The following is a 144179-nucleotide window of genomic DNA, read 5'->3' as shown; positions in this document are numbered from 1 at the left end:
TCCCTATGTCATTTTAGGAAATCTTACTCTTCTACTCTGATATAAGAAGTCCTTCTTTGTTCATTAAATTTAACTCTTTAAATTTAACTATCTCAATGGGAATTAGAAATCCATTACTTGTGTGACCATCAATGGTTCAGGGATACAGCTAGCCGTGGGCTCACAACTCCTTGTGACTCGGAACAACAATTTCCGACTTGCCCATCGAATCATGGTAAGAGCGCCTAGCAACATCGCCCCATGATTCCCTAGGTATCACTGTAGTGCCTGCAAGAACCAATAGATTTTGGTTAGCATACAGTACGGTCCCTTCATCCATATATCCCGATCGAATCAACAACCATTGGTAAATCGAGAGTCGTTCAATATTCGATAACTATGCAATGCATCTTGAAGATCAAATAGTGACATCGCATGTGCTACTAAGAAACCATTTCTTAAAACACATCATGTACTCTGGCCAGAGATTCGTCACAATAATATCTCCTCAGATTGCATAGGATATCCACACTAGCAAGTATGTGGTGAATCCTTGACAACAAAGCATCGACTCCTATATGTGTCGTAACTGTACCCAATCCCGACACCTGATAACCCCAATAGAGTCGGTAAACGAGTCAAAGTACAGTACTATCATATAGAGTCTCAATGATGTTTCAAGTAGTAAGGACTAATGGTGTACAACCAAAACCGCAGACTTTATCCACTCGATAAGTGATAACCACTTGGAAAGTTTGGATAGGGTAGTTCGATCATTCATCGTATGAATATCCATTTGCATGCTTTGAACATCTCTATGTTCCATACCAATGAAACGTGGTACTCGGTATCGCAAATGCTAGTCTCAATCTTGAGCGATCCTTATCCTTATTAACGGACGGCTCAATCGACTAGAAACTGTTTAGAATATACAGTGATTATAAGATGTGTTTCATGATAGCCATCCCCATGTGCCACCACATCTTACATACACTATAGTATATTCAAGGTCTTCATCTAAACATCTTATAGTATGTCACAACATAATAATATGATAAAAGATAAAGTAAATGCCATTATAAAAGTGTAAATTATATTAAACAAAAGATTGTTTATACATAGAGTCATAAAAGCCCTTAGCCACAAGTTGGCTCACCGGGCACCCACTCTTTCAATCTCCCACTTTCCCTAAAGCCAACTAGTCATACTACGTAGTCTCATTGCTTCGCGATGTTTGTCAAATAATGGTCCTGGCAAGGGCTTAGTAAGTGGATCAGCGATATTGTCTGCAGAGGCCACTCTCTCGACAGTGATGTCTCCTCTTTTCACGATCTCCCGGATGATGTGGTATTTCCTCAGTACGTGTTTGGATCTTTGATGAGACCTTGGTTCCTTTGCCTAAGCAACGGCACCCGTGTTGTCACAGTACACCGGGACTGGACCAACAGCTTCAGGAATAACGCCCAACTCTTGGACGAAATTCCTCATCCAAACGGCCTCTTTAGCAGCAGCTGATGCCGCAATGTATTCTGCCTCAGTGGTGGAATCCGCTGTAGTGTCCTGCTTGGAACTCTTCCAAGAGACAGCACCGCCATTGAGCATGAACACAAATCCAGAGGTTGACTTCGAGTCATCCACGTCACTTTGGAAGCTAGAGTCGGTATAGCCTTCCAATTTCAGTTCTCTTCTTCCATAAACCATGAATACATTCTTAGTTCTTCTCAAGTACTTAAGAATATCCTTCACGGCTTTCCAATGCATTTGACCGGGATTGGCTTGATATCTGCTCGTGACACTCAGAGCAAATGCCACATCCGGTCTGGTGGATATCATCCCATACATGATACTCCCTATGGCTGACGCATATGGTATGTGTGTCATTTTCTCTATCTCTTCGTCAGTCTTGGGACACATAGACTTGGATAGAGAGACTCCATGACACATAGGTAGATGTTCTCTCTTGGACTCATCCATTGAAAACCTTTTCAATATAGTGTCGATGTAGGTAGCTTGAGTAAGTCCTATCATTCTCTTAGATCTATCTCTATAGATCTGTATCCCTAGAATATAGGACGCCTCACCCAAATCCTTCATCGAGAATCTACCTGATAACCATATCTTTGTTGACTGCAACATTCCTACATCATTCCCAATGAGTAAGATGTCATCAACATAAAGTAATAAGAATGTCACAGCATCCTTAACTACTTTCTTGTACACGCACGGTTCCTCCGGGTTCTTGATGAAACCAAAATCCTTTATTGTTTCATCAAATTTCTGGTTCCAACTTCTTGATGCTTGTTTGAGACCATAGATCGATCTCTGAAGCTTGCATAACTTATGCTCGCTTCCCATGGATGTGAATCCCTCGGGCTGCATCATATAGATTTCTTCCTTAATGTTTCCATTAAGAAATGCAGTCTTCACATCCATTTGCCATATCTCATAGTCATACCATGCTGCTATAGCAATAAGAATTCTTATGGACTTGAACATTGCGACTGGTGAAAAAGTTTCATCATAGTCAACTCCTTGTCTTTGAGTATAACCTTTTGCCACCAATCATGCCTTGTAGGTCAGTACCTTTCCATCAGGCCCAAGTTTTCTCTTATAGATCCATTTACACCCTATTGGAACAATTCCATCGGGAGGATCTACTAAAGTCCAAACTTGGTTTGTATGCATCGAATCTATTTTCTACTGCATAGCTTCAAGCCATAAATTCGAATCTGCATCAGAAATTGCTTCCTTGAAGTTTCTTGGATCACATCCAATTTCGGGTTCACTTTGATCCCCTTCAAGAAGAAAACCATATCTAATAGGAGGCCTAGAAGTCCTCTCGGATCTTCTAGTAATAGGCGTGTCAATCAATGGTTCCTGAGGTGTAGGATCATTATTTTGTATCTTGGGTTCTTCTCGAATTTTTTGAGTTCCATCATCTTGACTTTCTTATCCAATAAGAACTCCTTCTCCAAGAAGGTGGCATTCCTTGAAACAAACACTTTTGTTTCAGTAGGATGATAGAAATAATATCCGATTGAATTCTTCGGATACCCTACAAAATAACATAATGTGGATCGACTATCCAACTTATCTCCCACTGTCTGCTTTACGTAAGCAGGACATCCTCAAATCCTCAAGTACGAATACTTAGGAGCTTTGCCATTCCATAACTCGTATGGTGTTTTGTTCACTACTTTAGTGTGAACGTTGTTCAACAACAATACCGCTGTTTCAAGAGCATAGCCCCAAAACGAAGGTGGGAGCTCAGTGAAGCTCATCATGGATCGAACCATGTCCAACAAAGTTCGATTGCGACGCTCCGAAACACCATTAAGCTGAGGTGTCATAGGAGGAGTCCACTGAGAGAGAATCCCATTCTCTTTTAGATAGCTCAAAAACTCGGTACTCAAGTATTCTCCACCTCGATCTGATCGAAGTGCTTTAATCCTTTTACCTAGTTTGTTTCCTACTTCAGCCTTGAATTCTTTGAACTTTTCAAATGATTCAGACTTATATTTCATCAAATATAAGTACCCATACCTAGAATAATCATCAGTAAAGGTAATGAAGTAGGTGTGACCAAATTTTGTACCAATACTAAATGGTCCGCAAACATCCGTATGGATCAAATCCAATAGATTTTGACTACGCTCAGGTTTTCCTTTGAAAGGAGATTTAGTCATTTTTTCTTTCAGGCAGGACTCACAAGTAGATAGAGAGTTAATATCAGACATATCAAACATGCCCTCTCCCACTAGCTTGTTCATCCTCCTTGATGAAATATGACCTAGCCTAGCATGCCAAAGGTTTGCCGGGTTTTGACTATCGATTTTCCTTTTGTTCGTTGTTACCGGTTTATCAACATAATTTATTGGAACGTCTTTTAATTTTAAGTTATATAGATCGTTTTCAAGTTGTCCATTTCCAATCAAACATTCATTCTTGTAAATATTGCAAATCTCATTCACAAAATTGCAAGAAAAACCATCTCTATCAAGCATAGAAACAGAAATAATGTTTTTAATCAAGTCTGGAACAAATAAAACATCTCTCAAAAGTAACTTAAAATCGTTCTGCAAAATTAAATAAACGTCTCCCACAGCTTTGACTTCAACTCTAGAACCATTTCCGAGCCTCAGCTGGGTCTCACCCATTCTAAGCTTGCGACTTCTTGTCATCACCTGCAAATCATTGCAAATGTGAGATCCACATCCGGTATCCAATACCCAAGAAGTAGTATTAAGTGAAACATTTATTTCAATATAAAACATACCCTTCGCAGTTCGCAACTGCTCTAGATATTCCTTGCAGTTACGTTTTCAATGACCGGGTTTCTTGCAGTGATGGCAAACATCCTTGGACTTTTCCATGTTTGAAGCCTTTGTCTTGTTCTTCTTCTCGGGTCCGGTTTTCTTGGATGGGGCAGAACGTTTCTTACCCTTTGTACTTGGTCCCTTCTTAGCAGAAGAAGAGGAGCCCACCAAGAGAACCGGTTTATCCTTCTTTAAAGTGGCTTCATAAGTTACAAGCATATTGACCATCTCTTCAAGGGAGGCCTCTATATTGTTTATATTGAAATTCACCACAAAACCGTCAAACGATGAAGGAAGAGAGAGAAGTAATAAGTCCACATTGAGTTCATGCTCCAATACCAAATCAAGCGTTACCAACTTCTGAATGAGCCAAATCACGCGTACCCCATGATCACGGACCGAAGTCCCTTCACGCATGCGACACATCATTAACTCTTTTACAGTAGCGAACCTTTCAGCTCTCGATTGAGCCCCAAAAAGTTCCTTGAGTTGTACGTGAATGTCAGCAGCATTCACGGTATCCTCAAATCGCCTCTGGAGTTCATCAGACATCGAAGCTTGCATATAGCATTTGGCCTTGATATCATGGTCCCACCATTTATCAAGTTTGGCCAACTCTTCCGGACTTATATCAGCTGGTGCTTCCTTCGGAGGAGATTTTTCTAACACGTAGAACATCTTCTCCGAGGTCAAGACAATCTTCAACTTACGGAACCATTCCGTATAGTTTGCGTCAGTCAGTTTATTTTGTTCGAGAATAAAGAATAGTGGATTGCGCGAATTCATCTTAATGAAATACTGAAAAGAAACAGACAATAATCAGTGATTGTTTAATTAATTTACTAAGACATAAAATAGGAAAAATTTATTTTATGAATCTCACTCCCACTATTTTAACGATTTCACTACCCTCTAGTGAAAACGAGAAACATTTTCTTTAGTGGGAACATGGAGTCCAATTGACAAACTATAGTCCCGAATAATATCAGCCAACCATAATTTTCAAAAGGTAGAGCCCAATTGCTTCCAAAGCAACCTCTACGTTTTTACCTCATGTCCAATAAGGGCCCAATAGTATGACGTCGTTTATTGTGACACGTCAAGATGACCCATCAATATTAAGTTATGATGGACGGTCGCCATGTGGATCCCCAATAATATGAGCAAATCCCATGGGAGTTCCACCCAACTTACAACATGTGTCGATCCAATGTACAGCTTTCCCCCCCCCCCCCCCCCCCCCCCCCCCCCCCCCCCAATAATATGAGCCGGACCGTATCCGCGGGTAGCATCTCATACATTGATCGTTGATGGAAGGTAGGAACATTTAAACAATATTTAAATTCCCTTTTAATCTTGATATCAATTTTAAATCATATTTAAAATGAGGGATTTTAATTTTGAAAATTTGTCTCATCTTTCATTTTATGTATGCTTGCGGGATTCATACAATTTAGTCTAAAACATGCATACATCAATAATATCATATATTATTTAGGATGATCGATTCCATTTCTAATCGACCCGTGGTTGCCAATCACGAGTCTAAGTCCAATCCTAGGTAATATGCAAGTATGCAACGCAATCCTATTACATTGAGCTTCCAATTTACATTTCTTCAGTCTTTATTGTCTGCTGGGCCCACCTTCGTCTTCAAATCTTCATCTCCCACTAAGTATAATGTATTTACAATAAATAACTATGACAAGTAGGGGATACATTTTAAGGGGTGGGAACGGGCCATAAACCAGGCCCACTTTTATTACATATGACAATTCATATTGGGCCATAAACCAGGCCCATTAATAAATCCAACAATAAAAACAAATGTAAATTCCCTAACATACACCTACAAAATTGGTCATGGTAATCGATCATCCTTATCCAATAATATTTAATTCAAAATTAATTTATTGGATAACATGCAATGGCAATTAAATTAAAAAGGATAAAATCATATTCCATATAAAATCTTATTTTACATACAAAATCATATTTTACCTTTTTATCAAATAAAATCATATTTTACATATAAAATCCAATTTTATACATAAAATCATATTTTACTCAATATTTCCATAAGATCATATCTTATCATCAATTGTACCAAAAATAATTAATTTCATAAAATCTGATTTAACGGATAAAATCTATAAATTTTCCAAAAATTCAAATTTATCCAAAAATCAATTTTAAAATTTTCGGACTCGAACAATTCGATCTGACGCCTCGTGGACCAATCAAAAACAATTTTCGATCGGACCAAAAATAAAATTTTAACATATTAAAATTTTAATTAAAAATAAAAATTAATTTTCCCGGGCAGCCCGCGCCCCAAAAGGGGCTCGGGCCGGGCAGCCCGTCGCTGCCCCTTGGGCAGCGACGATCGCTGCCCTGGGCAGCAATCCAATTGCTGCCCTTGGGCAGCGACGTTCGCTACCCCGGGTTTGCCCATTAATTTTAAAATTTTAAAATCCTTTTGTTTCAAAATAACCAAGGCTTAAAAATTTTGTACAATCGATTAATTTAATCACTTGATCTGAGCAACCTGGCTCTGATACCACTGTTGGAAAACGGTGTTCAGATCAATCAGAATTGATACCCGGTGCAGCGGAAGTTTTAAAATTTTATATGGAACGATTCCATATCATGGGTATCAAAACTTTACGATTAAATTGTGCGTGTAAAAATTAAATAACAATTAAATTTTTACCTTGAATCTCAAAACGAGATTATGGACACCAACAGATAACTCTGCTCTTGTTGTATATCCCAGGAACTGATGGACGAACAATTCTTCAATCAGGTCCACGAACAGAATTCGAATCCCTCTGATAGATTGCACTAGAAAATCTATCAGAAGTTTCTACGAAGAGAATTAACTAATTTGATCCGTTAAATGAGACTGCAAATTCGAAATTCACAGACTGGATTTCAGAGAGAAAAACACAGAGAGAGGGGCGGCCACTCTAGGTCTCAAAACCCTAGTGTTCGAAAATTATGAGACTTGTGTCTAATTTGTGCACTGCAATAACTTATTTATAATGTGGGCTGCTAACATCTTAGGGCCCATTAGTCATAAGTTAAAGCCTGACAAGCAAAGCCTGCATATTCAGAAATTAATATAAAATTCATCGTGACTCAGATTGATAAACCAATTTCACCAATGTGCACAGAAACCATTTCTGCATCTTTTAAAGTCAAGATAAATTTTCTGAATCCGAATTCAGTGATTTCCAAAAATGTCCATCCCTATGTCATTTAAGGAAATCTTACTCTTCTACTCTGATATAAGAAGTTTTACTTCTTTGTTCATTAAATTTAACTCTTTAAATTTAACTATCTCAACGAGAATTAGAAATCTATTACTTGTGTGACCCTCAATGGTTCAGGGATACAGCTAGCCGTGGGCTCACAACTCCTTGTGACTCGGAACAACAATTTCCGACTTGCCCATCGAATCATGGTAAGAGCGCCTAGCAACATCGCCCCATGATTCCCTAGATATCACTGTAGTGCCTGCAAGAACCAATAGATTTTGGTTAGCGTACAGTACGGTCCCTTCATCCATATATCCCGATCGAATCAACAACCATTGGTAAATCGAGAGTCGTTCAATATTCGATAACTATGCAATGCATCTTGAAGATCAAATAGTGACATCGCATGTGCTACTAAGAAACCATTTCTTAAAACACATCATGTTCTCTGGCCAGAGATTCGTCACAATAATATCTCCTCAGATTGCATAGGATATCCACACTAGCAAGTATGTGGTGAATCCTTGACAACAAAGCATCGACTCCTATATGTGTCGTAACTGTACCCAATCCCGACACCTGATAACCCCAATAGAGTCGGTAAACGAGTCAAAGTACAGTACTATCATATAGAGTCTCAATGATGTTTCAAGTAGTAAGGACTAATGGTGTACAACCAAAACCGCAGACTTTATCCACTCGATAAATGATAACCACTTGGAAAGTCCGGATAGGGTAGTTCGATCATTCATCGTATGAATATCCATTTGCATGCTTTGAACATCTCTATGTTCCATACCAATGAAACGTGGTACTCGGCATCGCAAATGCTAGTCTCAATCTCGAGCGATCCTTATCCTTATTAACGGACGGCTCAATCGACTAGGAACTGTTTAGAATATACAGTGATTATAAGATGTGTTTCATGATAGCCATCCCCATGTGCCACCACATCTTACATACACTATAGTATATTCAAGGTCTTCATCTAAACATCTTATAGTATGTCACAACATAATAATATGATAAAAGATAAAGTAAATGTCATTATAAAAGTGTAAATTATATTAAACAAAAGATTGTTTATACATAGAGTCATAAAAGCCCTTAGCCACAAGTTGGCTCACCGGGCACCCACTCTTTCAAAAATATCATATTTTGAATTATTGAATTAGTTTGAGTGAAAGTTTTGAAATGTTACTTATGTTGGATTGTTCTGGATTAGCGGCACTTGTTACTATTTTGAAGATAAAAATTAGTGTATTGATCCAAATGATATGAGGCCAACTGAATTTGAAAAACAACTTATTTATCTACAAATTTCATGTTTTGCGTTTTGTCAAAATCATTTTAGAAGACTGGTCAAAATCATCCCAAAGTGTGTCAAGTGTTTTGATTTCTCGGCAGTGACACATCTGGGGAGAATGAGCATAACGTTCTACTAAAAATTCCAATTAAGGTGCCGTTTTCGGCATTAGAAATCCAAGATCAAGGGCTAAAACTTTCATGTTTACCACTTTTCCGAATTCCGACTGCAAAATAGAGTTTAAGAATGAACAAGCAGACCCATCAGCAGGGTATGCGCGCCAGCGCCCGAAACGTAGCGCCCCCGCGCATGGCCTTCTGATTTGAAGCTTTATTTATGTTATTTTGGGGTTCTAAATTCATGGTTATGATCTTTAAAGGCTTATAAAGTATATTTAAGAATTCTTATGCAAAAAGTTTCAAGTTTTAAGTCAAGAACAACTTACGTGGATCGATTACGTTATGTGACGCATGTACATGTCTATGTTTCATTCATGAAACCTATGTTCAATATGAAAGTATGATTTTTATCACTTATGACGTGCATGAAGTTATCGAGTAAAGTTTAATGTTAATGAAATGAAAGTTATGACAGAAATTACGATGATATGATGATGCTTCATAAGAAAATGATATGTTATAATGATATGATGATGAAATGAAAGATGATGAAGCATGAATGAATAATTTTATGATGAAGCATGAAGATATGATATGTTGATGCATGAAAATATTTTGATGTTTTATGTGTCTTTGTGGTGGCAATACGGGACTGGTACTTCGGTTTGGGCTCCGGAGGGACCTTTCCAAATATGGCTCAATGTACGGGTTAGGTCCTCCGGGATGAGCTCCGGAGGGGCCTCCGAAAATGAAAGAATGTTACGAGGCGTAATGCCATATGATTGTTGATCAACAAGAAAAGATGAATGTGTCCATTATGACGGTTGCCACAATTTCGCATAATTAGTCACCAAATGATAAGTTTATATTATGTTATGTTATGTTATGTTATGTTACGTTTAATTGATAATTGAAATCTCATGATTTTTACTGCATACTCTTGCTGAGTCTTTAGACTCACTATACTTGAATGGTGCAGGTAATGAGGAAGACATTTATGCATATGTCGACGAGTTCAATGCCGGACATGAAAAAGAGCAAGGAGTCGGACCAGCGGGCGATGCATGAGTGTGTTATGTGATGAGTGTGTTACGTACTGAGTATGTTTGTGTCAAGTTAATGAACTAAATGTTGTTAGGTTGATTGAAGAAAATACGCTTTAATTGTTTCAAATTGTTATGATTTGGTTTGTAAACTATTTTGAAATGTTTTTAAGTAAGGTTTGATGTATGCATACATCTTTCAAAAATTTTCTTTTCCGCACAGTGTTTTATGGTCATGTTAGTTTGGTAACATCTTCATCGGTTGAGGGCGTTACAGTTTGGTATCAGAGCAGTTCGCTCTGGGTTTTCTTAAAACACTCATGCATACTCGCCACGACTCCAACGCTCCGTCTTCATGTCTGTAAGTTATGATTTTTATTCGATCATGTGTATGATAATGCGATGAGATAATGTATGCATGTTACATGTTAAAGTATATTTACGTATTGAATTGTGACTGAGCGGTGTGGATAATATTGGACTTTAGGACTATGGCATCACGTAGGGGAAATAACACCAACGGCAACGCCAATGCCGCTAACAACAACCATAATGATTGCGGGCCAGATAGTGAGAACAATCAAAACAACCAGTTTTTGACGGGATTAACTGCTCTGCTTCAAGAGCAAAGGCATGCTCAGGGAGCTCAAATCCAACAGTTGCTTCAAGCCCAGACAGCTAATGCCGGAAATAACCATCCTGCGGCTAATCAAAACCCTATCTACAAAAGGTTCTTAGAGTTGGGACCACCTGAGTTCAAAGGAGAGACTGATCCTTTGATTGCGGAACAATGGTTCCAAGCTATGGAGACTGCTTTTGAATTCATGCAGATCACGGATGCGGAGAGATTGAGATGTGCTACCTATATGTTCCGTGATGACGCTCGTGTTTGGTGGAATGGAGCCAAAGCAGCGTTGAACCTAACCACCCTTACTTGGAATGGATTCAAGGATGTGTTCTACGGCAAATATTTCACGGTGAGCACCCGAAACAGGTTGGCTAGAGAGTTTTTGGAGATCCGTCAAGGAAACATGTCAATTGCGGAGTATGTAAAGAAGTTTGAAAGGGGAAGATACTTTGTACCGATGATTTCTGGTGATCCTGCTGAAGAGTTGAAACATTTCACAGAAGGATTGAATGCCTTCATCAGAAAGGATGTTAGACTAAGTGGAACGAAAAATTACAAAGATACGGTGGATCAGGTCATGCTGTCCGAAAAGGACAGAAATGACATTATCAGAGAGTCACAAGCAAAAAGATCTAGTTATCAGAATCGAGACCAACAAGGAAATGCTAACAGAAAGAGACCGTACCAAGCCCCACCCCAACACCGACCATACCAACAGCAGCAGCATCGACCTCAGGGGCAGAAACAATTGGCTCTACCAGTACCAAAACCGGCGATTGCACCAACAGCTTGTCAAAAATGTGGAAAACTTCACTCAGGTCAATGCATGGCAGGGACTGGAGTATGTTTCCTTTGCAAAAAGCCAGGGCACTATCGAAAAGATTGCCCTCAATCCAAAGAACCAGTAAGAGGACGAGTTTTTGCAATGGCACATGATCAAGTGGATCCGAATACAGCTATAGTTACAGGTATGATTAATGTTTCCAGTAATCCCGCTCATGTCTTAATTGATACTGGAGCTACACATTCATTCATATCTGTTGAATTTGTTAATAAATCGGGTTTAGTACCGGATAAGTCAATATCGAGATTTAGTATATCCTTGCCTTCAGGGGAAGAATTGAGTAGTGATTTGATCATTAGAGGATGCAGTATACAGATGCAAGGTCATGAGTTGTATGCTAATCTTATTATCCTCAAAATGTCGGACTTTGACGTGATATTTGGTATGGATTGGTTGTCTTGTTACGAGGCTACCATAGACTGTAAACGGAGGACGGTTTCCTTGAAAACTAAGGATGGAGAAACGTTTCTATTCCATGCCACACCGAAAAATAATTCATCTCTTTTAATTTCAGTAGGTAAGGCATGGAAACTGTTGAATAAAGGATGTGCAGGTTTCCTCGCAAGTGTCACTTGCGACCAAGAATTACCTCGATCGAAACTTGAAGACGTCGAGGTAATGAGAGATTTCCCAGAAGTATTTCCTGATGATATTGCAGGATTACCTCCAGCTAGGGAGGTAGAATTTGGGATTGAATTAATGCCCGGAACCCAACCAGCTTCCAAAGCACCATACAGATTAGCACCGACTGAAATGAAAGAATTGAAGGAGCAACTACAAGAGCTACTCAATAAAGGCTTTATTAGACCGAGTATATCGCCTTGGGGTGCACCGGTATTGTTTGTCAAGAAGAAAGATGGGTCTATGAGACTGTGCATCGATTATAGAGAGCTGAATTGAGTAACAGTGAAGAACAAATATCCACTGCCAAGGATTGATGATTTGTTTGATCAGTTACAAGGGGCAGTATTATTCTCCAAGATCGATTTGAGATCAGGTTATCACCAATTGAAGGTGAAAGATGAAGATATTCATAAGACGGCTTTCAGGACTCGTTATGGCCACTACAAGTTTTTAGTCATGTCATTTGGAGTTACCAATGCACTGGCAGTATTCATGGATCTTATGAACAGAGTGTTTCAGCCTTTCTTAGATCAGTTTGTCATAGTATTCATAGATGATATACTGATTTACTCTCGTAGTTCAGATGAGCATCGTCAGCATATAACTACAGTCTTGCAGATTCTGAAAGAAAAACAATTGTTTGCTAAGTTCAGTAAGTGTGAATTTTGGCTGGAACAGATTGCATTTTTGGGTCACATAGTTTCGGCTAAGGGAATAGAGGTTGATCCAGCAAAGATAGAAGCAATTAAAAATTGGGTTACTCCAAAGACTGCTACAGAGATACGGAGTTTCTTGGGATTAGCGGGTTACTATAGGAGATTCATTCAGGATTTCTCCAAGATAGCGCTGCCACTAACGTCATTAAATCGCAAAAGTGTGAAGTTTGAATGGTCTAATCAGTGTGAGAAAAGCTTTTTAGTGTTAAAGAAAAAGTTGATGACAGCACCAGTACTAGCCATACCAGAAGGAACAGGTCGATTCGTAATTTATACAGATGCTTCCAAGAGTGGATTAGGGGCTGTCTTGATGCAAGATGGAAAGGTGATAGCATATGCTTCACGACAGTTGAAGATTCATGAAAAGAATTACCCTACCCATGACCTTGAATTGGCAGCAGTTGTCTTCGCACTCAAACTGTGGAGACATTACCTTTATGGTGAGAAGTGTCAGATTTTCACTGATCATAAGAGCTTGAAGTACTTCTTCACCCAGACGGAGTTGAACATGAGGCAGAGAAGATGGCTCGAATTGGTGAAAGATTATGACTGTGATATTAGCTACCATCCGGGTAAAGCTAATGTAGTAGCAGATGCTTTGAGTCGTAAATCTGCAACCTTGAACAGAATGACAACTCAACAAGAGTTGATTGCAGATTTTGAATGACTCAGATTGGAAGTAGTTGAGCCGATGGAAGTTTGTGCCCTATCAGCCTTAACAATGGTTCCAAGTTTGCTCGACAAGATTCGAACAGGTCAGGCTTCAGACCAGCAATTATTAACTTGGAAACTTAAAGATGAAGCTAAAGGGGGTGCATTGTATACAGTGAAGGATGGGATCGTGCATCACAAAGGGCGAAAGTGGGTACCAGCAGTAGATTCACTGAGGGAAGATGTGATGACTGAGGCTCATACTGTACCATATTCTATTCATCCAGGGAGTACAAAGATGTTCAAGGATTTACAGATGCTATACTGGTGGCCAGGTATGAAAAAAGACATCGTTAAGTTTCTTAGCGAATGTTTGACATGTCAACAGGTCAAAGTTGAACATCAAAGGCCAGCAGGACTTTTGAAACCATTACACATTCCCACTTGGAAATGGGAAGATGTCACCATGGACTTTGTGATTGGACTGCCAATTACACAACGAAGAATGAATTCAATATGGATAATAGTTGACAGGTTGACGAAGTCAGCTCACTTTTTACCAGTTAGAAACAACTTCTCGATGAATCAATATGCAGAGTTGTATATTCGAGAGGTGGTTAGATTGCATGGAGTTCCAGCAAGGATAGTCTCTGACAGGGATCCCAGGTTCACATCGAACTTTTGGAAGAGTCTACATCATGGATTGGGGACAAAGTTAGCCTTCAGTACAGCTTTTCATCCACAAACAGATGGACAATCTGAGCGAGTGATTCAGATACTGGAGGATTTACTTAGGGCTTGCATGATTGACTTCGGAGGAAATTGGGAATCGAAGTTGCCTTTAGTGGAGTTCACATATAACAATAGTTATCAAGCTACTATTGGAATGGCTTCTTATGAGGCTTTGTATGGGAGAAAGTGTAGGACTCCATTGTATTGGGATGAAGTTGGAGAAAGAGCTATATTGGGGCCAGAAATAGTGCAACAGACAATCAACTTGATAGCAAAAGTCAAGGACAGAATGTTGACAGCACAGAGTCGACAGAAAAGCTACGCCGATAAGAGGCGTAGAGACTTGGAGTTTCAGGTAGGTGATCATGTGTTCTTGAAAGTGTCACCTTGGAAAGGAGTTTTGAGATTTGGGAAGAAAGGAAAGCTGAGCCCGAGATATATAGGACCTTTCGAGATCCTAGACAAGGTTGGAGCAAGAGCTTATCGATTAGCATTGCCTCCAAATCTAGAAGGAGTACACGGCGTCTTCCATGTCTCGATGTTGAGGAAGTATATCTCAAATCCTTCCCATGTCATTCGTCATGAACCAGTTCAGTGGACGCCAGACTTGTCATATGAAGAGGTACCTATCCAAATTTTGGATACACAAGTCCGAAAGTTGAGAAACAAAGAGATCAAGATGGTAAAGGTCTTATGGCGCAATCAATTAGTGGAAGAGGCTACTTGGGAGACTGAACAAGATATGCGTAGCCGATACCCAAAATTATTTGGTGAGTCGAATTTCGAGGACAAAATTCTTTTAAGGAGGGTAGAGTTGTAAGGTCCAAATCCACTAAACTCACTTACAATGATTTTTAAATAATTTTTATGGTTTTATGCCATAAATTATTTAAGTTATGATTTAATGATTATGGTTTCATGATATAATTATTTTATGTTTAACGCTTTCAATTAAGTTTATGATTTCAGGGCGAGTTTGATTCTGGATTCATGGAACGAGACTAACCTATGCACGAGATCGTAAGAAATATTATTACGAGAATTTCAAGTATAATATTCATATGTTTATAATGTACGAACCAAGAAAGGAAATATTATCAGCCCGAGTCGAGACGTGTTGGGCTGACTACGTTTTAGTAGCCGACACACATTACGTATTGAATTTTGATTATTGCACTCAACCACCACTTACCCCATCATCAATTGCATGTCTCCTTGATTTATTCATTCCTTCACTTCACGTTTCCTTCATCACTTTCTGCTTCCTTCTTCTTCTTGGTTCATCAATCGATTTCTTCAAGATCTTCACCATCCAAGTTCCAAATCTCGTTCGTGCCGTGGTTAGCTTGTTGCCAAAAATCCGGATCAACTCCATCTTCATTTCAAGGCAAGTTTTTCAACTAGTATTTTAAGGTTTTGAAACCCATTCAAGATTATAATTATTTTTATATGAAAATATGTATGTTGAGATACGTATACATGATTTTCAAGAATTTCAAGAGCATGAAGTTTAGATTTTAAGGGTTTGAAGAGCATGTTATGTGATAGTATGAAATCGTGAAGTATACGTCGTTCTTGTCATGTTCTTGAATTTGATTCAAGAGCTACATGTTTCATCTAAGTTTTTATGTGTTCTTGAAGTTTCAAGGGATGTTTATTTAAAGTATATAGCTGGAGGAGTAGAAAATATCATATTTTGAATTATTGAATTAGTTTGAGTGAAAGTTTTGAAATGTTACTTATGTTGGATTGTTCCGGATTAGCGGCACTTGTTACTATTTTGAAGATCAAAATTAGTGTATTGATCCAAATGATATGAAGCCAATTGAATTTGAAAAACAACTTATTTATCTACAACTTTCATGTTTTGAGTTTTGTCAAAATCATTTTGAAAGATTGGTCAAAATCATCCCAAAGTGTGTCGAGTGTTTTGATTTCCCGGCAGTGACACATCTGGGGAGAATGAGCATAACTTTTTACTGAAAATTCCAATTAAGGTTCAGTTTTCGGCATTAGAAATCCAAGCTCAAGGGCTAAAACTTTCATGTTTACCACTTTTCCGAATTCCGACTTCAAAATAGAGTTTAAGAATGAACAAGCAGACCCATCAGCAGGGTATGCGCGCCCGCGCCCGAAAAGTAGTGCCCCCACGCATGGCCTTCTGATTTGAAGCTTTATTTATGTTATTTTGGGGTCCTAAATTCATGGTTATAATATTTAAAGGCTTATAAAGTATATTTAAGAATTTTTATGCAAAATTTTTCAAGTTTTAAGTCAAGAACAACTTACGTGGATCGATTACGTTATGTGACGCATGTACATGTCTATGTTTCATTCATGAAACCTATGTTCAATATGAAAGTATGATTTTTATCACTTATGACGTGCATGAAGTTATCGAGTAAAGTTTAATGTTAATGAAATGAAAGTTATGACAGAAATTACGATGATATGATGATGCTTCATAAGAAAATGATATGTTATAATGATATGATGATGAAATGAAAGATGATGAAGCATGAATGAATAATTTTATGATGAAGCATGAAGATATGATATGTTGATGCATGAAAATATTTTGATGTTTTATGTGTCTTTGTGGTGGCAATACGGGACTGGTACTTCGGTTTGGGCTCCGGAGGGACCTTTCCAAATATGGCTCAATGTACGGGTTAGGTCCTCCGAGATGAGCTCCGGAGGGGCCTCCGAAAATGAAAGAATGTTACGAGGCGTAATGCCATATGATTGTTGATCAACAAGAAAAGATGAATGTGCCCATTATGACGGTTGCCACAATTTCGCATAATTCGTCACCAAATGATAAGTTTATATTATGTTATGTTATGTTATGTTACGTTTAATTGATAATTGAAATCTCATGATTTTTACTGCATACTCTTGCTGAGTCTTTAGACTCACTATACTTGAATGGTGCAGGTAATGAGGAAGACATTTATGCATATGTTGACGAGTTCAATGCCGGACATGAAGAAGAGCAAGGATTCGGATCGGCGGGCGATGCATGAGTATGTTATGTGATGAGTGTGTTACGTACTGAGTATGTTTGTGTCAAGTTAATGAACTAAATGTTGTTAGGTTGATTGAAGAAAATACGCTTTAATTGTTTCAAATTGTTATGATTTGGTTTGTAAACTATTTTGAAATGTTTTTAAGTAAGGTTTGATGTATGCATACATCTTTCAAAAATTTTCTTTTCCGCACAGTGTTTTATGGTCATGTTAGTTTGGTAACATCTTCATCGGTTGAGGGCGTTACAACAAATACCTTCTAAAATACAACACATCAAAACCTACTACTAATATTTAAATGGGATAATGAAATGTGAGTTATTATAAAGTATAAACAAACTACTACATCAAATACATTTAAAATAATCGAGGAACTTCCATAACAAATATCAAACTAAAATGAACATTTAAAAGACAAAACACTTGAAATCCTCAAAACTCATCTTTAAAAGACTGACAATGAAGATAATAAAATCATTACTTTTAAATATCGTACATAAAATATTGTAACAACATAATCCTCTCAAAAAAAAAACAACATAACATAAATAAATATAGGTAAATATTTTCTTTTTAAATACATCAGAGCTTTTGAACTATTGTGTCATGCAATGTCTTCACCTCTTGGACTCTTCAGCCATGCTACCAAAGCTTATAATTCAAAACTGCTAACTCAACTGCACCATTCAAGTGTAGTGAGTCTAAAGACTCAACAAGATTAAAAACATGCATATCATTAACATAAAAGCTTCAAAATATTTTAAACTTAAAAGAAAATGCACATACATAACATGATACATTGAACTTGAGAATCTATAACATGATCTTCAGAACTCTTAAAAGATGCAAGGAACCTAAACATAGACATCTACATACATAACTTTAAAATTTTGGAATAACTTCATGCATGCCTTAAAAACATTACTCTTTAACATATACACTTGAAACCTCATGAACATCATGAACTTGACAATACCACATAACGTGAACATGATCATATTAACTTATCATTTTGGGTGATGAAATATGGGAAATTGTGGCAACCATCATAATGGACTCATTCGTAGTTCCTGTTGATCAACAAGCATTTTCTTTCTTTTCGAAGGCCTCTCCGGAGCTCATCCCGGAGTACCTAACCCGTACATTGAGTCATATGGAATTACGCCTCATAACATTCGTTCAATAATTTTTGGAGGCCCCTCCAGAGCTCATCCCGGAGTACCTAACCCGTACATTGAGCCATATTTGGAAAGGTCCCTCTAGAGCCCAAACCGGAGTACCAGTCCCGTATTGCCACCACTAAGACACATAAAACATCAAAATATTTTCATGCATCAACATATCATATCATGCTTCATCTTAACATCATTCATTCATGCCTCATCTGAAAGAGTGGGTGCCCGGTTAGCCAACTTGTGGCTAAGGGCTTTTATGACTCTATGTATAAACAATCTTTGTTTAATATAATTTACATTCATTAATGGCATTTTATTTATCTTTCTTCATATTGTTATATTGTGATATACTATTTTTGTTTTGATAAAGACCTTGAATACACTATAGTGTAAGTAAGATGAGATAGTGAATAAAGAGAGATCACTATTATGAAACACATCTTATAGTCACTGTATATTCTAAACAGTTCCTAGTCAATTGAGCCGTCCGCTAATAAGGATAAGGATCGCTCGAGATTGAGACTAGCATTTGCGATGCCAAGTACCACGTTTCATTGGTAATGAACATGGAGATGTTCAAAGCATACAAATGGATATTCATATGATGAATGATCGAACTACCCTATTCGGACTTTCCAAGTGGTTATTATTATTTGAGTGGATAAGTCCGCGGTTTTGGTTGTACACCATTAGTCCTTACTACTTGAAACATCATTGAGACTTTATATGCTAGTACTGTACTTTGACTCGTTTACCGACTCTAAGGGGTCATCAGGTGTCGGGATTGGGTACAGTTATGACACATATAGGAGTCGATGCTTTGTTGTCAAGGATTCACCACACGCTTGCGAGTGTGGATATCCTATGCGATCTGAGGAGATATTAGTGTGATAAATCTCTGGCCAGAGTACTCGATGTGATTTAGGTTACTTGGTTTCCTAGTAGCACATGCGATGTCACTATTTGATCTTCAAGATGCGTTGCATAGTTATCGAATCTCGAACGACTCTCGATGTACCAATGGTTGTTGATTCGATCGGGATATATGGATGAAGGGACTGTACTGTACGCTAACCAAAACTTACTGGTTCTTGCAGGCACTATCAGTAATACCTAGGGAATCATGGGACGATGTTGCTAGACGCTCTTACCATGATTCGTTGGGTAAGTCGAAAATCGTTGTTCCGAGTCACAAGGAGTTGTGAGCCCGCGGCTAGCTGTATCCCTGAACCATTGAGGGTCACACAAGTAATGGATTACTAAACCCCGTTGAGATAGTTAAATTTAAAGAGTTAAATTTAATGAAAGGGAAGTTGGACTTCTTAACTAAAGGGAGTGGAATTTCCTAAAATGAAATAGGGATGGACATTTTTTGAAATCGCTGAATTCGGATTCAGAAAAATTATCTTGACTTTAAAAGGTGCAGAAATGGTTTCTGTGCACATTGGTGAAATTGGTTTATCAATCGGAGTCATGATGAATTTTATATTAATTTCTATAATAACGGGCTTGGCTTGTTGGACTTAAGTTATGGATTATGGGCCCTAAAGAGTTAGAGTCCTAAATAGAGATATAACTTAATCCAGTCTAAAAATTATATATATATATATATATATATATATATATATGTGTGTGTGTGTGTGTATGTGTGTGTGTGTGTGTGTGTGTAAGTTTCGAAAATTACACAACAATTCTCTCTTGGAATTTTTTAAAATCACACTAAATATTCTAAGGGTATTTTCGAAATCCTCTCTTCCTTTTTGAGAGAATTCAGTCTGTGATTTTTTGGAAAAATTATATTCTGAATTGACAGATCAAATCTGTTTAATCTCTACGATAAACATCTGATTGATTTCTAGGGCAATCAATCAGAAGGTTTTAGTTTTCTGTTCGTGGACCTAATTCCGGAGATTGATCAAGCGAGTCATCGGTTCCCGGGATTTACAACAAGAGCAGATTAAATCTGTTGGAGTCCATAATCAAGCCTTAGCTTGAAGAGGTAAAATATTAATTATTATTATTATTATTTTACTTGCATAATTTAATCGTTAGGATTTGATATCCATGATATGGAATTGTTCCATATAAATTTTTTAAACTTCCGCTGCACCGGGTATCAGATCGATTTGATCGTGAGAGCGACACGTGTTCCAACAGTGGCGTCAGAGACAGGTTGCTCTCGGATCAAACAATTAAATTAATCGATTGTACAAAATTTTTAGCCTCGGATTTTGGAAACAAAACGAAATTTTTTAAATTAAAATTTTTAAAGGAAACAAGGGCATCACGGGCAGCGATCGGGGCAGCGATCGTCGCTGCCCGAGCTGCCCACCTCCACGTGGGCAGCCCTGTCCCACGCGGAGGCGGGGCTGCCCGGGAATGTCCCGGGCAGCCCGGAAAATAAAATTTTGATTTTTATTGGAATTTGAAATTTTTGAAATTTTAGTTTTTGGTCCGATCGAAAATTGTTTTTGATTGGTCCACGAGACATCGGATCAAATTATTTGAGTCTGAAATTTTTAAAATTGATTTTTGGATAAATTTGAATTTTTGGAAAATTTGTAAATTTTATCCGTTAAAATAGATTTTATAAAATTAATTATTTTGGTACAATTGATGATAAGATATGATCTTATGAGAATAATAGATAAAATTTGATTTTATCTTTTTTAATTATGATGTCATTGCATGTTATCCAATTATTTAATTATTGAATTAATTATTGGATAAGAGGATGATCGATTGCCATGACCAATATTGTAGGTGTATATTAGGTTGTTTACATTTGGTTTTATTGTTGTTGGGTTTTATTAATGGGCTTGGTTTATGGCCCAATTTGAATTGTCATTTGTAATAAAAAGTGGGTCTGGTTTATGGCTCGTTCCCACCCTTAAATATGTATCCCCTACTTGTCATAAAAATTTATTGTAAATTTATTAGACGTAGTGGGAGATAAAGATTTGAAGACAATGGTGGGCCCAGCAGACAATAAAGACCGAAGAAATGTAAATTGGAAGCTCAATGTAATAGGATTGCATTGCATACCTGCATATCACCTAGGATTGGACTTAGACTCATGATTGGCAACCACGGGTCGATTAGTTATTGGGGCCGATCATCCTTTAAATAATATATGATATTATTGTTGTATGCATGTTTAGACTAAATTGTATGAATCCCGCAAGCATACAAATACTAAATGATGAGACAGTTTTTAAAATTAAAAATCCCTCATTTTAAATATGATTTAAAATTGATATCAAGATAAATAAAGAGAATTTAAATATTGTTTAAATATTCCTACCTTCCATCAACGATCAATATATGAGATGCTACCCGCGGGCACGGTCCGGCTCATATTATTGGGGGGCCCGTTCGTCGAAAAGCTGTACATTGGATCGACACAAGTTGTAAGTTGGGTGGAACTCCCATGGGATTGGCTCATATTATTGGGGATCCACATGGCGACCGTCCATCACAACTTAATATTTATGGGTTATCTTGACATGTCACAATAAACAGCGTCATATTATTGGGCCCTTATTGGACATGAGGTAAAAACATGGGGATTGCTTTGGAAGCAATTGGGGTCTACCTTTTGAAAATTATGGTTGGCTGATATTATTCGGGACTATAGTTTGTCAATTGGACTCCATGTTCCCACTAAGGAAACAAGTTTCCCGTTTTCACTAGAGGGTAGTGAAATCGTTAAAATAGTGGGAGTAAAATTAAATCTCGTCATATTTTATGTCTTAGTAAATTAATTAAACAATCACTGATTATTGTCTGTTTCTTTTCAGTATTTCATTACAATGAATTCGCGCAATCCACTATACTCAATTCTCGAACAAAACAAATTGACTGACGCAAACTATACGGAATGGTTTCATAAATTAAAGATTGTTCTAAACTCGGAGAAAATTTTATACGTGTTAGAAAAGAATCCTCCAAAGGAAGCACCAGCTAATATAAGTCCGAAAGAATTGGCAAAACTTGATCAATGATGGGACCATGATATCAAGGCTAAATGATATATGCAAGCTTCAATGTCTGATGAACTCCAGAGGCGATTTGAGGATGCCATGAATGCTGTTGACATACACATGCACCTCAAGGAAATTTTTGGAGCTCAGTCAAGGTCGGAGAGGTATGCCACCGTCAAAGAGCTCATGACATGCCGCATGCGAGATGGGACTTCTGTCCGTGAGCATGGGGTTCACATGATTGGGCTAATTGAGAAGTTGGTAACACTCGATTTGACATTGGAGCATGAATTGAATACGGACTTATTGCTTCTTTCACTTCCTTCGTCGTTTGACGGATTTGTGGTGAACTTCAATATGAACAAGATAGAGGCCACCCTTGAAGAGATGGTCAATATGCTTGTGTCTTATGAGGCCACATTAAAGAAGGAAAAACCGGTACTCTTGGTTGGCTCCTCTTCTTACTCCAAGAAGGGGCCAAGTGGAAAGGGTAAGAAACGTTCTGCCCCACCCAAGAAAATTGTACCAAAGAAGAAGGGCAAGACAAAAGCTTCAAACGTGAACATATCTGGAGATGTTTTCCATCACTGCAAGAAACCCAGTCATTGGAAACGTAACTGCAAGGAATACCTCGAGCAGTTGCAAACTGCAAAGGGTATGTTTTACATTGAAATAAATGTTTCACTTAATACTACTTCTTGGGTATTGGATACCGGATGTGGATCTCACATTTGCAATGATTTGCAGGTGATGACAAGAAGTCATAAGCTTAGGATGGATGAGACCCAGCTGAGGCTCGGAAATGGTTCCAGAGTTGAAGCCAAAGCAGTGGGAGACGTTTATTTAGTTTTGCAGAACGATTTTAAGTTACTTTTAAGAGATGTTTTATTTGTGCCAGATTTGATTAAAAACATTATTTCTGTTTCTATGCATTATAGAGATGGTTTTTCTTGCAATTTTGTGAATGAGATTTGCAATATTTACAAGAATGAATGTTTAATTGGAAATGGACAACTTGAAAATGATCTATATAACTTAAAATTAAAAGAGGTTCCAATTAGTTATGTTGATAAATCGGTAACAACAAATAAAAGGAAAAACGATAGTCAAAACCCAGCAAACCTTTGGCATGCTAGGCTAGGTCACATTTCCTCAAGGAGGATGAACAAGCTAATGGGAGAGGGCATGTTTGATATGTCTGATATTAACTCTCTACCTACTTGTGAGTCCTGCCTAAAAGGAAAAATGACTAAATCTCCTTTTAAAGGAAAACCTGAGCGTAGTCAAAATCTATTGGATTTGATCCATACAGATGTTTGTGGTCCATTTAGTATTGGTACTAAATTTGGACACACCTACTTCATTACCTTTATTGATGATTTTTCTAGGTATGGGTATTTATATTTGATGAAATATAAGTCTGAATCATTTGAAAAGTTCAAAGAATTCAAGGCTTAAGTAGAGAACAAACTAGGAAAAAGTATTAAAGCACTTCGATCGGATCGAGGTGGAGAATAATTAAGTACCGAGTTTTTGGACTATCTAAAAAAGAATGGGATTCTCTCTCAGTGGACTCCTCCTATGACACCTCAGCTCAATGGTGTTTCGGAGCATCGAAATCGAACTTTGTTGGACATGGTTCGATCCATGATGAGCTTCACTGAGATCCCACCTTCGTTTTGGGGCTATGCGCTTGAAACAGCGGTATTGTTGTTGAACAATGTCCACACTAAAGCAGTGGATAAAACTTCATACGAGTTATGGAATGAAAAAGCTCCTAAGTATTCGTACTTAATGATTTGGATAGTCGTTCCACCTTATGTTATTTTGTAGGATATCCGAAGAATTCAATCGGATATTATTTCTATCATCCTAATGAAACAAAAGTGTTTGTTTCGAGGAATGCCACCTTCATTGAGAAGGAGTTCTTACTTGATAAGAAAGGCAAGATGATGGAACTCGAAGAAATTCGAGAAGAACCCGAGATACAAAATAACGATCCTACACCTCAGGAACCATTGATTGACACGCCTATTCTTAGAAGATCCGAGAGGACTTCTAGACCTCCTATACGATATGGTCTTCTTCTTGAAGAGGATCAAAGTGAACCCGACATTGGATGTGATCCAAAAAACTTCAAGGAAGCAATTTCTGATGCGGATTCAAATTTATGGCTTGATGCTATGCAGTCAGAAATAGACTCGATGCATACAAACCAAGTTTGATCTTTAGTAGATCCTCCCGATGGAATTGTTCCAATAGGGTGTAAATGGATCTACAAGAGAAAATTTGGGCCTGATGGTAAGGTATTGACCTACAAGGCACGATTGGTCGCAAAAGGTTATACTCAAAGACAAGGAGTTGACTATGATGAAACCTTTTCACCAGTTGCAATGTTCAAGTCCATAAGAATCCTTATTGCCATAGCAGCTTGGTATGACTATGAGATATGGCAAATGGATGTGAAGACTGCATTCCTTAATGGAAACATTAAGGAAGAGATCTATATGATGCAGCCCGAGGGATTCACATCTATGGGAAGCGAGCATAAGGTATGCAAGCTTCAGAGATCAATATATGGTCTCAAACAAGCATCAAGAAGTTGGAACCAGAAATTTGATGAAACAATAAAGGACTTTGGTTTCATCAAAAACCCAGAGGAACCGTGCGTGTACAAGAAAGTAGTTAAGGATGCGGTGACGTTCTTAGTGCTTTATGTTGATGACATCCTACTCATTGGGAATGACGTAGGGATGTTGCAGTCAACAAAGATATGGTTATCAGGTATATTCTCGATGAAGGATTTGGGTGAGGCCTCCTATATTCTAAGGATACAGATCTATAGAGATAGATCCAAGAGAATGATAGGACTCACTCAAGCAACCTACATCGACACTATATTGAAAAGATTTTCAATGGATGAGTCCAAGAGAGGACATCTACCTATGTGTCATGGAGTTTCTCTATCCAAGTCTATGTGTCCCAAGACTGACGAAGAGATAGAGAAAATGACACACATACCATATGCGTCAGCCATAGGTAGTATTATGTATGGGATGATATCTACCAGACCAGATGTAGCCTTTGCTCTGAGTGTCATGAGCAGATATCAGGCCAACCCCGGTCAAATGCATTGGAAAACCGTGAAGGATATTCTTAAGTACTTAAGAAGGACTAAGAATGTATTCATGGTTTATGGAGGAAGAGAATTGAAATTGGAAGGCTATACCGACTCTAGCTTCCAAAGCAACGTGGATGACTTGAAGTCAACCTCTGGATTTGTATTCGTGCTCAATGGCGGTGTTGTCTCTTGGAAAAGTTCCAAGCAAGACACCACAGCGGATTCCACCACTGAGGCAGAATATATTGCAGCATCAGCTACTGCTAAAGAGGCCGTTTGGATGAGGAATTTCATCCAAGAGTTGGGTGTCATTCCTGAAGCTGTTGGCCCATTTCCGGTATACTGCGACAACACTGGTGTCGTTGCTCAGACAAAGGAACCAAGGTCTCATCAAAGATCCAAACACATACTGAGGAAATACCACATCATCCGGGAGATTGTGGAAAGAGAAGACATCACCGTCGAGAGAGTAGCCTCTACAGACAATATCGTTGATCCACTTACAAAGCCATTGCCAGGACCATTGTTTGACAAACATCGCGAAGCAATGGGATTACGTAGTATGACTAGTTGGCTTTAGGGCAAGTGGGAGATTGAAAGAGTGGGTGCCCGGTTAGCCAACTTGTGGCTAAGGGCTTTTATGACTCTATGTATAAACAATCTTTGTTTAATATAATTTACATTCATTAATGGCATTTTCTTTATCTTTCTTCATATTGTTATATTGTGATATACCATTGTTGTTTTGATAAGACCTTGAATATACTATAGTGTAAGTAAGATGAGATAGTGAATAAAGAGAGATCACTATTATGAAACACATCTTATAGTCACTGTATATTCTAAACAGTTCCTAGTCAATTGAGTCGTCCGCTAATAAGGATAAGGATCGCTCGAGATTGAGACTAGCATTTGTGATGCCAAGTACCACGTTTCATTGGTAATGAACATGGAGATGTTCAAAGCATGCAAATGGATATTCATATGATGAATGATCGAACTACCCTATTCGGACTTTCCAAGTGGTTATTATTATTTGAGTGGATAAGTCCGCGGTTTTGGTTGTACACCATTAGTCCTTACTACTTGAAACATCATTGAGACTCTATATGCTAGTACTGTACTTTGACTCGTTTACCGACTCTAAGGGGTCATCAGGTGTCGGTATTGGGTACAGTTACGACACATATAGGAGTCGATGCTTTGTTGTCAAGGATTCACCACACGCTTGCGAGTGTGGATATCTTATGTGATCTGAGGAGATATTAGTGTGACAAATCTCTGGCCAGAGTACTCGATGTGATTTAGGTTACTTGGTTTCCTATTAGCACATGCGATGTAACTATTTGATCTTCAAGATGCGTTGCATAGTTATCGAATCTCGAACGACTCTCGATGTACCAATGGTTGTTGATTCGATCGGGATATATGGATGAAGGGACTATACTGTACACTAACAAAAACTTACTGGTTCTTGCAGGCACTATCAGTGATACCTAGTGAATCATGGGGCGATGTTGCTAGACGCTCTTACCATGATTCGTTGGATAAGTCGGAAATCGTTGTTCCGAGTCACAAGGAGTTGTGAGCCTGCGGCTAGCTGTATCCCCGAACCATTGAGGGTCACACAAGTAATGGATTACTAAACCCCGTTGAGATAGTTAAATTTAAAGAGTTAAATTTAATGAAAGAGAAGTTGGACTTCTTAACTAAAGGGAGTGAAATTTTCTAAAATGACATAGGGATGGGCATTTTTGGAAATCACTGAATTCGGATTCAGAAAAATTATCTTGACTTTAAAAGGTGCAGAAATGGTTTTTGTGCACATTGGTGAAATTAGTTTATCAATCGGAGTCATGATGAATTTTATATTAATTTATATAATAACGGGCTTGGCTTGTTGGACTTAAGTTATGGATTATGGGCCCTAAGGAGTTAGAGTCCTAATAGAGATATAACTTAATCCAGTCTAGAAATTATATATATATGTGTGTGTGTAGGTTTCGAAAATTACACAACAATTCTCTCTTGGAATTTTCGAAAATCACACTAAATATTCTAAGGGGATTTTCGAAATCCTCTCTCCCTTTTTTAGAGAATTCAGTCTGTGATTTTTCGAAAAAATTACATTCTGAATTGACATATCAAATCTTTTTAATCTCTACGATAAACATCTAATTGATTTCTAGTGCAATCAATCAGAAGGTTTTAGTTTTCTGTTCGTGGACCTAATTTCGGAGATTGATCAAGCGAGTCATTGGTTCCCGGGATTTACAACAAGAGCAGATTAAATTTGTTGGAGTCCATAATCAAGCCTTAGCTTGAAGAGGTAAAATATTAATTATTATTATTATTATTATTATTTTACTTGCATAATTTAATCGTTAGCATTTGATATCCATGATATGGAATTGTTCCATATAAAATTTTTAAACTTCCGCTGCACCGGGTATCAGATCGATTTGATCGTGAGAGCGACACATGTTCCAACATCATCATCTTATAATTTCATCATAACTTTCATCATTCATCATATCATTTCATTCATTATGAAGCATCATTGTTTCATCGTAACTTTCGTCATCACTTTCATTTCATGAGCATACAACTTTACTCAATAACTTCATGCATTTCATAGATGATAAAAATCATACTTTCATGTTGAACATAGGTTTCATGAATGAAACTTAGACATGTACATGCATCACATAACGTAATCGATCCACGTAAGTCGTTCTTTTCGTTCTTGACTTAAAACTTGAAATTTTTTGCATAAAAACTCTTTATTATATTTTAGAATCCTTAAAAGATCATAACCATTAATTTAGAACCCTAAAATCACATAAAAATAAAGAAATCCGAAGGCAAGGCGCGGCCGCTCCCCTTCTTCGGCGCGGGCGCGCATTCCCTGCGCAGATGGGTCTTCTTTCTCGCTCTCAACCTTAATTTTACAGTCGGAATTTGGAAATGTAGTAAACATAAAAGTTGTAGCCCTTGCTCTTGGATTTTCAATGCCGAAAACTGAAATTTAATTGGATATTCCATTAAAAAGTTATGCTCATTCTCCCGAGATGTGTTACTGCCGGAAAGTCAAATCACTCGACACACTTTGGGGAAATTTTGGCAAATCTTTCAAAATTATTTTGACAAAATTAAAAACATAAAAAGTTATAGATAAATAAGCTAGCTTTCAAATAAAATTGGCCTCATGTCATTTGGATTAGTACACTAATTTCTATACTCAAAAGAATAACAAGTATCGGTAATCCGGTGCCACCGAACACAACTTCAACACTTCAAACTTCAAACATAAACTACTTTTACCCAAAATACTAACTACATAAATCATAAAAACTCATTTTCTTGTAATTGAACATGGGTTAACTAAGTTCAAACACTAATATTTTAAATGATTTTGCTTCAAAACCTTTAAACCGTAACTACCATCAAAATTGCTCAACTTTTTCAAAATCTCAAAAATTCATTTTATTTCAATTAAACGTCAATTTCTCATCTTTAAAACTTTCAATAACATCATAATCTTCAAAAGATTCATTATTTTCTACACATCTATCAAAAACTTGTCAAGAACGACCACGCTTCACAATTTCAACAATTCATAACTTGATACTCGTAGTTTCATGCTTCTTCAAAATCATAAACCATTAAAACATGCACATCAACATGCACTTTCATATAAAATAATTATAATCTTGAATAGGTTTCAAAACCTTAAAATACTTGTTGAAAAACTTGCCTTGAATGAAGATTGATATGATTCGGGACCTCGGCAACGAGCAAAACCTTGAATGAATGAAAGATGTGGAAACTATGCAAGCTTGGATCTTGGAGAAAACATGGAGAAGAAAGGGAATAGGAATAAGGAAGGAACCATAGAGAAACTAAGGAAGAAGGTGGAGAAATGATAAGGTAGAGGGGGAAGAAACGTGTAAAAAAGGAGATGAGGAAGTCAAAAGGGGAGACAAACCATTTAAGAATGGGGTAGGGGTTTGTTAAGTATAGTAATCAAACTTTAATATGTAACGGGTGTTGACTACTTAAAACGCAGTCCAACCAACACGCCTTAAACCGAGTTATAAAATTTCTTTTCTCGACTTGCACGTTAAAAACATATCAATATCATACTTAAAATACTCGTAAAAATATACTCTATCACTTCGTTCGTAGGTTAGCCTCGTCCCACGAATCCAAAATCAAACTCGACCTGAAATCATTAACATAATGGAGAACGTTAAAATAAAATATGCGTAACCATGAAATCATATAGACTAACCATAATTTAAAATATTTAAATAATATAAACCATTAAATCGAGCATAATCAATTAAATCATGGATAATAAAATGAAATAACTTAAAAAAATCATTTAACACAGTAAAAATATTTAAATGACAAAAGCATTTAAATAATAATCAATCAAATGGAATAGATTAAAGCTCATTAAAAATTCCTTTGGAAATCATGAATAATACAATAAATAACTTAAATCTATTAAAATTCAACAAATAAATCGTGAATGGACTTATGAATTTTTTTGGATATTACAATCTACCCTCCTTAAAAGAATTTTGTCCTCGAAATTCGATTGATCAATCTCTATAATCATAAGTTTTCCTCAATTTAATCCATACAATCCTACACTTACATGTCTAATTCCAATATCAGTGCCTGATAAAGCAACAATCTTCTTGCGCACTCTGATAAACAAAATATTATATCATCCTTATTTGCAATTCTAATCTTATCAAATCAAGACATATCTGTTCGAATTGGCTACGAATCCGCTTGAAGATGTAATTTAGATCGAAACATATTTTTTCAAGTCGGCTGTTAATCTGCTTTAGGACTTAATTCAGATCACCAAAATCCACAATATCTTCAGACACGTGATTCCTACTCCAACAGTAGCTAAAGGTCAAATAAAACGGTAATAGAACGGCTTGTTTTATTCTTCCTTCACCTTATAAATACGATCGCTCAAACTTATTTTTAATCGCACTCAACTTATTCTTTCTCTCACAAGTTATTTCTCCAAGATCTTGAAGAAGAAGATGAGATTTGCAGTATTACTCTTTGAAACTATTATGATTTTCCTAATCACGAGCCTTATATTTATCGGTGAATATCCATCACACGTCTTTTATTTGTTTTTACATATGCTTGTACTCTTTGTTCTTCCCTTATATTGTATTGTCATAATAATAGAGCTTAGTTAAACCCAATCAAATTTTCAAATTCATCCATTAAAACTTAGCATTCAAAATATTAATTTTGAAAATAAGCTTGTTCCAACAAACTTAACCTTGCAAAATCCAAAAATAATTTCACATGTCAACAAATTTTCATGTCACAGCGTAATCCTAAATCATTCTTCTTATAGTCCAAAGAAACAATCACCAAGAATAATATTTGTCAACGAACCTATTCTATACAACAAGAGTATCCCAACAGAAAATCACTTATCAACTTACATTCCTCATGGTGCAAGTATAACATCCAACAAAAATAATCTTAACTTTAATGTCCAAAGAAGAAAATTTTCATAAAAAAAATCATGTGCCCTTACGAAATCTTTTAATCCAAACAACAGTATCCCAAATATACCGACTTAAATCTAAAAATGATTACTTAGTTTAGTAAAATAAAATCTTCCTATTAACCCAAGATAATCTTAATCAAGTCAGACTCATCACAATTTCAATCCAAAAATCCATCCAACATAGAAAAATTTTCTGTTGAAAATCACAGGTGATCATAACTGTAAGAGAAAACACAATTGAAAATTTCAAACATTGAACTTACAGTCATGGAGGCAGGAGCATTCGAGTCATTGGCGACATTGCATGCACGAACTATCACCCAGAGCCATCCGCTCTGATACCAACTGTGACGTCTCGTATTTTAAAATATTTAATAAAAGAGTTGTGGAAAAAGAGTGATAAAATTTTTCTTTAGTTCAAATAACATAGTGAGTGCATCACACTAACTCCAAAAGAGTTTAAAATATAAATTTATAACAATAAAACTCGTGACTGAACGTTCACGAAGTCAAAGAAATACCGATGCAACCCTACAACAAATACCTTCTAAAATACGACATGTCAAAACCTACTACTAATATTTAAATGAGATAATGGAATGTGAGTTACTATAAAGTATAAACAAAATACTGCATCAAATACATTTAAAATAATCGAGGAACGTCCATAACAAATATCAATCTAAAATGAACATTTAAAAGACAAAACACTTGAAATTCTCAAAACTCATCTTTAAAAGACTGACAATGAAAATAATAAAATCATTACTTTTAAACATCGTACATAAAATATTGTAACAACATAACATAAATAAACATAGGTAAATATTTTCTTTTTAAATACATCAGAGCTTTTGAACTATTGTGTCATTCAATGTCTCCGCCTCTTGGACTCTTCAGCCATGCTACCAAAGCTTTTAATTCAAAACTGCTAACTCAACTGCACCATTCAAGTATAGTGAGTCTAGGGACTCGGCAAGATTAAAAACATGCATATCATTAACATAAAAGCTTCAAAATATTTTAAACTTAAAATAACATGCGCATACATAACATGATACATTGAACTTGAGAATCTATAACATGATCTTCAAAACTCTTAAAAGATGCAAGGAACCTAAACATAGATATCTACATACATAACTTTAAAATTTTGGAATAACTTCATGCATGCCTTAAAAACATTACTCTTTAACATATACACTTGAAACCTCATGAACATCATGAACTTGACAATACCACATAACGTGAACATGATCATAAAAACTTATCATTTTGGGTGATGAAATATGTGAAATTGTGGCAACCATCATAATGGGCACATTCGTAGTTTCTGTTGATCAACAAGCATTTTCTTTCTTTTCGGAGGCCTCTCCGGAGCTCATCCCGGAGTACCTAACCCGTACATTGAGCCATATGGCATTACACCTCATAACATTCATTCAATCATTTTTGTAGGCCCCTTCGGAGCTCATCCCAGAGTACCTAACCCGTACATTGAGCCATATTTGGAAAGGTCCCTCCGGAGCCCAAACCGGAGTACCAGTCGCGTATTGCCACCACAAAGACACATAAAACATCAAAATATTTTCATGCATCAACATATCATATCATGATTCATCTTAACATCTTTCATTCATGCCTCCTCATCTTATAATTTCATCATAACTTTTATTATTCATCATATCATTTCATTCATTATGAAGCACCATTGTTTCATCGTAACTTCCGTCATCACTTTCATTTCATGAACATACAACTTTACTCAATAACTTCATGCATGTCATAGATGATAAAAATCATACTTTAATGTTGAACATATGTTTCATGAATGAAACTTAGACATGTACATGCATCACATAACGTAATCGATCCACGTAAGTCATTTTTTTCGTTCTTGACTTAAAACTTGAAACTTTTTGCATATAAACTCTTAAATATATTTTAGAAGCCTTAATAGATCATAACCATGAATTTAGGACCCTAAAATAACATTAAAAAAACAAAGAAATCCGAAGGCAAGGCGCGGCCGCTCCACTTCTTCAGCCCGGGCGCGCATTCCCTGCGCAGATGGGTCTTCTTTCTCACTCTCAACCTTAATTTTAAAGTCGGCATTCGGAAACGTGGTAAACATGAAAGTTGTAGCCCTTGCTCTTGTCTTTTCAATGCCGAAACCTCACCTTAATTGGATATTTCAGTAAAACGTTATGCTCATTCTCCGAAGATGTGTTACTGCCGGAAAGTCAAACCAAAAATTTTGGCAAATCTTTCAAAATTATTTTGAAAAAACTCAAAACATAAAAGTTATAGATAAATAAGCTAGCTTTCAAATAAAATTGATCTCATGTCATTTGGATTAGTACACTAATTTCTATACTCAAAAGAATAACAAGTATCGGTAATCTCGTGCCACCAAACATAACTTCAACACTTAAAACTTCAAACATAAACTACTTTTACCCAGAATCCTAACTACATAAATCATAAAAACTCATTTTCTTGTAATTGAACATGGGTTAACTAATTTCAAACACTAAGATTTTAAATGATTTTGCTTCAGAACCTTTAAACCATAACTACCATCAAAATTGCTCAACTTTTTCAAAATCATAAAAATTCATTTTCTTTCAATTAAACATCAATTTCTCATCTTTAAAACTTTCAATAACATCATAATCTTTAAAAGATTCATTATTTTCTACACATCTATCAAAAACTTGTCAAGAACGACCACGCTTCACAATTTCAACAATTCATAACTTGATACTCGTAGTTTCATGCTTCTTCAAAATCATAAACCATTAAAACATGCACATCAACATGCACTTTCATATTAAAATAATTATAATCTTGAATGGATTTCAAAACCTTAAAATATTTGTTGAAAAACTTGCCTTGAATGAAGGTTGAGATGATTCGGGACCTCGGCAACGAGCGAAACCTTGAACGAATGAAAGATGTGGAAACTATGCAAGCTTGGATCTTGGAGAAAACATGGAGAAGAAAGGGAATAAGAATAAGGAAGGAACCATAGAGAAACTAAGGAAGAAGGTGGAGAAATGATAAGGTAGAGGGGGAAGAAACGTGTAAAAAGGAGATGAGGAAGTCAAAAGGGAGACAAACCATTTAAGAATGGGGTAGGGGTTTGTTAAGTGTAATAATCAAACTTTAATATGTAACGGGTGTTGACTACTTAAACGCAGTCCAACCAACACGCCTTAAACCGAGTTATAAAATTTCTTTTCTCGACTTGCACGTTAAAAACATATCAATATCATACTTAAAATACTCGTAAAAATATACTATATCACTTCGTTCGTAGGTTAGCCTCGTCCCGCGAATCCAAAATCAAACTCGACCTGAAATCATTAACATAATGGAGAACGTTAAAATAAAATATGGGTAACCATGAAATCATATAGACTAACCATAATTTAAAATATTTAAAGAATATAAACCATTAAATCGAGCATAATCAATTAAATCATGAATAATAAAATGAAATAACTTAAAAAAATCATTTAACACAGTAAAAATATTTAAATGACAAAAGCATTTAAATCATAATCAATCAAATGGAATAGATTAAAGCTCATTAAAAATTCCTTTGGAAATCATGAATAATACAATAAATAACTTAAATCTATTAAAATTCATTAAATAAATCGTGAATGGACTTATGAATTTTTTTGGGTATTACACCCTTAGCCCATTATATATATGTGTATATATATATTTTTTGAAAATATGTGTATATTTTTAAGGTCCAATATAATGTTTTTTTTTTTGGGCTTCTTCAATTTTTATTTTTGTATTTTTTTTGGCTCTTTTAACGTTTGATTTGATGTGGACTAACAATTTTTTTTTCTTTTTGGGCTCTTATCAAACATATTTTCTGTTTTGGGCTATTTCGACTTTGATTTGGACTTACTAAAATTTCAAACGAAGTTTGATAAATTTCAATTACATTATATTTATAATAAATTAAATTATAAAAATAATTAATTTAAAAATTAAACAAGTATCCATCCGTAAAATATATTTCAAATGACAAATGCTTTATTTTTTAAAAACAAATTGTGCAGTGATATAGCCTAAATATTCACTATTAAGTTTAGGGGAACTAATATAATAAAATTTATATTTTTATATCATTATTATGATATTGATATTTAATAAAATTTAAAATTTTATGAAAAAAATAAATGATATATAAATTTAGAGAGTTAATTAGGTTATATATATATATATATATATATATTTTTGATAGACTGAAATATCTATTGTCTATAAATTTCTTGCACCTAAAATTTAGCCTCCCGGAGGAAAATTTTTAGTTATATCCCTGGTCTTACAAGAGTTTTTGTGTGTTATCTTATACATGAAGATTTAGCAAACGGACCAAAAAAGAGTTTTCCTTTTGTTCGTTTCTCCTATTATTAATATGTGAGACCTCGATTCTAATCATTTAATATAGAATAATCAAATACATAAGCATACAAGAACCAAAATAAAAATCATAAAAAAAATTTAAATTTTCTCAAGCTACAGGCCTCGCTCGATCGGTAACTTCTTACCGATCGAGCGAGCAAAACCCTGTCCTAGATCTTCAGGGTCTCTCGCACGATCGGTAGAAAGTTACCGATCGAGCGAGAAATGTTATGTCTCGCTAAAAAAAGATTCCTCGCTCGATCGTAAGAAATCGCCGATCGAGCGAGCCCAGCTCGAAACTCAGAAACATCAGAACTTGCTCTCATGCTCATCTTCTCCAACTCAAAACAAAATGAAGTCTTAGAACATGCAACAACAACATTCAGACAACAATATTCGAATAATCGATACAACGAGTTCCAAACCAAGACGAGTTCTAACATGCTTCAACTACAACAAAAGTTCGACATGCTTCAAAGCATAAAATAGATTGGCATGCTTTTCAACTTCTAATCCAAAGTCCCACTTCTATCTCTCGATCTCGATGCTAACCAAGTCTCCTCTGACTCGATCCTGCCCCACATGTTTCCAAGTACACATATAAAACAAAGCAACAGCCGGATAACTCCGGTGAGAATGATATTCCCAGTAAAAGCAACATAACATGCAATAACAAGTAATATATCAAAGACATGATATAAAGACAACATATTCAATATTAATACGAGTAAGTGCATGTCTTTAAATCCGGGATATCAACTCTGATAAACGAAGGAATTTCTGTTATTCTCTTGGGATCCCGAGGATGAGATCACGTAAACAACCCACCGACTCTCCCGATCAAGGTGGTGTCACGTATCTCCATCCTCTAGACTTTGGTGCGACTATAAGGAGTATGCTGACACAAGGAAAACTTCTACGCCCAGGCCACTCGAATATAGCCCCAAATCGTCTAAAATAAAAGGGTCGTTCCGCCCGCTGAAATCAAAGATTTAGGCTCAAGATGAATGCATATAGAAAAACGAAATGCAGTAAATCGTAATCCAATTAATAACAAGAGTTCAATCAACAAAATACAAGTTTCCCACTCTAGAACAAGTATTGATGCAAGTATGTGGTTTAGGGAAAACTCAAGAACCATCTGTCTTGAGTGTTCTATCCCTCTTAAACGATGTCTGCTTGTATCTTTTCGATTCAAAAGCTCCAACTTTGGATAAACTACAATAAGAGATTTATATCAAAATCTAATCAACCAATAATTCAAACGATCAAGGTAAAACTCTTTAACGCTCTTCGTCTAACTCTTAGACGATCGACTTCTGTTAACTTTGGGCTCAACAAACTTCAAACCAATTTGTACGAAGATATAAAGCAATCCAATATCAATCCATCCAATTCAAAACCATTCAAAAACTTAATTCCAACGTCTAAAATCCGAAAATTCAAACCGGCGACATAACGACTATAATATGATCAACCGAAAACCACAGATAGCAATTTATCAATCCAAAACAACTTCCAACATCAATAATCCAACTAAAACAACACAATTCCAACAAATCTAGAAACCCAAATTTCGAATATACTTCCAAACATTATAACAAATCCGAACGACGTTTTTTTTTCAATCCGACTTCAAATATACGATACATGCTAGCTCAAGAACGACATATCTGAATTTAAACAAATTCTGACAACATCTTAAAATCGAATTATACTTGATCGAAAAAAAAACTTACGATAGAACGGAGCTCTCGCAGCCGTGATCGCTAATCTGTCTTCATATTGAATTTCTAACGGACAGATCGAGCTTGGAAAGAAATCACAAAGCTTAAAGGGGCGCTTTCTCGTCTTCAATGGAGGAGGGATCGACTTGGAAGAGAAGAGGAGAAAAAAATAATGGAAGGGAAGGGCTTAGTCAACCTTTAAAACAAATGACCAAGTCAAAATTCAAAAATTGCACTTTGGTCCCTGAAAAGTGAAATCTCAAAACTTGCAATTCATTCCCTGATCGAATAACAATTAAATCGTCGAATCTCTTAATCTCCGATTATCAATCTTAATCTCCTAAAATAATCAAAGCCATATATATATGTGTATATATATATTGAAAATATGTATGTATATTTTTAAGGTCCAATATAATGTTATTTTTTTTCTTTTTTGGGCTTCTTCAATTTTTATTTTTGTTTTGTTTTGGGCTCTTTTAACGTTTGATTTGATATGGACTAACAATTTTTTTTTTCTTTTTTGGTCTCTTATCAAACATATTTTCTGTTTTGGGTTATTTTAACTTTGATTTTGACTAACTAAAATTTCAAATGAAGTTTGAGAAATTTCAATTACATTATGGAAAATTTGTTCAAAAATCCCTAAATGCAAACATGTTTTACTTTGGGATCCCTAGTCATAAAATGTGGTACAAAACCATACAAAATGTGGTACAAAATCCTACAAAATGTGGTACAAATTAATAAAATTTGTGGTACAAAAAAATGGCTAGGATGTGCAGAGAAAAACATGTTTGCATTGGGGATTTTTGAGCAATTTGTACTTATATTATATTGATAATAAATTATATTATAAAAATAATTAAATTAAAAATTAAACAAGTATCCATCCGTAAATTAGATTTCAAATGACAAATTCTTTATTTTTTAAAAACAAATTGTGCAGTGATATAATCTAAATATTCACTATTAAGTTTAGGGGAACTAATATAATAAAATTTATATTTTTATATCATTATTATGATATTGATATTTAATAAAATTTAAAATTTAATGAAAAAAATAAATGATATATAAATTTAGAGAGTTAATTAGGTTATATATATATATATATATATTTGATAGACTGAAATATCTATCGTCTATAAATTTCTTGCATTAAAAATTTAGCCTATCGGAGGAAAATATCTAGTTATGTCCCTGCTCTTACAAGAGTTTTTGTGTGTTATCTTATACATGAAGATTTAGCAAACGGACCAAAAAAGAGTTTTCCTTTTGTTCGTTTTTCCTGTTCTTAATATATTTGGTTTTACTTCATTTACATATTATAATTTTTCATTTGATAAGATAAATAAGTATCAAATACTACGTATAGAAGACGTGATTGAAAAATATCGGACTGGTGACAAGAAAAGAAGAATTATTTTTTTAAAAAAAAAAGTTCTCAGAAAATGATTTCACATTTGATAAGATAAATAAGTATCAAATACTACGTATAGAAGACGTGATTGAAAAATATCCGACTGGTGACAAGAAAAGAAGAATTATTTTTTTTAAAAAAAAAATGTTCTCAGCAAATGATTTCACGTTAATTAAGCTACGAAAATATTTATTGAGATGGTAAATGAAAATTTTAATGTTTTTTCTTGATATATATATATATTTTTTGTGACGTGAGAACCTGCAGCCACTATTTTTCATTGCGCACTCTGAACTAATGCAATAGCCTACAAATTAGGCTAGTTAGGTAAACCACATTGGATAAACCCTGTGTGACATGCTAGTTCAAAAAAATTTTGACTTAAAGAATCAAACTTCTTACTTTTAACCAAAAGTTTACCTACTCCACAAACTTAATACATTTTCAAAAACGGCATGTTTTTTTTTTATTGATAGATAGTGTAGGATCAGAGTTTCTAGAAACTCTAGTACGACAGACCGCAAATGAGTGTTGGGAAATGTGTAAAAAAAAATTTGACTTTTGCGACACACGAATTTCTATGTTATTATTATTTCCAAAATAATTTAGCTCAATACTCCGTCTGTCCATTCCTTTATCAGTTTATCTTTTTTTTTTTTTTTTGTCTCAAATAGAGAGACCTGTTTTCATATTTAATATTACACATTGAAATTGTAAAATTATTTTTTCACTTTATTTAAAAAAATTATTTTTAAAACATAATAAAGATATTTATATCATTTCAAATATAATGTGTAACATTCTATGTACATATAACATCACCCACATTTAATATATCAAATTAGTTCAAATTTAAAACATGAAAGATCATCATATATTTTTATTTTTGGTGAAAACAAACATCTTTAAATCACAAAGCCATGTATGTTTGAACTTTGGATTATCACAAAAACTTAATTTGAGCGGATATCAAAAATAAATTTTGTATACAAATTTTTATTTGAATTACTAAAAAAAAATATTATTTTTCATAAGACCGGCTCGGGACTATTGAATGATTTGATAATCCTTGGGATCATGTGCGAATGGAAAATGAATTTAAAGAGTTCCATAATTTTATCCAACGTCTTCAACATCTGCCGGACTGTCACCATAAAAAGGCTACTACTTGTATGAATCTCCCCCATGTATTCATACACGCCATAAAATCACAGTTTGCAAGAACAAGTAAATAACAACTTGATGGGTATTTCACAAGAAGCACTGTGCGCCATCATAATCGCAGCCTTTGCGCTGCTAATTTGCGTGTGGAGAGCGGCGAATTGGGTGTGGTTGAGGCCCAAGAAGCTGGAGAATGTGCTGAGGAAGCAGGGTTTTCGTGGGAACCCATACAGATTCCTCCATGGGGACTTGAAAGAATTGCGGAAGATGGTTGAAGAAGCACAATCAAAGCCCATCAGTGTGGATGATGATATCAAGCCCAGGGTCATTCCATTTCCCCTCAAAACCATCACAAAATATGGTATTCACAGCTTCTGCTTTTGCATTTCTTTTTCTTGAATTTTTTGTGTTCTAAAAGTTGATTTTTTTTTAAGGGCCGACGATGTTGGGGTTTGTTTGTTTGATGTTTATATATAGAAAGAAAACGAAAGTATTGAATAAAATGCATAGTTTGTCTTGAATTTAATTATATTAAGAGGAATAAATTAAACTGGATCTGATCTTATTTTTGATCCCATATATTATATCATTGTACTCTGTTTTTGGGTTGCATCATCAAAGATGTTGGACGGATATGATTGCCAAAAATTGGTTGCTTCGAGTTAACAGGAGCCAAAAATTAATGCATGCTGAACTAAAGAGTAGTTTTCTTTAAAAAAATGTTGCTGAGCAGTGGGCAGTGGCTGATCGAGATGTGATACTTGATTTGTTGTATAGTTGTAAAGATTTGGGTTGCTGGGTGATAATTTGCTATAGTTTTTGGTGAAACGACAAACATTCGATCTAACAATTGCTATCAAAGAGGGAGGGAGTTACAAGTTGGTGTGATCATTAGGAGGGAGTTATTAGGGAAAAATAATTGTCTTCGAGTAAAGCTAGCTCTGGTAAAATAAATGCAGATTTTTCTGTAAGCATGCTATGCTAAATTGTTCTAGTGAATTTGATTTTAGTGATCACGCCTTGCTTGCAGGAAACGCGTCGTTTTTTTGGCTTGGGCCAAAGCCTTTAGTTATTATCACAGATCCTGTACTCGTAAAAGAAGTAATGTCGAAGAGTAATCTATACCAGAAGCCCAAAAACGATAATCCTCTGGCCAGGCTACTTGCACAAGGATTAGTGAGCTATGAGACAGATAAATGGGCGAAACATAGAAAACTCATCAATCCTGCTTTCCATCTCGAGAAGTTGAAGGTTTTCTTTTTTGGATCACTCTTTTTATGCTCATTCCATTACCAGATCATGATAGAAAACTTAGGCAAATGATTTCAAATTGAGAATTGGGAAGCCTTGTTATAGTCTGGCAGATGCAATTTTGTCCTGACTAGTTAGGACTGTATATGTTGATGTTTCTTTTGTTTGAGCAGCTGATGATTCCAGCCTTCTATTCGAGCTGTGATGAAGTTTTGAGCAAATTGGATAAAAGCATGTCCCCAGAAGGATCTTGCGAGGTGGACGTGTGGCCGCATCTACAAAATCTAACGAGTGACGCTATATCAAGAACGGCATTTGGTAGTAGCTATCAAGAAGGTAGAAGAATATTCGAACTTCAAAAAGAACAGATCCAGCACATTACCATGGTTATCCGATCTGTATACATACCAGGGTGGAGGTAACAAATGAGATAATGGGTTGAAACTGCTACATCTCTATGCAATAATTTCTTAAGACATCAAATTATCGAAGTTGATGCAGCATGTAGATTTTAAATAAAGCATAAGTGAAATTGGACAAGAAACTGTTCTCAAGAATATATTGAACCATCTTCTTTCGTTTGATAAGATGTGAGGGCGCATTGTACCTTCTCATTTCTAATCTTGTTTCTTTCATTTTTCTCAGATTTGTGCCTACTAGAAGGCACAGAAGAATGGAAGAGATAGAAAAAGAAGTTCAGTTTTCAATAAGGAGTATTTTAAGTAAAAGGGTTGAGGCAATGAAAGCGGGGGAAGCACGACACGACGACTTATTAAGCATATTATTGGAATCCAATTTCCAAGAAATCGAACAAAGTGGTGACAAGAGTCATGGAATGACCATGGACGAAGTTGTAGAAGAGTGCAAACTGTTTTATTTTGCTGGACAGGAGACTACTTCTGTTCTGCTCGTGTGGACAATGATCTTATTGAGTAAACATCCCGAGTGGCAAACCAGAGCTCGAGAAGAGGTTTTGCAAGTCTTTGGGAACCAATCTCCAGGATTTGATGGGTTGAATCATCTGAAAATCGTTCGTAGTTCTCAATTCAACATTTGCATTTACCTGATCATACAAGTCCAATGTTTGTCCTACCATCTCTTGTTTGTAATTCTTGCACTATTTTATCCCTGCAGGTTACCATGATTTTGCACGAGGTATTGAGGCTTTACCCACCTGTAGTTGCTGTTACTCGAAGGGCTACTGAAGAAATGAAGCTAGGAGAATTTACGATTCTGGAAGGGATGCATTTGTCTATGCCAATAATGTTATTGCATCACGAGCCCAAGATTTGGGGGGACGACGCTTTGGAGTTCAATCCCGAAAGATTCAGTGATGGAGTATCCAAAGCACAAAAAGGCCAAGGCATATTCTTCCCATTCGGTTGGGGACCCCGAATTTGCGTTGGACAAACTTTCGCAATGTTAGAGGCAAAAATGGCAATGGCTATGATTCTGCGACGATACTCTTTTGAGCTTTCAGCATCCTATACGCACGCTCCTCACGGATTTGTGATTCTTCAGCCTCAACATGGTGCGCACTTAGTTCTGAAAAAACGTATCATGGAGTAAAATAAATAACTGGGATGATATATACCATGTGTTAATGGAACCATGTACCGTGTGGAATGTAATGTGAGAAGCTCTATATACAGTTAAAATAAATAAATTATCAGCAGGTGGTATCACATAATTAAGCTGTTAAAATTAGGGGTGGCAAATTTTACAAAAATCTCGATCCGTCTCGATTCCCAACCCGTTTTCGTCCCGAATTTTTTTCGTCCCGAACTTTTTCCGAGTGTTCGGGATTTTTCCCGACCCGATCAGTGTCGGGATCGGGATAGGCAACCCTTCCCGACGGGATTTTCGACCCGATTCGAATATAAAAATAATTTTTTTTAATAATATTTTTTAATTAAAAAAATAATTTTTTTTAAATTTTATGTTTTAATATTAATGTTTTATAATTATATACCATATAATTTTTTTATATTTATCTTTTTTAATATTAACATTGAGTTATAATTTTTTATTTTGTTTTTTTTATTATTATGAATAATTATATGTGTTTTTATTAATCAAGTAGTTGTTTTAGTTTATTTGTAATGTACTAAAAAAATGTTTTAGTTTTTTAATGGTTATATATAAAGAAATTTTAATTTATTTGTAATGTATTAAGAAATTGTTTGATTTTTTTCATAATTTTTTTTCAAAAAAATATTTTCTTAGAATTTTTTTTAAAAAAAAAATATTATTCGGGATTATCCTCTCCCGACCCGACGGGATCCCGAACATTCAGGTCCCGACACATCTCCGGTGCGGGATCGGGAGAAAAAAAATATCCCAATTCCTATCGGAACGGGAATTGGGTAAGGGGGTTACGGGACGGGTCTCAACCCGATTCTACCCCTAGTTAAAATATTATTGAGAAGGTAAATGGAAAGTTAATGCTTGTTCTTTGTAACTTAATATCAGAGATTCTATGTAACTAGCAGTCGTGGCACACGCGTTGTGTGTGTAAAACATGAAAAGGGCGAAAATTAGACATTTAAAAGTATCTATGTTTATAATTATGTATGTATGTGATAAAATATAATTAAGTGAATAAGAGATGTATTGCTACTTTAAAAAATGAATGTATCAAGAGGTTGAAATTTATAATTACAAAAACAGAAATAAAAATAAATTCAAAAAATATAGATGGAGTCCATTGCAGGGCCTAAATAGTAGAGAGGAAGTTTGGAGAGATAATGTATGTAGGGTTATAAAAGTAATAAATAAGTAAAAATTCACCATGACATCATAAACAGTTTGTATAGGGTGATTAGACTTAATAATATAGTAAAAGATTAAAAAAATAAAAAATCAGACCTATGTCATCTAATAATACAAATGAGATTACGCGTTGAGTTATAAAATGTATTTGAAATTACACAAACACAAAATACATATTAAATTGCAAAAGTACAAGTTCGCAGTTAAAATCTGAAAGTTTATATATAAAAAGAAACATCTAAAATAATAAGGAATTTTCTACCAAAATTAATAGTCAAATAAAAAATAATTAGCATTTTTTTAAAAATAATTAATAATTAAGAAAAATTCTTATTTTGCAATGTGAGATTGTTACTGCAGAGTTAAAACTTTGTTTTATTCCTTTTTCTCTTTTTAAAATTTTTAATACAAAATCAATAATATTTAATAAAAAAATTAACAAAATTAAAAATATTGATTAACAATAAGAATACTAATTATAGCTCTCACTATTAATAATATTTTTAATATTATTGTTATTATTGATATTATTGTGATATAATAAATTTCTATTTATATATTAATTAAATTGATCAAATATTAGACTAAGAAAATTCATTAATGTCCCATTACTAATATAAATAGATTTGTATCAAAATCAAATCAAATCGTAAAAATCATCTCATGGAAAATATTTATGACTTTAATTATATTAAAGAAAAATTACAATTTTGGTCCATGAATTTTGTCACTTTGTAATTTTGTTCTCTCTGCTTTCATGAGATTTAAGTTTTATTCATGTATTTTTCAATTTTTGATAATTTTAGTCATTTTTTGTCGAAAATACTGATGTGACATTACACACAGCAGCTTCACATCAATGTTGCATTGGTGTCATATCAACGGTATGCCAAAAAAAAAATACTAAAATCGTCCTGAAAACAAATATAACGAACTAAAATTGAAATCTGACGACACATAAAACCGAAATCGTAAAAAAACAAACATACAATACCAAAAAAAAAATTCCTTATATTAAAATCATTGTTTTAGAAAAAATGTAGATATGGGTATTTTTTGATTTTAAATATTGCTTTATTATTAAAACTTGGAGTCACAACTCACAACATACATTTTTTATTCTTAACACTTGGCAAGAATCGATAATTTGTCATGAGTTCTAAAAAATACAAACAAATAAATTATTCACTATTCTACAACTGTTAAAGCTCGTTGTCGTTTGATTTATCTGTTTATCAATTATCCATTTAGATATTTTTTGAACACTTGGTAATTCATTTAACTTATCTCATTCAATCTCGCGTTATTCTCGACATATTATTTATTCATCTATTAATTATTAATTTTATATCAATCAAATCATAAATAATTTATATTACATCAATCAAATAATTTAATTAAAATACTATCTTACCCCTTATAAATAATAATATTTTATATATTTTTAAAAGGATAAAATAGTAATTTAAATTTTTAATATAATATTTAATTAATCAAATCAAATATACTATAATCAATCAATCAAATCCAATACTATATTAACTATTAATTTTTATTTATTTTTTATTACAATACATTACTTATCCATGTATTATTAATCACATCACTCAAACCAAGCGGTACCTTAGGGTCTGTTTGAAGTTGGTGATAAGATAAATAATATAAAAATAAATAATTATATTGTACTAAAAAATAAATAAGAAACGATAATTAATATAATATTTGATTTGATTGATAGATTATAGTTGGTTTGAATTGATTTATTATATATTATATGAAAATAATAAATTATTATTTTATCTTATAAAAGAAGTAATGTTGAAGCATAGTCTATACCAGAAGCCCAAACACGATAATCCTCTGGTCAGGCAAAACATAGAAAACTCATCAATCCTGCTTTCCATCGGTTTTGTTTTTTGGATCACACTCTTTATATATATGCTGATTTCATTCCCAGTTCGCGATAGAAAAGTTAGGCAAATGATCTGGATTTGGTTTCAAATATGTCCTGACTAGTTAGGACTGTATGTATATGTTGATGCTTCTTTTTTTTTTGTTTGAGCAGCTGATGATTCCGGCCTTCTATTCGAGCTGTGATGAAGTTTTGAGCAAATGGGATAAAAGCATGTCCCCAGATGGATCTTGCGAGGTGGACGTGTGGCCTCATCTACAAAGTTTAACGAGTGATGGATGCAATATCAAGAACCGCATTTGGCAGCAGCTATTCAGAAGGGAGAAGAATATTCCAACTTCAAAAAGAACAGATGCAGCACATTGCGAAGCTTGTCCGATCCATATACATACCTGGGTGGAGGTAACAAATAAGATGATGGGTGGTAACCGTTACATCTCTATATAATTAATAATCTTCTCATTTCTAATATTGTTACTTTCATTGTTTCTCAGGTTTGTGCCTACTACAAGGCACAGAAGAATGAAACAGATTGAAAAGGAAGTTCAGTTTTCAATAAGGCGTATTTTCAATATTGTTGGTCTTTCCCGGATGGTTACTGAAGAAATGAAACTGGGTGAATTTACGTTTGTGGAAGGGATGCAGTTGTCCATCTCAATAATGTTAATGCATCACGATCCCAAGATTTGGGGGGACGATGCATTGGAGTTCAACCCGGAAAGATTCAACGATGGAATGTCTAAGGCACAAAAAGGCCAAGGCAATGTTAGAGGCAAAAATGGCAATGGCTATGATTCTGCTACGATTCTCTTTCGAGCTTTCAGCATCCTATATGCACTCTCCTCAGGGCTTTGTGATTCTTCAGCCCCAACATGGCGCTCACTTGATCTTGAAAAAGCGTATTATGAAGTAAAATAATTGGCTAGAATGGTAGCAAGTATATCACTTTCTAATGTGATGATAATATTTGGATTATTGGAATGATATTATAAAAGTATTGTGTTTGATTTGAGTATTTGGATAACTAGTTTAGAATGATATTATAAAACGTATTGTGTGTGATTTGAGTATTAAATATGATGTGATAAATTATTTTGCATTCATGACAAAGTTCTAAAAAGAGGTGCACAGGTGGTCACCTACCGCCTAGACACTAAGACGGTCGCGTATGTGATTTTTGCTTTATAATATTTTTTTTTTGGAAATTTATAGCCCCAATATCTTATTTTTATTGTTCATCCAATAATTCCTCTTTATTCAATTCAAACTCAAAATTCATGACATATTATTCAGCTTTATCCAATTCGTATTGATGGACAAATATGACTAATAGTATTTTCTAAAAAATTAAATAAAAAATATTATATATTAATCTAGACGACCGCTTAAGTGGCAATTAAGGGGCGTAGACAGCCCATTAAATAACACTCAAAGACACAAACTGTTTAAAAATTGGGACGGTGAGCAACCGTCTACGCGGTCATGGACCGTCCCTTTTACATCACTGGTTTAGTATGATGTATATATGGATTGATATATTAAAATAAAATAAAAAAGTTAGGCTTGATAAAAGAACACAAAATATGATAAATAGCATCAAATTGAACCAAGAATTAAGCAACATGGAAATTGAAGACAATATATAGACACACTTGAAGAAACAGCCTTGCCAGAGATTTGCGTCTATGGCAGCTTTACAAGAGTAAATTGGTATCCCATCCCAGGGGAATTCTTAGCTGGCAGATGGGCACTACCCATCCCATGGGCTTCGCTCCTTGAAAGGATTTCACGTTACAACGCAACCCCATTCAAGATGAGTAAAGCACCCTGGCCTGGCCAACAAGTTTCATACCTCGGATGCGTTTCACGATTTCAGATATTTCATATACAATTCTAGGTTGAAGCTCAATAGAACATGATCCAGGATGCAGACCGGATTTGCCAGAAAAAATTTTAGGTAAAATTTTTAAAAAATAAAGATTCAATTCCAAGATCTAATTCTGACATTTTTCTACACAAATCACAAAACAAAACAAAACAAGCACGTCTAATACACAGCACTCATTCTTATCACACAATAAGATTTGATGATTTCACGTAATCTCTTCCGAACATTCAAGAAACTAAATCAACAACAACAAAAAAAAATTAAAGAACCTGAAGCTTCAGGGAAAACCACACCTATCCCCGGGGTCCTAATCAAGCAAGCTTCCAGAGCAGATGGGTCTCCTCCAAGATAGATACTCTAGAACTCCCAAGTATGCTTCATGCATAACAAGAAAATACCTTACAAACAAACTAGACAGTACGTGCAAGTTCTATCACAAGGCATAAGTAGATGATTCAAATTCATTTGTGGTCCAAAATCGAAGTTACAAGGGCCAATTATCATCGGCAAAAATATCATATCAAACTTTTCTACTACATTTGGATGCAAAGGTTTGAGCTTCTTGGATTCATGATCCGTCTCCCAAATGTATCATGTAAATTTGGCTTCAAAAAATTGGACATTTAAAATTCACTTTTCAAATTCAAATCATTGTTAGGCCATCTTTGCAGTCACTGGAATTTACAATCACAAGCAGCTATGTGCAATCCATTAAACTCCAAGTTCAAATCCATCGACCCAAACTTAATGAACTTCAATCAGAAAGATATAGTTAATATATATATTAACTGAAACATTTACACAGAAGTAAGAGGAAATTAGCTGCAGCCTGCAAATGGAAGTATGTAAACAAATATTGAACAAAACACAATTCCATAACATGAAGTGACACATATCGATACAGATCCTTAATAGAGTAGCGTATATGATTATTCTTAACAACAATTATACGAAGATAATTCTGTAAAGGATCAAACCAATTCCTAGGCAGGCGGCACAGCCTTCTTGGCGTCATCAATCACCTTAGTTTCTGCGGGAATCTTAACGTACCCGAATTTCTTGGCGGCGCTGATGTCATCGTCTTCGCTGTCAGAACCATCGGAAAAGTCAAATTGACGCGGGGAGAAGAGTGCCCAAACAAAGAAAATCGCGACACCGGTGAGGACCCCGAAACCGACACCAACTAGAAGAGCCCCAACAACCCCCATGATATCCTTGCTGCGATCGCGAATAGAGCTCGAGACGGAGGAGTAGAATCTGACGGGAGCTTCGGATGACGCCATCGATGACGAGCGGGCCTCGTCGTCTAAGGAGTTGGAGCGGAAACTGAGGGAAGGCTGGCGGTGGGGGAATCGAGCGGTGGTGGTGGTGAATATGAGAGAGAGATACCGGGGGTTCTGAAGAAGGGGATCTTGGTTAGGGTTACGGGGGTAATAGGTGGTGGTGGTCGTGGTGGTGATGAAGAACAGGGTCTTGCAGGGGCGGGCGGAGACGGAGGCGGCGGCGGCCGCGAGGAGGCAGAGGAGGAGGATGGAGGGTATGCACTTGGCCATTTTCAGAGCTCCCAGGTAAACCAAGAAAATGGCAGATGTAGAACAAAGTCAATTTGGTACACAATCAACAAAACTTTTAACTACGATATTTACTATCATATTTATATTACTAAAAAAAAAACTATGATATTTTTATATAATAACACGTCTTGTAGTCGATTTTTTTTATAATTTCTTTAATTTATTAAGTTTTGTTAATTTTTGGAATTAGTCTAATGGAAAATGGATAAAGTTCAACCTTGGGTATTATCTTAATAATAGATCTAATGTTTCATTATTTGTTACGTCAACAATATATCGTTAATTACGTCTATGTATAAAAATAAGAATCATTGGATGTATGAAGATCTCATGAAAATGAATAAATTTATAATCGATTTGTAGAAAATGCTTGAATTTGTGGCATAATTATTATTGATTGAATAAAAATGGGAACCAATGGTTAAAAACAATTAATGGCGAAGTACAATTAGGTTGATTGTGACTTTCGAGAGAATCGCAAGGAAATTTGATTTGGAGGGTCGACAAAGTGTGCAATGCCCCATAAAACATGATTTTAAAAAATTTGGAACCTTTTAAATATACCATTTATTAATGGGATTTATTTATTTTATTTGAGTATTATTATTTACCTTTGTTATTTACCTTTCTGAGTTAGCTTCTCCGGTCTTTGGGATACAATCCAAGATTCATTTTCTACCAAGGAATAAGGATTACTAAAGAATTCCTCTAAAAATGAAAATGGGAACTTTTCTACGTAAAAAATATTCCGTGAAATGTGAAATCAACCTTAATTTTGATTCTTACAAAAATATATATCTCATTCCATCAACTGGACAGCAGCAATAGATGGTATTTTTTCTCTCAACTTTTGTGTTAGAGCTACACGAACCGTCATCACTCCAGCTGCAGGTCCGCTCAGTCGAACTTTTACAACATAGTCGTTTATTTGAATGAGCTCGAGTATACCCCCGCCCGTTCCAGACAGATATGGCCTGATCTCTGATAGAACCTGGAAAAGAATCAAAGCTCAAATCTTGGTCACTCTCCATTCATATTTCACATCTCGAGCTTGCGTCTTACTCAAACTGATTCTGAGCTCCAATTAGAAACTCTTTTTCACATAAGCTCAACTCAAGTTGGAGTTCAAGACTTCGATGCATCATAAACAATCGTTTAGAATCAGGTTCCATCAAGCTAATGTTTGAATCATATCCAGAATTTGCAAGCTCAATTAATTTTCAAATATTGATAAATTTATTAAGAAACATGAGTGCAGTGTTGTATTTCCTCATCAAACTCTGACCATGAACAAAGTATATGTAACAAACCTCCTCCCTCTAACTCTATCTGAAAGTGTCATCATATTAAGTTATCGCATAGTTATGAACTTTAAGATCCTAAATGTTAATTACATCGAAAAGCAGTAGTTTGAGCCACTAGTGCCATAATTCACTTTAAAGCTTGGGTGCATTCCATTTTATAAGAGGAAGTTATTTAGGGCATCTTTGGCATCTTAATGGAACGCTGAAATTCTCAAAATATAGTATGAAAGAAAATGCCTATGTTACCTTCTCCACATTTTCTTCATTCAACTCCAGGCCGGTTTCCATGTCAAGTATCTGCTCAACTGATTCAATCTCGGGGATCTTGTCCCTAAGTCGAGTCTCAATCCCCATTTTGAGAGTCATGGTTGAACTCGGGCATGACCCACAAGCACCTTGAAGCTTAAGTACCACAACAAGACCATCAATTTCATGTAGTACAACATTTCCTCCATCAGCCATAAGACCTGGCCTCACTTCATCTAACACCTTCTCAACATTATCCTCGGTTAATGGCAACACACAAACAGGTGAAACCACAAGCCCTTCAACCATCAAACAACGTAAGTCACAATTTATATTACCAAAAAATTGAAGAATCATGAACCTGGATCGACTTCACAGAAAAAGAAAAAGGAGAGAGACTACTATCCCCCTTTAAAAAGAGTGATATTCTTGTGATTGCAAATTTAGAAAACCAGAATCATTCAATCACATGTAACTTCGACACTTTCAAACTCCATTGATTCCACCGTCCACTATACTACACTGATTTCATTTCATCATTTTGCAACTATGAAGTCACCACAGGCTCTGAACATAGCCCGTAGATCATATAATCAAGTTCATAAAGTTGAGTTTCAGAGAATAACAAATTATTCAATCTCAGTAGCCAATTCTAAGGGATAACAAAATCTTGTTGCTGCAACTCAAAAGATCCATTTTACAAACATATTAAAAAAACAACAATAATCTGCCAAAACAAGCATAGAAAATAAATGTCTTGCGTCAAATTACCCGCATTACGTTTTCTTGGCCGACCGACTGTAATTCCAATAAAGTGTTTGCTGTGAAATCGGCCTCCAAGAAAAGAACTCCATTTCGATGAAAATGAACTTAACTCTGTAATGGGTTTCTGCCAAGAACACAAAAACGGAAATAGAAAGATTAATCACACGTGAAAACGTGGAAATTTCCAAAAGCAAAAATGAAAATATTAGTTCAATACCTTCCGAAAAGAAGGAACGAATTGCTGAAAAGAATGATTCATTTGAGCCGAGAGCGCACCTTCTTGTTTGTTTTCAAGGAATCATGAGAGACCCGGTATCCAATCAGAGATTACTCGAATAGTTCGTACGTAGAACAGAAGAAAAACATACAATATTTTGCAGGATGGATTGAAATGAATAGCAGAAATGTGGTTGAAAGATGCCATTTTTTTCCAAGGAAGAAGATAAATAGGCAGGAGTTCGTGGATAGAATATGAGTTCTTGCAGGTGAGCTGAGATGAAGCCACGTCATTAATCCATTTTTGGGATATTTGGAAAAATAAACTCGGTAAAACATTTTTCTAAAACATGAACCTGTGTATTTGAAATACTATGCATAAGATTATTTTTTTAAAAAATAGTTGACCGAAATTAGATAATAAAATACCCACTTTTTGGCAAGAGAAACATTTTTAATGTAAAACAAAAAAATATATATGATAATATTAAATTAAGACTCAATTAATTAAAATTTCGTTTGAACATGTATTTAAAAAAATTAGTGTTTTATAAGTGAATAAATTTAAAGTATGTGTTTAGACAAGATTTTTGTAAAACGTTTTTGAAAAAAAAAAAAAATGTTCTCCAGTTAAAGGACTACAGTGTGTTAAAGACGGAAAAACTCTAGGATTTTTGGAATCCCTTTCATGGATGCACAACCTGGATCTTTCAAATGTGATGTTCGAAACGGATGCACAACTGTTGCTGATGTTACGGAGTTTGGAGGCATTATTAGTTAGTGTAAAGTCATTTCATCGCTCCAGACGTGGTTTTTCGGTAAACTTTGTCCATAGAAAAGTAAATGAGGTTCACGTCCACATGTTAGCTAGGTAATCCCGTTTTTTATGCTAGCCCTTTTGTTTGGTTGGAGGCACCATCGTTTATTGGTGATCTCATGAATTTGTTCTCAACTTTCTCTAATATTGAATGAATGAATGATTTTTGTGTTCAAAAAAAAAAAATTGGATTCAATGATGAAAGTCAAAACATATTACTTTTAAATTATAAAATGTTTTATAGAATAATTGTCCAAACACATATTTATTTTTAAAACAACTTCTAAAATATTTTATGAAAAATGTGTAAAAAAACCACTTTTATAAAATTGTTTAATAAGTACTTGTCCAGACGAAACATAAATATAAACAAAATGCCGATTGCGCTGTCAATTTGGGCCGCCCCGCCCCGGCCCTCCATCAGACGGGACGAGACGGCCCGAATTGATGGAGGGTTGGGAATACCCCAGCCCAACCCAACCCAACCCGCCATGGGTTGCGAGTTTGAGCGGATCAATCCGCCAAAAATTAAAAAATATGACATTTTTTTAAAAAAATCATACATAAAAAATTATATATACATATTTAAAAACTCATTAAAAATAAATAAATCATTATAAATGATATAAATTTTTAAAATTAATCAATTAAACATAAATTATAATAAATCATATAAATTATTTTAAAGCTTATAATCATTTATAAAATATTTCAAACAATATAAATTATTCAAAACTTATCGATCCAACATAAATATTTAAAATATTAATTATAATATAATTTTTAAAAATGTATAAAAAAAAATTGGCGGGCCGTCTTGTGGCCCAAACGGGCCAACCCGTTTCAACCCGTCTGACGGGTTGGCCCTACAGATCAAACCCAAATTGACGGGTATCATACCCTCATTTGAAAAATCAAATCTTTTATTTTTTAAGAATCAAGTATATTTAACAAGAACACATACTTTAAATGGTTTTATGCCTGATTTTTATAAACCCGTCGTGTTAACTGAAATATATTTACATACGGGTTTTTCGTTTTTATACAATTTGTTCCAAACAAAATATACGTGATAGAGATCACGAAATAAACCTCACCGTTATTTGTTCTCGCCATATACTTCCAATCATGATGTTACCATTTATATGTATCTCTTTAATCATCAACACTCATGCATTATATGATAATTTTACGTATAAATTCATTCAATTATTCTGAAATTTTTTTTATCACATTATACATATTCTTCAGTATCGTTTCAAATATACAAGTGGTTGGCTCATCAATTTCTTCGGCGTTGAAGCTGTTAAAAGCTTCTTTACACCTTGATGTCATTTTTACTCTCTTTTTTCAAAATTTGGTTTCAAAAAATACTGGCTTTGGAAGAAACATTTTATTTTCCGTTGGATCATTTCAGAACACATACAATTGGTAAACCAAAAACACCACCTAGCAACTTCTTAATATACTTTGTAGGTGAGAATTAGAGCCACAATGCCAACACTCACATTGCATAAAAGAAACAATGTAACAATCGAAGCATCCAAAAGTTCATAAAAAGAAAGAACAAAGACAAACAAAAAGAATGATGAATATTTATCAGTTGTCACTTAACATTCTGACTTTTATTGCAATTATTCAACCCATATGCACATATTATCTGTCTGGATCCCCTTCACGGAACAGAAAACAGGCAATCATACTAACCTGTATATAAAGCACTTTGCTGAAGTCAATAGAGCCAATCTACATGGACAGGCTGCCACAATAGCAACTTTCCGTAATTGGTCACTTCGAGTACGCCATTGGCCATGTAACATTGAGTTTCCTTCAATCAACGAACAAGACTTCTAAGAACTTGAAATTTCACCTTGAGATCTGATTATAACGAAACAGAGGCAAAACCATCTCAATATCTCTCTCAGTAGACTGCTACTCTTTTATTGTAGCAAGAATCCTCGTGATGCCAAGATATCAGTCAAAGTCATTGGCTTACTATTTAATAGAGCATCATAAGAATAGCCTAGGAAACTGATTTCACGACTAGTTCCAGACTTCTACCTAGAATCACCTAATGTAACTCATGTGACATGATCACAATGGATTGCACCTTTAGACGCGGCTAAAAGTAAAGAATAGCAAGGACATGAAAAGCGATAAACCAGAAGATTGCAACATCTACATTCATAAGTACCTAAAACCTAACATGAGGACTGACAGCATGAACTGATTCTAGGGATAGGAGAATTTCCAATTGGAGAACTAAACAGATTCAAACAAATGAAACATGACTGACTTTTCTCGGGGAGCTATCAGATTCCTCGTCAGATGAAGCTGGAGAACCAGTAGCTTCGGCTAGAGATTCTAGCATTTCTATCACTTCAGATGAGTCATCCAGATAATATTTGGCTTTGCTTGGTTTTTGCCCTACTGTGCACGCAAAAACTTCAGTGTTGTGATAAAGAAGTCGCTTCGACACTGCATTAGCAATGATTTCAAACATGTCTTCATCAGATCTATCATCACCCACACAGAGCACAAAATCAACCTTTTTCCCATTCTCTGCCATTGATGCAAAAACCTTTTCTGCAACTATGCCTTTGGTTACACCCTGAATCGAAGAAGCATTCACATTATTATTGTGCAACTTCAAATTATATTATAGAAATACATGCGCAAAATTTTCAAGTAGATAAATCACTGCCTGCACATGAAAAGGAAAAGAGAAACGAGGAAAGAATGTGAATTAAGATGCAGGTCACATGATGTGGGAGCGGGATGTAGATAGTGGATGTATTGATAGCTGGCCTCTATTAAAAATATTTTTAAAGAAAATTAAGGGAACTAAAAACAATATTCAAGGTTTATTTTGATCAGAACCAAATTCTGGCTATACGAACAGGAATTTATCAGCTTCTTTTTTTTAATGAGGAAATTACCGATTTCAGATGTTTAAGTTGTACACTACTAGTATGATATTCAATATCTGAAACAAGTCGCATTTGACACAAATCTTCATACATCAACTAGAATGGAATTTTATTGAAAGTCAAGGGGGAAGATTGTGAAAACTTTAAGTTAGAGAGACTGGACACGTAAAAGGCTGTGAAACCAAGGTTGAGATGCTGGACAATGTTAAATGAGACTATGCATTGGGACAATATCAAAAGATATAGAACTACTGGAAAAAAGAAAGCTTAAAAGGAAATGTAAGGTCAGAATGCCAGAGTTAGTAATTCATGCCTGAGGCTTGATTTCTACAATAAATTGCCCACTCTTGACAGCAACTGGTTCATTAGCTAAAACACTCTCTAGATGATCCAACATTTCCTTTGCTTGTGAAAAACCAAATACAGGATCCGCATCGTGGTAATGCCAGACCAACGCACTTTCTTTTCTTTCTATTCCAGAACCATCGGTAGCTTCAGTGTATGATTTCATAACTGGTTCTGCGAGGTGCATCCAGCCAAAATCAGAGCTCTGGGCATATGTTTCCCATTCTTCAAGTTGTGGCCATCTGCAAAGTCGTATTCCATTAGCAAAACAGTACAATAAAACTAACAATGATAATAGAAAAGATCAAAGGGGCAATTTAGAATTTATTGAAATTACTGAAGGTAATTGCACACCTTTCTCACCCACAACTCCCCAAGAAGGAAAACAACAAAGAAAGAGGAAACAACTGAGGATAAGTAAGATCATCTCCGAGGACAACGTTGAGTTAAAACTTATTTGTAAGACAGACACAAGAAAGAGAATCATCCAGTACAACAAAAAATAAATAAATAAATAAATCCATCCACAATCATATGAAATAAGGACCGGAACGCCGAACATGGCGTTCACACTAAATTGCACACTGCAGTTCCGCATGTGCATTTGACCTACAGACATCTCCTCATAAACACTGATCATACAAAAATCAGATGTCTATATAACAGACAGAGTAACACGAAGAAAAAGTACAACACCCGGTCAGGAAATATTGAAAGAAGGAAAAAAGGTTAGATAGTCGCAACAATTCTCAGGCAAACATTTCCTCCATAATAAGATGCAAATAAAGTTAACCATTCACAATATTCTTCTAATTTTAATAGGTATAACATGAGGAATATGTGTTCAGTCTACACAATAGTTTCATACAGTTTCCATGGTTACTTCGTACCTAAAGTCTTATCCAGGCAGAAACCCCACTCAATGGCAAAAAGCTATCTAAATTTTTCGCTGATACACCTTATGCCTTCTGGTGATAGCAACTGATATTAAATGGAACAACAAGAAGCTAAAAATATGACAAGGCAGAAAAATAGGGATATACCTTAAAAAGTAGCCGTGTTCTGCAGCAAGTCCCAACTTCCTGCATGGAAGAAACCACCTACTTAGGCTGTCCCTCCCTCTTCCACTTACCATAAAAACTATATTCCTAGGATCAGCAGAGAGTCTATTCAACAAAGAAATAACTTGTGCACTTGGAGTCTTAACAATTGAATTCTGAGGCATTAATGTGCCATCATAGTCCAACAATATAGCCCTGCTTTTAGCCCGACAGTAAGCATCTACGATATCATCCATAGAAAGCTTTCTGAAATTAGGGTCCAGGGCCACTACTCGGAAACCAAAACCAAGTCCAATGCTCCAGCATCTTTTCCTGAAGTGTTCAGCACAAGTTCTCTCCATATCTTGCAAGAAGCTTCTTGACCAAAAAGCTACATCATGAGTGCTAACATAACGATAGTGTTTCTCGTGTCGCAACTCCTTCTCTGGATCAGCCATTGATATAGCCTCATTCATTGCCTCAGCAGTTGATTCAACATTCCATGGATTGACACGAATCGCACCACTTAAGGAGGGAGAGCAGCCGATGAATTCAGAAACCACTAGCATGCTCTTCTTAGGCCCACTCAAATCAGACCCTGGTTCCGCACCTGATACTCCTTGTCTGCAGACAATATATTCATAAGGAGTCAGGTTCATCCCATCCCTCACAGCTGTCACTACAACACATTCAGCAATGCTATAATAAGCCATTCTCTCACCGATTGATGAAGGACGGTGAATTAGAACTATGGGTTCATATCCAGGCTTCCCAAGTTCCCTGTTAATTCTCTTGCAACTCTCTTCTATTTCAGATCGAATTTCATCCACATCTATTCCTTTCCCTCTGCTAGGATTCGCAATCTGGACCAAAACAGCTCTTCCTTGCCAATTTGGATGTAGCTTAAGCATCTGCTCCATCGCTAAAAGTTTCAAATTGATACCTTTGAATATATCCATATCATCCACTCCAAGCAACACTGTTTTACCTTCAAACTGCTGCTTTAGCTCCTCGAATTTCATTTTTTTATCTGAATGTCTCATTACAGATTCGATATGGCCCATGTGTATTCCAACTGGCATGATCTTTATCCCAACAGTCCTTCCATAGTAGTCCAATCCTATATAACCCCTTTTGGACTGATATTCCAAACCCAACATGCGGCTACAACAGGAAAGGAAATGACGAGCATAGTCAAAGGTGTGAAAACCAATGAGGTCCGAGTTGAGGAGAGCCTTGAGTATTTCTTCTCTAACTGGAAGTGACCTGTATATTTCAGAAGAAGGAAACGGACTGTGAAGGAAAAAGCCCATTCTTAATCGGAGGAAGCGCCTCCTCAAAAATGTGGGTAGAACCATCAAATGATAATCGTGAATCCACACAAAATCATCCTCTGGATTTAGCACCTCAATAACTTTCTGCGAGAACACTTTATTTGCAGACACATATGCTTCCCACATAGATCGATCAAAGCGATTTCCGTGATCGACTGAATAAGGTAACATGTAGTGAAAAAGTGGCCACAACTGCTTCTTGCAAAAGCCATCATAATACTTTGTCAAAATATTAGGAGGTAAAAAGGCAGCAACACATTTAAATTTCTCAAGAAGATAGTTGGCAACATCATCCTGTTCAATTGGATCAACATCAACAGGTAATGACCCAACATATAGCACCTCCATATCATCCGGAAAGCCGTCCTTGACTCGCAAAAGCACGGAGTCCTCGTTCCAACTGAAACTCCAGCCTTTATTGTCTGGCCTTCTCTTCGCTTTCAGCGGTAAAAGATTAGCCACAATAATCATTCTATCACCCGCAACAGAAGACTGGTTTTCAGATGAAACACTAACAGCAGAATCATCATCAAGCTCGGCTATATTCCCAGGGAGAGTCATTACCCTCGGGAATCGCTTCCGATCCTTCTCCCTACCCATAACAGGGAAATTTCCGGATGCTAGCTCCAAAAGATTAGTATACGATCTTGACATCATCTTGGCAAAATTTTCCTTTAACAACCTCCGAAAATATACAAATTTTTTCTTCAAATCCCACACAACGCTAGAACTCACAATCCCGTCTCTGTTCAAAAAGAAACAGACTTACTCATATCAACATACCGTAAATGAACACCAATACATTCCAAATCAATACAAGAACAGATAGTCAATCATACAACCCAATAAAAACAAATGTAAACCAGACAAACCAATAACTAATTAATTAATCAAAAAGACATTTAACATAACAAGTACACTCCAACCAATAACTCATTAAAGGTTCCAGCATAAAGTAAATCGTCCACACATCTGTGAAAGAACCCAAATCTTAAAACCCTAATTTCCAAAAACAGCCGAGCTGAGGAAGCAACCCAAAAAAGTACCTGAAATTGAGAATCAAAGATCACCTCCGGGACGAAATTGGGTCGAAATCTTCGTTTTCTTGATGTGTTCAAGGCTCAAATCTTCAGCGAAATGGAGTTAGGGTTTCACGTGAACAGGGGAAAAAAAATGCAGGCTACAGGAGTAGAATAATCTGCGCATATGGATATATAAAATGAATCAAACGCGATCCCCTCTGCCTCTTGCGAACAAAAAATAATGTAAAAGAAAAGTAATGGATATGAATATTCAAGCGAATAATTTCCCTATTTTTTAATATTTTTTATTAGGTAAAGTGAACAGAATATTACTTGGCTGCAATACAAAACGTGTCTGCAAATTAAAGAATACAATTTGAACGCACCCATTCACCTTGTTTCCACGGACTTGCATCGTTCATCAAATATAAAGAGTCGATCTCACTAATATTTATCTATAACATGAATCGATTTGATTGATATATAGATAAAGTAATGTTTTTGTAACAAAATCAACTAACACTATGATATCCCAAAAAAATTTGGCGAAATAATGTTTCATTCTTTTTTAATAATATTTCGAATACACTTCGACCTCGAATTCGTCTTCCTATCAACGTTTGATAATTGATATTTATTTGAAAAGTGACCTATAAGTCATGTATAGGTCCGGTAGTGAAAATTTCACATAAAACACCAAAAATGATTTCAACGTTTGATGAAATGAAGTAGCTGGTACAGTAAACTAATGTAGAGTAGAATAATACATTATGCATTTATTAAGTGGGGGAATGTTTGTTTATATTTTTCCAACAAATAAATATTTTTATGCCGTCATAATAAAATTACATGTATATTATTATGTTCTGCAATATACGAATCCAATTAACAGATTTTTTTTTCCTTTTTTGTGTCTCCAGAGTCCAGACTCCAGGTAAGAATCCAATATTTCTGATTTAATTTGTTCTATCCTTTAATATAAATGCTATATTTTAACATACTGATCAATCATACTTCGGAATTTTAATATGCCTCAATATATCTGTAAAACAACATATTTTTAGTCAGTCGAACATACACATGCATAATAAATTTATGTTTTGGTGATATCCCGGTAAGATACTCCGGGCTATCACCAAACCCGAGTGGCTGTCATGAACTCAGGTAGGAGGTTATGGCCGGGTAACGGGAGGGAGATTTGGGGGCAGGTGGCCAGGATTTGGGCCTGGGGTGTGGAGCCCATGCATGAGCAGCGCCAGGAAGGGCGGGAGATGACCCGGTTATTCGAGGGACCTGGTTTCTATAATTTTAGCGGTTGAAAATGGGGCCATGTCACCCTAACATGTGATGGCTTTCCCACGAAAAAGTTGCTCAGGAAACACGTTGCAACGGCATGATTTTTCCCAAAAATTACGAGAGCCGTCACTTCGCATTAAATGTTATCTCCTCGTATTCGGTGGAGTCAGACAACCCATATTGGGTAATCAGTGGGTTTCTCTCGGGATTTCCTATAAAGATCAGGTGCCCTGGCCTGAATAAGGTATGCTCTCATATTTACGTTAACTCAAATTCTTAAATTTACATTTTTCCTCATAAGCCCACTCTCTACACTTAATCTGACTTAAGCATCAGAGTGGCGATGCCGAAAAACCCTCTGGCACTCCACTGACGATTTTCTTGCTTTCTTGTGTGCATAACAACATCTCAAAAACCAGAAGGCATCGTTCGTATTACCCGGGCTCTGACCCACGCAGTACCCGGGCCATAAACCTTTTGATGATCTCTGCAATGTCTGCATCATGTCTAAAGGGAGCGTGTTTGAGTTAGTAGAATAGATGAACACTTGATCAATAATCATAACTCATGTAGTGAACCGCACTGTGATCACCTGCTAATCAGAAGCTTAAGCATGCATTTAACTTAAAACAAATAATTAGAAATTAAACAGCGAAAACAACAATTAAATCCCAAATAAAAACAATTATGATACAACCAAATCGAATTTTGTAACAACTCAAATACAACATGAACAAAAGCCTAGACAAATCCCTGTTGGACATCCATCGCCTAAGCCCTCCTGGAACCACCCGCCTCATCCAGCCGCATACCTGTCTCATGGAATAGGGTATCCATATACAACAAAGTACGGGACGTGAGCATAACAAGCTCAGTATGAGAGTATGAGTATACGGTATTATATGTGCATGTATGCAAATTAACTGGGTACCAAGACACTCAGATCAAGAACAAACTCATAAACTGAGCCCAGGGTATATAGCACGTTGCGCCATCGCCTCATGAGGTGGTTCATATACCCAGTGGATAATGTGACCTGATACTAGTACATGTGTCCAACCATCACGGTGACATGACACAAGACTTACGTATCCAACCATCCACAAACTCGTAGGTGAGTGCCCTACTACAGTATATCTCAAAGATACTGGATCAATATGCTCATGTATGCAACATACCGTCATGACATGTTGTATATAAAGGCATATAAAACATGCAATCACATAATCCATGCAAACACATAATACATGCATACTCAATCTGGATATCTCGAATAATACTTTCGTACCTCATATACTAGGCAAGCTAGACCAGCTCTATGTTCAAGTCTATTGTCCGTACTACAATGCAAAGTACTCATGCATTATAATCTTATTCTAAAAGCCTTAACTACGCTATATCATACTTCTTATTTACTATAAGGAGCCAGAGCTATACCTGTGTCCGTCGTCAGTCCGCTGATGATGACTGCCCCAGAACTTGGGCACCACTCTGCAGCACCCCCGGAGCGCCTCGCCAACTCCCAGACCAAGCCTAGTAAGGTTGGAATCACCCCAAAACACCTAGAACTAAGCTAATATCGAGAGAGAAGAGAGCATTTGGTGTGAGAAATATGAAACTCGGATGGTATATTTATAGGCATCGATCAGAGCCTCTAATCCCTGCGATCGGAGCTTCCGATCGACACCAAGCTCCACGTGTAACGAGCTTCCGACAACTGTCCCTGCCAGCAAATCGGAACTTCCGAACTGGAGATCAGAGCTTCCGATCTCCCCATGACGTCATCTTGCTGACCTCATCATTTCGACACCTGGATGAAGACGATCGGAGCTTCCGATCTCACATGCTTCCGAACACAACGTAGCTTCCGATCTTCATGAAGTTCGGACCCTCCGAACTATGGTTCGGACCTTTCGAACTGTACTTGGTCAAAAAGGTTTAAATTGTCCAATTAAATCCAAATTAAGCCCTTAATCCATGCTTAACTATTTTTACTTAATTAATCATAGAAAATGGAGCCGAGCTACTACAACTCATAAGTTCAGTTCACCCTCTCAACTCTTTGGACGAGTGTTAGGTTATAAACTCATAAGGTGTCCATCCCAAAAGGCTTGCCTATTGGGTGGTTTGATCTCATGAGTTCACTCTTTATTAGTTTAATATTTCAACATGAGATAATTGTAACATTGTCGACCTTTTGAGAAGCCGACGTCTGCAAAGACCCACTCTAGATGGCTTTCACTCAACTTTCATCTGATGGTAGCCCTTTCTTAGGTCATCTCATCCGCTACGCCGACTCTCAACGAGAGCACTGATGTTAAGTTATAAACTCATGAGATGCACATCTCAAAAATCTTGCCTATTGGATGGTGTGATCTCATAGGGGTTGCAAAACTTCCCGAAATCCCGACCCTTCCTCAATCCTGTCCCAAAAAATCACAACCTAGCATTTTCTTGACTCGAATTTTTGGAATTTTTCCGTCTGTTTAATATCGAGTGAGAGATCGAAAATAAAACCTTATCCCGACGGCATTCCCACCTGTCCCAAAATAATATTATAATATATTTTATTAATAAGTTTATTACTATATTGAGTCAAATATTATTGTATTTCAACTTATATAATAATTAATCGTTAACTTGTTTCACATACTTGTTTATTATTTTTGGAACAATAGAATAGTAAAATCATGAAATGACATTTTTATTTTGTGTATTTTTTAAAATAAATTAATAATTTAATTAATTCATATTTATAATTATCTAATTAGAACAAATATGTATAATAAAAAATGCAATTTGACAATATATTTAACAAAATTTATATAATATTTTGTATCCGAACATTTTTTAAATAATTATCCGATCCTAAGTAGATGTTCTTCTCTTGACAAAAAATTGAAGCATTATCCGAAATATTTTAATATTATATCATTTAAGTTGAATATTTATTTTTTATTTAGAAATATAAATTTCTAAATATTATTTTTTAATAAAATAATCACTTTTTTTAACGAAATTTTGAAAATAAAAATAAAATTCGGGATTTTCTCTCCCTACACGACGTGATCTCAAATTTCGTGATCCCGAATATTCGAATCCCGATTGTGTTGGGTACAAGATCGAGATAAAAAAAAAGTTTCTCGATTTTTTTGGGGACGAAAATTGGATAGGAGTGTTATGAGATGAATCTCGACCCTGTTCCACCCCTATGATATCATGAGTCATGAGTTTATAAGTCACTCTTTACTAATTTAATATTTCAATATGAGATAATTGTAACAGTGAATCTGTCGCACATGACTTATCCAATGAGATTCACTTCTCTGACGTTTTTTTAGAAGCTAAGTATAGACTAGGAAATCAAGAAATGAATTTTGCAATGCAATCCGACGAAGAAACCGATGCTGGTGGCAAAAAAAGAAAAATCGTGCATGTTTACCGTTAAAAAATATGACAATATCCCAAGATTCATATATATCACACTATCAATATTTCTTTTGATAATATTTGATGAAAAACATAGAACATGTAAAATTTCAAAAATTTCGATTTTAAGAATCCGTAAAACTGTGTTTTGATATTTTTAAATGTGAAAATTTTGATCATTTCGGCTTCTCAACTAGGATTTTAGTCGGGCGAAATCCGGATATCTGGATTACATTTTCAAAGTGCTTCGTGCGGTTGCATGAGAAAAACTTCTTGACTTTTCTCATAATGGTAGAAAAATATGAGCTACACAAATTTGGTTAATTCAGTTTTTTAACAAATTTAATCGATTTTGAAAATAAAATAGTTAAAAATTAAAAGTAAAGATAAAAAAACTATAAAATTATGACTAGTAAGATCCATTGATTATTAGAGTCGACCAACCCCTCGCACACATCTTGTGATGACATTATTGTATACACAATGTGACAAATTATATACCTTAGTGACGAATTGAGTATGAAACGTGATCATTTTATCTTTCAATGGTATAATTCATGCCAACATTTTCATATCATATTATATAACGAAAAAATTTGTGGATATTATTGTATATGTCTTTTTATGATGTGAAAACTAGCAATCACTATATTTCATATTGGATATCATTGTATATGTTTTGTACAATGATATATAAACTCATATATTTATATATGTGTTACTTGAAAGAAAAAAGGGAAAAAAAACCTATATATATATATATATATATATATATATATATATATATGATGTAGCCAAAAAATACAAGTATTGGTACGTAAGTTCTTTAGGCTGAACCTTGCGACGTAGAGCACTCACATAGCATAAGGTGAACCTTGCAGCGTAAGGTAAACATGTAGCATAAGGTGAACCTTGCACCGTAAGGTAAACACATAGCGTAAGGTGAACCTTGTAGAGTAAACTGAAACTTCGTGGATCGTCACTTGCGTCACAAACAAATGTCAGAGGCGCCGAATGGTTCCCCGGCGTAGGCACTCCGACGCTTAAGTCAGCCAAGAGTACAATGATAATCTCCCAAAATAAGAAAACTCAAGTTGGAGAGAAAAATGAGAATGTACCTTGAATATGGAGATGCTCCTCTATTTATAGAGTTTTTAGGAGTGTTTAATGGGCTTGGGCCTTGGGCCATAAACTTGGGCTTAGACTTAATCAATACTAATTAATTAATATATTAGTATCCATCATAAGCCCCCCACTCTCGAGTGAGTGCATGCAGTGGAAATGCTCGAGAGTATACTATATAGAAAAGAAAATTATTATCGAATTTTTAGGGAGGGGAAATTTTATATATATATAATATACATATATGGTAATTGTGCCTAGATTAGAAGGAATTAAACATAATTTGTAGAGTAAACGGATGAATGGCTCACATTACGGAGTAAAATAATTGAATTTGACGTGTAGAAATTATTATCATCTTTATGGGATTAATGATGACATATCCCATTTAAAAACTGATTGGAACACAAGGTATTTGGTAGTTTCTGAAGATTGAATAAGGTGATAAAACTTTTCTTCTTATTATGCGCTTATTTTATTTTACTCCACATGTTGAAGAATATTAATATTATAGTAACTTTTGTCATCTATTGTTTAGGATTTGGACGATATTGTTGTAGCTTCTTCTTCTTCGGGGAATTATGGCTGGTAAGTGTAAAATAAATTGAACTTGACCACTTTCTGTACTTTACTTTGTTGTTTCTCCTCGGTTGTTTATGTGTTTTTGATCTATGCCTCCAATATGCATTTTTTTGTTGTTGAATTATTCGTCGTGTATATTTCGAAGTGGGGGTGAGATGATGATAGTAGCGACTAGGAGTGAGGATAAGAGAACAACCAGACAGGTTCGACGGGGGAGGCATGTGTCCATCATCCATTTCCAGTTTGGAGGTTGTGATTTGTGTATGGTTCTTTGCAAGCCATGACGTGGTGGTCAATATTTGCTCCGGTCGATAATGGTGCGGCTGGGTTTCCTTCCCTTCGACGATGTGTGCTAATTGTTGCTCATCCCAGGCGACGCGAGGCTGTCGGAATCCATTTTAGATGATGGCGACCTGCTTGTTTTATCGACCCAGGAACGTGAAGTTGTCGGAGTTCTTTCCTTGTTGTTTGCTTCAGCTGTATAAAACCCGACGAGAATCAAGATGGTGTTTGCGGGATCTGGATCGTCCTCGAGGAGCGTTTGGATCTTCCAAGCAGTTGTGTGCGGCAAAGATGGACAGGCGAGCTTGGAACGAAGATGGTTATTGTGATGTCTTGGCTTTGCTCAAGCTGCGATTTTGCACACGGTGGTGATAGGCTGTGATCATTTGCTGCGACGGGCGGCGACGGGCGGCTTGTAGTGAGATGTTGTGCGGGGCAAGGAGAAGGGTGGCGAGGGATTTGTTTGGTTCCTTCTGTTGATGGGAAATGAGAAATGATAATTTGGTTGTTTTAATGAGTTTTTATTTTTTTATGTTAAGTAATGTAATGTAATTATTATTGTATATTTAAAATTTGCATATTTGTTAATCCTTGTGTTAAGAGGGATTTATAGTGTACTTGTGATTTGATATATTATTTTTGTGCAGGATTTGTTCCTCGAGGAAAAGAATATTCATTGTTAATGGCTAATCGGAGAATGAATCAAAATTCACCGAATGATTCTAGTGATGGTGATTATGATAATTATTCTAACCTTAATGGTTCCTCGTTAAACGACAATCTTGAAGCGAGCGAGAATTTGGAGTGTAAGCATAGTAGTTCTTTGACTTGGCAGGATGTCCAGTATTTTCGTGAGGTGTTGGGTGTACACCTTGAGTGTAAACTTAGGAGTCCGGAGCTGGGAGAGGATTGTCATAATCCACCGTTGGGATATTTCACTGTTTTTCTGGAATATTTTAATAGTGGACTGTTGTTTCCTCCTCAAGCTTTTTTATTGGAGATAGTAGAAAACCTTGGAATGAGCTTTAGTCAGTTAACCCCAAATGCCATCATAGTAGTTTCAGCATTCTGTCATAAGATGAGTGAAATACAAATGCCATTGAGTGTAGAATTGTTCCATTCCCTTTTTTCGGCATGTCGAAGCAAGTCTGATGCGCATGTCTATTTTCAACCGCGTAAAAACTGTAAATTTTTATCCAGAATTCCGTCTCCTGCGACTATTTGGAAATCACAGTTCTTTTTCATTCAGGACTGTGGGTGGGGGTTACCCATGGTATGGAGTTCAGGACTTCGTGTGATTGTAGTGAGGGAGAGTCATCGCACCCTTCAATATCAATGTCGTGCCCGAGGTCTCTTTGCTGATTTGTTTGATCCTAGGAGGTTACTTGTTCCCGGTATTTTCACGCATTTATTGTTTGGCATGTGTTTGTGTTTTGTGTCTTTACGACTATATTTGTTGTTGATCTGATTGTTTAATATCGTATTGTTGCTTCTTTGATTGCAGGTAACAGGATTGACTTATCATTCGTTCGGGCTCGTAAGGCTGCGTTGGGGAGACATTCCCCAATAGCAGGAAGTAGCAAAGCCTCTGTTAACCGTGCAGTACATACATCGCGTGAACCCGTTCGTAAGGAAGTACCATCATTACGCCAAGATTCTGCACGAGGGTCTGATCCTTATGCTCTTAAGAAGACCAGTGGCCCGGTGTCCCATAGGGAATCGGGTGCAAAAGCTACGAGAAGTGATGGAGGCGAGGCAAGGAAGAGAGTGCATGAGGAGGGACGGAAGAAAACGAAAGAAGAAACAAAACAGTCTAAAAAGTATCGCGTAGAGGATCCCGGATCATCTTCTAAGCTTCCGCAGCCTAAGCATATTTTTGTTGAAGGGGTGAACCATAAAGAGAAAGCTGAATCTTTCTGGGATCTGGAGGATCCAGAGATCGGATGGAGGAAAGGACGAAGTATCGTGGGGGACTTTGATATGCTTCATTTGATGTCACGACCTACTGACTCTTTCGCCCATGCGCTCTTGTGAAATTCGTGTTAGGTATACCGACCAACTCTCTTGCACCTGATCCTTTGTGTAGTTCTTGTTAGGCATTATTTATGTCATATTAATGTTGTGCTTGTTGGGTTAGTTGAGTAATCTTTTTATCTGTTGCTTGCAGGGCCTGTCGCTAGCAAGTACGGTGCGAGTGCGGGAGGAGAAATTGCGAGATGAACAAGACAAGTTGTGCGAAGAAGTTCTTCGTTTGAAAGATGAGAATCAGCGATTGACTGAAGAGAGGCAGAAAGGAGAAGTGGAGCGTTTACAGGTGCAGAGAGAACTGGCAGGGAAGGTGCAAGAATTTGTTGTTCTTGAGGAGAAGCATATGCTGGAGGTGAAGAGTGGTGGCTGCTTCCTTAACTCCGAGGCAGGCAAAGCATTTCTGAAAAGTGTAGAAGAGAAGAGTGTTTGCAATTTTAAAGCATCTTCTATATTTCATGAAGAGGTTCTTGATCGAGCTGTCACCTTTCATGATGAATTGGTGTTAGCTTGTCGTAATGAATTGCGAAAGAACAAAGTTCCCGAAGCTATAGTAATGCTAATTGAGCCCACCGTTGAAGAGCCGAATACAAGCGTCATTGAGGATAATCCTTTGCGGGATGAAGAGATGATTGATGCCTTGAAATCACGACCATTTGACGAGGAAGCGTAGTTTCAGCTTGCTGGATTAAACATGATTTCACACGTTCATTTATTATTTTTATGGTCATTGAGTATTTGTATGTTGCATAGAGCAAGAATTTTCAATATTTCTTTATGTTTGAAATTTGAGGGTAGTATGAGATGGCATTCTCGTAAAACTTACGCTTGCATGATTATTATCATTCGCGTACTTGTTGATATATGTTGTGTTTTGTTATGCTTAACTTATGTGCACTTGAGAGGTGATCAATCTCTCAAGATTTTGTCTCAAGGGGAAGTCCTAAACCCACCTTATAGGTGGTGAGGTATCCCGGGACTTGTTTTTGTCATTAGCCTCTTATGGAGTCGTGCTTGGCTTAATTAAACCTTTAACGACTACTTGGGTCGGTGACGTTTTCGTTAAGCATAAAGAAGGGGAGAACTTTTTTATAGTGCATAGTAAACCAAGGTGTGCTTGATAAACGAACTGTGAACTGTATTGATACTGAATTGATGAAATTGCAGAACATAAATTTAGGAGTTGACAATATAACCACAAAGTTGCGAGTAGCTTAAAACAGATTCTAAGAATAAAATCTTTTTAAATGTGCCACATTCCAGGGTCGAGGGAGTATTCTTCCATCGGTATGTTGGAGCCGGTAAGTGCCCATCTTGACAATTTCAATCACTTTATATGGCCCTTCCCATTTTGGATCGAGCTTTCCGACTGGGTGTAGTACGTCAGCTCTCCTCAAAACGAGATCTCCCACTTGAAAAGATCGAGGTTTGACTCGATCATTGTACGCTTTAGCCATGCGAGCCCTATAACTTTCTGCGCGGACTGTTGCTTCTTCCCGGAGTTCGTCAATTAAATCCAGTGAGATTCGAAGTGCTTGATCATTCTGGAACGAGGCATATTGCTTGACCCTCCAAGAGGTCTCTCCTATTTCTGCTGGAGCTATAGCCTCAACACCGTAAGCTAGATTGAATGGTGATTCTCCTGTTGATGCACGAGGTGTGGTTCTGTAGGCCCATAGTACGCTTGGTAATTCCTCTACCCACTTTCCTTTTGCATTACCCAAGCGGGTCTTGAGATGCTGCAAAATTGTTCGGTTAGTGACTTCTGTTTTCCCGTTAGCTTGTGGGTTGCCGACGGATGTGAAAAATTGATGGATAGACAAGCCTTTGCACCATTCTTTTATCTTTGCTCCGGAAAATTGGGTTCCATTGTCTGATATCAACGCTCGGGGAATTCCGAATCTACACACTATATTTTTCCAAAGGAAACTAATAACATCTCTCTCGGTGATTTTTGCCAGTGGTTCCGCTTCGACCCATTTTGTGAAATAATCCACTGCGACAATAAGAAATTTTTGTTGCCCCGTAGCAGGAGGAAAAGGGCCTACCAAATCCATTCCCCATTGGGCGAAAGGTTCCGGGCTGTCCAACGGCTGCAGTAGTGTTGCTGGCTGGTGGTGAAAATTGGCTTGCTCTTGGCATGGCCTACAACGCTGTACTAGTTCCATAGCATCTTTCTTCGTGGTTGGCCAAAAGTAACCGTGACGTAATGCTTTTGTGGCTAGTGCTTTTCCTCCCAAATGGTTTCCACAAATTCCTTCGTGAATCTCCCTAAGAACATAATCTGCTTTACTTGGCGTGAGACATTTTAGAAATGGCAGAGAGTAACCTCGCTTGTACAATTCTCCATCTATGATGGCGAATCTGGCGGCTCGCACTTTTAGCTTTCGGGCAGTGGTAGGGTCTGAAGGGAGGTTGTCACGTGTCAGGTAGTTAACAATTTCATCTTTCCAGCTAGACTCATGTTCTTTGGTGGCAAAAACATTAAAACCAACCTTCTCGGCTTCTTCTTTATTGAGCGTCAGGAATGTTATCTTTCGATTATCGATGTTGGCTAAGGAGCTTGCTAGCTTGGCTAAACGGTCAGCCTCTTTATTTTTATTCCTTGATACTTGTTTTATCTCGTAGTTTTCTAGCCGGGCAAGGAGCTACTTAACTCGAGCCAAGTACGAGCGCAACTTTTCTTCTTTGATTTCATAAGTTCTATGGACTTGATTCACTATTAGCTGAGAATCACTGTGCACTATCAATTTTGTGGCTCCTATCGAGAGGGCCAACTTGATGCCAATGATAAGCGCTTCGTATTCAGCTTCATTGTTTGAGGTAGGGAATTGAAATTTGACAGCGTATTGGAACTTGTCTTGTTGAGGGCTTTCTAGCACAATTCCGGCTTCACTTCCATGCATGGTGGAAGATCCATCAACGTATAGTGTCCAGGTTGGGGCTGAGGATTCTGCATCACCAGTTGTCATCTCGACGAGAAAATCTGCTAGAACTTGAGCTTTAACAGCCGGACGATTTTGGAAATCAATTCCATATTCACTCAATTCAACGGCCCACTTGACCATTCGACCAGATGCCTCTGGGCCGGCTAGAACTTGCTTGAGCGGATGATTGGTCAAAACCACCACTGGATGAGATTAAAAATAGGGACGTAATTTTCTTGCAGCAGTCACTAAAGCTAATGCTAGCTTTTCTATGTTGGAATACCGAATCTCTGCCCCTTGCAATGTCCGACTTATGTAATACACAGGTTTGTGTTCTCGTACTTCTTCAACCACTAGTACAGCACTAACTACTTCAGATGATACTGCTAAATAAAGCATCAGAGTATCTCCTTCGTGAGGTTTGGTCAAGAGTGGCGGTGTTGAGAGATATCTCTTCAAATCTTCAAATGCTTGCTGACATGCTTCGGTCCATTGGAATATTTTTCCTTGTCGTAAGATTTTGAAGAATGGCAAACCTTTGTCTGCAGAACGAGAGATGAAGCGGTTTAAGGCTGTTATTCTTCCAGTCAACTCCTGTATTCCTTTAACGCTTCGTGGGGGTTTCATTCCTAGAACAGCTTTAATCTTTTCAGGGTTCGCCTCTATTCCTCTTTGTGAAACCATATAACCCAAAAACTTTCCACCCCGCACGCCAAAAGAGCACTTTTCGGGATTCAATTTCATCTGATACTTTCTCAATATTTCAAAACACTCGGAAAGATCCGCTACATGATTGTTTGCTTGGATGCTCTTAATTAGCATGTCATCTATGTAAACCTCCATGTTCCGTCCAATTAAGTTTGCAAACATTTTATTCACCAATCGCTGATATGTGGCTCCAGCATTCTTGAGTCCAAAGGGCATTACCTCATAGCAATAGATTCCACGATCAGTGATAAAACTTGATTTTTCTTGATCTTTTGGGGCTAGGCCTATTTGATTGTACCCTTGGTACGCATCAAGGAAACTAAGTAGCTCGCAGCCTGCAGTTGAATCGACCAAAATGTCTATGCGAGGCAACGGGAAAAGATCTTTTGGGCAAGCTTTATTTAAATCGGTATAATCTATGCAAAGACGCCACTTCCCTCTGGGTTTTGGGACCAATACGAAATTTGCCAACCATTCTGGGTATGAAACCGGCCTGATATATTTTGTTGTTAAAAGCTTGTCAACCTCTGCAGCGATATGTCTGTTTTTTTTTCTGGACCGAAAGATCTTTTTTTTTGCTTGACGGGTTTCATTCGTGGGTCCACATTCAGATGATGAAGTGCGAATTCCGGAGGTATACCTGGTAAGGCTTCATCACCCCAAGCAAAGACATCTACATTATGTTGCAAAAAGTTTGTCAAAACTTGTTCCTCTTCTACTGGCAAATCTGATACGATCTTTATGACTTTCTTTGGATCTCCGGGCACTATCTCTATGTATTTGAGTGTGTCTGTGGCCTTTATTCTCTCTTGATCTTGTGATTCTCCCTCGATAAGATGTATTTTGTTTCCATCTTTATCAGAATCAAGCTTTTGCCTCTTTCCTTTCAATGAGTCTTCACAGGGACCTGACTGTCGATGACTTCCCATAGAGTTTCGTAGGATAGATGCATGACATTCCCTTGCAAGCCGACTATCTCCAATCGCTTCTCCAATTCCTTCAGAAGTTGAAATTTCAATTTCATGTGATACGTGGATGCTATTGCTCGAAACAAATTTAAACTTGGACGTCCAAGTATTACATTGTAAGGAGAAGGGGCCTTAACCACTAGGAATTTCACCATTTTGTTGGTTCGCTGGGGATATGATCCTAGAGAGAGTGGTGGTGTGAGTTCGCCCGCTGCTTCAACTATTTCCCTTGAAAACCCGACGAGAGAAGTTTTCACTGGCATCAACTGTGTGTTGCTGATTCCCATTTTTTGGAATGCCCCGTAAAAAATAATATCTGCTGAACTTCCGAAGTCCACTAGTATCTTTTTTACCCAAAAGTTAGCAATGGATGCGGAAATTATGAGGGCATCGTTGTGTTCATCTCGAAAAGTTTCCAAGTCTGCATTTCCAAATGACACCTCTTCACTTGGTCTTGAAATCTCATGTACTGTTTGGGTGGAGACTTGACGTGAGGATGAATAATCTCCCTTGACTGCACGCGCAAGGTTTTCCCGTGCACGGTTTGTATCACCGCAAGCTGGCCCTCCGGTTATGACAGATATTGTGCCTCCCGTATGCATATTCATTTCCCTCTGGTCAGGTTTTTTGCTTGTGTCACATCGCTCTTTTTGTTGTTCACGTTGACGATGGTCATCATGATGTTTGTTATCTCGCTGTTGATTACGAGACTTATCCACATAATCACCCAAGTATCCTCGTTTGATTAACTTTTCTATCTCAGCACGGAGACTGAAACAATATTCAGTGGTATGCCCTTTATCCTTATGGAAACGGCAATACTTTTCCGATCGTTGTCGCTTAGGGCTCTCCTTCATCGGGCGAGGAGGTTGCAATAACCCCTGTTATTCAGCCACTATCATTACGTCTACCAGACGTGCAGTCAGGGGGGTGAATTGCATTCGGGGACTCTGAGTCGTTCGTCTGTCTTCTTTTCTCTTACTTTCTGGTTTCTCTTCCTCCCGTCTTCTCTTCCCCAGGTATCTTGGCTCTATAGACTCTTCTATGCGGATATATTTTTTTGCCCTTTCCAGTAACTCTTCTAGGGTGGTTGGGGGCTACCCTGCTATCGACTCTTTGAATTTTCTATGTCGGAGGTTCTGTTGCATTATCTCTGCTAGCAAGTCATGGTTAACATGAGGAACTTCATGGACGGCTTGCGTAAAACGTTGTACATAGTCCCGTAAGCCTTCCCCTTCCTTTTGAATGATTGTAAACAGATATGCTGCGGTTTTCGGATACTTTTTGTTGATCGAAAATTGATGGAGAAAACGCTGAGTTAACTATTCCAAGTTTTCAATGGTTTCGGAAGGTAGTTTGTTAAACCAAGAAAGTGCGCGCCCTGACAGAGTGGTTCGGAATATCTTGCAGTAAGCAGCATCACTTATGTCATATAAATCCGCTTTCGCATAAAATTTGTCGAGGTGATCTTGTGGATCACCTGTTCCCTCATATTCCGGAAGATTGGCGATTTTCATTCCCTTGGGCAATGATTCAGCTAGGATAGCTGTAGTGAATGGGCTGCGTCTGGCAGGTAAAATTGCCAAGGATTTTTTTTCTTCATTCAATGGGGTGCTCTGAGCTTGACTCTGGGCTGCATCCTCTCTATGTGTTGTCTTCTTCTTGGAATTAAGTGGTGGAGTTTTTGCTTCATTCGCTGTTCTCTTTTGTGCGTCCTCTTTCGGGTCAGCGGTGGATAAATTATTTTCGTTGACTATCTTGTCGACCTTCTTATTTTGTTGGGACTCCAAGAATCTTGCTAACGCTTCACTCGCAGCGCGAGCGACGGTCTCCTCTAACATGGTTCTCAATTCTGCCTGTGTAATCTGCATTGTCGGTTGATGTGGTAGTCCATCGCTTTCAGTATCTTGGGAGGTATGCGATTGATTATCCATTCTCAATGACGAGGTAAACACTTTCCCACAGACGGCGCCAAGCTGATGTAGCCAAAAAATACAAGTATTGGTACGTAAGGTCTTTAGGCTGAACCTTGCGACGTAGAGCACTCACATAGCATAAGGTGAACCTTGCAGCGTAAGGTAAACATGTAGCGTAAGGTGAACCTTGCGCCGTAAGGTAAACACGTAGCGTAAGGTGAACCTTGTAGAGTAAACTGAAACTTTGTGGATCGTCACTTGCGTCACAAACAAATGTCAGAGGCGCCGGGTGGTTTCCCGGCGTAGGCACTCCGACGCTCAAGTCAGCCAAGAGCACAATGATAATCTCCCAAAATAAGAAAACTCAAGTTGGAGAGAAAAATGAGAATGTACCTTGAATATGGAGATGCTCATCTATTTATAGAGTTTTTAGGAGTGTTTAATGGGCTTGGGCCTTGGGCCATAAAATTGGGCTTAGACTTAATCAATACTAATTAATTAATATATTAGTATCCATCAATATATATATCAAATTAGGTCATCTTCAACTATAAAATCTATTTTGGTGTAAATTTTGCGCCAAAATAGTATAATTTATGCACAAAATACAACATCAATTTCTAATCTATTTGCTTCAAATCTTACACCAAAAGGAATATTCTCGAAATATTCTTTTTTATTTCACTTACATTATTTCTTAATATTTATTTAATACCTATTTATAAATTTAATAATATAATTATGAATAGTTTTTATATGATATAAATAATATTATATTATTAATACATGTAATTATAATAATATTTAAATTATTAATGTAATTATTATATATTAATAAATTTATTTAATGAAAATTAATAAACACATATTATTAAATTAAAATTGGTAAATAATTAAACATTAAAATTAAAATAAAGAATTAGACATCTAATTATAATTAAATTGAGGATTTGAATATTTAATTATTTAAATTAAACAAATAAATAGACATTATCTACCCAAATTAAAATATTTATCAATTAATTATTATTTTATAACAACTAAATACAAAATAACATAATTAAATTTTTTTTAAAAAAGGGTAAAGTTTTGCACCAAATTTGGCGCATGAGTTCAAATTTGGTGCAAAACCAGGGTGCCCACCAAAGGTCCAAAATAGTGCACTCGTTGGAGATAAAAACCTTGCACAAAATTACATTTTACGTTATTTTGGTGCAAGGTTGAAGAAGCTCTTGGGGATAGTAATAAATCCGGATTTTATGCATTCGTCTTCATCTTCATTTATTATATCCATCTCGTCAGATTTTCAATTTTCATCTTCATCTCATCTCCATTCTCATGCAAGTCGGAGAATTGAATATTCATACCTTACCCAAATATCATAGTATTACCCACAATTGTATTTTTTTTCAAATTTAAAATATTTCGATAAAACCATGCTTATTTAGCAAATTTTTAATTAACAACTAGTAAAAATGCACACATCTTGCGTGTGTAAAATATATGTTTTTTTATATGTATTTTTTTTAAAAGCAAAACATGGAGTGCGTGAGAGGTTTAGTGAGATAATGGATATGAGGGATAATTATGGAATAATGTATTTTGGCGTCCTCTAAAATAGTTAGCATAATATGTTCATCTTTTATATAATAGATAAATAGATAGAATAGGTAAGATAAGATAAAAATATAATAAATTAAACATAATATAAAAAATAATAAAATATTATAAATAATTTATTCAAATATCATTATCCTAAAAAACACATAGTTTTTTTATACTCACAATTTTCTTCATTTTCCAACCACCACCATCCAATAAATGTATATGCACATATATGTGTGTATGTATATATATATATATATATATATAGAATTTTGTTATGCTGTCCACCAACCATATCCAACTCCGTTCCCACCATGTACAAGTCAACTCACCTATTGTACTGGTCAACTTACCTATTGTACTTAGTGGGCATATAGTTGGCCATGATTGGTGGGCAGCATAACAAAATTATATATATATATATATATATATATATATATATATATATTCTGTGCCCATCATGTACTAGTCAATGGTGTATTGTACTGGTCAACTCATCTGTTGTACATGGTGGACACATAGTTGAGCATGGTTGGTGGACAGCATAATAAAAATCTATATTATATATATAATCGGATATTCGGGCCGGATATATGTAGAGTGTTACTACATTGCTTCAATCCCCAAACCCAAAAATACTCCTATCCAATTACACATTTATTTAATATGCCCAAAAAATCTCTCCATATCCATTTTCATTCAGGTCAAATATCGAATTCTCCATCATGATTGGATGAATTTCTCATCCCTATATCCAATCCAGTACTTGCTCTATGCCTCATACACATACAAAACCAATTAAAGGAACAAAATAAGCATGATAATGGGGTCAGAGTGGATTAAGGAAAATAAATAGGACAATATTTTCCTAAACAACATGATATCACAAGTGACTTGGTTTGTATTATTAATAGTTTCTTAATATTACTTTATCAAACTCCAAAAAACCGAGTAATATATTTGTTTCCCACAAAATAACTGGTGCTTTGTTTCGATACTATTTTTATTAGCATATTTAATTTCTAACCGTTTCCAAGAACCATTGTGTTAGTAGCAACATGTTAAAAACCCAATTGCTATTCACTGGGTTCTCGTGCACCTGTAAAGTCCCGATGTAACTCAAAAAACGATACAGTGCATTAAAAAAACAGAGAATTTATAAAACTATAACATGAGTATTATTGGGTAAACGAGGTCTATAATACATAAACATAATTAGGCGTGCGATATAACAAAATTCTCTGTACATATGTTCTAAAAAGTAAAATAAAAGAGACTGAACTTCTAACTTAACTGATCTCAACTTTTTCGAGTTCGAGTTCTCTCATTTTTTTTATAATAAAAAAGTAAAATAAAAAGCAATATATATAGTATGATCTCAATAAATTTTTATATATTTATATGTATATATTGATGTTTTATGAGATATTACAAATATAAATATTTTCAAAAAAAACCATCCAAAATATAAATAAATTACGTCAAATTTTTTAGGAAAAACATATTTATTTTTAAAAAAATTACCTGCCTAATGAAAAACAAAAGAATATAAGAAGGGGAATATAAACTTTTTTTATATAAAAATGATTATTGGTTGCTTTTGTCTATATTAAATAAAAACCCATAGGAAAAAAAATATAATTAATTAATTAAAAAGAATAATAAAAGCTAACTTTTTATAACCAAGATTTGATACATTTAATTAATCCAAGTCTCCTCCAATCAGATTTCTCCACCCAGAAAGAATAATTCACCCAAGCACCCTGTCCACGCCGATATATACACAATACATACAAGCCCCATGGCTGCAGTCTCAGCAGCCCCACTCGCCGCCATTAACGGAGCTGCGAAAATGGCTTCAACCTCACTGGCGTATTTGGAGAGCAGCGGGGTCAAGGAGACGAAGGCCCTGATTTCTGAGCTGTGCCGCCAGTTCTACCACCTGGGTTGGGTTTCCGGCACCGGCGGCAGCATCGCTGTTAAAGTCCACGACGATTCCATTCCCAGGAAACAGCAACTTATCGTCATGTCTCCTTCAGGTACAGCTGCATCCTGTGTGTACCCACATCTTTTCTTCGTTATTTCGCAGCTCAATTTGGTGTAGTTTTTTGGCTGGATTTTTTTTTTTTTGGTTCCAGTGGGATTCTGATAGGGTGAATGTTGGGTGTTTTGTAGGGGTGCAGAAAGAAAGAATGGAAGACGATGATATGTATGTGTTGTCTTCGAGTGGGTCGGTGCTGTCTGAACCATTGACAAAGCCTTGGCCTTACAAGCCTCCCAAATGCTCTGACAGCAGTCCCGTGTTTTTGAAGGTATGCTGTTTGTGAAAATTCGTGGACGTAATCTAGTTCTTATATTATTGGTGCTAGGGGCACATATCGAACTGGATCAGGAGTGGTTTTCATTTTTTCATTCCTCTTATCTTGATTCACATGTTTGTACTTGCTCTCATATAAAAATTGAGAGACTAGAAGGATGCTTATGCCATTATAGATGAATTTATTTTGCTAAAATTGTCTGAAATGAGTTCATAAGAAGTCTTCGATTAATGTTTTTGAAATAGTCTTTTGCGGTGGTCTTAATTTTCTGAGCTAACGGTGTCACTTGTGCTCTGAATATTGTTGAGAGAGAATCAGGGCTTCATTACTATGTGAATTGACATATAAGTAGGTGTGAATTTCGATCTCCATATTGAGTTTCTCTCTCGTGTCTGGGTATACCTGATGTAAAATAAGAGCCATACTCTCAAATTCCTTTCTCTGAAGGCCTCTGATTGATCTGCCTATTTTTTTTGGGAGGAACATTATGATATAACACTAGTGTATTTTTGTAGGCACATGAAATGCGTAATGCTGGTGCTGTTATCCACAGTCATGGGATGGAGTCTTGCCTTGTAACGATGATCAATCCTTTGTCAAAAGAATTTCGGGTATATATATTGAATTCTGTCGATTTTTTTATAAATAAATTCCAATGATTTTTATCACCTTGTGGTGGCTTTTGTCAATTTACAGATTACTCATATGGAAATGATAAAGGGAATTCAAGGTCATGGTTACTATGATGAACTTGTTGTTCCAATTATTGAGAATGCTGCCCATGAAAGAGAACTTACAGATTCTCTTGCTGAAGCAGTAAGGTTTTCTTCCTGAATCTTTCCCACGCCACTGAACTTGATTGCTTTCATGATAGTGTATATGGTGTGTAAATCATCACACAACTGCATGGATGTCTGAAGAACAAAGCATAATAGAGTATCCACTTTTAACACTATCACACCATGCACAATGGTTCAGTGCCTTAATGCAATCTACTTCTTTACATATGTGAAAATAAGTATGCTAAGTGCTAACTAACATTGGGTAGACATTAATAGTCAAAGCTTGTCTCTCTAGATAGTTTTGATAGTTATTGGATGACAATAGTCTATCAGTGCACATTTTAAACCATATTATCCAATGTAAGAGATGTGAATCATGTGGTGCACTGTAATTATCGGAACCCACAATGGAAGAAATGGATTGCTGTCTGTGATTTTTTTTAATCAGTATACTCTCATAATTTGCAGAATAGGCTCTCAATCGGTTGAACAGCCGAGCTTGAACACGTGGCTAATGAGCAGATTTTTTTTAACTTTACTTAGTTCTTCCAACCTAGGAGTCGGGTGAGACATAGTATCTGATTAGAAGATATAGTTATGAAAAAAACTGAAATCCTTTTACAACAGGAAAACTGTAATACCACATTACCTTCTTAAATCTTAAAATTTTGAACATAAAGTTTTCTAAGTCTTGTTCTATTTTTGGTGTCACTTCCTGAGCTTTTACTTAATTGTGACCTCAGTACCTCACAAGTGCTTATCTGAAACACTCATTTTATGTTGGATTTGCCACCTTAGTAATCAGAAGTATCAAACAACAATAATTTGATTTGAAAATAAACATACATAATATAGTTGTTTGATACTTGTGAATTGTGATTACTAAGAAAAGGAACACACATGATATAGTTTTTCAGGAAACATAATCTGAAATAGATCAGAAAATTTTGAGTAAGTTTTGAATGAAAGCATGAGTTAATCCAAATGAGGACAGAGCAGAGCACATACGATGCCAACTACGGCTCATACAATGCCAAATTGAATACTTTACTTATCTTAAAAGTGATTGAATCGTGAGTACCCGTCTAAGTTTATACTCATTTGGGATTTGGGTGTACACAAAGGCGAATGTCGACTCTCTCTCCATGGATTATAACACTGCCTATGTGTCACATATAACTGAATTAACGATGCCCTATTGGATCCAAAATAGGCATCAATTCGCAATTGGGACTGAGAATCTCTTTAATCACACGATTAACATACCATATCGTAGTACTACACCTGTTTCTGTAATCACAAAAATAGACCAAAAGAACTCAAAATATGCTTGCATTTATAACTAGAAAGTTTCTCTGCTGTAACCAAGCTTTCATGGTTGTCCATAAAAAAACACATTTTTATTTTTTACTGCCCCAACTCGTAATTATCTATGTATAAATATTTTGTGAAAATGGAACCCAATTTATTACAAGTGCACACCCTTTGACTTATTGTTGTTGAACTAAAAGGTTCTTCATTTCTCTGCTGGATACCAAAGTCATAGCACTCTGTTCATCCTAGCTTACGAACATCTTATTAGTGAATTATATGGTTGATATTATTTTTTAGTTCAACTTAAGATCCTTATTTATAGATGCATAGGCATCACCCAGTACCAATTTGGAATAGAAGTTTACCTTATATAGCCATATATCGATCATAGTCAAATCTCCATTTAGTGGGTGTACTGAAGTAGTCTGGTAATTGTTTAAAATTATTGTGAAAGAAGGGGTCAATGACCATATATAAATCAAAGCAAATATTTAAGCTTTGTTTGTTTTGTTGATGTACTGTGTTATGTCTAATTTGCAAAATTTAAAGAACTCGAGTATTTAAATGTAATGATATTGAAAGAAATGAAAATGATTGTGATCGAGCAAACATTTTTCCCAATGCATCAGTAGTTGGTCTGAATAAAGTCGTGACAAGTGTCAACACATGGTGAAGTAGCATTCTTGTGCAAACCTTGAACAGGCTTCCTTGTTTTGCAGATCAAAGCATATCCAAAAACCACTGCTGTGCTTGTTCGGAACCATGGAATATACGTATGGGGTGATTCTTGGATTAGCGCTAAAACACAGGTGAGTGTTGAATAGAGTAAACATGGTGCATAGAATAATGAAAGCTATTCCATGTATTATGTGGAATAATACATGACATATGGGTATTGACTGGCAATTGGTCATTCTATGTTCTCACATCTCTCAAGAAGAGAAGGTTTTGCTCGTGTCTTTCTGTTTCTAGTTGGTTTTTCTTTTGTTTCACTACACTCTGTGATTAGCAATCATAATTCTTTTCATGATTTAACTACTGATATTTTTATCTGTTGTTTTACCATACTCTGTGATTAGCGATCATAATTCTTTCATGATTTGACTATTCATTTTTAAAACTAATATCATGAAAGTTATTTTGTCTGCCTTGTCTGAATTGACTGCTTAATCTTCCAGGCTGAAAGCTACCATTACCTCTTTGATGCTGCCATTAAACTCCATCAATTAGGACTGGATTGGTCTACTCCATCTCATGGCCCAATTCACCGTTTGAATGGAGTTGTGGGAAGCCATCTTAATGCAAAAATATCTGCAAAGGCTGGCACCCTTTCTTTAAATAAAGGGATTGAGCCGTCAAGAGTAAGTTTCAAGCCATTATTTATTGTGAAAAAGTTTTTCTTTAGCTATGTATATGTTTCAATATCTTAATTCAACATTTTGCAGCGTTGCATTGTACTTGACATAGAAGGAACCACTACTCCCATATCATTCGTCACGGATGTTCTCTTTCCATATGCTCGAGATAATGTGGGGAGGCATTTGGAACTGACATATGACACTGCTGAAACTCAAGATGATATTAAGCTACTACAAGCTCAAGTAAGTCAATTGTTTTGGTAGTCTTTATGTGTAAGCGTATTGAATGGGTTGTGCTTTTGATATCTTACAGTAACAGTTTGCTTTGACTTCCTAGTCAATCAAGAAGAGTAATTCAAAACATTTTGACACAACTCTTTGAACTTAATGGTATGTTTGGTGCATTGCTTGTGCGATTACTTATACTTATAACCGGATTTACATATTGGGAAAATGAAATGAAATTTGATAGAGTCGAGACTATAATAAATTTATGGCTAAAAAAGTAGAATTTACGTGATATGATTGAGATTGAAACAAATATGTGACATGATTTTATTATGTTATCATTGGAAAGATCTCCCCCACCATGTTTGTCCAAGATTTTTTTAATCTATGTAATGAGGTCATGATTGTATTAAAAATTAAAAGAAAATTCACAATAAGCATTTGATCCTCTCGTCATTTCCCATGGCCGTAGATTATATGATATAGAGTCACTCGATTATTGTTGTCTCCTCTCGATTCACTTTATTAAAAACAGAAGAAAGAGAAGAAACACAAGCAAAATAGAAAGATACAAGACAGGTGTGGTAAATATGCTTGAAGGAAACTTTGAAGTTTCATTCACAGCTAGTGATATCAAATGCCAATTCTGTGCCAAACACTTTTTAGGTTGAACAGCCATGGTAACCAGAAATAATTGCATATGCATCTTAAAATCCCAGTCCTTGCGAATGCCTGTTAGTGATTCCTGCCTATACTTTCAGTTCACCCATGACTTTTACCACCGACTGAGCTCGTTCTCAAATATTCATGAAATTCATGTTATAAGTTTTTGCATAATAATGTTATTCCTCGAGAAATTCTTCTTAGTCTGATATGTTGCTTCTTATGGAATTTTTTCGATCAGGTACGTGAAGATCTAGAAAATGGTGTGCTTGGTGCGATTCCCATCCCATCTGATGGCGAGAAAGAGGATGTAATTGGGGCTTTGGTCGCTAATGTTGAGGCCATGATCAAAGCTGACAGGAAAATAACTTCCTTGAAAGAATTACAAGTAAGATAAATATGATCAATTTTTATTTGTGTTTCTCTAAATATTTCAGAAAGAATGATGTTGAGCTTTTTGATATCAATGGTTTCATGTATCCTTGTTAAGGGTCATATATGGCAAACTGGATTTCAAAACAATGAGATAGAGGCAATAGTTTTTGATGATGTACCTGAGGCTCTGGAAAAATGGCATGCTCTTGGAATTAAGGTTATTCTCCTGTCCAACCTGCTTCTAATACCTTGCATTTCTATTTTCATTACAATAGCTGAATGTTGCCTCTTCTGCATAACAAATATATCGAACATCTTTTTTATGGATGTACATAAAATATTGGGAAATAACATCTAGCTCGCCTGAGATATATTCAAGTAACACACAAATTTCTAAGTCAAAATTCATTTGTGGTTTTGCTTCAATACGAGGTTTTAAATTTTATTTAAGATAACTACAAATCTTACATCTAAATTTCTAAATTTTCTCATCACACTTTCCTTTTTTGATGGAAAATTTTGCAAACGAGCTTGAAAATGATCTGAAATTTATTATTACTTTCTTAAATAATTTATCTTGATTTTTTTGTTGAGTTGTTTTTTCTGACGATGCCTATAAAATCTGTTACAACTGGTAAAAATTTGCTTGTAGCTTTGGTCCAAAAATCAGGGTTCCTTGGTCTCATTGGGCCTTGCTTATTATTTATGTTTTCCGTCACCTCAGTCTCAAGAGTTGGGAGGCACCTATTGGCCACTTCATGTCTATTTTTGCGTTCAAATATGTTTGAGAAGTTCATTGTTGAGCTTGATCAACTTCCTAACTACTTCCATAATAGGATGAGTTATTTTATGTGATGATTGTAATTTTTCTCAAGTATATTAAAATTATTGTCATATTGCTGCAAATTTTTCGCAGCTTATTAATCATTGATGTGCATGATATGTTTTAATTGTGACATACACTGTGTGTCTCTGTGTATGCAAGTATATAATGGCTCTATTATCTCTTGCTATGTCCTAATGTTTTTAATGTTATTGAATCGCTTTCCTTGTCAAATTTATGTTCCAGTATTCGTATTTGTGCAACATCGGTTTTGTATTTTGTAATCTCCATCTTTACCGGAATCCTGGAATGAAATTGATGAGTCGTCTGCCATTACTGTTGCTGATCATAAAACTTTATCTTAGTTGAAAGCAGAAATAATAGTGAAAAATTGAGATTTCTTACCCCTGATTTTCCTAATCAAGTTTCTCCCTTGATTAAATGGAACGGAATAAAATAAGTTTGGTTGACCAAGTCCAATGACTGAGTCCATGTAATGTTAGAAGAACTATGACAAAAATCAGAATGAACAGAACAAATTCGCAATTAAAATGATTCAAATAGAATGATTCTTTCTTCCATCAGGTATATATATATTCCAGTGGAAGCAGATTGGCACAAAGGCTCCTGTTTGGTAACACAACTTTTGGTGATCTCAGAAAGTATTTGTCTGGATTTTTCGATACTACAGTGGGGTGAGCTTCGTACTTGCACAAGAATGCTATTTGTGGAAATGTTTGTGTTTCATTTCACTGTTGAAATATCTGCTAATAAAATGAAAATTCTTTTTATTGTTTGCAGTAACAAGAAAGAAACGAAAAGCTACATTGAAATCACTCAATCTTTGGGGGTTGATAATCCATCAGAGATCTTATTCGTTACTGATGTCTATCAAGAAGCTACGGCAGCAAAGGCAGCTGGTACACATTTGTTCTCGATGTATCTTTCCATGACCTTGCATCTTCCCTGAAACTACAAACTTGAAATTTTAATATCCCATACTATATGGGATCATGTGAAAGTTATATGTGAAAGTTGTGAATGATTTTATAAGATTATCCAATATATATTTCTAGCTACTTGGGTTGATAATTCTTATAAATTGAGCGTGGATGCATGATAATTGCTAGCAGAGTTCTTGGTGGACCTGGGATGTGACAGAAATAGGATAACGTTAAAGCTTCAAATAATGTTTCTATGAAGTTCAATTGGAAGTTTGTTTGTTGCTTTGTTTTGTTGTTGCTTTTTGTTTTTTTCATAATTTTGAGTGGATCTTTAATGTCAATCAAGATCTTCAAAGAACTTCATGAACCATATGAATCCAAATTCGAACACTTTTATCACCTAGAAAGATTCAGTCTCAAAATCGCTGTAGTCTCCCTTACGGTCGCCCTCTGTTGTATGTAATCTCAATGGAAAATCGAAAATCTTATAATTTGTATCTAAGATTATCTTTTGATTTACTCGTTTTGCAGGTTTGGAAGTGATAATTTCAATTCGACCCGGAAACGGACCTTTACCGGAGAATCATGGCTTCAAAACCATCCAGTCGTTTTCAGAAATATAAGAGAGTGTAGTGTCATGCAAGTAGACTTGTAACATATCATAATATCAAAATAAAGTTGAGATTCTTCCATAGAGTTTAAAACTTTGTTCCTTGGGATATTCGGTTGCCCCCTTGTTACTTCATGTTATTCTTGTTAATGTGACGAAAATAAAGTGTAGGATTTTCATGAGCGACCACTGTGAGTTTTAGTGTTTCATTTTTGTTTTAAAAATCACTTAAACTCATTGTTCTCTCACGAAAATCTTGCACACAAGGATGCGTGGCATCAAATTCGAGTAGTGAGATACTACTTGTAACTAGTAAAATTTGAGTCGATTAAAAAACTCGAGTTATTCACTAGTAATTTGGTTCATTTACAACCTAATCTCGAGATGGAGCTTGAAATCAAATCGATTTATTATTCAAATTTTCTAATCAATCTCGACTGAGTTATATATTTATTAATATAAATAATATACTACTACTAGTAGCTATTTGATGCATACAAAGTAGAATCAAACGGACTTGAAAAGTTTTGAACCGAGGGATGCTCATATGATTATTTGATCATTTTGGTTTTTTATTTTTATTTTTATTTATTGAATGAAATATCCGCATATTTTCTTATTACAAAACATTGATATCATTGCAACCACAAAAATATTGATCGAATAAAGTGGCCGTTGGTTAACAATCATAAGCTTGCGTTAAACCGCTCGATTCTGCATCCTAGATTCTTTTATTAAAACAATTATTAAAAATTTAAATTTCAAATTAATTAATAATTAATAATCCAAAAAAGTTCAAGAATCAAGGTGTAAGTGGACCCCAATTATGACGACAGCGAAATCGTGTGGTGACATACGACTTATTCTATGCTGCACCGGGTGAATTTCACCTTGTGCAGCATCCACCGTCCAAGTAGCCCGGGCCTCACATCATTATGTGGGGCCTGAGTTCTTTTTCATGGGGCCCAGATCCCATAAACGGCCCAGATTCATCGGGTGAAATTTACCCGATAAATCATAGAACTTCCCGTGACATTATGAGATGCCATCGCCCAGGAGAGCACCTCACAATTATTTATTAGCCAACACGGTATGTAATATTTTTTTAATAATAAAATTGGAGTAGATAATAAAATATTCCACTTACTATATGCTTTCTAATGGTTTTATTTATTTATTTATTTATTTTTCTGTGGTAAGCATATGTGGTAAGCACACAGATTTCCATACTATAGGGATGACAATGGGGCGAGACGAGAACGCAGATGCGTTCTCCATTCCCGTCCTCGAATATAAAACTCGTCCCCATATCTGCCCTATTTTTCGTTATTTTTAATCGGAGATTCCCCATCTCCATACCCGCGGAGACTTAATCCTCATCCACGTTCCCATATCCGAATATATATATATATATATATATATATATATTGTTAGTCAATTTTATTGTAAATACATTAAAAGAATTTGGTATTAAAATTTAACATTAATCACAATATCTTAAATAAGAAATATCTCTATCAATCAAGATTATTTTTTAAGTGAATTAAATTATTCTTTTAAAATATAATATTATATATCAAAATTTTAGTAAAAATATATTTTTTCTCCAAAATTTTTCAAATACATAATAAATATACATGATTAATCTTAATAGTTTATTTATGTTACATAATCAAATAATATTTTTATATTATAAAAATTATGTTATCGTAAGTGTATGCATTATATATAATGCATAAAAATAATACATACTAGTAAATACTATTATTTTTAATATTTAGTATAATTTTTATATATTATTCAAAGATTTAATAAAATTTCATAAATAAAAAAAAATTAAACTTCAATATTATCATCACCATCATCATCGAGACGGGTTCGGGGATGGAGATAGCATCTCCATAAAAATCCCCGAACCCAAACCCATACCCGAAAAGCTCTCTCATACCCGTCCCATTTCGAGTTTTTCTCGTGGGAAAATTGTCATCCCTACCAATTAAAGCATAATCTTATTCTATTCTATTCGTAGTAACGTGAAAATATAGTCGATGACATACGTTCTCAGCGTTGTTTCAACAGAGACAATTATCACAATTCCAACAATAATTTATCAAAGTGTCACTGAGTCAAAATGAATTAATATGAAGTTTCCCATAAGATGATACCATGAATCTATATTTGAGAAACGGATCGACCTAATTCATATTTGAAATTATAAAAAAATAATATTTTTTCATGACTCAGATCGAATAATTAAGAGATTCACTCTCAGAAAATTATTACAGTGAACCGGTCTCATAGGCATGAGCAGACCCATATATACAGGGTCTAGGTTAGGGGTGCAAACGAGCCGAGCTACTCGCGAGTAACTCGTGAGTAGCTCGGTCAAAGCTCGACTCGAGCTCGAGCTTTAAATACGCGAGCTACTCGATAACACATAAATATATATAATATAATATAAATATATAAATATAATATATAAATATAATATAATATTTATTTATTTATTAATATATCTTTAATTCATATATATATATATATATATATATAAAATTTTCGAGCTCGAGTACTCGAATTATATACGAGTTCGAGCTCGAGCACGGAATTTACTACTCGATCGAGCTCGAGCTCGAGTAGTTAAATATGAGTCGAGCTCGAGTAGTGTGCTACTCGACTCGGCTCGGCTCGGCTCGATTACACCCCTAATCTAGGAGACATGCGACTTCTCAATTTTTATATATATAAAATAATAATTATAATATTTTTATTATTTATTTAATAAAATAAAAGATTATAAATGTCAATTGTAAGTCACATTGGTGATATATATTGAAAATATTATATTTAACAACTTATCAAATAATTGATTTTATCATTAATTATTGCTGATTTTTCACTTTTCTACTGATCTTTTAGTTGATATAAATTATACTTTTGTTGATTTTATATGAATTGTGTCGAGTGACGGCGCCAGATTTTTTTTTATTCGCACTAGAATTTTCTAAAACTTATAATTTTATTTTATGGGTTGAACTTTATTGTTTTAGTCTTAAAATTGGATCATTAGGATTTTAGCAAATTGAACTAAATTGAATGTATAAAAAAACAGGATCACCCGGGCTCCGCCTTTGATCATGTCCTCCTAAACATAATTTCTAGGTCCGCCCTTGGTCACATGAGTATTTATAATTAATGTTGAAGTAAATACTTTAGAGTTTAGAATATAAATTATATATATATAAACCCTAAATATATATGTTTAAATATGTTTATTAATATTCCAACTTAATTATGATCATCTCCTGTCAGAATATTGCATCTATGAACGGAATTCACATGCATGGTTGAATCAGGAATTGTATGAGGGGATGGATACAGGACTACTTAGATTTTGGAATATGTCAAAATATGATTGAAAATTCAATAGAATAAAGGTTAAAATTTACAACACGACACCAATTATATTTTAATATATAAAAGTAAAACTGTTGGCTAAAGTCTAAACCCGAAACTGGTTAATTCCAATTCAAAAAATGGAATTTGGGAGCTTAATATGATTAATTATTAAATTTATGATTGCGATCATGAGTTAATTTTAAGCTAACATAAAAATTTAGCAAAATTTATATTCATCATGCAATTGCTAGTGATATTAATATTTTTTTCGTAGTTATATTAAATAAATCGCCTCTCACGTGAGAATATACATCATATATACTATATAACTTCATATTGACTTAAAAGTATATACGGCGTAAAAATCATCAAACACTCAAGAAATTTGATTTTCCATGATTTGGAATGCAAAATTAATCATGAGTTGATCTAGTTCTATGTCTCATCGATCAAGCAAAGAGAGTTAATTAATTGGTTGTTCCCCTATAAATTTTTTAATTAATTTCTCATGTATTATTAGTGTTCGAATTATGAAGCACATGCATGTACATACGTACGTAGATCACTCAACTACTAATTTTTTTGATAATCTATTCATAAATACATGATCTACAAAAAAATATTTACGTCGCCATCCTCGCCCTCGTTCTCGTTCTCGTTCTCGTCCTCGTCCTCGTCGAAACAAAGACTGAGCTCATCATGAGACTCAACGTGACAATGTGCTGCCGACAGTGCTATTTCTTCGCATCTCTCGGCAGAAAATGGGATCATTTCCATGTGTTATGTGCACATACGGAAACCTATGGGAAGAAGAAATTAGTGTTTTTGGTCAGTGTAATGCGCTGCTTATATTCCATTTTCGAATTGTTTATTTCATTAATTATGTTTTTTTTAAAAAATTTTTGAAGTCAATGCCAAAAATATATTAATTATTCCCACTATTAATTGAGCTATTCATTTATTAGGCAATAATCAAATTCTATTCATGGCAGAGGGAGGTGGTCAACGGTAAACCCTTCTCTAAAAGTCAGATTAATATATGTGGGAAAATTCTAAGCTTATTAATTCATCATAATTATCATGCATGCGTTGGATTTTATTTTTCAACCCATCTTAAGTTGCAAAATAATGCAAAAGTTGACAAAAAATAATAATAATTCCTAATAGATAGGGAAAGAAGAGGTATGAACTTAATCCCAAATAACAGCGAAATTAAAACCTCACCTCATATAACTAAAAAATAATAAATGAATGTCATTATTTAAATTGAATAATTAAATATTTATTTTTCACAAAAAATCATACGAGATCATACCACAAATCAATTTTGTGAGATACATATTCAACCAAATCCAACAATTAAAATATATAAAAAAATTAATCTTAGAGTAATATTCACGAATTAAGTTTGTGGTTTGCTTCTATTTTTGATTCAGATCATCCAAATTAAATAAAAGTACTTTAAGTACATGCATGCCAAATTATTTTGTGATTTGAAAAGAAATAAGAAAAAAAATTCAAAAGCATCATATTTATGTATAGTGATTAAATTTTAAATGTTCTAAAATTGCTAGATTTTTCATTACACTTTATATATCTACCCACTTTATCATTATTTAAAACCGAAATATTGGAAATTAAATACGTACGAAAAACATAACATGAAGTTTCAGCAAGTTCATGTGATCGAAGCCCACAAAATCATTAATCTAATTTGTAATTATAACATTTCCATTTAGTATTTTAAAATATAGAACATATATAATATGATGAATTTTCATTAATAAATATGAAGACATATGAATTTAGGGCTTTTGTCGATTAGCTTGAGCTTGAATCAAAGATCTCGAGCCCTGTGATATAATTTTTTCGGAATCCTTGGGGTGTTTGAGGTTCCATCCAAAATAGAATTTATTTTTAAAGTACTCCTTCATTTTTGTATTTTGTATTTAAATTTGATTTAGACTGATAATGAATGTCAAATCGTTGCGTCACGTCACTATATATATTTTCAAGTAATGAAGAGTTTTATTGGAAATAAAATAAATAATTTTTTTTAATAATCGGTACCTGAGGAAAAGTAGACTAGTTTTTTTTTCGATTTGGTTTATATATGCAATAAAAAATAATAATATTATTAACATAAAAATCCTCTATAGTCATTTAATATCATTAATTAATACGTATATTATATATATATATCATTGTTTACCAAAAACTCACAAAAATATATTACGAAATCATAAATAAAAAAGACATATGGTAGACTAAGGTGATTTTTATCATACAATTAATAATTGAAATTTCATTAAAAAAATCCATAAAAATTATTGAGAAGGACCAAATTAAATCGGATCGTTATTTGAACGAAAATCTACATTCATCGTCATTTAATAAAGAATGATATGTATCTTATAATAATCACGTTTTGGTTTAACTTCCTGAAATTCCAAAAATATCCCTACTCTATTTTTTTTACTGTAACTTTAATGATTCATCTTTTCCAATAACATCTGCTTAAGAAGCTGCCCTCATATTTTATAATCGCTGAACATTTTTTTTTACATTAATTTTTTCTTCGTGTCGTTAATGTTCAGACAAATCCTGCAAACCCAATTTTTTTTTTAAAAACAGAGATATGTAATAATCGATTATCACATAATTTTATATTTTAATCATTTAAATTTTGTGTTGCATATACTCAGAAAAATGTCTTCACCTTGTTCAATGAAATTTTCAAAAATAACACCCATGGTACTGAGCATGAAATATTGTAAATTCTACTGCGGTTCTCACGTCATAAAATATATATATATATATTGTAAATTGAAAAAAGAAAGAAAGAAAAAGCTCATGAGTTTAATTCACTTGAAAACATCGTGCATATGATCGCTTGTATAATATAAAACGTCAGCAAAGAATCTAACAGTACGTTCACAGATCAAGGCATGCATGCACCGCTAATTTAATTAATTAATTAAGAAGACAAACATGCAAATTCAACTAAGCAAGTGGCCCTTAATTAATGTTATTGCTGTCTTATAAGTTTCAAATTTTATTTCACCTCCCCGAAAATAATTAGCTTAATATATATTTTATGGAACTTTTTGAAATTCTTTAATTCGTTTTCATTTTAATTTTTGAGAAAATGTGCATTCTAGGATTACCTAAAACTGAAATGAATATTTAGTGATTTATTCAGAAAGACCGATTTATTGAAAATTTTAAATTAGTATATAAATTGTTAGGTCAATGGAATCCGGATATCTCTACAATGGTGTGATATTGTCCACTTTGGGCATAAGCCCTCATGGTTTTGATTTTGAGAACCCACCCAAAAGGTCTCGTACTAATAGAGATATCATTCCATATATTAATCCATGATCTTTCCTTTAATTTTTTCAAATGTGAGACTTTGGTTGATCATTCCTAACAATCATCCCCTCAAACGAAGTCCCACCAGGCCTCCCTTCAATCTGTCACTCCAATCAAGCCTACTCACCTTCAATGCATTGTGACACACAAACATATAATTATATAATGCGTTGTGGCACATAAACATATAATTATATAGGTAGTGTTTATGAGAGCTTCTTAGAAACACTTCTCAGCTTTTTCTTAACAAAATTTTAAGATTTTGTGAAATTTTGTTAATGAAAAACTGAGAAATGCTTCCTAGAAGCCTTCTGAAACACGTCTACCATAGTAGGAAACTTTTACATAAAAGTAAAAAAATTAACATAATTGAGAGATATGAAAATGAGTGGTATCCTTTCATTCTCCTAGAATATGGAAAATGATACATGATCCAATAATTATATATATATATATATATAAATTTTTAGCTGCTCAACCATGTTTTCCTACTTGGTCCGCGACCACTAAAACCCGGTAATGGGTTTTAGTGATGCAAAAAAAACAAAAAAAAAAACCCACAAAAACCCACTATCGGATTTTAGTGGTCGCTAACCAAGTGAGAAAACATGATTGGACAGCTGAGCATTCCTCTATATATATATTCTTACATTTCCCCGGCGCCCTTTTGAAATAATATTCTAATAATTTTAAACATAAAAATATAATTAACTATTTTCATGTGATGGGAGCATTAATTTCATGCACTTTTGTCCATACCTTGTATCTTAATTTAAATAAAATATAATATCCGAGAAACAAGTGCTAATATTTTATGCGGTACATGCATTGAATTAATATATATAGGTGAACCTTTATTATAATTAATTAATATTTATTTAAAAACGTAGATGTGAAATATCTAAAAATTTTGAAATTTAATTTGTCTAAAATATACATTTTCTTGTCACAATACCCAAAGTTTATTTAAACCCACCAGCCATCTTCCCTTCATTTACACTCAAAGACAAACTCCACAATCGATAAGAAAGAATGGCCAAAACCACAAGATCCAAACCCTTAGTAGTCATTCTTTCCCTATTCATCTTCTTGATACTAAACCTCCATTTTCAAAATGCATCATCTTTAGAAGATGAAGAAAACGACGACGTCGAAGAATACGTGCTCGACTCGCCTCTCGGGGGCAACCGATTAAGTACGAGGAGTAGATTCTTGGTTGCCACAAGCAACAAGGTCTTGAAGAAAGGCGCGAGCTGTGACGCGAAAAATAACCCTAATGTGTGTAACGGGGTGTCCGCGAATAAAGGGACCGGCCTTCTTTATTGCTGCAAGAAACATTGCCGGGACGTGCTCAGTGATTGGAATAACTGCGGGGCGTGTGGCCGGAGATGCCAGCAGTGGGAGCGGTGCTGCGGCGGCGTTTGTACCAACGTGAGGACGAGCACGGACAATTGCGGGAAATGCAACCGGAAGTGCGGTGGGGTTACATGTGACTTTGGTGTGTGCGGGTATGCATGAAGCAAGCTAGAGCAATATTGGGGAGAAACCCTATGCGACGAGTTTTTTTTGTCTTTCTTACAATATACATTCACATCCTCATTGAATTTCTAGGATCTAAATATATACCAAATATACTATTTTAAAATGATTTTTCAGTCTCATGATAGTAACACAAATAAGTTTAGGTTACGTTTGGATCGATGGATTTGAAGTTATGTCTCAAATTCATCTCAATATTTATTGAATCTAAATCCTTCTATCCAAACATGATCTTGATATTTGCGCATCAAAGACTCAAAGAACTTTTGTTATGTATCTCAAATGAGAGACTGAAATATCATTTGAAATAAAATATGTAAATGGATCCATGTTGTTATATATTGTAAACTTTTATGTTCTGAATTTTCATGCATGTTAAAAGTGTATTGAAGGTACTTAAATATCTTGTTTTACATGTAAATGGTTTGCTATATGCTTTGTCAAGTGAAAATATCATATTTGGAACCATTTCCATTTTTCCTTAATTTCATCAAAACAATCTTTACCAAAAGAGTGTGCGCGCGCATATTATAAGTAGATTGCGTTTGCATGATTTACTAATGAAATCTTGGAGTTGGGGATCTGGATTATGTAATTAGAATATTTTTTTTGAAACTTTAATTAGATTATTGGTATACAAAATTATTTATTAGTAATGAAAACGATTGACTTTTAGTGGTTCCCATTAGAGCCGTCTTCAGAATATTAGAGGCCCTAGGTAAATATTCAGGAGAGAGAGCTATATAATATTTTTTTAATTAAATATCAATACAATCATTTCATCATCTAAAAATCAAATTTTCAAATTTTTGTAACTAAATATAATGACATAAACAACGATTGAATCAAAATATAAAAAAAAAAACTAAAACAAAAAAAAGAACTCAATGAATACTCAAATTTAATGAGTCAGAGATGAATGAATGCATACTAAAAGTTGAATAAGAATCTCCAAATTAAGAAAATATAAATAATATATTTTTGTCACAACAAATTTGACAAAAAAAAATTATAATTTAAATAGTAACATTGTTGAATCCGATATTTTGGTGATAACAAACAACAACTCATTGTATAGGAATGTGCTGCCAACCATTGTATTTCAGGAATCTACTACAACTTCTACCGGAAGCTTGTCAACCGCCTTTGCCCTCGACCGGCTGAAGTCACAAGCCTATCGACTGGCTATCAAAACCAGCAGAGGATAAATCTATCTACCGGAAGCTTGTCAACCGCCTTTATCTCTCGACCGGTTGAAGTCACAAGCTTATCGACTGGTTATTCAAACCAGAGGACAAATATCTCTACCGGTAGAATGCCAACTGCCTATCTAGATATCTCGAGACAAGTACCTGTGACAAGATGTTCTTTGCAGGATCCTTTATTAAAAGCAGAACCGGCGTTTCAGAAGATTTGTTGACTCCTACAAATCAAGACAACAGGTTGTACCAAAATGGCAAAAACACAGAATGACTGCAGATAAAGCATTCGACCGTTTATTCCAGTTTTGGACCCTGGCATAGGTGACCCTTCTGCTCTTCGAAAAACGCGTGGTCAAATGATTAATGAATTCTTGCATGCCGCTTTCATATCTCAGGTAGAACCCAAGAAAATAGATGAAGCTCTATCAGATGCCAGCTGGATTGAAGCTATGCAAGAAGAGTTGAATCAATTCACCCGCAACAATGTTTGGCATCTAGTTCCTCGACCGAAAAATCAAAATGTGATTGGAACTAGATGGGTGTTTCGTAACAAGCTCGATGAACATGGCACTGTTGTGCGTAACAAAGCTCGACTTGTTGCTCAAGGATTCAGACAAGAAGAAGGCATAGACTTTGAGGAATCTTTCGCGCCAGTTGCAAGACTAGAAGCAATCCGCATCTTTCTTGCTCATGCAGCCTTCAAGAATTTTAAAGTTTATCAAATGGATGTGAAGTCTGCATTCCTCAATGGTCTACTTCAAGAAGAGGTGTACGTTGAACAACCACCAGGTTTTGTCAATCCTACTCATCCTCAATATATCTATAAACTTGACAAAGCTCTCTATGGATTAAAACAAGCACCGCGTGCTTGGTATGACACTTTGCTAAAATTTTTACTGGAACATGATTTCCAAATTGGAACGGTCGATAAGACCCTGTTTAAATTTGTAAAAGGTGATCATGTGTTACTAGTACAAATTTATGTTGATGACATTATATTTGGGTCAACTAACCCCAAGTTGTGCTCAAAGTTCTCTAAACTGATGAAGGAGAAGTTTGAAATGAGCATGATGGGCGAGCTAAACTTCTTTCTTGGACTTCAAGTAAAGCAACTTGAAACTGGAATATTCATCAATCAGTCCAAGTATGCCAAGGAATTGGTAAAGAAGTTTGGAATGGAACAATGCTCAACTGTATCTACCCCCATGAGTACATCAATTAAGCTTGATAAAGATGAAGGGGGAATTCCGGTCGAGGTAACCATGTATCGAGGCCTTATTGGTTCACTGCTCTATTTGACTGCCAGTCGACCGGATATCATGTATTCAGTTTGTTTATGTGCTAGATTTCAAGCCGCACCTAAGCAATCTCATTTCATTGCTACCAAACGAATACTTAAATATATTAAAGGAACTACTAATGTGGGTCTTTGGTATCCCAAAGATTCAAATCTTAATCTTATTGGCTATTCAGATGCAGATTATGCAGGTTGTAGAATTGATCGCAAAAGTACAAGTGGCACATGTCAATTCCTTGGAGATAGACTAATTTCGTGGTCAAGTAAGAAGCAGACATCAATTGCTACCTCGACCGCCGAAGCAGAATACCTTGCTGCTGGCAGCTGTTGTGCTCAAATACTCTGGATTCAACAGCAGCTTAATGATTATGGGATTCGGTCGAGTGAAGCTCCAATCTACTGTGACAATACAAGTGCCATAGCCATCACTCACAATCCAGTGATGCACTCTCGGACAAAGCACATTGATGTCAGGCATCACTTTATCCGAGATCATGTCTTAAAGAAAGAAATCAGGCTGGAATACATCTCTACCGATCAGCAAGCAGCAGACATATTCACCAAGCCTCTACCGGACGCTAAGTTTTCATATTTTTGAAATATTCTTGGCTTAGTAGATTTAAGTTAGTATGCATGTGTTTAGGGGGAATGATTGTCAATATGACATTAATAGATTAGCTGTTACGTTGCCATTAATATTGGCATATCATCCGCCTTTAACTAGTCTCTGACAGGCTTCGTACTAGCAGCTTGGTGCTTTGAACCAAATGACATTAATTGGGCGCCGTGATTATGCTCTTCAAAACTTTTTGAATTTCAAAAATACTTTTCATGACATCACCCTATGGCCCATAGGTTCCTATATATACTTCTTTACACTCGTATATCAATCTTTCACCTTTGCTAAAAACTTTCATATTGTATTAAACGCTCCATCGAATTACTCTCAAGCTTTTGCTTACTCTTTGCTCGAGTTCTTATCTACAGATATCATGTCGATCCAGAAGACTTGCCTCGCCATCAACTTTGATTCCGTTGTTAAGGCAAACAACGCAGGAATAACTGAGGTCTTCACCATGCTTGAAGCCTCTGGACTGAAGAAATTTCTGGAATGCAGCGCCATCTGCGATTTGCCTGTTCTGAAGGAGTTCTTCGCAATCGCTCAAATCGAGCATGGGACTATCAAATGCTTGATCAAGACAGAGGTCTACTCCTTCAATCAGAAGTTCTTCGCCAGCACATTTGATCTGCCCTCCAGGGGTTTGACAAAATGCACGGATCTTCCAGATGGTAACTGCTCTTATTGGTTGAAGGAGTTCTCAACTACTGATGCTCCGATCAAACTGCCGGCCTAGAAGACATCTCTCAAAGCTCCATTCAGGCTACTGACTAATATCGTGGCCAAGAATCTTCTGGCCAAGGCTGGATCTTACGACAAGGTGACGCTGGAAAAATTTCAATACATGGCTTGTATTGCCTCCAAGATCAACATAAACTGGTCAGACATTCTGTTCAATATTCTATGTGAAATGATCAGGGGCAAAGGGCAATCCGAGGGATTTGCTTTGCAAATCTGCCACATCTTGGGCGTCCTTGGAGTGGACTTTTCCAAGACTGAGCCTCTGCATCCCACCAAATGGCTCAACAAGTCTACGATTCTCAAATTCCTGAACAAGAAAGAGACTGCGGTCGACACCTTGCCCTCAACCGCAAAGGTTATTGCTATCCCTCAACCGCTTTCAACGGTTTCGGTCGTGGCCAAACCAGTCCATACCAAAAAGTCTGCCAAGCGTCAACTGATCATCGAATCTGACTCTGAAGATGAATCACGTGAGAATGTTCCACTGATTCAAGCTTTCAGCAGGTCATCCCCTTCGGTCTCCAAAGCAGCTGTATCATCCACGCCTGCAGGCGAGAAGAAGAGGCAGCACAAGAAGCTAAAGTCTCTTTCTGGACTTGCTCCTACCCTGCCAACGGTCGAGACTACTACCGTTGTTGCTTCTACTGCTCCTCGTCCTACAAAAGGTGTGATAATCCGGGAAGGTGCCTCATCAGCTCCTGAGGTCACTCTAGCTGATCCCAAAGACAAAGGGAAAGGTGTGATGATCTACACACCCAAGGCTCAACCAGCAGCTACGATAGAACTCAATATGATCATCTCTCACGTGCTCCGTACTGTCAAGCGTCATCTACAACGTTTTGACAGATGGCATCACTCCCGCACTCACTTGACACTCGCTCAAATATTTCCTAAATGGAAATCTCTAAACGTCATTGAGCAGAAGATGCTTCTATTTGCTGATACTGAAGACATCGTGGAGGCTCTGGGAAGAAGACATCTCATAGACTTGAAGCTTCGAGGAAGCCTGCTATCACTGCTAATTAATGAGCGTGTCAAGAATTTCAAATCCAAGAGTCCTACCGCTGCCGATGACTTTGTGATTTTGACTGGACTACAGGATAGTCTACGTCAAATCACTCAACTACTTCAGCACTTCCAAGCTCTCAACAATGTCAAAACACCAGCTTCAGCAGCCTGTTTGCAAGCTTATGTGCTGGAAGCACAAGTGATGATGAAAACCTTTCTCACTCAAGATCAGGGTGAAGAAGACGTCTATGCTCTCCCTTCTTCAGATGGGATTCTGACCGATCTCATCACTGCTGACCTCTTTCAATCATATGCTCTAAGATCGAGTGTAGCAGCATCTTCATCGGTCGACCCCTCCTCAACCGCAGTCCAAGCAGTTACTCAACCGGAAGCAGTTGTGATTGCTCACTCCTCTCCCGTGACGACCGCTCACACTTCTCCCGGTCATTCACAAGATGTTTTAGAAGTGGTTGCACAAGAGATACCTGTCACCTCTGTGACAGAGGCTCCTTGCAGTAGTGAAGCAACAGTGCCCCCAACGGAGATATCAAGCACTATTGTATCACCTGCATCTCCAGAACAGCAAGTGACTGATGCTGATCCAGCACTTCAACCGTCTCCATCTACTGAAAAGTTTATGGAAGATCTCATTATGGATGAACCAAGTGCTGATCTTGGTACTCCACCAACCATATTGGCTGCAGTCGAAACTATTACATCTCCAACTGTACCATTATTGGAAGGTCCATCGGGTAGCTCTCCAGCAAGTTCACCCGCACCACATCATCGTGAGTCTAGCCCGGTTTCACCAAGAAATGACTCAGAAGGGCAAATGATTCAGACTGATGATTCTTTAATTGAAGCCATGGCCGCAGCTCTAGATCATACCTTGATAAATCGGCTTCATGAGCTCATGCAAACGGTTAGGTCCTTCTCTCAAGACATAACAAACTCATCCTTATCGGTCGATAATTCACGCCAGACGATGATTCGGCATTTCGAGACCGTGTCTCGAGACCTTGCTCGTCTGTCCACAGAGATCACTAATCATCATCGCACTCAAATCAACACGCTCTCTACCGTCTCCGAACAAGTTATCCGATCCGAAAATCGCCTTCATAAGCAGTTGAATGATCGGATGGACACTATGCAAGCCACTCTACTTGCTCAAATCGATGCAAAAATAGACACTATGCAAGCCTGCCTTGGCACTCAACTCACTGAGGTCATCCTTCGGCTCAACCAAGGTGATGCCAAAAAGGGGGAAGAAGAGCAACGTAGAGCAGCAGAGGCAAGAAGACGTGAAGAAGAGTCCAGAAGAAAAGAAGAAGCCGACAGAAGAAGAAGAGAAGGCGATAGGTCAGGAGGAGCCAGTTGGTTCAAAAGATGAACAACTTATCTCTTCTTTACTTATCACAGCCGCATTTTTTTTTCTGTAGGTGTAATAAAAATGTTTATTGTACTTAATGAAATTCATTCTCTCAATGAAGTTCATTCTAATGCTTTCATATTGTTCTTGGAGCACTTAAGTTTTGTCATCACCAAAAAGGGGGAAATTGTTGAATCCGATATTTTGGTGATAACAAACAACAACTCATTGTATAGGAATGTGCTGCCAACCATTGTATTTCAGGAATCTACTACAACTTCTACCGGAAGCTTGTCAACCGCCTTTGCCCTCGACCGGCTGAAGTCACAAGCCTATCGACTGGCTATCAAAACCAGCAGAGGATAAATCTATCTACCGGAAGCTTGTCAACCGCCTTTATCTCTCGACCGGTTGAAGTCACAAGCTTATCGACTGGTTATTCAAACCAGCAGAGGACAAATATCTCTACCGGTAGAATGCCAACTGCCTATCTAGATATCTCGAGACAAGTACCTGTGACAAGATGTTCTTTGCAGGATCCTTTATTAAAAGCAGAACCGGCGTTTCAGAAGATTTGTTGACTCCTGCAAATCAAGACAACAGGTTGTACCAAAATGGCAAAAACACAGAATGACTGCAGATAAAGCATTCGACCGTTTATTCCAGTTTTGGACCCTGGAAGTTGTCTGCAGTGTACGATCCTCATGCAGAATCATCAATGCATTTATGAGCATTAAATGTGCATTCAATGCAGCATCAGAACGTTCAAAATAAAGACGTTGATGATTGACCTATATAAAGGGAAGATTGCTCAAAAAGAGAACTACAACAAGAACAACAACAAGTGATACGAGACAACGAAGAGAGACAAGCAACTCAGAAAAATTTCAATCACTTGACTAATATCAAAAGTCCTCATCTGATATACTTGAGCACACTTACAAGATCATTCATCTGCTGCTCAAATAAACCCTCGCCTACAGTTCACATATCTGATCGTCAAGGATCATCCTAGGGTTTTCAAGCCTCTCGACCGCTCTGCAGTCTGAGAAGCTCAACTCAACTATACTCAGTGTTGAAGAGACTTGAAGCTGCTCTGAAAGCTTCCACCAGTCTGATAAGAACTGAGAATCTTATCTGTGTAAATCTAGGAGTTTCGGATTAGGCATTGGATAAGTCCTAAGTCTGAAGTGGGTGTATTACAAGACGTTGTAATAACCAAAGTCTTCTAGTGAATTCCTTCCTAAGTGGAAGAAGGGGAGACGTAGAAGGATTAAGCCTTCGAACTTCCATAAAATCGTGCTTTAGCATTTACTGCCATTTATCTTACATCCTGCTCATACATTGCATTATAAACTTTGCATCACTAAAACCTCTGAACTATTTCCGCACTATTTAAGTTGTTCAAAACGTTTTAGAAGTTGAGAAAACTGATTAAGTGAACTAAACCTCACTTGATCATTTTAAAGAAGAAGAAGAAAAGTTTCAGAGTGTATTCACCCCCCCTCTACCCTCTGAACCGATCCCAACAAACATAAACAAGGAATAGTTATAATCTAATTAAGTAAAAATAATTTTCATTGTCGAATAAGAAAATTACAAAAATTTAGTTTATCGAGATAAAAAATTAAATCAATAAAAAAAATCAACTGCGGTACAAAAATAGACAAAAATAAATCTCATCTAATTCAATAAATAAAAAAAAGATGATTAACCTAATTTGAATACCCTAACTCCTCTGAGATGATTAATTTAACGAAAAAATAGATTTTTGTTTAAATAAAAAGATATTTTTTTTTACTAAAAAAATGATGAAAAAATATATAAAAAATTGACCATAATTTTGAATTTTAAACAAAATAAATAGACTCAAATAATATTTCAAATATAAAAAAATACTCAAAATTTTTTTTTAGCACCTGTCAAGGGAAGGCGCCCTAGGCAACCGCCTAGGCCGGCTCCAAGGGAGCCGGCCTTGGACTTCCCACTATCGAGATATACAAAAATTAAGAACGTATAATATAGGATTCAAAAAAAAAAAAAAATGTAAGAACTATAGCTAAGTTATATAAATATTACTAATTAAAAATATATTTCAAATAGCTAGGATCGAAAATTAAATTCAAGACATTGCATTTAATTATGTATAAACTCTTCGAATTTTTTTGACAACAATTTGATCAAACAATTAACTTATAAACAATCAAAATAAGCTGTTTTTAAAAAAAATTTGGAGTGCCCCTATGTTTTAAGAAATATCTTACAATTTAATTAATATTCATGATAAAATTAATTCTAAAACTGTTTTACATATCCTTCATATTATTATACTTTTTTTTGTTGATAATTTTGACAATAAAAAGCTCTTATAATGTCAAATAAATAAACATCTTTTATTTGTTTAAAATAAATAATTTAAACGAATATTTTAACAATTTATTTTTAAAATAACTTCTGACAGCTATAGAGATCCTATAAACCATCTTATAAGTTCTAGGAGTTTATAAATTATTTTTAATAAGTTTAGTTATCTTAATAAGTATAAAAACTTATAATAATTATTAATAAATTTACAATGACATGAAATTCAGTAAAGTTTTCATTTTAAAAACACCCAAATTTGGAATCTTTTAAGGCATCGGAAAAATAAAATATTGTTTAATTATTCATCTTTTGTTTTATTTAATGCTCGATTCTATTTTTACCAAAATCAACAATAAATCGTTTTTATTATTTTAACTGTTTACGGTGCTTGAGATATTCAATTTATTGTTGTTGTTATTTTTTTTTTTTAAAAAAAGAGATGGATTGAATATTTTGTCTCTTATTTATTATATTTATTTATTCATAATATTTCACGTGTTTAATTGTTAATAATAATCCATATCATCATATCCAGAGAACAGAAAAGTGTTGTGGACTATTTCAAGGCAGGTGCCCGTGATTGGGCTTTCAGAATTACAAAGCCCAAATTTTGAATGACCCAAGCCCAATAAGGAAACAACGTCTAGTAACCGTATATCATCATCACCTCATCCAAACTCTGCTTCACTGCACCACACTCTTCTGGATTATTCCATCGACCGTCTCACACTCACACTGCGTGTGTTTCGCATGCCCGCTGTGATGGAAACCCTAATCATACCTCGCGCCGCCGCTATTCCGTCGTCTTCCTTGCCGCCGCCGCCGGGTCCATCCCGTACTCGCCGGGATTCCGTCGCATTTTCCGCGTTCAGAGGGCTCAAGAGTCGTCCCGCTCACTCGTTGGCGTCGGCGAGTTCGCTCTCCAAACTTACTCGCCGTGGGAGTCGTATCGTCTGCGAGGCGCAGGAGACAGCTGTCGAAGGTTCGGATTACTATGTTATTCGCGCGAAATGTATATATACATCTTTTGAAATATAGGGTGCCGATTTTACTGGAAGTAGCTGTTTTGTGGCTGTGCAATTTAGCGTGAAATTTGTCATTTTTCTGCTGGAAATTTAGTTTCAAGAGAGAGATATGCTGGAATTTCTGGCAAGTGCTTCCTTTTTTTAATTTTTATTTTTTTTGTGGTTCTTTGGCTTTCCTAATGATGTAATAAATAAATAGCACATGGGCTATTTTGAGCTGGTGTTTTCTATTCCAAAGTTCGTTTGGGTATTTTCACATTCTTGAATCATGCTTCTTAGGGTTTATCTGTTGCTTTAAGTCATGCACTTAAGGAGTTTTGCTGCGCACCAGCATGCTTTGAATTTTGAACTATGCTTGAACGGGGAGCTAAAGTGACATCTGAAAATCTGTCTTTAGAGCATGCATACATCAGATAGCATTTTAACGTAGGTGGTCCTGAGAAAAGTTAAATTGGGAAACCCTTCCCAATTTCTTTCCGAACTAGGCTAAAACAAACAGAGAATAACAAACGATATAAACATGTCCCGACTCCTACTCTCCTGTCTTATTCAGTGGGATTTATCCTTTTGTTCCTTTGTCTTTGTTTCAGTTCATCATCCCTCAGTTGTTTTCCATTGTCGATTGAGCCTAATACTAGCACAAATCTGCTGATACCAATTGATGCAGCTGTGCATGTTGATGTATGATCTGATTCGGTTTATTTCCAACTATTTTTCCATGCATGTCTTGCCTGGTTTGCCGTTTTTCTATATGTGAAAATACCGATATGTCAATCTTGAGTCGTTTGCCCTCCTCAACATAAATGAAGGATCTCATTAGAGTCTACTTACATGCTTCTCTACGCTTCTGCATAGTAATCATAGTATTCCAACCACAATTCTGCACCGTTCTTTGATAATGATGTGAGTTTCAACTTGTGCCGCAAGCATTTCAGTCTGTTGGTATCAATTATCATGCATCAATCACAACTATGGCTTATGATATTATTTTGAATAATATCTGCAGTGGCTGCTGTTACTGATTCCACCTGGAAATCCCTTGTACTCGACAGTGATTTACCGGTTCTGGTCGAGTTTTGGGCACCATGGTGTGGACCATGCCGCATGATTCACCCCACCATCGATAAACTTGCCAAGGTATATGCTGGAAAGCTTAAATGCTTCAAGGTTAACACTGATGCCAGTCCAGCGATCGCCACCCAACATGGTATCCGGAGCATTCCAACCGTTATCATTTTCAAGAATGGGGAGAAGAAAGATGCAATCATCGGTGCAGTTCCAGAATCGGCACTGGTTACAGCCATTGAAAAATTCTTGTAGATTGGTCAGTGTGTAAATATGTTTTCCGGAAACCAAACTCTCATCTATTTGGTTCATTTTTACCTTATTATTGAATCTTACATTCCTAAATAGTGTTTGATTCTGTTTTTTCTTCTCTGTGGATGAAAATGTTTACAAGAAGTTTGGAAGTAATTTGTGCGTTCATCTCATTACTCTTACTACGTACATGAATAAATTAACCTATTCTCTTCGAACATGAGAAATATTTGGCTCTTCGTGATTTAGTTCTTCTACCTTATCAAATTTAATTTCATTTTTAACCAACTATCTTCGTTTTTTTTTGACAATTTTGGTCATTTTCAAACGAATTAAATTTATCAAAAAATGAAAAATAAAGAACTCATAATGAAAATTTGACAATATATTTGATTAAAATTGCAATTGAATTTGATAATATATGTGATAGAATTACAATTTTCACGAGAACGTATTACAATTTACAAATACGTTTTGGTCTAAAACTATAATTTTCATAACATATAGGATGCAAAACAGTTTAATAATAAAAGAAGGGATCATTTTGTGATTATGAATCATTTGTTCGTGGAAGTTCACCTAAAATATCCATTCCCAGCTGATTCCTCTCTCTACATATTTTATTATGACGATCCATTGATTCGGTTCTTTCTCTCTCTACTTTGCTCGTTCGATCGATATCTCCAGGTACGATCTCTACCTTTTTTTTTGGATTTCTTCGTTTGATTTCGTGGAATTTTATGTGATTTGTTTTCTCTTTGATTCTTTAAATTTGTGTTCTAATTTCATGTTCTTTTTGTGTGGTTTTTATTCATATGTAGCGTTGTTTCTTTACCTTTTTTAAAGGTCTGAGGCATTATGGTTCTGTAGTTTTCTTAATTTTTCGTTTTTCGGCTGAATTTTGGAATTAAAGGTGGGTTTTTTTTTTGGTTAATTTTTTGTTATTTTCATATCATTTATGATGAATGAATTGATTTTTATTTTTCTGCTGTGTTGTTCCTGTAGGAAGAAATATTTCTGCTTTATCTTGTTGATTCCTATATCTTGACCCAAGACAATTGCAGTTTATGGTTGCATGTTCTTACATACCTTTCTCATCTCTAACAAGGCGTGTTGGATTTTCGTCGTTTGATTTAATCTCCTTTGTCACACTTCGATTTCGAGTTTTGGATTTTAACTTTTGCGAAAAACCATGGTTTAAGATTCTTGGATCCTCGTTAAGACTAATTATTATAGCTGATATGATGTGTTTTCAGGAGATATTCTATGGTTCTTTGAACTTAGCTAACAAAGTTATCGGAATTTTCTGTAAAATCATTGCCTTTCACGTCTTCAGAAACTATGAAGCAAAACCAATTTGTCCACTCCTTACGGCTGAATTTAATAGTTTGATGGGAATTTGGTTTTAACTAGATTCATGAATTATGATAAGCCGGTCTTTTGGAACGAAGTTTTGTTGCTAGTTCTTAAAAATCAAAAGATTTATTGGATTCTAGTTTAAGAATCTTGTTTATTTGTAATCTAGATTTTGTCCGGTATCTATAGAGTCCAGCAGTTATTGGCCATTCAATGTATTTTTTTTTGTCTTATATTGTTTATGTTTTAAATCGGTTGCTGCATGTCTAATGCTTACTGGACTTGGATGATTATATGTGTTGAGCATCTTTATTGTAGCCTATCTCAAGTTGTTTACATTATTTAGCTTTACAGTGGTCCTTGGTTGCGTTATTTTCTTTTCATACTTGAATGCTCTTTGGTAAAGACACTTTTGACATTTATATTGCTAGTTTTTTGTGCATTGTGTTAAATATGGACTTACATTTGAGATCTCTACTTTGCACTGCCTTGTAGAATATCTGAACATGTTTATTTGATTGCCCTATACACACGTAGCGAAAATAATTCCCTTCTCCTGCGCCAAACTTTGCAGACTTTGGTCTCTCTGTATGTATCTACCATGGCCTTTCAACAAATCTTTGATGCCTCTGACATGCATTTTGGTTCCGAGGGGGATTTGTCACTTAATCAAAAAAGGAATTCAGTATCTCCAACAGTAACAACCACAGATAATGTGACTGGATGTTTTGATTGCAACATATGTTTTGACTCATCGCGTGAACCAGTAGTCACCCTTTGCGGCCATCTCTATTGTTGGCCATGCATCTACAAATGGCTTCAGGTTCAATCCCCCTCAGCAGAGGCAGATGAGCAGCCGAAATGCCCCGTTTGTAAGGCTTACATCTCTTCTTCCTCGCTGGTACCCCTATATGGGCGTGGCTCATCATCGTCCGAGCCTGAACCCAAAAAGCCCCAAATAGATACGGGCATACCCAATAGACCCCCGGCACTTGGGACAAATGCCATAGTTTCTGCTCCAACATCCATGATTTCTGATTCGAGTCAGCAGCAGCATCCTCAGCATCAGACATTCCATCACCAGCAATACTTTCCCCACCCTATCGGCAATTACACTTCACTAGCCCCTACTCTTGATGGCACTATTACAACCGGTTTCTCCAGTCCAACCGTCAATATGGTTGGTGAATTGGTATTCGCTACAATGTTCAGGCCCTCAGATACAAGTTTGTTCGCCTATCCTCATTCCAATTCTTACTCACTTCATGGAAACAGCAGCCCACGACTAAGAAGTCAAGAAATGCAACTGGACAAATCACTTAACAGGGTAACCATCTTTCTTTTCTGCTGCTTTGCTCTCTGCCTGATTTTGTTTTAGTTTTCGCTGGCGATTATATACTGTGGATAGATTGTGCTTTCAACCGGTCGGAGATAGATCCATTCTATTAACTTTTGTTTGAGTTTACCGGATTTTGGAACAACGTTTTCTTGTCAATCTTGTGTATAACGATTTATATTCTATGGAAGCAGTGTCTGAGTCACAGTTTGTATCGATCTCTTGCTTGGCCGATGAATAGAATTCAAATTTCCAAAATCCGATATATACAACAAAAGGCAGACAAATTAAAACGAGGATGTGGGATTCACTTGCTTTTAAGAAGTTTTCTCTTGCTTTTTAAAATATCATTGTGGCACTAGCCTCCGTGACTAAACGAAGGACGAGCTCTCAAGTTTGAGACATCGGAGTAATTATTGCACTTTTCAAAATATCGAGAGTGAAAAACAAATCCATGCCCTCCAGTAATGTGCTGGCATATTTATTTTTTGCGTTTTTATTGTCTTTTCACCTTTTTTTTTTTTCTCGCCAACACCCATTAACTTTATTTTTGTATAAATGTAGGCTCCCCTTTTTTCCTTCCCATGATTGATTAGCATTCGTGAGATTTAAAAAAAAAAATATGACGTGTTGAAAATATGGTCTTTAATAATGTGTATAAACCATGAAAACGACTCTCTATTTTATTTTATATATAAACTAAAGATGCGAGTTCATGTTATTACGAGTAAGATATTTATGAAAATACAGAAACTAAGCAAGTACTTATTGGAGTACCTGTAGTTCTTAGAAACATATTCAACAACGTAAAGTCGTGTAATTTCAAAAGTTAACTACTTTTGGATTTCAATCAAATTACGCAAAGTCTAATTTATAATCTAGATTTAAGAAACACACAAAAATTATTTCAAAAGTAAAGTGCATTCAATCCCTTTGTTTCAAAAGAGCTAATAGCCCCATGTGAAAAATAAACAAGCATTTAGCCTATCATATTTCTAAAAAATTGTTCATAGAACCTCCGTAAAAATATTAATATGAATTTCTAACCTCTTTTATTGTATACAAATTAATTTCATTATGTTTTGTGCATATAATTCAAAATCTAATCAATACAAACGAATATAAATCACTTTATTTTTTTTGAAAAAACTATAAGCCAATTTGTGGTATTTTTATTTTATATTTTCTATCATCTTATAATTTCATTTTGCAAAAACTATTATATTTTAACTGTAAAATATTTTGCGTGTGAATAAAATGACAATTTGCATATATTAAAGCATATAAAATGTGAATTATTTTGTCAGAAATATTAAAAGTATATACATAAAACTTATGAAATTGAGATTATTGGAGCTTCTTATTTTTTTTTTAAAAAAAAAAAAGAAAGAGAGAGAGAGTCAAGCAATAATTTATTTTTCACAAGAGTTATTAGCTATCTTGTATTTACAAGGAGGTTTTTTGCAATTTATTTTAATTCGAAAAAAATAAAATTATTTTTTAATGATTACAAACACTTCCTGAATAGTGCTTATCAAAAAGCTGAAAAAAAACTTCTTTCTGTTTTTAAAACTATTTTCATTTAAATAAATCATTTACTATAATATAACATAATAGACACTTATAATAGCATTTTATTTGGTCCCCAGATATCATCCTAAAATAACTGTCATTCTCAATTCACAAAATTATTACAAGCAACCACAAATATTGGAAAGCACGAAAATTATCTTCATTAAATAATTAGTAAAAATCTAAAAACAAAAATTTTCATCGATTTTGTTAGGATTAATTTTTGGTATTTGACAAAACATGAAGAAATATTTCGTCGAGATGCAAAACATGTTTAAAAATATCGTTGCAAGATCCAAAAACTTTTATTAAAGAACATGCAACATCATTACAGTCCTTATAAAGACTTCTTGAAGATCTAAAGTCAAAAAAAACATACATTTATGACAAATATGAACGTTGCAAATATGCATATATAAATGCATGTAAAAGCTTCGAAAAAGAGAGAGCCAAGTAGAGAGAAACATATACAACCAGGGGCGGATCCGGGACGTTATGTTTGAGGGGCTGTATAGTGTGCAACAATGACGGAGCTATCGATTTTCAATGAGGGTCGTTACTTTCGCTTTTTCAAAATTGTGGTCCGTGTATTAGTTTTCTAAAAATTGTATTTGAGTGAGATAAATACATAAAATAAAAATTTGAGAACTCGATGACACAAACCTTGAACAAATATAAAAGAAGGTGAAGTTCACGATCAATAAATATATATTTAAATGTTAATAAATAAATAAATAATACATTTATATATATATTTTTTATATAGCAATAATCTTTTAAAAAATTTCGAGGGCCACAAAAATTTATCACTATTAGCGAAATCAAATTTTAACTTAATAAAAACCTTATTTTTGAGATCATTTTACATTTTATTCTAAAATTTAATTTAAAGTCCAGAAAATATTATAACCTTTTAAAAATTTTCGAGGGCCACAAAAATTTACCACTATTAGCGAAATCAAATTTTAACTTAATAAAAATCTTATTTTTTGAGGTCATTTTACATTTTATTTAAATTTTAATTTAAAGACCAAAAAATATTTTTATTTTTATTAATTTTTTATATCTTTTTCAACATGAAAAACAATAAATGAGAATAAAATTTTAAAAAGTTAGTTTTTTTATTTATGAGAATTATCACACGTAACGTAAAAAAATAAAAAAAGGTTCAATAACCTCTATAAATATCCAATTTTAGACACAACGAAATAAGTAAATTGAGACAAAGGGAAAAATAAATAAAAATTTAAAAATAAAAATAAAAAATGAAGGTTGTAACTTATAAGATTCGAACCTGTATCCTTCTCCCAAAATTAGAAGAGGCTCGCCAACTCGACTCAGATGTGTGGACTTCTCCTTTAACTTATGTATTTATATATATACACACTTAAAAATATTTATATATATAATAGTAAGAATTCTAAAAAAATTCGGGGGGGGGGGGGGGGGGGGGGGGGGCCGGGGGCCACGGGCCCCCGGGTCACACTGTAGATCCGCCCCTGTATACAACATACACAACATCAAGATACACAAAATACAAGCTGCTTGAGCACTCATAAAAGATTTATCTAATATACTTAACGTGCCACATATACAAGCTATTCATATGATATCTGAGGATCATCAAGAGCCAAGAATCAACTCTCACTGCCTATTTGTTTATAAGGAGTTGATCTATTGTTTGAGTCTACGGATTCATTCATTACTGTATTTTGGTGTTAGGACGAGGAGTCTTAACTTGGTTGTGTTCTAGGAGTTTTGATTTAGGCAAATGATAAGTCCTACGATTGGACTGAGTTGCATACAAGACGTTGTATAAATCAAAATTTTCTAGTGAATCCTTTCTTTGTGGAAGAAGGAGTAACGTAAGAGTTTTATCTCCGAACATCCATAAACATTTATGTGTTTTTTATATTTTTTGTCAAGTCATTTTCATTACCATTCAATCTGTTATAACTTATTTGGCATCTTTCGACACAAATACTTGTTGGCTAATTAACATTGACACACGAAAAATAATAGAGTTAATTGTTTAACAACAACTGCTCTCATATAAGAAGTTTGTCAAGAGAACTGCTCACGTAAGTTGCATAGGAGCAGTCCAAATCGATCCTAACAAGTGGTATCAAAGTGAGTTTCTTTCTCGTCTTTGAAAAAGTTCATATGGATGCTTTTGGAGAAATTGCTAAGAGTTTCTGAAATACTACCATGGATAATTGCTCAATCAAAACCATGGAAACATGTTCAATTTCTAATAATATGTGGCAAAAATTTATTAAGCATGTCAACAATGAAAAGATTGAAATGGCCGAGATTTCTTTTGCAAAAAATGTTGAAGAATTATGTTGTTCATCAAGTTCAAATAAAGAGGTAGATAGTTGTTTCATGGCTCATGAAGATCATCCTTCTACAAGTGAACATGTGACTACTCCTTCATCTACAAGTGAACAGACACTGAGTTTTAACTCTACTGATTTTGCTCAAGAAGAATTAGCTAATGCATTGCATGATATGGCTAACACATATTAAAGATATGCTTAGTATTTGAAGAAATGGCAAATCAAATTGAAATTCCAAACAAATTTGTGTTAGAGGCAGAAATTGTTATGATTAGAACTGGAAATTATGATTTACAGGTCGAGAAATAGCAGTTAAGATCAGAGAATTTGAAATTATTTGAGCTGATTCAAACCTGAAATAAATTTTTAGCTACATTAAATTCAATACATGAAATTCAAAGATCAGGAAATGATAGGACTGATTTAGGTCTTAAAGAAGATACGAGCAGTTCAGAAGTTGATACTAGACCTAAAATGAATGTGTAAGGGAAAATATATACATTTTGTTAAGTCTGGAACTCTCTTACCAAAAGATGGAACAATGAAAAAATGAAACAATATTCGAAATTATGGAATTGGTTATGATCCAAAAAAATCAAATGAACAAGACTGGAACTCTGGTCAAACCAAAATGATTGGAAAAAAAAGCTCATGAAAAATCAGTTCAAAGAAGAAATAGACAGTTTCATAATAAAAAATCACATATTAGATCATATCAACATCATTCTAAATTTAATGCACATTATTCATCTCATAAACACACAAAACACAAAGCACGAATTTTATGGGATACATAATTGACTTGTCAGGTTGATTCAAGTTTGAATTCCCAAAGGACTAATCCATCAAAGACCCACGTAAATTTGGGTACTATAGACCAGTGTGTGAAAATGTTTGTAGAAACAAAAGAGGAATTATCAGATTTAGGAGGAACTGCAGATAGGAGGAATTTCAGATTATTAAAAGAAGACTGCTGGATGAAATGCTTCTCGAAGCATCCTTTGACACGCCAAAAACAAGACTAAGATTTCTTATTCATATAATTATTTGTGATGCGGGCGAAATAATTATGTTCCTATTCAGCAAATAAAATAGGAAGTCGTACGTCCTCCTGGTCTCCTGCTTCTTCGGTCACCTACAGATGGGAACGATCTCCTGATCTCCTACTCCTTCGGTCACCTGAAGAAGTCGCACGTCTTCCTTTTGGGCTGTCACCTGATTCACGAACACACGTTAGAGGCGCCAGGTGGTCACCCGGCGAAAACCCTCCGACGCTCAAGTCAGCGATCACCTCCACACAAAATAGGAGAGCAGAGAGCTTTTGTAGGCTAAAGAGTCACTTACCTCAAAATGGAGATTTTGAGTGGTATTTATAGATGAAGTTGAGCTAAATTGCACATTAAGTCTCCAATGCAAGAATTTGATAATTGACCCTGCTAAGGTCTAAAACATGCAGATTAGTCACCCAAAATTCCAAAATTAATAACTAGTCCTCCAAAAATGCGAACCTCGCAACTTGACCCTACTCAATTCATTTATATATAAAAAGTATATTAAAAAATATACTTATACTCATCATAGGCCCCCTACTCTTGAGTAACTACAATTTACTAAAGATGATCAAGAGTACTCATTATTAATCACCCCGCAATTATATATTTTTATTCTTATAACAATACCCAACATGCGTACTCCTCACACGTGTCCTCCAATTTGAGAATTTCTTGATAATTTACTTGGGCAAAAAATTTGGTGCTAGGGTTTTTGTTTTATTATAAATAGGGTCATTTCATCCGCTCCGCTTTTTGTGTCCCTTTGCCACAGTAATCCAGAAATGGCAGGTAGCTTCCTTGCTCTCTCCTCCCTTCCACGTATTCTTTTCATGCTTTTATTTATATTATTTCTTTGTTTTGTCTCTGTTCCTCTTACTCCATTTATTTCTTCTTTTGCATTTACTCCTTTCTTTTTTACTTTTTGTCCGACGCACCGCTTTATCTCGTCTTTTCATTGCTATGTTCCTTTTCCCCTGTTTTCTCCCCCTCTCTTTTTTTTTTTTTTTTTGGATTTTGTATGTTTTTATACCCAGCGAAGGTGCCGATTAATGGTGATCGGAGGTAGAGATGATGAACAGGAATCGGTGATGAAGCTCCGATGGAGGAGTGTGCTATTTTGACAGTGTTTGGTGATGCAGGGCTGGAGTTTGGGAGGACAAACCGTGGTGGGTGGGTTCGTGTGCCGGTGAGGTAGGATCGCAGAGGAGAGCTACTTGGTGTAGAAGCGATGGTGGCGTTGCGTCGATGATGCAACCTTGCGATTAATGGTGAATGTCTGAGGTGCACAACTCGCGATTAATGGTGAGTGTCGGAGGTCGCGGTGTTTTTATGCGGGAGGTGGTAGAGGCAGCGGTGATGCTGCTGGGTGGAGATTATTCGGCGATCTCTTTGTTGATCCCACGGTGGGGCTGGTGACGAGTTTGGCTTACTTTTTGAAGGTGTTTACGTTTTTGTGAATCAGGGAGGAGAAGGGTCCAGTGGTGAGCTGCCGGGTGGAGATGGTGCGATAGAGAGCTGCTGGGCGGAGGGGCGGTAGGGTGATGTAGGCGCGCGAGGCTGAGCCATGGTGGGGATTCCTCTGTTTTGCTGGGCGGAGGGATGGTGTTGGAAGCGTGATGATGCATGTGGCGGGATGAATTGGGCTCACGTGGCCGAGCCGTGGAGGTAGTGCGGAGACGGTGCTGTTGGTGCTTGGAGGTGACCGTAGTAGTGGTGTGCTCACTGGGCGTTTTTTGGAGGTGTTTGAGTGGTGACGGGTTATGAGCGGGTGTCGCTCCCGGTGGTACTTTGGCGGAGATGTGGTAGTGGAGTGCTGATTATGAGCGGGTGTTGCTCCCGATGATGTGTTGGCGGAAAAGGAATGGGTGTCGTTCCTGGTGCTAGATAGGAGATGTTGAGCGGGTGTCGCTCATTTTGCTGCTTTGTTTTGAGAAGGGGAGCGGGCGTCGCTCACGATGTTTGTTAGTGACGGCATCAGAGTGATGCTGGGTCGCGTGTGCATGGAGCGGGTGTCCCTCATTTTACTGTACCGGCGGAGATGGGAGGGGAAAGAGCGGGCGTCGCTCCCTTGGTTGTTGTTACTGTATTTATGTGTTATACAATTAATTTTCAGTTTATTGACTGTATATTTGTTTATGTATATATGTTTCATGTTTATGCATTAATTATTTTTGAGAAATATCTTCAAAGAAGAATCTCAAATATACAAAATTCAATTAGTGAGATCCTCGCAAAATTACGTAGGATGCGGCAGAGGGAAAGAATATTCCTTATTAATGTCTCTGCGTGAATCCCAGACTGATTCCAATCATAGCCCTGATTTTGAGCGATACACTGAAACTGAATTGCCGGCTTATAGTCCCAGCTCAGGTGTAGGTATCGTCAATTTGAGTAATTCTGTCACACTTGACGTTGCGTCGGCATCATTACAGAGCCCAAAGCCTGTCGATTTTAATCTTGAGCCCAACCCTGGTTCTTCTAGCGAGTCAGACAGTGATGGGATTCCTGGTGAGACGGTGTCCCATCCTTTGTCTCGTGAAAGCGTTTCTTACGTGTGCCGCTGCAAAGGAATACCCAGATCCTGCGACATTATAGTTCCGTGCCCTGGTGACTCTCGTCACTCTCCGCCTGCTGGTTTTTTCACAGTTTATGTTGAACACCTAAACAACGGTTTCTCAATTCCTCCATGCCCTATCCTGATAGGGTTAATAAAAAGCTTAGGTGTTAGTCTCAGTCAGTTGACTCCTAATGCCCTTCTGTATTTTTTCGGATTTCGACATCAAGTGGGTGCTTTTGAATTGGATCCAAGCCTGGATTTATTTCATGCACTTTTTCAGCTCGTCCCACGAAACCGAACTCTGATATATATTTCCAGCCCCGTCCGAAGTGTAGGTTCTTACGTAAACTTCGATCTCACCGAGGTGCTTGGAAGTCAGACTTCTTTTATGCTAAATATTGCGGGTGGGGGGTGCAAGTGGATTAGAGCTCTGGGCTTACTATAATAAAGAATAAAGGATCTATTCTTGAGCTTCAATCACAGTGTCGGTCTCTGGGGCTCTTTAACAAAAATTTTGACCCTCGGTGTTTAGTTAGTGCTGGTACTATTTAGGTCTTTTGCGTGTGTAATCATTTACTTGTTGTATTTACTACTTATATTCGTTTGGCTCTGAACATTTTTTTTTATATGTATGCAATCTCCCTTACAGGTAACCAGATTGACCTGAGTAAGCTCCGTCATCGGGAGAATACCTCCGGCCGCCCTCTTCCTTGGAGTGGGCCGAAGCACAAGGGGAATGGGAGAGATGCATCTGATCGTGTTGGTGCATCAGTTCCCCGTGCTGTAGAGAGCCGAGGCGTGGTACCGCGGGGACGCCAGGGCCATAGTATCCCTTCCTTGCCTGATGAGAGATCTTCGGGTGCTGGTGCTGTTGAGCACCGGAGGGGGGCGGGCAAGAGGCCGATGGAGGAGGGTAAAAATGAAAGAGTGGGTGCCCGGTTAGCCAATTTGTGGCTAAGGGCTTTTATGACTCTATGTAAAACAATCTTTTGTTTAATATAATTTACACTTTTATAATGGCATTGACTTTATCTTTCTTCATATTGTTATATTATGATATACTATTGTTGTTTTGATATAGACCTTGAATATACTATAGTGTATGTGAGATGTGGTAGCACATGGGGATGGCTATCATGAAACACATCTTATAGTCACTGTATATTCTAAATTGTTCCTAGTCAATTGAGCCGTCCGCAAATAAGGATAAGGATCGCTCGAGATTGAGACTAGCATTTGCGATGCCGAGTACCACGTTTCATTGGTATGGAACATAGAGATGTTCAAAGCATGCAAATGGATATTCATATGATGAATGATCGAACTACCCTATTCGGACTTTCCAAGTGGTTATCACTTATCGAGTGGATAAAGTCCGCGGTTTTAGTTGTACACCATTAGTCCTTATTACTTGAAACATCATTGAGACTCTATATGCTAGTACTGTACTTTGACTCATTTATCGACTCTATTGGGGTCATCAGGTGTCGGGATTGGGTACAGTTACGACACATATAGGAGTCGATGCTTTGTTGTCAAGGATTCACCACATACTTGCGAGTGTGGATATCCTATGCGATCTGAGGAGATATTAGTGTGACGAATCTCTGGTCAGAGTACATGATGTGTTTTAGGTTAATGGGTTTTCCTAGTAACACATGCGATGTCACTATTTGATCTTCAAGATGTAATGCATAGTTATCGAATCTCGAACGACTCTCGATATACCAATGGTTGTTGATTCGATCGGGATATATGGATGAAGGGACCGTACTATACGCTAACCAAAATCTACTGGTTCTTGCAGGCACTATCAGTAATACCTAGGGAATCATGGGGCGATGTTGCTAGGCGCTCTTACCATGATTCGATGGGTAAGTCGGAAATTGTTGTTCCGAGTCACAAGGAGTTGTGAGCCCACGGCTAGCTGTATTCCTGAACCATTGAGGGTTACACAAGTAATGGATTACTAAAACCCCGTAGAGATAGTTAAATTTAAAGAGTTAAATTTAATGAATGAGAAGTTGGACTTCTTAATTAAAGGGAGTGAGATTTCCTAAAATGACATAGGGATAGGCATTTTTGGAAATCACTGAATTCGGATTCAGAAAAATTATCTTGACTCTAAAAGATACAGAAATGGTTTCTGTGCACATTGGTGAAATCAGTTTATCAATCGGAGTCACGATGAATTTTATATTAATTTCTATAACAACAGGCTTGGCTTGTTGGGCTTAAGTTATGAATTGTGGGCTTTAAGGAGTTAGAGTCCTGATACAATTATAACTAGAAATTATCTATAAATAAAGGTGTTGGGTTCGAAAATTAGACACGTTGTATATTGCAATTTTTGAAAATACACTCTAGAATTTTCAAGGGGATTTTTGAAATCCTCTATCCCTTTTTGGAGAAAATTCGACTTGTGATTTTTGTGAAAAATTACAAATCGAATTAACAGATCATATCTGTTTATTCTCTACGTAAAACTTTTGATTGATTTCTAGTGCAGTCAATCAGAGGGTTTTTGTTTTTCGTTCGTGGACCTAATTCCGGAGATAGATCGTGACTGTCATCGGTTCCCGGGATTTACAAGAAGAGCAGATTAAATTCTGTTGGAGTCCACGATCAAGCCTTTGCTTGACGAGGTAAAAATTTAACTGTGTTTTATTTTTACTTGAACAAATTTAATCGTAAAAGTTTTGATACCCATATATGGAATCGTTCCATATAATAAAATAAAATTTTTAAACTTCCGCTGCTCCGGGTATCAATTCTTAATTGATCTGAACACCGTTTTCCAACAGTGGTATCAGAGCCAGGTTGCTCAGATCAAACGATTAAATTAATCGATTGTACAAAATTTTTAAGCCTCGGTTTTTGAAACAAAACGAAAATTTAAAATTGAATTTTAATGGGCAAATCGGGCAGCGATCGTCGCTGCCCGGTGCGACGTTCGCTACCCAGGGCAGCGATTTGGGCAGCGACGGGCTGCCTAGCCTGAGCCCCTTTTTGGGGCGCGGTCCCGGGCAGCCCGAAAAAATTATTTTTAATTTTTAATTAAAATTTTAATTTTTTGAAATTCTAGTTTTTGATCCGATCGAAAATTATTTTTGATTGTTTCACGAGGCATCGGATTGAATTGTTCGAGTCCGAAAATTTTAAAATTGATTTTTGGATAAATTTGAATTTTTGGAAAATTTATAAATTTTATCCGTTAAATTAAATTTTATAAAATTAATTATTTTGGTACAATTGATGATAAGATATGATCTTATGGATGGGTAAGATAAAATATGATTTTATCTTTTAAATTATGATGCCTTTGCATGTTTATCCAATTATTTAATTATTGAATTAATTAATGGATAAAGGATGATCGATTGCCATGACCAATGTTTTAGGTGTATGTTAGGTGATTTACATTTGTCTTATTGTTGTTGGTGTTTATTAATGGGCTTGGTTTATATCCCAATATGATTGTCATATGTAATAAAAGTAGGCCTGGTTTATGGCCCGTTCCCACCCCTAAAAATGTATCCCATATTTGTTATCGAAATTTATTGTAAATTTATTAGACTTAGTGGGAGACAAAGATTTAAAGAAATGGTGGGCCCAACAAACAATGAAGACCGAAGAAATGTAAATTGGAAGCTCAATGTAATAGGATTGCATTGCATACTTGCATATCACCTAGTATTGGACTTAGACTCGTGATTGGCAACCACGGGTCGATTAGTTAATGAGATCGATCATCCTTAAATAATATATGATATTATTGATGTATGCATGTTTAGACTAAATTGTATGAATCCAGCAAGCATACATAAATTACATGATGAGACAAATTTTCAAAATTAAAAATTCCTCATTTTAAATATGATTTAAAATTGATATCAAGATTAATAAAAGGGAATTTAAATATTGTTTAAATATTCCTACCTTCCATCAACGATCAATGTATGAGATGCTACCCGCGGATACGGTCCGGCTCATATTATTGGGGGGGCCCGTTCGTCGGAAAGCTGTACATTGGATCGACACATGTTGTAAGTTGGGTGGAACTCCCATGGGATTGGCTCATATTATTGGGGATTCACATGGCGACCGTCTATCACAACTTAATATTGATGGGTTATCTTGACATGTCACAATAAACGGCGTCATATTATTGGGCCCTTATTGGACATGAGGTAAAAACATGGGGGTTACTTTGGAAGTAATTGGGCTCTATCTTTTGAAAATTATGGTTGGCTGATATTATTCGGGATCATGATTTGTCAATTGGACTCCATGTTCTCACTAAGGAAAACAGTTTCTCGTTTTCACTAGAGGGTAGTGAAATCGTTAAAATAGTGGGAGTGTAATTCATAAAATTAAAATTTGCCATATTTTATGTCTTAGTAAATTAATTAAACAATCATTGATTATTGTCTGTTTCCTTTTCAGTATACTATTACAATGACTTCTCGCAATCCACTGTTTTCAATTCTCGAACAAAACAAATTGACTGGCGCAAACTATACGGAATGGTTCCGTAAGTTGAAAATTATTCTTACTTTGGAAAAAGCTTTCTACGTGTTTGAGAAGCCGCCTCCGAAGGAAGCCCCGGCTAATACAAGTCCGGAAGAGTTGGCCAAACTTGATTTATGGTGGGACCATGATATCAAGGCCAAATGCTACATGCAGGCTTCGATGTCTGATGAGCTTCAAAGGAGATTCGAGGATACCGTGAATGCTGCTGACATTCACAAGAACCTCAAGGAACTCTTTGGAGCTCAGTCAAGGTCGGAGAGGTATGCCACCGTCAGAGAGCTCATGACAAGCAACATGCGAGATGGGACTTCGGTCCGTGAGCATGAGGTGTGCATGATTGGGCTCATTGAAAAGTTGGTAACACTCGACTTGACTTTGGAGCATGAACTTAGCGCGGACTTGTTGCTTCTATCACTTCCTTCATCGTTTGACGGTTTTGTGATGAACTTCAATATGAACAAGATAGAGGCCACCCTTGAAGAGATGGTCAATAAGAAGGGAAAGACCAAGGCTTCAATTGGGATAAAAGATGAAAACGTTTGCCATTACTGCAAGAAACCCGGTCATTGGAAACGTAACTGCAAGGAATACCTCGAACAGTTGCGAACTGCAAAGGGTATGTTTTACAATGAAATAAATGTTTCGCTTAATACTTCTTCTTGGGTATTGGATACCGGATGTGGATCTCACATTTGCAATGATTTGCAGGTGATGACAAGAAGTCGTAAGCTAAGGATGGGTGAGACCCAGCTAAGGCTCGGGAATGGTTCTAGAGTCGAAGCCAAAGCTATAGGAGACATTTATTTAGTTTTGCAGAACAATTTTAAGTTATTTTTGAGAGATGTTTTATATGTTCCGGATTTGGTCAAAAACATTATATCTATTTCTATGCTTGATAGAGATGGTTTTTCTTGCAATTTTGTGAATGAAATTTGCAATATTTACAAGAATGAATGTTTGATTGGAAATGGACAACTTGAAAATGATCTATATAGCTTAAAATTAAAAGACGTTCCAATTAATTATGTTGATAAACCGGTAACAACAATTAAAAGAAAGGACGATAGTCAAAACCCGGCAAACCTTTGGCATGCTAGGCTAGGTCATATTTCCTCAAGGAGGATGAACAAGCTAGTGGGAGAGGGCATGTTTGATATGTCTGATATTAACTCTCTACCTACTTGTGAGTCCTGCCTAAAGGGAAAAAAGACTAAATCTTCTTTCAAAGGGAAACCTGAGCGTAGTCAAAATCTGTTGAATTTGATCCATACAGATGTTTGCGGTCCATTTAGGATTGGTACTAAATGTGGCAACACCTACTTCATTACCTACTGATGATCATTCAAGGTATGAGTATTTATATTTAATGAAATATAAGTCTGAAGCATTTGAAAGGTTCAAAGAATTCAAGGCTGAAGTAGAAAACAAACTAGGTAAAAGTATTAAGGCACTTCGATCGGATCGAGGTGGAGAATACTTAAGTACCGAGTTTTTGGACTATCTAAAAGAGAATGAGATTCTCTCTCAGTGGACTCCTCCTATGACACCTCAGCTGAATGGTGTTTCGAAGCGTCGCAATCGAACTTTGTTGGACATGGTTCGATCTATGATGAGCTTCACTGAGCTCCCACCTTCGTTTTGGGGCTATGCGCTTGAACGGCGGTATTGTTGTTAAAAAACGTCCACACTAAAGCAGTAGATAAAACACCATACGAGTTATGGAATGACAAAGCTCCTAAGTATTCGTACTTGAGGATTTGGGGATGTCCTGCTTACGTGAAGCAGACAGTGGGAGATAAGTTGGATAGTCGATCCACCTTATGTTATTTTGTAGGGTATCCGAAGAATTCAATCGGATATTATTTCTATCATCTTGCTGAAACAAAAGTGTTTGTTTCAAGGAATGCCACCTTCTTGGAGAAGGAGTTCTTATTGGATAAGAAAGACAAGATGATGGAACTCGAAGAAATTCGAGAAGAACCCGAGATACAAAATAGCGATCCTACACCTCAAGAATCATCACAAGACACGCCTATTACTAGGAGATCCGAGAGGAATTCTAGGCCTCCTATTAGATATGGTCTTCTTTTTGAAGGGGATCAAAGTGAACCCGACATTGGATGTGATCCAAGAAACTTCAAGGAAGCAATTTCTGATGCGGATTCGAATTTATGGCTTGAAGCTATGCAATCGGAAATAGACTCGATGCATTCTAACCAAGTTTGGTCTTTAGTAGATTCTCCCGATGGAATTGTTCCAATTGGGTACAAATGGATCTACAAGAGAAAGCTTGGGCCTGATGGAAAGGTATTGACCTACAAGGCACGATTGGTGGCAAAAGGTTATACTCAAAGACAAGGAGTTGACTATGATGAAACCCTTTCACCAGTCGCAATGTTCAAGTCCATAAGAATCCTTATTGCCATAGCAGCATGGTATGACTATGAGATATGACAAATGGATGTAAAGACTGAATTTCTTAATGGAAACATTAAGGAAGAGATCTATATGATGCAGCCTGAGGGATACACATCCATGGGAAGCGAGCATAAGGTATGCAAGCTTCAGAGATCAATCTATGGTCTCAAACAAGCATCAAGAAGTTGGAACCAGAAATTTGATGAAACGATAAAGGATTTTGGTTTTATCAAGAACCCGGAGGAACCATGTGTGTACAAGAAAGTAGTTAAGAATGCGGTAACATTATTAGTACTTTATGTTGATGACATCCTACTCATGGGGAATGATGTAGGGATGTTGCAGTCAACAAAGATATGGTTATCAGGTAGATTCTAGATGAAGGATTTAGGTGAGACATCCTATATTCTAGGTATTCAGATCTATAGAGATAGATCTAAAAGAATGATAGGACTCACTCAATCAACCTACATCGACACCATATTGAAAAGGTTTTCTATGGATGAGTCCAAGAGAGGACATCTACCTATGTGTCATGGAGTTTTTTTATCCAAGTCTATGTGTCCCAAGACTGACGAAGAGATAGAGAAGATGACACACGTGCCATATGCGTCAGCCATAGGTAGTATCATGTATGGGATGATATCTACCAGACCGGATGTGGCCTATGCTCTAAGCGTCACGAGCAGATACCAAGCCAATCCCTGTCAAATGCATTGGAAAGCCGTGAAGGATATTCTTAAGTACTTGCGAAGGACTAAGAATTTGTTCATGGTTTATGGAGGGAGAGAATTGAAGTTGGAAGGCTATACCGACTCTAGCTTCCAATGTGACGTGGATGACTCGAAATCAACCTCTGAATTTGTATTCGTGCTCAATGGCGGTGCTGTCTCTTGGAAAATTTCCAAGCAGGACACCACAGCAGATTCCACCACTGAGGCAGAATACATTGCAGCATCAGCTTCTGCTAAGGAGGCGGTTTGGATAAGGAAATTCATCCAAGAGTTGGGTGTAATTTCTGAAGCTGTTGGTCCAGTCCCGGTGTACTGTGACAACACGGGTGCCGTTACTCAGGCAAAGGAACCAAGGTCTCATCAGAAGTCCAAACACGTACTGAGAAAATACCACATCATCCGGGAGATCGTGGAAAGAGGAGACATCAGTGTCGAGAGAGTGGCCTCTACAGACAATATCACTGATCCGCTTACTAAGCCCTTGCCAGGACCATTGTTTGACAAACATCGCGAAGCAATGGGATTACGTAGTATGACTAGTTGGCTTTAGGGCAAGTGGGAGATTGAAAGAGTGGGTGCCCGGTTAGCCAACTTGTGGCTAAGGGCTTTTATGACTCTATGTAAAACAATCTTTTGTTTAATATAATTTACACTTTTATAATGGCATTGACTTTATCTTTTTTCATATTGTTATATTATGATATACTATTGTTGTTTTGATAAAGACCTTGAATATACTATAGTGTATGTGAGATGTGGTAGCACATGGGGATGGCTATCATGAAACACATCTTATAGTCACTGTATATTCTAAACTGTTCCTAGTCAATTGAGCCGTCCGCAAATAAGGATAAGGATCGCTCGAGATTGAGACTAGCATTTGCGATGCCGAGTACCACGTTTCATTGGTATGAAACATAGAGATGTTCAAAGCATGCAAATGGATATTCATATGATGAATGATCGAACTACCCTATTCGGACTTTCCAAGTGGTTATCACTTATTGAGTGGATAAAGTCCGCGGTTTTGGTTGTACACCATTAGTCCTTATTACTTGAAACATCATTGAGACTCTATATGCTAGTACTGTACTTTGACTCGTTTATCGACTCTATTGGGGTCATCAGGTGTCGGGATTGGGTACAGTTACGACACATATAGGAGTCGATGCTTTGTTGTCAAGGATTCACCACATACTTGCGAGTGTGGATATCCTATGCGATCTGAGGAGATATTAGTGTGACGAATCTCTGGCCAGAGTACATGATGTGTTTTAGGTTAATGGGTTTTCCTAGTAACACATGCGATGTCACTATTTGATCTCCAAGATGTAATGCATAGTTATCGAATCTCGAACGACTCTCGATATACCAATGGTTGTTGATTCGATCGGGATATATGGATGAAGGGACCGTACTGTACACTAATCAAAATCTACTGGTTCTTGCAGGAACTATCAGTAATACCTAGGGAATCATGGGGCGATGTTGCTAGGCGCTCTTACCATGATTCGATGGGTAAGTCGGAAATTGTTGTTCCGAGTCACAAGGAGTTGTGAGCCCACGGCTAGCTGTATTCCTGAACCATTGAGGGTTACACAAGTAATGGATACTAAAACCCCGTAGAGATAGTTAAATTTAAAGAGTTAAATTTAATGAATGAGAAATTGGACTTCTTAATTAAAGGGAGTGGGATTTCCTAAAATGACATAGGGATGAGCATTTTTGGAAATCACTGAATTCGGATTCAGAAAAATTATCTTGACTCTAAAAGATGCAGAAATGGTTTCTGTGCACATTGGTGAAATCAGTTTATCAATCGGAGTCACGATGAATTTTATATTAATTTATATAACAACAGGATTGGCTTGTTGGGCTTAAGTTATGGATTGTGGGTTTAAGGAGTTAGAGTCCTGATACAATTATAACTAGAAATTATCTATAAATAAAGGTGTTGGGTTCGAAAATTAGACACGTTGTATATTGCAATTTTCAAAAATACACTCTAGAATTTTCAAGGGGATTTTCGAAATCCTCTATCCCTTTTTGGAGAAAATTCGACTTGTGATTTTTGTGAAAAATTACAAATCGAATTAACAGATCATATCTGTTTATTCTCTACGTAAAACTTCTGATTGATTTCTAGTGCAGTCAATCAGAGGGTTTCTGTTTTTCGTTCGTGGACCTAATTTCGGAGATAGATCGTGACTGTAATTGGTTCCAGGGATTTACAAGAAGAGCAGATTTAATTCTGTTGGAGTCCACGATCAAGCCTTTGCTTGACGAGGTAAAAATTTAACTGTGTTTTATTTTTACTTGAACAAATTTAATCGTAAAAGTTTTGATACCCATATATGGAATCGTTCCATATAATAAAATAAAATTTTTAAACTTCCGCTGCATCGGGTATCAATTCTTAATTGATCTGAACACCGTTTTTCAACAAAAAAAGGGGGTGAAGTCCTTCCTGTTGATCCTGCAAAAAAACTTCGGGAGGCTTCATCCTCTTTGGTGAGGAAAGCGAGATCACACCCCTTTCTTCTTGACGGGGTGAATAGGGATGGTGCAGAGTCCTTCTGGGACTCTAGTGATTTTGAGATTGGCCTTAGGCGGGGGGCCAGGGTAGTGGGGGATCATGATTTGGGCCATTTGATCCCTCGATCCTCCTCTGTCCTACATTAGTCTATCGCCCTTGGCTCTTGTCAGGTATGCTTGAAGAGTTTATTTTCCTTATCTTGATATTATCAATAATGTTTTTATTTATTTTTTCTTATTGGCTTCAGATATTGTCCGCTGTACGAGCTCTGGAGGCTCGAGAGGATAAGACTCGGGCTGACGAGGACAAGATTCTGAAGGAGTTGGCCAAACTGAAGGAAGATGTTGCTCGCCTGGAAGCTTAGGAGGTTAGGGCGAAAGAGGAGATTCTTCGTTTAGGAGGGGAGAATGCTAGCGTGAAGGAAGAACTCCGTCAGTGGCCGGAGAAGCTCGGTGTGAAGGAAAAGGAGGGGGAGACTCTTCATTCCGAGCTTAGTGCCCTTTATGAGAGGCACTACACTGAGGTGCAGACTGGAGCTGGGTTTTTGTCTTCCCCTCCGGGGTTGCAGTTGCAGAGGGGTTTAGAGGAGAGGGCTGTTGAATCGTATTGCGCTTCTGCTGCTTTTGAGGAGGAAGTTTTTCGGCGTGCCTATGTGATCCACGATGAGTTGATACTGGAGAGACGCCGGATTCTCCGCGAGCAGCGTGTTTCGAAGAATGTGGTCAAGATGATTGGCCCTGGTTTTCCAGATCCGGACATGGGACCGTCTGATATGCCGGGGGTAGCTGTGCCCCTTGATGATTTTGGTGACTTCGAGATTATAGAGGCTCTGAACTCCCTCCAGGGAGATGATGCTCCTGTTCCATGATATTTCTTTCATATGTAGAGAGTTGTCCTTTAGATGTTTTTGCATTTTTTTTTTTTGGAATTACTATCATAGTCTCTTTCCAGCTCCTGTGAGAGCGATATTTCGATGTTTTTATACTTTGCATCTGTTTTTTTTTTTGGAGTTGGTTTTTGTTATATATTGCTATATAACTTGATTTATTCTATGCTTGTTCTGAAATATTTCCTTATTGTTATACTCTTGCTAGTACTTGGGAATTGATCAGGTTCCCAAGGTTTGTCGTGTCTCTTGGGAAAGCGTACACCTACCTCATGGGTGGTGGGGGCTTCCTTATTCGTCTTGACCTCTTACGGTGTCAAAGTACCTTAGCTGGGCTGGCCAAGCCTCTTACGCTTTTAGGTGACTTGTTTTTTGACGACCAGGGTTTGGTGACGATTAAAAATGCTTTAAGTACATGAATAAACATGTGTGGTTTGCTCATTTAGTTCTGTGAAGGGAGAAAGCATAATGCGATGCTTTTACAAAAACTTTTATTAATATGAAAATGTATTACAACTACGGAACTATTATTCTTGTTGCATTACTGGAAAGGAAAATCGGCTATGGGTTACAGGAAATATTTCTTCAAGTTTGCAATATTCCATGTTCTAGGCAACACCTTTCCATTCGAATGCTGAAGGCGATAAGCTCCTTCTCGGGCGATTTCGATTACTTTATATGGTCCTTCCCACTTTGGGTCCAGCTTTCCTACGGGGTGTAGGACATCGTCTCTTCTCATTACTAGTTCTCCCACCTGGAAAGTTTGCTGTTTTACTCGGTGGTCATACGCCTTTGTCATTCGTGCTCTGTGCCTTGCGGCTCGTACTGACGCCCCTTCTCTAAGCTCCTCAATGAGGTCTAGGGATGCCCGTAAAGCCTGCTGGTTTCCCTCGGCATTATAATGTTTTTTCCTTAGTGATTCTTCTCCAATTTCTGCGGGAGCAATGGCTTCGGCCCCATAGGCTAGGCTGAATGGAGATTCTCCTGTCGAGCCTCGGGGAGTGGTCCTGTATGCCCACAGGACACTGGGTAGTTCGTCAACCCATTTTCCTTTGGCTTCTCCGAGTCGCGTCTTTATGTGCTGTAATATGGTCCGATTGGTTACTTCAGTTTGTCCGTTAGCTTGCGGGTGTCCGACCGAAGTGAAGAATTGTTGGATAGACAGCCCTTAGCACCATTCCCTCAATTTGGCTCCGGAAAATTGAGTGCCATTGTCAGACACCAGTGTTCGCGGAATTCCGAATCGACATATTATATTTTTCCAAAGGAAACCAATCACTTATTTCTCAGAAATCTTTGCAAAAGGCTTTGCTTCGACCCATTTTATGAAATAGTCGACAACCACAATGAGAAACTTCCTTTGGCCTACTGCGAGGGAAAAAGGTCCTACAAGGTCCATTCCCCACTGGGCGAAAGGTACTGGGCTCTCGATTGGTTGAAGCCGTGTTGCTGGTTGGTGCTGAAGATTAGCATGTTCCTGGCACGGTCTGCATCGTCTCACTAACTTGAGTGCATCCTTCCTCATTGCTGGCCAGAAGTAGCCTTGACGAAGTGCTTTTCTTGCCAGCGCTTTTCCACCCAAGTGATTCCCACATATTCTTTCATGAATCTCCCAGAGCACGTAATTTGCTTGATCAGGAGCGAGACATTTTAGGTATGGTTGAGAGTACCCTCTTTTGTACAGTTCTCCGTCTATTAGAGTGAAACGAGCAGCTCTTACCCTAAGCTTTCTTGCTTTGTCTTGTTTCGGGGGAAGCTCTCCTTCTGACAGGTACTTGATGATTTCATCCTTCCAACTTGGCTCACCCTGATTTGCACATAGGATGTCAAGACTTCCTTTTCCTATTTCCTCTTTATCACACGTGATGAACGTAATTGTCCTGCTATTAATTCCTGATGCGAAGCTGCCGAATTTGGCCAGTTGATCTGCTATTTCATTTTCAGCTCGAGGAATTTGTTTGATTTCAAAATTTTCCAAACGAACAATAAGGTCCTTTACCTTTGATAAGTACTCTTTCATTCTATCTTCTTTGGCTTCATAGTTCCCTTGAACTTGATTGACTATGAGCTGTGAATCGTTATAAGTGATCAGCTTTTCGGCCCCTGCCGCCAAAGCCAGTTTTATTCCCATGATAAGTGCTTCGTATTCTGCTTCATTATTTGATGCTGGAAAACAAAATTTGGTGGCGTACTGGAACTGATCTCCCTGCGGATTCTCTACTAACACTCCTGCTCCACTCCCCCCGGACGTGGAGGATCCATCTACATGGATTGTCCAAGTGGGAGCTGAAACTCCTGCGCCATTGGTTTCCATTTCTACTATGAAGTCTACTAGAACTTGTGCTTTAATGGTGGGGCGTGGTTGATATTCAATCTCATACTCACTTAGCTCGACGGCCCATTTGGTCATCCTTCCAGACGCCTCTGGGCTGGACAATATTTTCTTCAAAGGGTGATTTGTTAGTGCGACCACCTGGTGGGATAAAAAGTAGGGACGCAGCTTTCTTCCTGCCACTACTAATGCTAAGGTCAACTTCTCGATGTTAGTGTATCGGAGCTCGGCGCCTTGCAGTACTTTGCTCATGTAGTACACGGGTTTATGTTCTCATTCCCTGTCCATCGTCAGAACTGCGCTGATTGATTCAGTCAATATTGCCAAGTAGAGTAAAATGGTATCTCCATCTCTTGGTTTCACGAGCAATGGTGATGCCGCTAAGTACTTTTTTAAGTTTTCGAAAGCATGCTGACATTCTTCGGTCCAACGAAAACCTTTTCCCTGCCTTAGGACTTTGAAGAATGGCAACCCTCTGTCAGCCGATCTGGAAATAAAACGGTTCAAGGCGGCCATCCTTCTTGCTAACTCCTGCATCCCTTTTATGCTCTTGGAGGGCGCCATGCTTAGGATTGCTTTAATTTTCTCAGGGTTTGCCTCTATTCCTCGCTGGGAAACCATGTATCCTAAGAATTATCCTCCTCGAACCCCAAAAGCACATTTTTCGGGGTTTAACTTCATTCTGTATTTTCTCAATATCTCAAAACATTCATTGAGGTCTTCCACATGTTTGAGAGCCATAACGCTTTTTACCAGCATATCATCGATATAGACTTCCATACTCTGCCCGATCAAGTTTTCGAACATTTTGTTTACCAATCTCTGATATGTGGCACCAGCATTTTTTAACCCGAAGGGCATCACTTCATAGCAATAGATACCTTGATCGGTAATGAAACTTGCTTTTTCTAGGTCTTCAGGAGCTAAACCTATCTGGTTGTACCCTTGATAAGCATCCAAGAAACTGAGCAACTCACATCCGGCGGTGGAATCAACCAATAAGTTTATTCGTGGCAAGGGAAAGAGATCTTTGGGACAAGCTTTGTTTAAATCGGTGAAGTCAATGCATAGACGCCACTTGCCTCCAGGTTTGGGAACCAGCACTACATTTGCTAGCCATTCGGGATAGGAGACTGGCCTGATATACTTGGTCTTCACCAGTTTGTCTACTTCGGCCGTAATATGCTTGTTCTTTTCTGCTCCAAAAGATCATTTATTTTGCTTTACTGGCTTTATCCTGGGGTCCACATTAAGTTGATGGAGGGCATACTCATGAGGTATTCCTGGCAAGAGTTCGCCTTCCCAGGCGAATACATCTGCATTTTCCCTGAGGAACGTTGTTATCATCTGTTCTATTTCAGCAGGCATCTCCGTTCCAATCTTGAGAGATTTACCGGGACTTCCGGGAGTTACCTCTATTCTTTTGAGTGTTTCGGTAGCCTCTAAGTGTTTCACTTTCTCGACTTCACTTTCGATAGTATGCACTCTATCATTTCTTGGTTCATCTGTTCGTGGAAGTCTTCTCTTCTGAGTTGATATCTCGTCCACCCTTGACCTTTTTTTGCCGTTGGCAGGGACTCGCAGGATGCTGGCATGGCATTCGCGGGCCAACCTACTGTCACCAACAACCTCTCCAATTCCCTCCGAGGTGGGAAATTTCAACTTTATATGGTAAGTTGATCCTATGGCTTTGAACATGTTTAGACTCGGGCACCCCAGTATCACATTATATGCAGAGGATGCGTTTACTACCAAGAAATTTACCATTTTCGTGACTCTTCTTGGATAAGACCCTAGTGAGAGAGGAAGTGTGATCTCTCCTAGTGCTTTCACTACTTCTCTAGAAAATCCAACTAAAGGGGTGCTGATGGGTGTTAGCTGCGCATTGTCTATCCTCATTTTAACAAATGCATTAAGAAAAATGATATCTGCAGAACTGCCTGAGTCAACCAGCATCTTTTTCACCCAGAAGTTGGATATTGTAGCTGAGACAACTAGTGCGTCATTGTGCTCAACTAGAGGGTATTCCCTATCTGACTCAGTGAATGTCATTTCCTTTGAGATTTTTGATACTTCACACATGACTTGGGTTTGATCATGGTGAGGATAGTGATTCCCCTTAGAAGCATTACGCAGAAGAGTCTTCCTTGATCTGTTTGAATCTCCGCAAGCTGGCCCCCCGGTTATAACAGCGATAACCCCTCCAATCAGCATGTTCTCATGGAAATCTCCATTATGCTTTCCTTGTTTCTCATGATTCTTTGGGGGTTCTCTATTTCGGCGGTCATCATAAGTTTTTTTGTCTCGTTTTTGGTGGTGAGACTTACTCACAAAGTCTTTTAAATAGCCACGTTTAATCAGCTTCTCTATTTCTGTTCTCAAACTATAACAATCTTCGGTAGAATGTCCTTTGTCTTTGTGAAAGTGGCAATACTTGTAAGATTTCTACCGCTTCGGGTTGTCTTTCATTGGCCTAGGCGGTTGCAACAAACCTTGCTTTTCTGCGACCACTAATATATCAGCCAAGCGCGCATTTAGGGGTACTTGCTGAAGACGAGGACCTTGGAATCCTCTTTTATCTTCTTTTCGGCCTTCTCTTGGTTTCTCTTCTTCTCTTTTTCTTTTCCCTAAATAGCGTGGTTCGATGGTTTCCTCAATGCGTATATACTTCTCGGCTCTTTCCAGTAGCTCTTCCAAGGTGCTCGGGGGTTTTCCTGCTATTGATTCCTTAAATTTCCGGTGGCGGAGGTTTTGTTGCATAATTCCTGCCAGGAGATCATGATTGACATGCGGGACTTCGTGAACCGCTTGAATGAAACGTTGCACATACTCCCTCAAGCTCTCACCTTCTTTTTGCACAACCGAGAATAGGTACGATGCAGTCTTAGGGTATTTTCGATTAATGGAGAACTGATGAAGAAAACGCTGAGTAAGTTGTTCCAGGCTTGCAATGCTTCCTGCTGGGAGTTTATTGAACCACGCCAGTGCGCGATTAGCCAGCGTAGTTCGAAAGATTTTGCAATACGCAGCATCGCTGAAGTCATACAGATTGGATTTTGCATAAAACCTATCGAGGTGATCTTGAGGATCTCCCGAACCATCGTATTCTGGCAGATTTTCTATCTTTACTCCAGCTGTCAGTACCTCGGCTAAGATGGCAGTAGTGAATGGGCTACGCCGGGCTGGTAAGATTGCCAGTGCACTTTCTCCTCTCTCCTCAGTACGAATTGCTGGGCGCACAGGCCCGTGGCTATTCACCTCCTCCTCGCGGAACACCGTTTCTCTTCTTGCACTGGGGTGTGGCACCCTATTCGTTCCAACTTCCTCTTCTAGTGTGTGTCTTCTTTCTTGGTGTTGAGGTGGAGGTAGTTCAGCATTTAAGTTTTGATTGTTTTCAAAGTTATGTTGTTGTGTTGCCAAAAAGTGTTCCATAGCCTCCTTTACCGCACGCGAGGCAGCCTCCTCCAACATGGACTTCAAGGCATTAGAGGTGATAAGAAACTCCTCCTGCGGCGGAGGGTTAGGAGGCGGCAGTTCCTGGCCCCCCCCCCCCCCACCAGTGTTACGGGTGGCTTGTGATCGCGTTTGCATCTCTAGTAAATAGGTGGCGTTTCCACGGACGGCGCCAATCTAATGCGGGCGAAATAATTATGTCCCTATTCAGCAAATAAAATAGGAAGTCGTACGTCCTCCTGGTCTTCTGCTTCTTCGGTCACCTACAGATGGGAACGATCTCCTGATCTCCTACTCCTTCGGTCACCTGAAGAAGTCACACGTCTTCCTTTTGGGCTATCACCTGATTCACAAACACACGTTAGAGGCGCCGGGTGGTCACCCGGTGAAAACCCACCGACGCTCAAGTCAGCGATCATCTCCACACAAAACAGGAGAGCAGAGAGCTTTTGTAGGCTAAAAAGTCACTTACCTCAAAATGGAGATTTTGAGTGGTATTTATAGATGAAGTTGAGCTAAATTGCACATTAAGTCTCCAATGTCATAAATTGATAATTGACCCTGCTAAGGTCTAAAACATGCAGATTAGTCACCCAGAATTCCAAAATTAATAACTAGTCCTCCAAAAATGCGAACCTCGCAACTTGACCCTACTCAATTCATTTATATATAAAAAGTATATTAAAAAAATATACTTATACTCATCAATTTGATTATATGTTTGAAGTTTGATATTATGCTATGAAATAAAAAAATTGGAATCATAAAAAAGAGAAATAGGTTATTTTATTCATAAAATTAATTATTACAAAAGTAAATTTCTCATTCAACAACCATCATCCAGTATAACATCGAGGTGACCAACTCATCTGATGTTGTCTGTTGAAAATTGGAAGAATTGGTGATTTTTTTCCAGTACTTGAAGCTTTTTTATAAGCTTCAAATGAAAAACAACTTCTGGAGTGAAGATGTCTTCAAGACTGGAAGTGTGATCAATCCTTTGCATAAACTTTGTCTCGATCTTAGCCAACATCTCTGCTGTCGCCGATGGATATGACGTAACTCTATGAGTCTTCATCATATTCACTTTAGCTAAAGAGACATCACTTTTTGATCGATAATTGCTTCTTACTCCTTGATAATTGCTTTCATGATCACTGTGCTGAAGAACTTGTTGATATTTTGAATATATGAAATATGAATCAATTTATAGATTTTATTGAAGAATATGAAAAGTTACAGATGTTAACTATTTCCAATAGAATTTTAGAAAATCGAAGCGATGTGTTGAAAAGCGATAATTAAATTTATTGAAAAGAGAATTTCAAGATAAACATTTATAACATGAATTTAAGAAAACAACAGTAAGATAAGGAAATAAAAATTTTATTTATTCAAAGATAATTCTTTACAATGTATATTTTCAACTCCACAGCGATTTTTCAAAAATATATCTTGGTGGCCACTTCAACTATGGATGCATCTTGAAAATCAGGAGAGAGGAAAAAAATTTCAAAAGTTTGAAGCTCTTTCATATACGTCAGGAGGAAAATATTAAATGGTGTAAAGATGTCTTCAAATCTATAAACTTCAAGCCGTAACTTGAATTTTGCTTCAATTCTGATCAGCCTTCCCGCTATAGCCGAAGAATAAGGCGAGACTCGGTGAACTTGTAGCATTCTTAATTTTGCCCTAAGAGACAAAATTTTCTTAGCAATAACTGCTTCACATTATCGTCCATGATAAACTTGCTATGAATTTGTTAATGACAATCAGAGTTGTGCAAACTTTGTCTATTTATAAACTGATTAAAAGTATATTAAGAGTTATATTGATACTTTAATATAATTGCAGATATCGAAGAGACACAATAAACTTTGAAATACAAAAAATGGAAGAGGATTCTCAAGAAAAACAGCTGAAGTCATTGCGTATCATGTTTAAGGGGTATTACTTGAGGAATAATTGAGAAAAACTTCAGATATTCATAGAATATATTTCTGAGACATAAAGATTGTAGTTACTACACTATCACAAAGGTATGAATTCTTATCTTTTTTGGTTACATGGTTTTTATGGATTGAAAATTTTAATAAATTTCATGAATGAGTTAATGATTTTGAGGATGTGTTTGAAAAATACTTGTGCAATGTTCATTATAAATTTTATATGAGCAAGTATTTGTTTAAAGAAAATAAATTTTTCTCTATATGTTCGTCATTGCATGATTTGCTTGATGAAAGGACGTGTGCATTGAATTTGAAGTGTAATGTTGAGAAATCAAAATTAAAGGATATGTTGGATGAATATTTGTTGTGGTTGCATATGAAGAGAAACTGCTTAGTTTAGTCAAAAACCAAAAAAGAGAGAAAATTTTATAATAAAGTTTTGGTATTTGACAAAATATGAAGAAATATTTTCAAGCAGTCGAGATGCAAGCAGTTCAGTCAAAAATTATATTGATACAGTTTAAGACTAATTCACATATCTAGTCCAAATATCAAGAATGCTGAGGAAACGAGTTATTCAAGATATTTCAAATATAAAAACCGTTGCAAGATCCATACATTTTTATTGAACAACGAGAAACATCATTAAAGTCCTCATAAAAACTTATTGAAGATCTAGAGGAAAATAAGATATACATTTATGACAAAGATGAACGTTGTAAATATGCATATATGAATGCATGTGAAAGCTTCAGAAAAGAGAGAGTCAAGTAGAGAGAAAACATATACAATATATACAACACCAAGATACATGAAAATACAAGCTGGTTGAGCACTCATAAAAAAATTATCTAATCGTCTCAACGTGCCTACATATACCTAAATTTTCGGTATCAGTATGAGATTTGCAAAATTTCGGTATATAACGAAATACCAAAAAAAATTTATAATAAAATATATTTTAATTATATGTAAGAATTTTAAAATATATTTTAATATATATTTTTATAATGTCGGTATAGACGGTATTATACCGATACCGTATCGAATTTCGGTATACCAAAATTTTCAGTAAGAACGGTATGAAATTCATGTTGTACCGAAATTTCGATATACTGACATTTTGGTATACCAAAATTTCGATACTGTATCAGTATCTATTTTTTCGGAATCGAAGTTTTCGGTACGGTATGCGGTATTATTCGGTAAATTTGGTATACCATATCGAACCAGCCCTAATTCATCTGATCTTTGAAGGGCCAAGAATCAACTCTCAACTGAATATTTGTTTATAAGGAGTTGATCTACTGTTTAAATATACAGATTCATTCATTACTGTTTTTTGGTGTTAGGACGAGGAGTCTTAATTGGTTGTGTTCTAGGAGTTTCGATCTACGACAAATGATAAGTTCTATGATTGGAGTGAGTTGTATATAAGACGTTGTATAAGTCAAAGTTTTCTAGTGAATCAATCTTTCGTGGAAGAAGGGATGACACGTAGGAGTTTTATCTTCGAATATCCATAAACATTTCTGTGTTATTTATATTTCTGTCAAGTCATTTTCATTATTTTTCAATCTGTTATTTGACCTCTTTCGCACAAATATTTGTTGGTCAATTAACATTGACACATGAGAAAAAATATAGTTAGTTGTTTAACAATAATTGCTCTCATATAAAAAGTTTTTCAAGAGATCGAACTGCTCACGAAAATTGCATAAGAACGGTCTTATAAATCGATCCTAACAGATTTTGTTTACACAAATACTTATAAAAAATGGCTTAATAAAAATATTTATAAATATTTTGACCAGACGCGCGAGCTCTGAACTTTAAAAATTTTTGTGGTAGTCTCCTAACTTTGTTTGCACGATGATATAAAAAAATTATCAAAACAAGAAAATCAATTTTGCACTGACGAGCTCACAAGTTAGCATAAAAAATAAAAAGTTAGCATAAAAATAAAATGCTTGCAAGTTGCAAATTTTAATATTTTATTATTCGTTTCAAGTCACCGCTCCTTATAGGTACCTCGCCATCCAACCGTCAACCAAACCCTATTACATATTTTTATATAATAACTAGCGGCAATGCACGATGTGTGTGTAATTATATTTTTTATGAAATATTTTATTTAATCATTATTTATAAAAACAAATAAAATATGGAGGTATTGTATTTGTAAAAAGAGTACTGTGATTATGTGACAAATTAGTAAACAATTTATCAAATGTAGTTATTATACTACCTTTTGTAAATAGAGTACTGTGATTATGTGACAAAATTATGCTTTGGTTTGGAGAAGAAAACTGTTCCCACTTTCTTTTTTTTTTTCTCCACGTAATTGATAGTTTTTTGGATTTGTTTTAAAATTTGATGGTTGCCATAAGGTCATGACTTCCTTCCTTTTCTACACGTAATAAGAGGGTATTATTGAGAATAAAAAAAATCATATCATCTTATCAATTAAAGTGGTGCTCAGACTTAAAAAAAATATTGATGGATACAACTCTAAAAAAATAATAAAATCAATTTAATTTTTTTTTATTTTATTTAAGTGAAATTGCGAATTTGATAAGATATCTTTGTGATTTTGAGCATTTATCTATTTTATTTTATTAAAGTAAGGGATTGGTATGTTGGTAAGACTAACCACTTTTTATTTTGCTCTTTATTATATATTTAATTTTCAAAATGTAATTTTATATTTTTGTTGATAACTTTTTATTTACGAAAATGTCATGTGCTAAGCCCAAACAAAGGCGCGAAGCGAAGGGATTTCACCTATGATCAGATCAGTGGGCAACCATATTTACAAAAAAAAAAAAAACAATTTTCAAAATATTTTTCAAATTTTTTGTTTTTGTTTTTATTTACAAAACAAAACGGATTGCATAAGCACACAACGTGTCATTTTCAATTAATTCATATTAAATTTCAATATTAGTTTTGTATCTTTCAATATTTGGTAATTTTAGTTTGTTTTTTTTAGGAATTTTAGTTATTTTTTATTCTTAATGTTGATGTGATATTACACACGTGTCATTGTTGTATCGGTGCCAAGAAAACAAAGATATCATACTACAACTGAAATCTGACAATATAGAAGATGAAATCGCGGAAAAAAAAACAAAATACACAGGACCAAGAACAATTTTTTCGTTATTTAAGTAGATCATATTGCCCTCGTAAAATTACAGTACGAGTCGAAATCTTCACTATCGACTAAAATTCATTGGATAAAATAAACTATATTCTGGAATGATATTATTTAAAGGAGAAAATTGTAGTATTGAATAATTGGGTGCAAAAAAATCACCGGCAAACACATGAAAGTGGCCCTCACATGCTATTGTTTTCTTATTGTCTTCCAAATATGTATTCTGATAGTCGTCGTACCCTTCCGTACATACCCCAACTTCTTTTTAAAACGCGTTGCAAGAAATTTAAAATCCGTTTGCATTAAATGAGAAATCTTGCATTCATATTTGTGATATATATATATATATATATATATATATATATATTATATGTAATTTCTTATGAAAAATAAGAGTAAAAAAATCTTGTTTTTATATAACTTTTCCAGCCAACTGATCTGTCTCAACTCTGTGAGCTACTGAGGTTTGAGTATGTCGCATCACAAGTACGTACGTTTAGAGATAATCGACGATATATAATTGTTATGTTTTATAAGCATCGTGCATGACATATTTTGCATTTTTGCTATAAGGAGAAAAAATATTTTTTTAGGGTGATGATGTTTTGGGTTCTTTGGTTTATTCGCTACATTAAAAAGTTAGGGTAGCTAGCTAGCTAGTTAATATTCGAATAACATGGACGTTAGTACTACAAATACTGTGCTGATTTGTGACTTTGATATTTTCAAATTTCAGAAAATTAATAATGTGAACAAGATCACGTGGAAACATTATAAATTCAATCGAGATAATATTTTGAGTCAAATTCGTTTGCTATATATATACTATATAAATGGAGGAACAAAGATTTTGATTGGTCGAAAATTATATTTATGGGGTTATTTAATATATATTACAAATAAAACTTACATTTAATTATGCATCAAGTTTGAAGTTTTTAAAATTACATTGTTTGTTAAATGATATTTTTAAAAAATAATAGGGACGAATATCGGGTTTTCTCGTAAAAAAACATTTATGCATAATATGTATACAAAAAATATAGATTTTAATTTTTATAAAGCTATAAGTTTCTCCTGATTAAAATTATCAATAACTCATCTTAAATTTGACGATGACTTAGTCACCGACAAACAAACGCGTGCAAATATTATTGCGCCATGTTGGAGAGGTATTAATATTATGCATGCGAAGAAAATCTATATATATGTAAGCTAAATTCTATTTCTATCACATTGTTTTTTCACTCGAATATTTAAAACAAATATACCCATAAAAATCAATTTTGGTGAAAATTTAATTTCTTTGAAAGGGATCTTATATTTTATGGCGATCCTCGATTTTTCTCTCTTAATTTTGAATTTTGTTTTGGTTTTTCAAGGGATTAATGCCCAAAATGGTTGGCTCGATGCGCATGCGACATTTTACGGGGAAACTCAAAATCCAAGCACCCTTGGTAAGATTTTCTTTTAGAGAATTCAATGAATTTATTATGTTTAGTAAACAAAAAATAATAATGGTTTCATTTTTTCTACATGCTTTACGTTCAAAATTAAAATTTTGAAAAACAATGAGCTGAATTCTACTATTTATTATAAAGCATACTAAATATTTTTAAATGCATTATCAAGAAATTTGAACTTAAAAAACAATGAAAAACATGGGAGTTAAGGGGCAAATAAAACGTCAAGATAATTAGATATAACAGTCTATCCAAATATGTGACCTGCAGGTAGGGCTGGGATACCGAACAAAAATACCGACTTTTCGGCATACCGTACCGAAATTTTTTCGCCATATAAACATTTTTTTGGTAAATCGAATTTGGTTTTGATATCTGCACGATATTAATATGAATTTTTTCCATATAAAAATTCCAGAATTTTGATATCGATACCAGTATGAATTTTTTTCATACTAATTTTTTTGATACGATATACCGAAAACCCACCCCTACCTGCACCCCTACCTGCAGGTGGAGCTTGTGGCTATGAAGACAACTACCAAGCCGGTTTCGGAGCAAACACGGCCGCGGTGAGCACCGCTCTCTTCCGGGGCGGCGAGGCTTGCGGTGCTTGCTACCAGGTGACGTGTAACTACGTGCGTGACCGTACGTGGTGCCTCGGCCGTGCATCCATCACGGTGACCGCCACCAACCTGTGCCCTTCCAACAACCGTGGCGGTTGGTGCGATCCACCGCGCCACCACTTCGACATGTCCATGCCGGCTTTCTTTCGAATTGCTCGACAGGGAAACGAAGGCGTAGTCCCCGTGCTTTACAGAAGGTGATCATTGATATTGAATATATAATACATACACATATTATTATTTTATTTATACTAGTGATTTGAAGCACGCGTTGCGTGCTTTTAGAGTATTTTTTAAATAAAATTTATTTTTATTTCTGGTTTGGGAGAAAAGAACGTTCGTTAGGAAGACATGTGAGAGAGACGTGATATGAAATTAGAATTATGGAAATTGTCAAAATTCTATTTTGCCCTATGCTTTAAAAAAAAAGGAAAGTTGTGCAGAGAACTCTCAATGAACATGGGTAAAATGGAGAAAAAAATTGGTGTCATCTTGACACACCAAAAGTAGTTATTAAAGGGTGTCCAAGTTAATTTATATAATAGTATAGATATAATAAAATATTAATATATAAGTATTTCGAGTATGATTAAAAAAGTGATTCTCGACTTTTCTTCACAAAATTTTGAAAATATAAGCTGATTAATTCGGTTGCATGTATAAACGTAGGGTGGCATGCAAAAGAAGTGGGGGAGTCCGATTCACTACCAAGGGTCAACCCAACTTCAACATGATCATGATATCCAACGTTGGTGGAAGTGGGGATATCAAGAATGTCTTGATCCGGGGCTCCGAAACCGCAACGTGGGCGCCCATGACCCGGAATTGGGGTGCCAACTGGCAGACCAACGTTGATCTCCGGAGCCAAACGATGTCGTTTAAGCTCACTTTGGTCGACGGAAACACATTGGAGTTTTCCGACGTCGTTCCTTCTTCATGGAAGTTTGGCCAGACTTTTGCATCCCACAATCAATTTTCTTAATTAATTCTTTCTAAAAATTATAAACAGATCCAAACAAGTTAGATACTAATTCTTCATTAATTATATATATATTTGATTGGAGCTTGAACTTCTTTATTCGGTTCAAAGCAAGACAAACACACTATTATATCAAATACGAATTCAAAAGTACTGATTTATTTGAATTAGACTTGATTATTAAGCAAAATCTTGAATTATATTGTGGCTCACGTTTGTTAGCTTGTTTATATTGTATTGTATCAGAAACAAAAAAGTTGAAATATATACTAAAGTTTCTTTTTTCTTTTTTTTTTTTCGTAAATATACACTAAAGTTTTGATAGAACACAAGTACTTGGGTTGAACTCGACTTGGAATTATGCCATGACAAAGATGTGGATATTGAAGATAAAATTTTGGCAATTTTAGTCATGTCGAAAAAATGACAAAATTTGAAAAAAAAATAGATCACAGCTAATTAATAAATTTGACAACATTGAAAACTAAAAATAATAAAATCGAATTTACGGGACCAAAAATGTTATAATCCATAAAATTAAAAAAAAATTATATAGTAATTTATGAACTAAAACCAAAATTAGACAAGTTCGCAAACAAATTTTTTTTTTTCCCATAATAAAATTTACAAAAAAGCAAGAGGGTTAGAATAAAAAGTTGAATAAAAACATGAAATGCTTCGCTTCGCTCCAAGTCTAGGTTAGAACATCATGATATCTCAAATAAAAGAGAGCTCACACATACAAGATCCTCGTGGCAACTTCGAAATCCTCTAAATCACAAAAAACTTGGAATTGGAGTCGTTACCAATTCGCAAGGTGTCTTAGTACAAGCACTGTTACAAATTGATGTAACATTATATGTTACATCAATCACTTCTTGTCATATATTTGGTAAAGAGAGAAATTAAATTTTGATGTAATGGAATAACACATACTTGTCAAGAAATGATTGGTGTAACAGACAATATTACACCAATTTGTAACAGAAGATTTTCTCTCTCCGATGACACATACAAGTAGACCATGTCTTTGGAACCATATGTTACTCTATGAATGTTAAAATCCTCAAGGAGTAAGCAGCCCGAGATTAAGTTGGGAAGCGATTCATAATCGCGATACATAACAGAGTCCAGAAACAACTTCTTCACCCGAGGTAAAAACACCGCGAAATTGGCATCGCACAAAAGGCAATTGTGAAGCCTCAAATCTACAAGAGCACTTGAAGAGGCATTCAGGCAGCCTAAACAGAGAACAATCAAGATCAATCACTCGAACACTACGATCAATGGCTTCACTAATCCATGAACCAAGATTAAAATTTCTGCCGTCTGCCCCAGATGAGAAGCTGAAACTATTTATTCTGGGGGCGTTATGCTGCAAGAAAACCCCGTCCACGAAATCTGAAAAGCTCATTTCTTCCTCGGATTCAGAATCCGAATCTTCGTGTTCGAATTCAAGATTGGAAACACGGGTCCAGATGAACCTCCGTCTTTTTGCCAGAATGCTCGTCGCCGCCGCATATTTCGTCGGAAGAAACTGCTGATTCCAAGTTCCTCACCTGCCGCAGCCTATGATCGAAAACACGTAATGGCTCGCTCAAAGGTGCGATTCACGCAAAATCACGGAAAGGGTTAGCCATATAATTCATGAATGAACATTCATTTTGCTAATGTGCATGATCCCCAAAATTTGTTTGGCTCACTGGCCATTGTACAGTGAATTCAGAAACAGAGTCCGTAAAATGAAGAAAAATGAAATCTTTACCAATACATGAGCATTTTTTGATAATTTTGCGATGATTTAGCCTAAATCAGCGAGAAAAAGATCTCTTCCATTAACCCTGGTTTTTTTAGAATAATAATGTTGTGATTGTTTAAATATGTAAGTTGCGTGTTTTTATGATTCTGTGAGACTATAATATGTTACGGAGATGACGTTGACATATTACTTTTTTATTTCATTAAATATATGGGTACTTAAATATAAAATTAATTGCATATGATTGAAAAATTTTAATATTGTCATAATTAAAATTTAAAAGTTTACACATTTTTTAAAACGTAATTAAAAAATAACACACATAATTAAAAAAAATAACACACAAAAATATAAAAACACACATAATTAAGAGAAAACACATAATTAATTATTCATTCTCATGTAAAGTTTATGTTCAATCAAATCTTTTTTGAAGTTTATTATACAAATCTTTGTTTCGATTAACTACACATCGCTCTGAAAAGACATTAAAATCTATTGTACGTGGGATCTTTCGAAGTAAGAATGTCCAACACTCCAGCGGCACATATTCATCATCTAGAGCTGGAAAATCACGATCTTCGAGCATATCATCTATTTTGTCCTCCTCAGTCATGTTATGGAGATGATGCAAGTGTTCATTATGTAATCTAAATCAATTGAATCTCACATGCAATTAGATGGACCTCCCACAATCAGTGCCGGACCTGATCGTTTTTTGAGGCCTGAGGTAAGCATAAAAAAATTGGTGCCTTTAAAGCTTAACATTCATATTTTTTTATCGATAAACATGATAGTATAAATAACATGACTTTTACAAATAAAATTAAAAATAGATAAAAATATGTCATAAATAAATACTAATAAAGCCAATATCATCCAAAAAAAAAAAATGTGAAATTCATGTTTTGAACCAGTACATATTCACTTGAATATTGATCGTCTCTCAGAATTGGAAGCAAAAATATTGATTAATTTTGCATAATAAGTGTTATCAAACACTTCTTTTCTTGATTGATGCATAGCTAATTAGTCATTTATCTTTCATATAACATAGTTGATCGGAGATGAGTTTCGCACAACTTCAACCTGAAAAACTCTCTTTCGGTAAATACAACTTCTGATGGATCACAAAAATTATCCTGAAACGAATCGATAAATAGAGATCAAGTGATAGCGAGCTTGATTATCATAGAATAGTGAGGATTTGGTTTTTAGCGAGAACTTTCTAGATAAATATTTCGGATTGATTATCGATTCTTGCTGAATGTTTACGAGAGATAAAATGATAAATGGACAATGAGACTTAAGTCTTCATCACATGCTACTATCCATTAATTATTATTCATGGGATGAGGTTTTGAATTAATTATATACTATATTAGTAATTTTTTTTAAAATTTTGGTTCCCCCAAAATTTTGGGGCCCGAGGCACTTGCCTCAAATTTAACACTAAAGGTCCGGACCTTCCCGCAATGTTCCAACTTGCCTGGAGTACACCAAATGCTCGCTCAACATATTTTATTATGCCCTCTCGATATCTTTCAAAATTCTTATTCTTTTGCGAAAGAGGCCGGGGGGTGGTTTTGGAAAAGGCAGTCCAAAATGGAAAAATACCAACGGGAAGATAATATCTCATGGTGTACTTGTTCCCGTTTATCTCAAACCGTACTGGAGGGGCTTCACTCTTTGCAAGGTTTAAGAACATATTAGAACTCTCTAGCACATTGATGTCGTTATTGCATCTTTGTACGCCGAAGTATGCATGTTAAATCCATAAATATTTTGATGTCTGTCTATAGTATGATTGAAGGTTATTTTTGGTGTCCAATTTGATATTATCTTGCCCAAGTTGTAGTGCATACAATCAATGCTTCTAAGTATCCCGGCCTGAGCAATCCCTTTTGATTATTTTCAGCATTTAGCCAAGCTATATCCTCACGTGTTGGTAGCCTCAAATACTGCTCAGAAAATATATCATACACTGCCCTAGAAAATGTTTTCAACCATTCCATTGTTGTCGATGCAGCTATTCTCAAATACTCATCAACAAAATCGCCCGCTACATCATATGCAAGCAGTTAATTAGACTGAAGTCGTAATATTACGAAGTGTTTAGTGACCCGTATCCGGAATTAACGATTAATGAGTACATTAATCGCGTGATCATGTTTATATTATTAATGAGTACATTAATCGTGTGATCATGTTTAGATTAGTAATACATTATTAAGGATTTTCTAAATAGATTAACGGAGTACGAAAATGGATCCAGAACACTTGAAAATGGTCGGGAAGGTTCCGAGTCTTAGACAGGATCGGAGGCTCCGAACCAGGGATCGGATGGTCCGAAGTGTGTGGGTTCGGA

At 36.1% G+C, this 144179-nt stretch overlaps 12 protein-coding genes across 14 annotated transcripts; 7 read left to right on the top strand and 5 right to left on the bottom strand.

Moving 5' to 3' along the window:
• Positions 1 to 10514: 10514 nt before the first annotated feature.
• On the top strand, positions 10515 to 15223 carry LOC140877928 (uncharacterized). The gene is made up of 7 exons (XM_073281530.1): positions 10515 to 11619; positions 11719 to 12173; positions 13020 to 13275; positions 13549 to 13751; positions 13875 to 14211; positions 14434 to 14573; positions 15188 to 15223. The coding sequence occupies exons 1-7, from the start codon at positions 10515 to 10517 to the stop codon at positions 15221 to 15223; spliced, it is 2532 nt and encodes an 843-aa protein (XP_073137631.1).
• A 24545-nt stretch (positions 15224 to 39768) lies between these two features.
• Positions 39769 to 42751, top strand: LOC140883999 (cytochrome P450 CYP72A219-like). The gene is made up of 5 exons (XM_073290658.1): positions 39769 to 40189; positions 40859 to 41079; positions 41253 to 41497; positions 41725 to 42109; positions 42214 to 42751. The coding sequence occupies exons 1-5, from the start codon at positions 39910 to 39912 to the stop codon at positions 42646 to 42648; spliced, it is 1566 nt and encodes a 521-aa protein (XP_073146759.1). The 5' UTR covers positions 39769 to 39909; the 3' UTR covers positions 42649 to 42751.
• Positions 42752 to 48487: 5736 nt separating this feature from the next.
• On the bottom strand, positions 48488 to 49277 carry LOC140884001 (uncharacterized). Its single transcript, XM_073290660.1, has one exon. It carries the CDS (start codon positions 49202 to 49204, stop codon positions 48635 to 48637), a length of 570 nt encoding a protein of 189 aa, XP_073146761.1. The 5' UTR covers positions 49205 to 49277; the 3' UTR covers positions 48488 to 48634.
• Positions 49278 to 49934: 657 nt separating this feature from the next.
• On the bottom strand, positions 49935 to 51987 carry LOC140883898 (nifU-like protein 3, chloroplastic). Of its 2 annotated transcripts, none has more exons than XM_073290516.1 (4): positions 51758 to 51987; positions 51556 to 51664; positions 50776 to 51074; positions 49935 to 50216 (listed from the first exon to the last, which is right to left on the bottom strand). In XM_073290516.1, the coding sequence occupies exons 1-4, from the start codon at positions 51797 to 51799 to the stop codon at positions 50025 to 50027; spliced, it is 642 nt and encodes a 213-aa protein (XP_073146617.1). In that variant the 5' UTR covers positions 51800 to 51987; the 3' UTR covers positions 49935 to 50024. The 2 variants fall into 2 exon arrangements, with proteins under 2 accessions (XP_073146617.1, XP_073146616.1); XM_073290515.1 differs by having other exon boundaries at positions 51547 to 51664; positions 51758 to 51985.
• A 2175-nt stretch (positions 51988 to 54162) lies between these two features.
• On the bottom strand, positions 54163 to 59535 carry LOC140879554 (probable alpha,alpha-trehalose-phosphate synthase [UDP-forming] 7). Of its 2 annotated transcripts, XM_073283313.1 has the most exons (5): positions 59269 to 59535; positions 56892 to 58967; positions 55817 to 56090; positions 54870 to 55184; positions 54163 to 54451 (listed from the first exon to the last, which is right to left on the bottom strand). In XM_073283313.1, the coding sequence occupies exons 2-5, from the start codon at positions 58877 to 58879 to the stop codon at positions 54440 to 54442; spliced, it is 2589 nt and encodes an 862-aa protein (XP_073139414.1). In that variant the 5' UTR covers positions 58880 to 58967; positions 59269 to 59535; the 3' UTR covers positions 54163 to 54439. The 2 variants fall into 2 exon arrangements, with proteins under 2 accessions (XP_073139414.1, XP_073139413.1); XM_073283312.1 differs by having other exon boundaries at positions 54163 to 55184; positions 59269 to 59534.
• An 18286-nt stretch (positions 59536 to 77821) lies between these two features.
• LOC140881982 (probable bifunctional methylthioribulose-1-phosphate dehydratase/enolase-phosphatase E1 1) lies at positions 77822 to 85705 on the top strand. The gene is made up of 12 exons (XM_073287684.1): positions 77822 to 78143; positions 78280 to 78416; positions 78938 to 79033; positions 79119 to 79238; positions 81238 to 81327; positions 81697 to 81879; positions 81964 to 82119; positions 83009 to 83155; positions 83258 to 83359; positions 84551 to 84660; positions 84767 to 84885; positions 85441 to 85705. The coding sequence occupies exons 1-12, from the start codon at positions 77906 to 77908 to the stop codon at positions 85530 to 85532; spliced, it is 1590 nt and encodes a 529-aa protein (XP_073143785.1). The 5' UTR covers positions 77822 to 77905; the 3' UTR covers positions 85533 to 85705.
• A 7599-nt stretch (positions 85706 to 93304) lies between these two features.
• On the top strand, positions 93305 to 94179 carry LOC140885052 (protein GRIM REAPER). The gene has a single exon (XM_073291967.1). The coding sequence runs from the start codon at positions 93323 to 93325 to the stop codon at positions 93806 to 93808; it is 486 nt and encodes a 161-aa protein (XP_073148068.1). The 5' UTR covers positions 93305 to 93322; the 3' UTR covers positions 93809 to 94179.
• An 8943-nt stretch (positions 94180 to 103122) lies between these two features.
• Positions 103123 to 104985, top strand: LOC140884178 (uncharacterized). Its single transcript, XM_073290846.1, has 2 exons — positions 103123 to 103411; positions 104461 to 104985. Exons 1-2 carry the CDS (start codon positions 103180 to 103182, stop codon positions 104772 to 104774), a joined length of 546 nt encoding a protein of 181 aa, XP_073146947.1. The 5' UTR covers positions 103123 to 103179; the 3' UTR covers positions 104775 to 104985.
• Positions 104986 to 105344: 359 nt separating this feature from the next.
• On the top strand, positions 105345 to 107677 carry LOC140883043 (E3 ubiquitin-protein ligase RMA1H1-like). The gene is made up of 2 exons (XM_073289341.1): positions 105345 to 105458; positions 106702 to 107677. Exon 2 carries the CDS (start codon positions 106729 to 106731, stop codon positions 107503 to 107505), a length of 777 nt encoding a protein of 258 aa, XP_073145442.1. The 5' UTR covers positions 105345 to 105458; positions 106702 to 106728; the 3' UTR covers positions 107506 to 107677.
• A 19692-nt stretch (positions 107678 to 127369) lies between these two features.
• LOC140877927 (uncharacterized) lies at positions 127370 to 128674 on the bottom strand. The gene has a single exon (XM_073281529.1). The coding sequence runs from the start codon at positions 128672 to 128674 to the stop codon at positions 127370 to 127372; it is 1305 nt and encodes a 434-aa protein (XP_073137630.1).
• A 381-nt stretch (positions 128675 to 129055) lies between these two features.
• Positions 129056 to 132013, bottom strand: LOC140877926 (uncharacterized). Its single transcript, XM_073281528.1, has 3 exons — positions 130915 to 132013; positions 129721 to 130794; positions 129056 to 129618 (listed from the first exon to the last, which is right to left on the bottom strand). The coding sequence occupies exons 1-3, from the start codon at positions 132011 to 132013 to the stop codon at positions 129056 to 129058; spliced, it is 2736 nt and encodes a 911-aa protein (XP_073137629.1).
• A 1753-nt stretch (positions 132014 to 133766) lies between these two features.
• LOC140877925 (expansin-A12-like) lies at positions 133767 to 140055 on the top strand. Its single transcript, XM_073281527.1, has 5 exons — positions 133767 to 133822; positions 136307 to 136336; positions 138383 to 138441; positions 138961 to 139270; positions 139743 to 140055. The coding sequence occupies exons 1-5, from the start codon at positions 133767 to 133769 to the stop codon at positions 140053 to 140055; spliced, it is 768 nt and encodes a 255-aa protein (XP_073137628.1).
• The last annotated feature ends 4124 nt before the right edge of the window (positions 140056 to 144179 follow it).

Source organism: Henckelia pumila, chromosome 2 (genome assembly GCF_033568475.1).
Source record: "Henckelia pumila isolate YLH828 chromosome 2, ASM3356847v2, whole genome shotgun sequence".
In the NCBI taxonomy this organism is placed as follows: Eukaryota; Viridiplantae; Streptophyta; class Magnoliopsida; order Lamiales; family Gesneriaceae; genus Henckelia; species Henckelia pumila.
Note: the sequence above shows the minus strand (reverse complement) of the source record. Positions and strands in the feature narration are given on the sequence as shown.

Excerpts from the sequence above, each read along its gene's own strand:
- LOC140877928 (XM_073281530.1), top strand. The coding sequence starts at position 10,515 with ATGGCATCACGTAGGGGAAATAACACCAACGGCAACGCCAATGCCGCT. Across the intron at positions 13,752-13,874 it reads TGATGACTGAGGCTCATACT|GTCAAAGTTGAACATCAAAG; the intron begins GTACCATATTCT and ends ACATGTCAACAG. Across the intron at positions 14,574-15,187 it reads GTAGAGACTTGGAGTTTCAG|GGCGAGTTTGATTCTGGATT; the intron begins GTAGGTGATCAT and ends TTATGATTTCAG.
- LOC140883999 (XM_073290658.1), top strand. The coding sequence starts at position 39,910 with ATGGGTATTTCACAAGAAGCACTGTGCGCCATCATAATCGCAGCCTTT. Across the intron at positions 40,190-40,858 it reads CAAAACCATCACAAAATATG|GAAACGCGTCGTTTTTTTGG; the intron begins GTATTCACAGCT and ends CCTTGCTTGCAG. Across the intron at positions 41,498-41,724 it reads GTATACATACCAGGGTGGAG|ATTTGTGCCTACTAGAAGGC; the intron begins GTAACAAATGAG and ends CATTTTTCTCAG.
- LOC140884001 (XM_073290660.1), bottom strand. The coding sequence starts at position 49,204 with ATGGCCAAGTGCATACCCTCCATCCTCCTCCTCTGCCTCCTCGCGGCC.
- LOC140883898 (XM_073290515.1), bottom strand. The coding sequence starts at position 51,799 with ATGAATCATTCTTTTCAGCAATTCGTTCCTTCTTTTCGGAAG. Across the intron at positions 51,075-51,546 it reads GCCAAGAAAACGTAATGCGG|GGCTTGTGGTTTCACCTGTT; the intron begins GTAATTTGACGC and ends TGATGGTTGAAG. Across the intron at positions 50,217-50,775 it reads ATGAAGAAAATGTGGAGAAG|GTTCTATCAGAGATCAGGCC; the intron begins GTAACATAGGCA and ends ATTCTTTTCCAG.
- LOC140879554 (XM_073283312.1), bottom strand. The coding sequence starts at position 58,879 with ATGATGTCAAGATCGTATACTAATCTTTTGGAGCTAGCATCCGGAAAT. Across the intron at positions 56,091-56,891 it reads GAACACGGCTACTTTTTAAG|ATGGCCACAACTTGAAGAAT; the intron begins GTATATCCCTAT and ends ACGACTTTGCAG. Across the intron at positions 55,185-55,816 it reads TTGTAGAAATCAAGCCTCAG|GGTGTAACCAAAGGCATAGT; the intron begins GCATGAATTACT and ends TCTTCGATTCAG.
- LOC140881982 (XM_073287684.1), top strand. The coding sequence starts at position 77,906 with ATGGCTGCAGTCTCAGCAGCCCCACTCGCCGCCATTAACGGAGCTGCG. Across the intron at positions 82,120-83,008 it reads TTAAGCTACTACAAGCTCAA|GTACGTGAAGATCTAGAAAA; the intron begins GTAAGTCAATTG and ends TTTTTCGATCAG. Across the intron at positions 83,360-84,550 it reads GGCATGCTCTTGGAATTAAG|GTATATATATATTCCAGTGG; the intron begins GTTATTCTCCTG and ends TTCTTCCATCAG.
- LOC140885052 (XM_073291967.1), top strand. The coding sequence starts at position 93,323 with ATGGCCAAAACCACAAGATCCAAACCCTTAGTAGTCATTCTTTCCCTA.
- LOC140884178 (XM_073290846.1), top strand. The coding sequence starts at position 103,180 with ATGCCCGCTGTGATGGAAACCCTAATCATACCTCGCGCCGCCGCTATT. Across the intron at positions 103,412-104,460 it reads GCAGGAGACAGCTGTCGAAG|TGGCTGCTGTTACTGATTCC; the intron begins GTTCGGATTACT and ends TAATATCTGCAG.
- LOC140883043 (XM_073289341.1), top strand. The coding sequence starts at position 106,729 with ATGGCCTTTCAACAAATCTTTGATGCCTCTGACATGCATTTTGGTTCC.
- LOC140877927 (XM_073281529.1), bottom strand. The coding sequence starts at position 128,674 with ATGAGCAAAGTACTGCAAGGCGCCGAGCTCCGATACACTAACATCGAG.
- LOC140877926 (XM_073281528.1), bottom strand. The coding sequence starts at position 132,013 with ATGCAAACGCGATCACAAGCCACCCGTAACACTGGTGGGGGGGGGGGG. Across the intron at positions 130,795-130,914 it reads AGTGGTCGCAGAAAAGCAAG|AAATAGAGAAGCTGATTAAA; the intron begins GTTTGTTGCAAC and ends GTTTGAGAACAG. Across the intron at positions 129,619-129,720 it reads AGATGTATTCGCCTGGGAAG|AAAAGAACAAGCATATTACG; the intron begins GCGAACTCTTGC and ends CTTTTGGAGCAG.
- LOC140877925 (XM_073281527.1), top strand. The coding sequence starts at position 133,767 with ATGGAAGAGGATTCTCAAGAAAAACAGCTGAAGTCATTGCGTATCATG. Across the intron at positions 133,823-136,306 it reads TTGCGTATCATGTTTAAGGG|ACTTAAAAAAAATATTGATG; the intron begins GTATTACTTGAG and ends AGTGGTGCTCAG. Across the intron at positions 139,271-139,742 it reads GTCCCCGTGCTTTACAGAAG|GGTGGCATGCAAAAGAAGTG; the intron begins GTGATCATTGAT and ends GTATAAACGTAG.